The sequence below is a fragment of the Hakea prostrata genome, chromosome 11 (assembly GCF_041222555.1).
Source record: "Hakea prostrata isolate BN-2017 chromosome 11, UWA_Hpros_2, whole genome shotgun sequence".
In the NCBI taxonomy this organism is placed as follows: domain Eukaryota; kingdom Viridiplantae; phylum Streptophyta; class Magnoliopsida; order Proteales; family Proteaceae; genus Hakea; species Hakea prostrata.
Genome location: NC_142610.1, coordinates 1,215,772 through 1,359,950, shown reverse-complemented (window position 1 = coordinate 1,359,950; position 144,179 = coordinate 1,215,772). Strand labels below are relative to the sequence as shown.

At 37.4% G+C, this 144,179-nt stretch overlaps 4 protein-coding genes across 6 annotated transcripts; 1 reads left to right on the top strand and 3 right to left on the bottom strand.

The window, feature by feature from the left end:
• Positions 1-37,629: 37,629 nt before the first annotated feature.
• On the bottom strand, positions 37,630-59,682 carry LOC148999517 (BolA-like family protein). Its single transcript, XM_089140699.1, has 3 exons — positions 59,258-59,682; positions 57,601-57,668; positions 37,630-38,926 (listed from the first exon to the last, which is right to left on the bottom strand). The coding sequence occupies exons 1-3, from the start codon at positions 59,531-59,533 to the stop codon at positions 38,773-38,775; spliced, it is 498 nt and encodes a 165-aa protein (XP_088996825.1). The 5' UTR covers positions 59,534-59,682; the 3' UTR covers positions 37,630-38,772.
• Positions 59,683-63,123: 3,441 nt separating this feature from the next.
• LOC148999516 (protein decapping 5-like) lies at positions 63,124-93,228 on the top strand. Of its 3 annotated transcripts, none has more exons than XM_089139316.1 (8): positions 63,124-63,487; positions 70,431-70,531; positions 77,094-77,165; positions 78,621-79,119; positions 79,303-79,505; positions 91,538-91,729; positions 91,830-91,940; positions 92,032-93,228. In XM_089139316.1, exons 1-8 carry the CDS (start codon positions 63,352-63,354, stop codon positions 92,173-92,175), a joined length of 1,458 nt encoding a protein of 485 aa, XP_088995442.1. In that variant the 5' UTR covers positions 63,124-63,351; the 3' UTR covers positions 92,176-93,228. The 3 variants fall into 3 exon arrangements, with proteins under 3 accessions (XP_088995442.1, XP_088995441.1, XP_088995440.1); XM_089139315.1 differs by having other exon boundaries at positions 78,621-79,224; positions 92,032-93,227; XM_089139314.1 differs by having other exon boundaries at positions 78,621-79,505; positions 92,032-93,226.
• A 13,918-nt stretch (positions 93,229-107,146) lies between these two features.
• Positions 107,147-108,908, bottom strand: LOC148999515 (protein MODIFYING WALL LIGNIN-1-like). Its single transcript, XM_089139926.1, has 3 exons — positions 108,363-108,908; positions 108,035-108,240; positions 107,147-107,810 (listed from the first exon to the last, which is right to left on the bottom strand). The coding sequence occupies exons 1-3, from the start codon at positions 108,471-108,473 to the stop codon at positions 107,561-107,563; spliced, it is 567 nt and encodes a 188-aa protein (XP_088996052.1). The 5' UTR covers positions 108,474-108,908; the 3' UTR covers positions 107,147-107,560.
• A 2,793-nt stretch (positions 108,909-111,701) lies between these two features.
• On the bottom strand, positions 111,702-118,633 carry LOC148999514 (Long-chain fatty alcohol dehydrogenase family protein). Its single transcript, XM_089140053.1, is given in 4 exon segments — positions 111,702-112,708; positions 112,711-113,857; positions 117,721-117,990; positions 118,091-118,633. Coding segments are annotated over 4 exon segments (2,433 nt in total). The 5' UTR covers positions 118,385-118,633; the 3' UTR covers positions 111,702-111,986.
• Positions 118,634-144,179: the final 25,546 nt, after the last annotated feature.

The window sequence follows — 144,179 nt, the reverse complement described above, 5'->3', positions numbered from 1 at the left end:
CCTGCTAATGGTCCAATCTTAAAACTTTATATAGCCCCTTCACTATGATCAAGCCATTCTTAGCTCCTGTCCACACAAGTTTATCAGAGCTGGGAAAGAGAGATAGAGGCATTCTACAAATGGCCGCAGCCACCCTCTCTGAGAAAATTTGCTCTATAAAATCCATTTTCCACACCCTTGCTTGCTAATCAATGAGATTCGATACTACTAATGTATCCATACCTGTGGGCAGACTCTCCTCTATGAAGGCAGAAAGCAAACCTTGCACCCACCTATCAATCCATATATTTGAATGCTTTCTCCAGTCTCAACATGCCAAATCAACAAAAACCTTAGAGCTTCTCTCCCTACAATTAAGCTCTGCCATGCCTACCATCGCATCCAAGAAAGATGAATGAAAGAAATAAATAGCCTTAATAAAACGAGCCCAAAGTGAATTACATTGTTGCCAAAGTCTAAGCTACCATCTTAGCCAAAATTGCCAAAATTTTGAGTGTAAGAGTCCTTAAAACCCAAGCCACATCTTGACTTAGGTATACACAACCTTTCCCATGAAATCCAATGGGTCTTTGTTTTTTTGTTTTTTGTTTTTCTTTTTTTTCCTGATGATAAAAGGAGAAAATGAATTCAGTTAAAATAGTGCTTACAGTTACAATTAAAGGTGGAGAGTCCTATGAAGTTGCTCTCAACCGAAATAGATGGGATTAGCTCTAGTAACCAATTTTATAGGAGGTGGGATCAAAGTTTGCACATCTCAAGGTTTCTAGTGATGCTTAACAGTTCTACAAGTAGGGGTATTGTCACACCCCACCCGGATCCGGCATCCCGTGCCCGTGGGGGGATACCCCAAGATCTAGGTTCGACAAACCATACAAACATGTAGCATATTAAATGGACAGATAAATCAGTTCAGTATAAATTATCAAAATCGAATAATGGTTCTCTCCATTACCTCAAATAAGGTATAACATCGGTTTTGAAAGAAAGGTGTTTTTTCCCTAATACTAAACTTGACTAGTTCTCTATGGAATCCCACCCAAAATAGTCTTGTCGCTGAGCTCCTGTGCCCACTTCTTCTTCGGTCACTCCTTCAAGAAGATATACTAGCAACAATCCTCCATTTGGAGGTCCTCATAACCTGGATATCTATGAAGACATATGGTAGTTCCCTCGGGTCAACTTAACATCATATCACACATTCATTCTCAAGTTCCACACCACACATATAACATGATATTAATATGTATTATGACTGATTATTGTGTGTTTGCTCCTAACTCTATCATGAGTCTCTTGGTGCACGCATTAGTCACCCCTTCTTGGCGGTCTCATCACTCTTCCCTCCGGCTCGTGCCGTCGTTGGGTTCTCCGGTTGTTGTGTGTCTTGTCGCCTGGTTGGGGATTAGGTCCCCTCTCTCCATCCCATTGGTATAGATCCCGCGTGTCGGATTCTTAGGCCCTGCGTCATTGGTCTCGTCTCATTGGTCCGGATTTTCCCCTCACGCCTGTGCTCGTTGGTTCAATACCTTCCCACCTATGTGGAATCCTCATGGGGCATCCGTTGGACCCCATTCATTCCCGGTCATCCACATATATGCGGATGATCTCCTGTCCTCTCACGGGTCTTTCACCGGTCTTGGTGTCCATGAGCCCTTATCTATTATATGCACCCTACCTCTCTATGTGATAGTGGGCCCGCTGCTCGCCCCCACTAACATCACGAGTTACCGCTTCAATACCCCCGCCGGGGTGTGTCTCTGGGTCCCTAACCAAACACTTCTAGCTGCCCTAATTGTATTAGTATCGGGAGAGCCGGGCACCTGGAATCGTCCCTCGCCTCCTTTGGTTCCTATGGCGTGCCCAAGGGCATTCCCATTCCCAACCACATATAGCAATCATATTTCACTAGGCTGGGTCCACACCCTGTAGTACAGGTAGGTATTTTTCTCCTCTCATCAATCACATTCCATTTCATAACACAATAATAGATTTCAAGCAGGAGCAACATCGGTATAATAACATATCATAGCAATTCATATTTAACAAAGACATATAATCACAAGATATCTAAGCAATACAGATATCAATATGGTACCGCATCATTCACTGTATTAGTTGTTATTCCTCACCTTTACTTTATTCTTCCTCCAATGATCAATAATTCCTTCTCACAAATTAGTGCTAAGATATATTAACCTATTCTGCAGTATTATCACAAATTAGAGCCAATTTGGGTTTCAATGATATCTTAAATCTTCCCACAAAACTCAAATCTAAAACTGGTTAGGGTGTTCTCACCTCACTAGTGATGGTCCTTTTGCCACCAACTCGAGTTTATATGGCAAAACTTTGGGAAAATCTATTGAACAGGATCCTCGGGTCCTTCAATTTTATTAAATTTGACCCATCTCAAAGCCCCATTTGCTCTCATAATCCCCGTGTGTGCCCGGGTCATTCTAAAATCTTTGCAGGGGATAAACCATTACTCCCAAACTCAAGGACCTTAATATGGTAGCTTGTATGATCCTATCATTATTCCCTTCCGTCCCTCAATGGGAAAGATATCACTCCCACAAACTAGGAGGGACATTATACAATAGGGCAACCAAGATACCTTACCTTCCCTTTCAAGATTCCTCAAAGGAAGGAGAGAAATACTCACAAAATTATGGTAAGAGAAGGATTAAGAACTAACCTTCGTATGTTTTGCGAAGATTCGGTCCGCACCTTCGAAGATGATCGCTCCTCTCTTCGTTTCTCCTTTCTCCAGCCTCCGCCTCTTTCTAGCCTCCAAAATGCGTTTCGGTGGATAAACATAAATAGGGTTTTAATCCGAATTTCCATTTTGCCCCTAAATAGATAGGGTGGGGTTGGTTCACCTAACGGCTCAACTTCGGCTCTGGTTGGACCCCCAATGACTCCGACTTTGATGATTTTGGCTCTTTGGAGGTCTTTCGCGATCTTTGATTTGATATCTTATTTGCGTCATCGGTTCTCCATCACGATCTACGATTTCCAAAATTATCATTTTTACACTATCGGACTAATCTTCTCTTTCACTTAAACTCTAAGAGGTTTTGAGTCATTATGGGTCATCTACCAACATTTGTTTAATTTCTAATCCTTCGGGCTCGGTTGAATGGTCCACAATTGTCGCCGAATCAAGACCCAGGTTCTCGGTCTTAAAATCACGGGTTAAAGGGGTAGAAATCTGGGGGATTTCACAGGTATCAAATTTAGAGGCCATGTGTTGTGGTTATTGTCTTTGAGCATGGGTAGGTTTTCTTTTTCCGGCACCAGGTTTTCTTTGATTTGTACTCCTAGATCCTTCGCTTTGCTCCCTTGCAAAATGTCTCGCACCATTGCAACCTACATTAATCTAGCATCTATGTTCCATGTACTTACAAAAAGGATATCGCCATTCCAAAAAGTCCCACACTCCAATCTATCTTGTTTAGAAGTTCATTATATAGCCCTACACACAATAAAGTATGTGACCAAAACGATTTTACGTAGTCACATATACATGAAGTTGTGCTATGTATGTGGTTATCATCAGGGTTTGTAGTAGAGTCATGGTATAGATGTAAATCAGTTATCCACTTGTTTACATTATGCAGGATTCTAGTGCGGTTATGTTCTTTATTGTTACAAACCTTAGTGTTTCTTTCAATCCTTATAAAATAGCAGGTTATTATGAAAATAGAAAGAAAGAAAAAAAAAACCATTTCTTGAATTGTGTATCCAAGTTTGAACTTAAAAATAAAGAGTTGCAAAGTTGAAGGAAGGAGTTATTGGAGATGAACTCCATCTGAAGTCCTAGCGGTCATGCTGCTCAAATCCTCTTTGTCCATTGACAAGAAAGGAAGATGTGTCAAGCTGATTCATTAGAAGCACCACAAAATTCGCAAACTGGATTGATTGCTGTCCATTTGGAAATGATTGTCTTAACAGGAAGCATGCATTCATGAGACGCCAAATAAGTTTTTAAACTTAGGATGAAGTGGCAATTTTCCAAAAGAATTTCCACCATCTTAAGTAAACATTATGCGTGTTCTGGTTCTTTAATTTCCCCAAGGTTGTCCTTGCTTTTTTGACAATGAATTCACCATTTGTTGAAATTAAAGACTATCATTTATCATGGGTTTGAGTCAAGTGGACAATGCTTATGAAAGAATTAAAAAAAGTGGATCAAGAAATAGGACTAGAAGAGTTAGAGTTGAGAAGATACTCCATGTTCTGTTGCCTTTCAGAGTTGATTACATCTTCCACTGTTGCTTTCGTAGTCCCAATATGAAAATTTGGTTGACCCACTATGTGGTCAGGGGTTGTTTTGACCCAAGGGTCAAACCAAAAGGATGTGGTTTTGCCATTCCCAGTTTTCCTTAGGATCATGGTTTGAAGCATGGGTAGTATACTACATATGTTGTTCCAAGTCCAGGACCCTCTCTTCTTCTTTACTTTGGGATCAAATGGTGATGTGTTAGGGAAGTATCTCAATTCAATGGGTCTTAGCTTTCCCATCAGCATCCCCCCCCTAAAGTTGGCTGCTTGTCTTCTAAGTTGATTGTGCAAACATTTGGGAAGTTTAAAATGATTGCAAGCATACTGAGGTAAAGAGAAGGCTACAAATTTCAACATAACCTCTTTCCCCACATGTGAAAGAAGTTGAAGCTTCCACCCCTCTAATCTTTGGGTCAACTTATGTGACAGAAATATAAAAAACTCGAAAAGATGGAATTGATCAATTGATAAGATTGACATTGATTTCAAAAACATTAAATTAAGCCTTTTAAATTATCTCGTTCTAAAGACCGAAAGTGATGTGGGATAAGAAGAGAATTTTTACTTATGGTTGCAACTTGTGCAATAGGTTGTCGTGTGGCTTCAAAAATTGGGCCACGTGGAATATGTACATCCTACTAGTCACATTGAAAAACATGGTTCGCATCCTCTACAATTCCCACCCCCTAGAATTTCCTATAATTCCTATATGGGATTGTGACATGTGGCAGTTAATTATTCAACCGTCACAATTAAAACTTAACTAAGAATTGAATCTAATAAATCTCTAAAATTTCTCCCAATTTTGTCTAACCTATTTTTTTGAGGCTTAAATTTAGGGATTTATTGACTCAATTTCTAAATGGATTCTATGGAGAAGGGGGGGGGGGGGGGGGGGGGGGGGAATTTTTGGGAGAAGGGAAAAAAAAAAAATAGGGGAAAAAAACAAATTAAAAATTTTGTCTCCCTTGAATTTAGTCTCTATTTACTCTTGTTTCCCTCTCAAAAGTTTTACCTCTAATTCCCCCCAAAAGTTGAACTTTTATCTCTCCTTCTCCCGTGAAAATTTTAACAGCCAAACAACCCTTTGTTTTACCTCTTTAATAGTTACATAAATTTCTTTTAACTATGTTTTTTATCATTTCCTTCCTTTGTCTCCCTCTTTATAAGAGTCCATACTTGAATGTATTTTTTAATGTTTTATATTTTATATTTTTTTAATAAAAATATTATATTTTCTCTATTTTTTTATAAAAACCCGTAAAATGTGATTAAATGTATTTCTTATGTATTTTTAATGTTTTATATTTTATATTTTCTTTTTATAAAAAAGTTATATTTTTTCTATTTTTATAAAAACCCGTAAAATGTGATTAAATGTATTTCTTATGTATTTTTAATGTTATATATATTTTATATTTTCTTTTTATAAAAAAATTATATTTTTCTATTTTTTTATAAGAACCCATAAAATGTGATTAAATGTATTTCTCCATATTTTATTTGAATCCATTATACATGATTAGATGTATTTTTTTTTAATATCTCTTTTATAAGAATCCATCCAAGAAAAAATCGAATATAAATTAAGAATTAAAATAAAAACTTCTGTAAAAGAGGGGAAGAAATAAAAAACATACACACATATCTAATCACATATAATGGAACCCTATAGCGGAAAGAAGAAGAAGAAAGAAGAAACAAAGGCACATAAAAATTGTTGAGGAAAAGAAAGAAATTGCTTTAATCAACTAAAGGGTTAAAAATAGAGGACAGTTTGACTATTTTATAGTATCGGGGAAAAGAGAGGTAAAAGATAATTACATGATTAGTTATTTATAGATTTCTTTTTACAAAATTAACCATTAATGTTTCAATTGATAAAACTAGCTAAAAGTGAATTTTGGTTTACAAAAATAATCAAAAACAAATGATTTTTCATCCTTTTTTTGAGATTTTTACCCATAAAACTAACAACACTGAAGAATAAAATCCAAAAAGAAAAATTCCAAAAAAAAAAAAACTATTTTTTCATTCTCTATAACATTTTTTATTTTCATATCGATATGGTTAATTTTAGGGTTACAAATGTTAAAAATAATAAAAAAATCATTATTTTGGCTAATTTTGTAAACTCATATCCAATTTTAGCCAGTTTTGTTAATTGGAATGACTCCTTAAAAGAAAATCTAAAAATAGATAATCTCCAAGTAGTTTTTCCCATAAGTGATAGAGCATGAGCGAGAGAAGTTTTTCCTTTTAAAAATTCAAACCAAATTGAGGGACAAAAAAAAAACCCATGGAAAACCAACTCTCATTTAATTACAAAACCCCAATTAATTATTTTTTTTTTTCCTTTCTTTCTAGAAGCCAAATTGGAGACACGAATGCTCGGGATTGCATAAAAAATAAGTATTCTCACACTCTCTTTGAAAAACCAAACCGCGTGGCCCCCGCCAGCCTCAGCTAAACGTGGGGCCTCATGACCCAAAGGGCAACAACTTGTAAGAAAGGATCCGAACAGGAGATGCTGGCCCGTGCGGCTCTTTGCGTTGGTTTTTCAATTGTTTCCCCCCACTTGCCACGGCCCCACCAGCCCACCACCTGACCACCAGACACCAGCACCAGCAGAGTTGTTGGCCTCTTCCACGGCTCCGCGCCACTGCAGCATGGCCTCTCCTCATCAAAAGAGCCAACACCAACACTCCCACCACCACTAAACTAAACAAGCAAGTGTGTAGGGAACCCCAGGGCCCAGGCCCCAGGCCCCAGCCCTTACCTGCGAGGCTCCGGCCCCAAATCAAGCAAGTTGGCAACTTTAATATTTCTGTCAAACCATATAATCAAATCATATGGGGCATGCATGGGAGGTGCTGTACTTGAAAAAAATGATGTTTTAAGTGAAAAGTTACTTTCTATCGCCCTTATCACTTCTTTCTCAACTTGTCTCCTTGCCTGTCTCTTGGGCCACCGTTAATTTTTAGTGTCCTTCAAGTGTCATCAGCCGACCTAGATCTTTTACATAGAACCATGGCCCACCCTTCATCAAACACCTGTCCCCCAACACCATTGCCCCTTCAGGCCTTCTCTCTTATTTTAAACCAATATTCTCTGGGAACAGTTCAGTGCTTAAGCCTGCAATCTTAGCTAAGACTACATGAAAACGAAATGCTGAATTTATATATATAAATATTTGATGGTCAAATATGATGGTTGTACAACCATGTTGTTTTGAATATAGTTATGCTATATCATCAAAGTGAAATGATAAGGTTGCAACTCCCTTAGTAGCAGCCAGCAGCTAGGTGTTGTCCATTTCTAAATATTATCTAATATAAAATTCTTTTGCATGTACGCACGTTATTAATTATGAAATTGCTAGGGAGCAGGGCTACTCCCAACAGTTGACCTTTCAGGTGTGTCATTAGATCCATAAAAAATCTAGGCCATTTAATTAAGTATTTATTTAATCGTCCAGATTTACTCTAAACCCAAAAAATTGATTTGGGCAATCAGTTGCTAGGAGAGATACTCAGTATGCAACATGTCGTTGAAATTTGGCAAAAACTAGCTAAATTTAGGCCGTTTCGGTGATTGACGAATCGAAACCATGGGCAAAATTGAGAATAAAGGGCTGTTGTTGTTGTTGTTGTTGGGTTTGGGTTGTCTGAATTGTGGGAAGGAAAGAGATGAAATCAACGACTATGGCGCGCTGGGAGGGATTAAATCGACCGTACCAAAGGAGATTGAAAGAGATTTGGCCTGAAAAGAGAGAACCCTATATTGCCGGTTAAACAGTTAAATAGCCATATATTGATGGAAAGTTGAGGCAGAAGAAACAGTCATAAATCGCGGATTTTCGGCGAACTTGGGACGTTCGCGGCACTGCTTCTAAGCATAATCCAAATTAATCACTATCACTACCTAGTCGATCAGCCGGAGAAAGAAAAAAATATATACCTCTACCCAGCTGGCCTGGTTGTCTCATGCATGCATGTACAATATATCCAATAAGAACGTGACACATTAATGGGGATTCTTCACTAATATACGTACCTCATGTCGGCCAAGTTCTCATTCTATCCTCTTCACCAAATCTGATAGAAGATGAATTCAATTTTGACTGGTTTTGGCTGAGCTCCGTTTGAACCCAATGGAGATCAAATTAAAATCGCCAGAGACTTCCATTATGACTGATTGACCCAACTGGAACGCAGCTCATTTGACTTAATACATTTTTTTTGGGGTAACCTATTTGACTTTATACATTCAATACTTGAAAGGCTTTTGTCAACCTCGCTTGCCTTCTCATTCCTTATCTCTTTATCCTTATTATGTGGGAGTGGTGACTTATACATGCTTCCATCTTTTCTTGTAAATGTTTTATTTTAAGGACTTGTGGAAATTTCTGTAATTACACTTGAATTAGTAACTCCCTTATTTCGTAAGATGTTTGGACGTCTACATGGAGGTACAAGGCTGCTCTCGAAGTGCAGAATTTCTTATAGAGTACTCTCGGATGGTGTAGCTACTGTTGCTGCATTGAGAAAGGAGGAGGAAAATTCAAGTAGATGAAGGCCGTCAGAGATTTTGCTACTTCCTATGATAATCTTTCTCTCTCTCTCTCTCTCAAAGTTCATTGATATTTAGAGTAGAGTAGGTGAGGATAAGTTGATGAAACATAGAATTGATGGTCTAGCCTCATATCTATTGGAGTTTATGGCAAGCCAAGAATGGATTAGTGTTTAAAGCTGTGCAAAGTTTCCCATCTGAGATCCTAATATTAGAAGCTGTTAACTGACTATTATGAGTCTAGTTTAACAACTCAGCCTCCTGAATGAAGGACACAGTGTGCAATACCAGTTTGCATTGTACTCTTGAGTTTCGATCAACCAAAAAAAGAAAAAAAGAAAAAAAAGAGTTTTTTGTAGGGTGCCCACTTTGTGGGGCTATAACTCCTGACTGCCCATTTTCACGGTTTTGTAAAATTGCAAATTATCCACCTTTAATGATCAAAGGTTTAGTCGTTACATTTTTTGTTCAAATGAATCATATATCCTTCTAGGTTTAAAAACACCAAAATATCTTCGTATGGGTTTTCCTCCCATTTTTCTCCCTAGGTGGGTGCCTCTTCTTCCTATATCTCACTAGAAACCTCATCACCACCCCTCCCCTACATACAACCACCATCCCTCCCCTTCCATTGCCAGAAACCAATCCAAATTGACTGAAATCAACCATAATCCAACAATTCAGCTTATAAAACGAATCAGAACCATAGATTTCTTGTATGGGGTGTTTTCTAACTTGTTTTTGTCCCTACAAAGACAAGGAATGAAAGAGCCGGTTGGGTCCAATTTCTCAACATGGTTTGTGGTGAAGATGATGATTGGCTCCTCAACACAAGCAGACTAGAGCCTGTCGATGAAGTTGAGAAGCCGAGAAAGGCAACCGTTGTCGCTAGACCAGAAACCACCCCAACCCCCTCTTCTAATTTAGGGTTTCAATCTGACAATAATAATAGCAAAATTAAATAAAAAATCAAACAACCCAGGGACCGATTATAGATGTTCGATTAAGGCCTTGATGGAAGAAATTTTCATTACCATGATGTTATTTACCAAAATCTCAAAATCTTCCTAAAAGCTTGCAAATTGAAAATGAAATTATTGTTGGATTTGGGTGTCTTGTATTTTGTGGGTCCATGTAATTATAGTTTTAGTTGTATTTGTAATTGAAAAAGGGTTTGGCTCAATTACTAGTATTGGGTTAAAATTTTATTTATATTAGGATTAAGGTTTTAAGTTTCCCTATAAATAGTCTCTGTGAGATAACCTAGAAAAAAAAAAAGCAAATGGTAACACTTTGTGGGTGTGAGAGTGGTGTGAGGTTTTCTGAAATAATGAAACTTCTTTTCTCTCTGGTAGATGTAAGGAGGGTTTTATTGAACCACATTAAATTTCTCTTGTGTGCTTTGCTTGTGTTCTTTTCTCAGTTCGTGATTGTGCATCCATTATCCCTAACAATTATTTGGTAGAAATTCACCAAAAAAAGAGGTAGAACCTTAGAAGTTTATAAATGAAACCACCCACTGCCTCATTAACTTACAAATACTCGAATAAAATCAGGGTTCACCGAGAAGATTTTGCATTCGATATGATGTTTGTTTGGTTTGCCTCATTAACCCATTGTTTTCCTTCTAATCTTTCTATTTGAAATGCTACTTCAACTCTCAGACCTTACGAACTGCAAACATTCATTAGGGTTTCAAAAATTTATGGTTTCTAAATTGGTTTAGGGTTTCTTAATTTGCAATTTTTGTAGAAGAATTTGTATCGTTAATGGCATCTACAACTTAGATTCATGTCCTTGGCTATACTTTCTTTCTCTTCTGCTTAGGGTTTTGATCGAAGTTGGGTAACGGAGGAGTCGTTGATCCTTGTTGCAACCCTAATGATCTACCGAAGAGTCAAAGTGTGAGGCGAAGAAATGAAAATTAGGGTCCTAAAACGTGATGATAAAAACTAAGACAATATATCCTAAAAAATCGCCCCTCCCCTGGTTTCAATTTGGTTCATTCCATGGTAAAAAATTCGAGGGAAACTCAAGTTTCAACCAGGTGAAAATGGGAAACTTAGGTGGAAAGTTGGGAAATTTTGAGGAAACTGAGGACTTTTCCATACAAGTTTCGACAGGTTTTAGAGAATATTTTGGGGTGGGATTCTGTACTTAAGCTAATTAGAGTATAAAGAACACATTGGTTGTATTTTACTACAAAAGATCTATGTAGATATGTCATTCAATGTACATAACATCAATGTAGAGTTGTCCGAAAAGTACATTATAACTTAACTACTTAAGCACATAACATTCAATATATAATTTCTAACTTCAAAATAGTTGACAATAAAAGGAAAATACAACTTAGTGCTAAGAGGAGTGCCAATAGTGGATTCATCCTGTGAGCTGAGTAGTACTATGCATGTAACATCCTCTCCTCCAACCAACGAACATAAACATCCCATGACATTTTATGTGAAATTCAGCCCAAACCTAACCAGGACACCCTAATTTCTTTGAGATAAAGAAAGACTTGTTTGATGTTAGACCTTAATGTTAGAACTTGATTTCAGTGTTATTATCTTTGGAAGCCTTAGGAGGTCATGTCCGTCCTTTTCCTTAGAGTAGATCAATGTCTCGAAGTGAAGGAAGAAGTCCTTGTGGGCCCTCTTTATGGAAGACATGGTGTTTGACCCGAAACTCATGGACATTGGTGATACCCTTACTTGGGTCTTGTCGTGTTTAGTGAGAATCTGCGCCGGTGGGTGTTAGTTGAAATATCTAATGAACTCTTGTGCACGATCCAAAGGTATTTCTGGAAACTAGAGTTCTTGATGGACTTGTAGGAGAAAACCCCACTAAATTTGACCCCATATAGCTCTCCGAATCCTTAACCGAAGTTGCTGAACTATTGCTGACTTTTCTGCTGAAACTTGTTTGGTCGATCCTCTTTGGTAGATCCCATCGACCAAGGAGCATCGACCAAAGCTGCCCAAATTCGAGTAAAAGATGCTGTTGGAATATTCTCTCATCTATATATGCTAGCCTCGTGTTTTGAGCCCTATTACACTCATTTAGACCACTGAGAACGAGAGTGGAGCTTCCCAAGGCACTCTCTTGGTATTTGTGAAGGATTCTTGCCCCCAATCATTGCAATCATTGTCTCTCTTCTCTAATTATCAACTCCAAAGGTATGTTTCTCTCTATTGCTCTCTATCCTACCCACTTCTCTTCTTCTTTTATTGATGAGACCATGGCCAAGGTGTTGCAACCTTGCAAACACCTTGCCATGAATGTCTCTTTCCATTTACATTGATTTTTCCTTCATTCTTGTTATGCCTCACTTGCATCTTGATCCTTGCATATGTATTACCATGATTCCTTGCTTAGCAACTTGATTTCCTATACTAGACTGAGATGTGGAGTATGATTAGCCTAATTTCTGGCTTGCAAATGATTGTAATCTTGTTCCTAACCCATTCCCCAACTAATTCTCTAACTTCCCTTTCAATTACATCGATTTCTCATGAATGCTACGATTCTTGTCTTTAGAACATAGGATCTCAAATTGGGGGTTTTTCATTTGGGCCATTGGATTGTGATAATACTTGCTAGGTAGTGTTCTTACATTGTTATTAATCATCCCTCCAAGTTTCGGATCGATCCGAGCCCCAGAAGACCGATTTCGGACCAAATCACCAAAATCCAACTTGCCGTCCGAAACGACTTTTGATCGATCCTTCTTGGTCGATCCCATAGACCAAAGGGTATCGACCAAACATGTTGCTGACAGCAACTTTGCTCCGTTTTGACCCATTCGACCTCCGATCTTGCCGATTTCTTCTCTAATCTCTTATTTATGTTTGTTTAGGGTCATAGCACTATTATTGGATCATTCCTTTGTGACTCTTGGATCGTCATCAACTCAACTTAAGGTTAGGATGGTTATTGCCATAAATACATAGGCTATGTACTTATGTCTTGATTCTCATAACTTAGTGAACATAGCCTCTTAATTGCTTTTGAATATCATAGGACTGCTATACATGTTTTAGAACGGTATTATTGTGATTTTATATACTCTTGTTATAATGATTTATTATTCTTGCTACTTGTATATATGATGGATCATTTCGATGTTATGATTTAACTTCTATCATGATGATGTATCAAATGTATGCGATATGATGGACTTGAGTATGTGATTACTTAGGTATAACTTGGGATTGGGGAGTGTCCTATTGACGCTTCTGTCCTTGGGCATCGGAGGGAATAGTATGGGATGTTCTCCGAAGATTCCTATCGACACTTTCCCGGGTTATTGGATGACATACATAGGATTGTCTAGCTGTTTGGCTAGGATGTCCCTGTCATATCAGACCCAAATCGGAAGGGCATTGAGACCGAACGACCTGTGTGGTGCGTGGGGATTTGTGGGCACTCAAGACCGGTGAAATGATCCGTGAGAGGTCATGAATCACATTGTGGGAGCCATTTATGGGTAGGGTTGCAAATGGATAGACTTGGGCTCACGGGCGCTCGAGGATCGGTGGGTCATATCCGTGAGGGGACGTGAGAGCTTTCCATCTACTATTTGTGGATGACCAATAGGGTTGGTGAGTCCGGTGGGTAATATCCGTGACTCTAGTGTGAAGGATACCGAAAAGGATCCCGGGATGGGAGAAATGGACGTATTTGGATCTGACATGATATGACTAAGTAGATGACTTGCATTGGGCAAGGCTTTACTGTGACATGCCAATACTTAGACCAAATGATGATGTGAGAGAGAGGTGACCGAAACCCCAGCCATGGATTGTCCGAGAGGGATGCAGGACCCAATTCCCCCCGGTGATTGAGTCACTGAGACTTACTTAAAGAAGTATGGTGCTATGACTTAAAGCATGTCTACTTTAGAAACTAGCATTCATAGAGTTAGAATCATACTTGCATCATGTGTTTCATAGCATATTGCATCATGTTGTGGTTTGTATCATATGGTTTATGTCTTATGGAATAATTGCCTTGCTGAGTTCTTTTGAACTCACTCTTTTTTGCAACATCTTTTGTTAGACTTTATTGCAGGTACTACTACTGTTGACTATGATAGTCAACACTCTGAAGACCAAGTTGGTGACTCATACCACACTGGTTATGGTGAACAGGCTGATAAAGACTAGTACTCCGAGATTGAGACTTATCTGGAGTAGTCCGGTTTTGCACTTGGGTGCTAGGGATGGGATATTGTCTCATTCCCTTTTTAACCTTTTTATTTGATTTGTCAAGACCATAGTTTAGTTTGTTCTCTTTTCATTTTGGGAACCGGTTGTAACCCTTATTTTTAGTCGATCTACCTTCCGCTATTATTATAGGACGGGTTTCCCCCTCCTTTTCACACTTTGACGATTTATCATATTTGTATCATTTCCGCACTCTGATGTTCTTGTGATCCTTCTGAAATCCTTTATTGACTTTTATTATTAAATTATTAGAATACAAAGAATTGTTCTTGCTTTTGATTATATTATTGTGCTAAGTGACTATGATCGTTCCTAAACTTGATTGGCGGGACTGTGAATCACTCCCCCGGGTAATCCAGATAGGGTACCCCCTGGGTGGATGTGACATTTTATGCCTATGGTTGTCAAGGTAATCGACAACTGTAACTTTATGAGTCTGGTCATCAACATGCTTAAGATAACCAACCTGAGGGAATACGCACTTTGGATAAGGAAGTCCTAATGGAGGGGGTATTTGTCGTGGTATTTGGGGAAACAGAAATAAACAAAAAAATTGAAAATTTGGGAAAGCTACAAAATTTACAGGAAAAAGTCCCAAGTTTCCACGAAATTTCTCAGGTTTCCACAAAATTTCTCAAGTTTCCACGAAATTTCTCAAGTTTCCCATGAAATTTGAGAATTTTTTTCTCATGAACCAGCTGGTCCAACTGGGTTGAACCAAGTTTCGACGAAATATCGACAATTTTGATCGAAACTGAGGACTTTTTTTCGGTCCTCATGAGTTTCGTTTCACATTTTCCAAAATGCAAAATTTCGATCGAAATTTCGCACATTTCGACCGAATTTTGTACCATGGTTCATTCTCTTCTTTCTTCTCTTTTTCCTTCTCCCTTGGTTTCGATTTGGTTGTCATGGAGCCAAACCAAAACTCAAATCTTCTGACAAAAAAAACCAAAAAGAAAAATCACTTAATTGATGGGTGAAGGGGAGGGGTGGTGGCCACTGGCAAGGGAGGGGTGGTGATGGGCTGGCGAAATATAGGAAGAAGATAGGTGAAGACATAGGGAGTAAAATGGGAGGAAAACTTATTTGATGGTATTTTGGTCTTTTTACACCTAGAAAAGTATATGAGTCATTTGAACAACAAATGAAATCATCAAATCTTTGACTATTAAGAGTGGGTAACTTGCAATTTTATAAAACCGTGAAATTTAGTCCACTTAAGTGGACAGTCAGGAATTATAAGCCACCTAAGTGGGCGCCTAAGAAAAAAAAAAAGAAAGAAAGAAATATCTCCACCTAGCTAACCAGGTTGTTCATGCATACATGTTCTTAATTAGGATTATCTATCTAATATATCCAATAAGAACATGACACATTAATGGGTAATTCTTCATCTATTACATGTACCTCATGTCGGCCAAGATCTCATTCTATCCTGTTGATCCAATCTGATAGAAGATGAATTCAATTTTGACTGGTTTTAGGTTGGCCCTATTTGAACCCAATAGAGATCAAATCAGACTCATTTGACTTATTTATACATACAATACTCGAAAGGTGTTTGTCAAGCTAGCTTCCCTTCTCATTCCTTTTCTCTTTATTCTTATTGTACATGTGTTATTATGTGGTGACTATATACATGGAAAGTTATTTCGCAGCTCATTTTTACACTATATCGCCGAGATATCGCCGATATCTCGGCGATTTTTCTCGAAAGGTCTGTCATTTGTCAAGACACTGCACTCCGGTCATCTCTGTTTCTCCCTGGTTGCCCTTGACATTGCACTCCGGTCCTCTCTGTTTCTCCCTGGTTGCTCTTAGCTATTTTTGGAGAGACAAAGGTGTTGTCGTCGTCGTCGGAGAAGGACCAGAGAATTTCAGGGAAGAAAAAGAAGCCTAAAACCCACATCTGCAACAACCCACCTCTGCAACGAACCAAGCCTCCACCGCTCCAAGTCTCCAACTCCATCTGCACCGAACCAAAGCCTAAAATCTCTACCGGTCCACCTCCATCAGCAACGAAAGTCTGAAAACCTCCATCTCCAAAACCTCTACCGCTCCGCCTAAAACCCACATCTGCAACAACCCACCTCTGCAACGAACCAAGCCTCCACTGCTCCAAGTCTCCAACTCCATCTGCACCGAACCAAAGCCTAAAAATCTCTACCGGTCCACCTCCATCAGCAACGAAAGTCTGAAAACCTCCATCTCTAAAACCTCTACCGCTCCACTCCACCTCCATGACTGCATCTGCAACCGTGCAAGTTCGCCAACCAACCTTTGATTTGTTATTAAATTTATTCCCAACTTCCAATGTTTATCTTTTCATTGTTAAAGTGATTTTGACGGTTTTGAATTTTATTATTTATCCCACTCTCCCACGTATATGTCAGGTGGTGATTGTTTTTATTTTATTTTATTTTTATTTTTACTTGTACAGCTGTCCTTATAGGACTTCCACCGCCAACGAGAATTACCATTTCTCGGCGAACTTTCGGGGAAACGAACGAGATTTCGTTCCATGACTATATATGCTTCCATCTTTGCTTGAAAATGCTTTTTTTTATTTATTATTATCGAATTACACATCTCTAGACAGATGAGCCCCGACTACCATTGATATTTTATTTTAAGGTGTTCTGAAATTTCTGTAATTACACTTGAATTAATAACTATTTCAAAAGATGTTTGGAGGTCTGTATGGAGGTGCAAGGCTGCTCTCGAAATACAGAAATTCTTATGGAGAGTCCATTAGGATGGTGTAGCTACTGCTGCTGCATTGAGAAGGAAGAAAATTCAAGTGGTGGGGGAGGAGAACATTGAACACAATATCTTAGAAGGTTGCTTTGCCAAGGCATCTGATTTCAATCTGACTTGGGATTTGCTACTCAAAGTTCATTGATATTTGGAGTAAATTAGGTGAGAATAGGTAGATGAAACAGAGAATTGTTGGTCTAGCCTCATATATATATATTGGAGGTTACGACCTGTCAAGAATAGATTAGTGTTTTTTTTTAAATTTTTTTTTTTTTGGTTTTTTTAAAAGTTATTAACGATTATTAAGGGTTTATTTTAACAATTCAGCCTCCTAAATGAAAGGACATTGTATGCAATACTAGTTCTCATTGGACTTGTCCACACCGCCCCTCAAGGGTTCTTTCAAACTCAACACTATAGACTTGACTCTCCAGGAATTTTCTCCAATATTGTCAAATAATATAATAACCTTCAAAATCCTAACCCGAGATCCGTATCGCATGTCTAAGTACCCGAAGCTCTAGCCGAAAGAACCGGTGGGCTATCTAGATCGAGACCTATGTTTTGGTCCCAGAGGCCATGGATCTAGATTTGGTTGGTGAAGAACTTGCCTCACTGGGAACAGGAAAGAAAATCCTACCGAACCCGGATGCACTGGACAGGTAGATTTCTAGCACGAGAAATGTCGAGCCAAAAGATGTCCGTGAGCAAGGTAAGACCCCTCTACATGTTGGTTAAGGTTATAACAGTGTTAGATCAACCTAGTAAACAAAGCACCCTAGTACTGAAGTACTAAGGAGCGGTTGCTTAAGGTAGTTGATTGACCTAACCAACCACCTCAAGTGACCAGCTGTTGGTTAGGCTGGGAAAGTAAAATCCTGATTTGCCCTCAACACCTTATTTAAGGCCATCCGCAACCCAACTACGCATTACTTTATTCATGGAGGCTGTTGTGGACTAAGTAAAGGCAGAGCACACGTGGTTGGTGGAGAAGAAACCTCTATTCACGGAGAAATCTCGGATTCTACTTTGAATTTTAGATCCAGTTGAGGTTAGTTGACCACTTTCTTAATCTATTCAAATCTTATATTGTTAGAGAATAGTCTTCTTCCTCTAAAATTCTATAGTGATGAATTAATTTGAGTAGTTTAAACACTTTCCATCGATGATCTCGATGGGATCATGCCAGAAGATGGATTCTTATATCCGAATCAAGGGTTGATCTTGTCGAGGAAGATGATGTGGCTTTAGATGATTCTTCTTCTGTGATTTATAGCATAGTGACCTCTCTGGAGTTCTAAAAATGAAGTTTGGACTTAAATCCATCCAAAATTAGATCGAGGATGGGTGATCAAAAGTCTGAATTTTGGACTTGGGATTCTACCCAAGGGAGGGGCGGTCGATCAGGGTGGTCGATTGACCCAACCAACAGCCTTAACTGATCAGTTGGGTCACAGTGTTGATGATGTTTTTGCCCCGTTTGAATCTCAGACTCTAATGTAATTCCATTTTCTTAACCTAGGGGTGTTTTGGAACCTATTAGTGTGTTTACATGGTGAGATCTAGCATGATTACCAATACTTTTTTGCTGAAATATGTAAGATTACAATTGCATGTACATCTGAACTAATGCTATAATGAACTGCTTACTTTGTTATACTTGTCATTAGTCTTATATCTTGTTGTATTTACTATTGTACATGTTTTTATGATGGTGATGTGTCATGAGTAATGATGGATGCCTTTTAATACTTTGCATGGTGTGGAATGATGTGCTTGGTGCAACTATGATTAGGGAATTCCTAGTTGGGTGCTCCTAGCTTGGGATATCAGGAGTTGTGGTATGGGACACTATCCTCTGATGCCCCTAGCACTTTCATGGTTGGTGTCCTACATGACTAAGAGGTCTAGAATGCATGGTTAGGAATCCTTACTTGCTACTACTCTTTCGGCAAGGGTATTGAAGCCGAGTGACCCATGATGTTAATAACGTGACTCTGTATCATCCAACAGCGGTAGCCAGTCTATGAGGAGACTCAATACTCCACTGTCTATCATACAATGGTAGGGTTGCATATGTTAGGGTTGGGCTCATGGGCCCCTAATAGGTAGTGTGGGTGTCGTGAGGGGACATGAGAGCATCCACCCCAACAATATGTGGACGACCATAGGGTTAAGAAATGAGATCCAACAGAGGTAATTAGTCCGTGAGGGTCTACATTCTAAGTGGAGAAGGATATTGGACCAATAGTGCACTAGGTATGAGGGAAGGTATCTGGATCACATATAGTGTGTTACCATAGGACCTTGCATTGGGTTTAGAATCCTTGACATGCACAAGTACTCAGACCAACGGTCAAGGTGAGAGAGTGTGGACCTAAACCCCAGCCATGGTTGATGATGAGGACCATACCCCTTGTTCAGGATCCCAACAAAGGTATCCAATTTGTGAGCGATCAGAGTGACAAGACCTACCCCGAGGAGGGTTGGTGTTACATCTTAAAGCATGTTTGCCTGAATAGAGACTCGCATAGTTAGATTACTAGATGCATTTTATTATTTCATCTGCTATTCACTATGTGATTGAAGTGTATGTATGGAATTGTTGCCTTACTGAGTTCGTTAGAACTCATCCTTGTAGATTATCTTGTTTTCTTCAGATGACTTTATATAAATATGAGAAGTTCCCCATGCGTGGGAGAACACCTCTGAAGAGATATTGGAGGTGACAATGGAATCTGGTCCTACAAAACACGAAGTTTTCTGCGGGTGCATGGAATGCTCTTATGGCACCTATTGATGGGAAGAGAGCTCAGGTCATCCAGTCATTTGGATTGGTCTATGAAGGAAGGACTTATGACTCCGTGGATTGGGAAAAATGAGATAGAGACATAGAGTACTCTAAAAAAGAGAAGGAAAATAATAAAACGTGATGAAACATTCAATTGAATCTTCCGCTGTCACGAACCTTGTTACCTACTTTTGATACACTCTTTTGAGACATACTTTGATATCTTCGACATTGTTTTCCTTGGATATTGGATTCATTTATTTCCTTAATTAATGATTAAATTGTTCTTTCTCATGAATTATGGCATTTTGAGTATTATTTATTACTGATGATGTAACTGTGGATCTCGTGGCTGTGGATCTCTCCCACAGTTTGTCCGGCAAGCCCGATCCCAGCGATTGGAGTGTGACAAATACTTTGAGGTTTGTTACTAAGATTGTTCAATCCACTGAACTAGGAGGTTTACAGGAACAAAACTGCTGCCATTGGAAGTTGGAAATGGATGGAAATTTTCTGTGAAACTAGCTCTAGGCCTTACAGGGCGTGAAGTTTCTCCCTCGATAGAGCTTGTTTCAGTGGAGATTATTATTGGGTAACTTGCCTACTGACTCTCTTACACAGCATGTGGTGTCCCTCTTGCTACCAAGTGCATCTTAAGTGTGAAGGCAGCAAAGATTGATGACCATATTTTTGCTCAGTTTGATTTTATTGCTGACTAATGATGGAGATAGTTTGTGCTCTTTTTGTGTAAGAGGGGATACAAAGCAGTCTGTCGTTGATATTTGGTCTAGGTGGAAGCATAAGACTAGGGTTTTCAATTTAGTCAGTGTGTGGATGAGGGGTTTTATTCTGTCTCTTATTTCACATGGTTAGAATGCAATACTAGGAGGCATGAAAGTAAAGCATGAAGGATAAAGGGTCTTTAGGAAGGTTCTCCTAGAGCTGCAATTTAAGACTTATAAAGTGGAGGGAGGGTCAATTGGGGGAGTTATGACTTGGGGGTTTTGAAGCAAGCAACAATTCAACTCAAGGCGGTTCTGCTTGCCTCACAATAGTCCCCTAAAGAGGTTGTCTTGATAATGCCCACCTGAGGGCTATAGAAAACTGAATATAGATTGTTCAGCCCTAGGGAATCCATGCCATGAGGGATAAAGGGTATTAGATTATGCTTGTTTGATTCCTAGTGCATTTCCTAATCTACCGAATGAAAGTTTACTTACAAAGAAAAGATTACTCTTGAGTTAGTTATTGAAGTTTATGGAAGGTGATTGCGAAAGCACATAGAGTGTATCCAGAGTTTATGAAAGCTCTCTCCTCAGTTGGGAGCCCCACTAAGCAATGGCAATTCTGATCTTAATCAGCATTGGCATTGGATCCCTCCATTAGTGGTGTGAAGTTGAACTCAAACACCTCTTTCATCAATGGTGAAGATGTTTGGGGTATAGGATTTTTGATAAAAAAAATTTGGAGGGTATGCCCTTAGGTGCTATCTCTGAATGTCTCACCATGGCATTAGAAATCATGAGCAAAGGTCTGCACTGACAGCAGGTTTGATGTGTGATATTGAAGTGAACTCTGCCACCCTTTTTAACTTCATTCATGTGTGAAAGAAAGAAAGAAAGAAAGATGACGGCTAGCATCTGCTCGGTACTTCCCTCAATTGAATTGTTAAACTAATTTACTTTTAATTTCTTGTTTTTGTAGGAAAAATTTGTTTGAAGTTGACAGGAAAATGGCTAGAAGATATTCCATCAAAATGCTTCATATGCTTTCACATATAAGTATTGATTAGTACATTTCGAGAGAATTAGAAGAAGAAAAAAACATAGAAAAGAAGAATGACGCAAGAGTAATTATAATGTAAATAGGAAAAGCATGATCTTTCATGTTGAGAATTTAGTATTGACGAACACACATTCAAGGAAGCTTCCTATAGAGGCACTCATCAAGGAATCTAGCTCATCCACGTTTGCACATTGTGTTTGCTTGACATCTGTTCTATTTTCTGACATTAATTTTTTTGACTCTCATTACATAGACTTTGAACAAGCACCCTACATTAAGAAAATGAAGGTGGTTACATATAGATTATGGTATTTGTCGTCTAAACATTGGATGATCCAATAGAGAATATATCTAATATTCTTCTCCTTTCTATTAAAAGAAAATATGCTAACAAAGCAAGCATTGGTGTTGAAAGATGATCATCCAATAAGGAAATCTTGTATATTTTCCTTTGGTGGATGCGCTAAATTGAAAGCATATATGCCAATTAAGCAGCTGGAATCAAAAGAAGGGATATGAATTGAAATCCAAATTCATTGAATGTTAAGAGTATAAAAAAAATTTGAAGAAAATTTAAGTTTTGATTGGGTAAAATGGATAACTTAGGTGGAAACCTAAGAAATTTTAAGAAAACTCGGGATTTTTTCTTACAAGTTTCGACATCAAGTTTTAGAGAGTATTTTGGGATGAAACTTTGTATTTAAGTTAATTAGAATATAAATAACACATTGGCACATGTATCTTGCTAAAAAAATTAATGTAGATATGTCATCTAATGTACATAATGTTAATGTAAAGTTGTTCAAGAGGTGAGAAGTACATTATAAACTTAACTACTTAAGTATATAGCATTTAATATATAACTTATAAGTTTAAAACATTAAATACAAAGTAATTGACGACAAAAAGGAATTACAACTCAGTGCCAAGAGGAGTATTTCGGTGGATCCATCCTGTGAACCGAGTAGTATCATGTTTGCAACATCTTCTCCTCCGACCAAGAAAAATAAACATCCCATGACAACTACAGATCTATAAGTTTGGTCATTAATATGCTTAAGATAACCAGTCTGAGGAAATACATATTTTGGATAGAGAAGTCCTGATGGAGAGGGTATTGGTCGTGGTATTTGGGGAAACCATGAAACTTGCAGGAAAAAGTCTTAGGTTTCCACGAAATTTTCCAAGTTTCTTTTGAATTTTTTTCTCATGAACTAGGTGGTCCAACAAAGTTTTGACCTAGTTGGGGAAATTTTTCAGTTTCGCATGAATTTGTCAAAATTCGAAACTTGGGATTTTTTTTTTGCTCCCTTATGGTTTCTTTTTGAGGTTCTCAAAATGCGAAATTTTGATAATTTTAATCAAATTTTGTTCAATGATTGAGATCACAATCTTTGCCAGCCAGTAATATCTAAGTTCAGGATATAGATGGAGCTAGCATCAGCTAGGGTAAGGAAATGAGGTTGATATTTTGTGGTGGGGTTGGCTGGAATTTGAATTGAATGCTAAGTCATTTTGTCAAAGTCCAAAAAAGACAAATTAAAGTGGATAGAAATGAACAAGTTTTGGAGAATGGAAAAGAGAATCAAAGAGGGGAGTGGTGACCTTTCAGTGGGGTTGGTCATTACTATATAAAGCAGGAATTATATTAAGAATCAAGTATCCTTCACTAGTGTATTGAGGAATATTGGAGAATATTGAGGAATATATAAGATAAAAATGATAAGAAAGATAAAGTAATGGAATAAGTTAAAAGCAAGGTCAAAATGGGAGATCTCATTTTTTTCTAAATGGAAAGTATAGAATGATTGATGATGGTTACCATTCACACCCCAACCCACCCCCACCCCTTTAGAGAAAAGGAAAGAGATTTGTAGTAGTACCAGGCAGTACTTGGCTCCAGCTAATATATATTTGTATGTTTGTATGATTGAATGTTGATTCTCAGGGAAATCTTCACCTCTATTTTCATGGTGTGACCCTTGAAAAGGACTTCCACTTTGGCTTTACATCTTTGTGTCTCTGATTTTCTTTTTTCTTTTCCTCAAAGGTAGCCAGCAAAGATCAAGTTCAAGTTCATGTCCATGTCCATGTCCATTGCATGCAAATCTTGGATTTTGCATAATTGGAAGAAGAGGAAGAATGAAGAGTTTCTTTGCTTTTGTCTTCTCCTTTTGTCTTTTCTTTTAAGGTAATGGCGGGCTATATCATATATATAAATCAGGTAAGAAGATCCCCACTGCATTTATATTAGCCACTACTAATTGTACAGGAAGAACACTAGCTGGCTAGCTAGCTCAATTGATTAATTAAGTTAATTTTCTAATCAACTAGTTAATATCAGCCGCAAGTTCTGGATTACAGCTGATCCTTCAAGAGATTCGAGGATATAGAAAAGTGACTTTACCTCCTCTCATGCATTACTTAGGTACTTAATTAATTAAGTACAGACATATAATATAATATAATGAAAAGCTAACACATACATGTTAATGAGTCCAGATCCTCTTTGCTTAGTCACTCTCTAATTTGAACCGTCTGTGTAGATCATCTGTTAGTCGAATTGACAGGAAGAGAATGGAGAAAAGGCCTGTTCGAATGGAAAGAATCTGGATTAGTGCTTGAATAATGACAATTGAATAGAGAAGAGAGAAGAAGAGAGAGAGAGAGAGAGAGTGTGTGTGTGAAAGAGCATTATGATATTATTCACATTAATTTACAATAATTTAGTACATGGTTTTATATAGAAAACAAAGTCCTTCTCCTTAGCGTTTTAGAACTTTTGTAGTTGTGGTTCTAAGACTCTAGAGTTACAGCGTTTTGGTTTACATGAAAGTAAATGTTTTAGATTACATAAAATATTGACTAGAATATTGTACCAATCAGTATCAAACTCTTCTTTGGGTTGCCTAATGTCTTTATGAGAATTAATTGTAGAGTTCTTCTTGTATGTAGTAACTAGTGTTTGATCAGCTGAGACTTCTAACAGCAGCAGAACTCTTGGAAGTTTGATCAGCTATGTGACTTCTAACAGAAGTAAAACTCTTGAAAGCAACCCTAATCGCATAAACTTGAGATGAAGTACCGACTAGGATTTTGGTTGAGAAATATTCATAATAATTAGATGACAATATAAGATTACTTATGAATTTTAATTAGGGTGGAATAGAAAAACTCATCATGGTGTAGTAATGCATGAGTTGATAAGTTATTTGAGATGAATTCATGCACGAACTCTTGCATGCATCATCATACATATATGCATGCATGGATCAATCCAACCATCACCATCTTCATCCACAGCCAGTTACGTAGACAAACTATATACTGGTGATTTAATTTTTATGGCTGACTTTTCAAGATCTTCATCAATCAAACCAAATTAAGAAAAAACAATGAAACTCGTGTGGCAGGAAGAAAAAAGCATTCCATCAAGTCTTCTAGCCACGTACGTACACTTGTCGAAGACATGATAGAGAAAGAGTCTTTACCTTTTGTCCTTTACTTTCTGAGTCAGACAGCCGATGCGACTACCGAGTTGACTCGTGAGGTTGATTGTTTTTACGTTGACACTCAGTGCATGCATGGCGATCGATCGTGAGCTGATGTCTATCAGTGTTGATGCTGATGCCCTCACAGTCACAGATAATTAATGGTATTTTAAAACACAACCCTGGAATCCCTTCTTCTGGGTTGTTTTCTGCTTTTCTTTTCTGTGGGCCTGAAACCAGGGATGATGATATAGATAAAGATGTAGCTTAGCTCCATTAATTTGAAAGAGTGAAAACCATCAACACATAAAATACCGCTTACAGCTTATCTTATCCCATCTATCTAATCATCCATTCATTACCCAAAACAATAGAAAACAATATATATGTAATTCCTGATGATGATGAAGACCAGAAGAAGCAGAAGAAGATGATGAACCAGGAAGAAAAATATATACATCAAAACCAAAACCAAAACCGTTATGATACAATCAAAACAGCGGTGATCTGATTGATTGAGGGGACACCAATCAACATCTGTAATTCCTGTCTCCTTTTGCTTACCTCAACTGAAGCCAAAACTGATCAACAGAACATACATATATGGAATGGATAGACAGATGGATTCCTCAAAACAATAGCTTAAATGGGATAAGGTCAGTGCTACATGAATTCACCAATTTGAAATGATATGGGATTTCAAATCAATGGAATCATGTTTTAAAAAATCAATTATTTGATTAGTCTTAAATCTATTGGAAATTCATAGAATTCCGGTAAGTTATTTCATATGAACTCGTAAATTTCATCTATTTTATACTTGAAATAGAATTCATAGTTTCACCCAATACTCAAAATGACTTAATTTAGCCCACAAACATATGAGTCTTGATATATATATAAACATATTTATGTGCTATTATTGTGGTGGAAAACCATCCATAGATTGATGAAATACACTATTTTTTTTCTATTTAACTATTATTTTTCAGTCCTTTACTTACAATTTATTCTCACTTTGTATATGTATATATTAATATTTAATTTAGAGACAGAAAAGTCTTCATTTATTAGTGTACTCATTCATTTATCAGTATCAAACTCTTGACTCTTTGGAGATGTGAAAGAGTGTTAATGTACTTAATTGTGGATCTAAATCTTGACTTTAGTTTCTTCCAACTCAAGATATATCCAATGGCCTCTAACTTCATAACACAGAAAGGTTTGGATTATTATATTTGTATTCGATTATGTAAAGAGTAAATCCAGATATACCATCTTTATATTTTTTTAGTTTTGATTGATTTTTTTATATTTTTTAAACAGATGTACGATTCTATGTGTCCTTAATGTACAATGACAAAAAATCTAAAATCTAAAAGGAAAATGTCATATTGTCTAAAATTATTTGAAAATAAATTATATCCAATGAAGAAATTTAATCATGTATAAAGTAAACAAATTAGGTGAAAATGCATTGTATAGGGTCACAGACTAATATATCATATCTAATTAGTTTTCAAATGGATTTAGATACTTAAAACAAGCACGTATTTAATTATTCATTAAAAACCCCAATTAAAAAGTACTAGATCCAAATACGGAATACCTTGATTTTTTTATTTATTTTTTTTTCTCTGAGGGAACCTTGACTTTGTTAATCACATAATAAAAACATTATAATCAGCTATATTTTGTCAACTCTTACAAGCTTATATATATATCTACTAGAATCCACACGACATGATGACTAGAAAATCACTTTTAAAATACGTACATGCACAAGTACATAGAAGCTTCGTAGTAATAAGAAAAAAATTGAAATGTAACCAAACAATAACACCTCAACTCGATAAATTAAATTAGTAATCCTCCAAGGCAAATTAATTAAAGCTAATTAGTTGTTATTTTATAAGGTACTACTAGTACCCTACTTCAGCTACATCCAAGCAAAATAATTGTTAATGTGGAAATGAGCCAAAACCAGCTGCAGCTAGTTGGCATGGCCTAATGTTACTATTTTTTTACATTTTGTTATAAAACTACTATTAATTTTAGTACTTATTGGTTTTATATTCTAGTTATTAAATCTAGATATTCCTTAATTTTAGTGCTCACTCCTCAATGCTTTGATTTACTTCTTCTTTCTCCTAAGCCCCTTTCTTCTCTCTTACACTCTTATATCTGGCCTTTTTGTTCCTACTGATCTCACAGTCTTTGCATTTGATTAGTCTACTTAATTAATTAAGAATTGAATTAATTATCAGTTAGACAATAACTAATGGCAACATTTGATTAGTTGAAACTTTTCTATTTAAACTTTGGACCTTCTATTTATAATCGCATTAGTTATATATAAGTCAAATACTAGCATGGATCTATTAACTCCATGATGTGGTGAGCTTAGGCTTAACTTTATTTTAATATATTTGGACCTTCTATTTATAGTCCCTAGTTCACATGTCGACTTTTACTCCAATTAATACTTTATGATCCGACTTGGTCAACCTGTTTATTTGATTAAAATTCATAAATATGTATTATAATTTTTTTTTATAAGGTCAATGTGAGATTTGAGATTTTTATCCAACGGTTTTGGGTGAGAGTTTTATAATGTCGTTCTGACGATTGGATCTGAAATCTTCATTGTAATCTTCTTTCGCTATAGTGAATTTCTTCTTCTTCACCTATTGATGTAGCACACGGAGTTGGGAGTTGGTGTGTGTACCATGTTAATTCTTTGTGTTCCTTCAATTTGATTGTATTCTTATTCATGATTCTTGGTATTCATTCAAATAATAACTTAAAATATGACTCAATATTGTTTTTAGACTTTAATTTGTTTGACCATGTTTGAATGAAATATTAATGATTTTATAGTGTAGTCTTCGTCAACTATTTCAATTATTAAAAGAACAATTAATCCAAATTATTCTTGCTTATATTGGTTTCTAAGATAAACTTCTTATTTTATGATTTTAAATTTTTCCTTAATTATAGTAGAGGTAACAAGTGAACTTTAGAACTAATTTGAATGTCACTTAGCAGCATTATTTTCTTGCACCCTTCTAAGTACACATTGAAATGATAAGATTTTACCAACATTGAAAAGAAGGGAAATTTTTTTGTTTAAATGACAAATGTATCTCCTTAATCATGGGCCCATTAACCGAACATATCAGGAAAAGAACTCAAGCACAATAGAATGTTCATGGGTTAGTCATGACAAGGCCCAAGGCCCGAGGCCCATGATATTCTGATTTTGATAATGGAATTTCCTCCTAGCCCCTTGACCTAGTAGCCCCAAGTGCAAGGAGAAACTTCTCATGGCATAGTAAGATTATCTCATAAACATACTTAAAGGCTTCAATGCCTAGCTTACTAGTAGAATCAGTAGTCAATTTTGGGTTCAAATGTTTGCCCATGAGCCCATCTAAAAGTCACTTGTATAGCATGAATTTGTATGAATAGCCTCATCCTCAACCTAGATCCTCAATATGTCGGTTTGAGGCCATATTAGTCGCTATCTCAATCATCGATAGAGGACATCACCATCAATGTCATACACAAACACGTACATAAGCGTGTGTATGTGATGCGTCCAAAATATGCTCAGCCTTTAGATCCTTGAAGAATGACCTAGAGAACAATGTTAGATGTGGCTCGACCGTGGGGTCGGGAGGCCACCTCTAATAGATGTTAATCTCTAATTGTGGACACGCATTAAGATAGAACATCATCCTCCTCTAAGAAGGTCTTTGTCACTCTGATCTCTCACGGACTAGCTACCTCTTTTGGGATCCGGGCAAGGGGGTTACAGGCATCCTTTTCAGACTATCACCATGGCTAGGGTTTAGGTCACTTCTCTCTCACCACACCATTTGGTATGAGTATTGATATGTGTCAGGTCTATACCTAGCCCAGTATAAGGCATCTACTGAGTCACATCAACCTAAGGTTGGATACTTCCCCTCATGCCTCTCACAATCGGTTCCAGTATCCTTCCCCATAGAGTCATCGTATCCTATAGTACCAACCAACTCGGACTACGGACTATTAACCCTATCAGTCATCCATATATAATAAACAGGAAGCTCTCATGTCCTCTCACGGGTTGTCTACCGGTCTTGAGCGCCCATGAACCCAAGCTGATTATAATACGACCCTAATAATGAATGGCCCCCACAATGTGATTGTGTCCTCTCACGGGTTGGCTACCGGTCTTGAGTGCCCACAATCCCCATTGTTGTCATTGCTCCCTCGACCTCAATACCCACACTGATAGGGTGTGATATAACGGGTTTCTAACCAAACACTTCTAGACATCCTAGGTGTGACATCAAGTAATCATGGAAAGCGCCATGGGACATCATAGGATTGTGTCACATTATCACATACCACCTCCATTGATGTCCCATGATAGAAACACCCAATTGGCATTCCCCATTCCACAATCACAACCTAAGCATTCACATTACAATATGAGTCTAATCATATCATCATATCATAATTCATTCACATTCCAAACATTCACATATTTAACAAATATGCACAACATTACCAACAACATTCTAAAATCACAGAGGCATATGAATCATGTTTAAGTCCTAAAACAGCAATATAGAACATGTAAGTGAACGTCCTAAAACAGCATTCAAGTCCTAATACAAAAAAAGAATATAACTTAGGTTATATGTAAGTGAATGTCCTCACCTTGTTGTTGACTTGAAACCCTTGAAGAGTAGACCAATAGATGAGTTCAAACTTGCCAAAAAGAAGTCCTAAAAATATGATGATTCAATGTTAGTAAAAAACCCTAAAGGTTCAAAGATGAAAAGAGGGAAACAACACGCATTCTATTGTCAACAACAAGGTTGGTTGCCTAAGGCTACCAAGCCAATCGACCAAGGTTGTGTACGGACAAAAAATCCTAAAATCCATCGAAAGCTCATCGTTTGGGTTCCAAATCACTCCGAAATTAATTAAAAAAAATTCTGAAATCATGGTAGGATATTATCTAGTATGATTTAGGCATTAATCATGGCCAAAGGAATAAAAACCTAACAAGTCCTATATTAGGTTTCATCCAAAATCAAACCACAAATTCACATATAGACTAGAGTGAAGAGAATAGTAGAATAAGGTCTGAAAACATCATAGAATATGATCTAACATGGATTGAAAATCAGATTAATCAAAGAGAATAAAAATCACATAGATTTATACTAGGTCTTTACCAAAATCATACCGTGAAATTCACGGAAGAGCTAGAGTGAATGGAGATTTACTCTAAAACTAAGAGAATAAAAGAATAGGTCATTAGATTATATTTAGATCTTCTTCAAAGTCTCTACATTAGGTAGAAATAATAGAGAAAGAAGAGAGTGGATGCTAACCTTGTAGAAGAAGAATCGTCAGACGGAAAACTTCACGAATGCTTCCCAAACCTTCCTTCACATTGGAGAGGGTTCTCTAGAGTGTCTCTGACTTTCTCTAATGGCCTTAGGACATAATGACACGTTTTAGAACAAAAATAATTAAATAAGGCTTCGGAAACCTAATTTCCCAAAAGTTGGAATTTTGCAAATCTACAGACTTCAAATCTCTAGGTCATGGTTCTAAAATGTAACAAGGCACGCTGCCAACCTAACCCTTTTGGTAAAAAACTGCATTTTGGTGTTCCGAAAGCGCTAACTTCATCTTGGGTCCTTTTCCAAGTTATAGAAGGGTCTTACCTGGTTTTTCGGGACCTTCCACTTGTGTCATTACTATACTCTCGATCCATCTACCAAGTCCGTCAACGTTCAAGTTAGTTCTTCTTCCATCTTCCAACAAAGTTCCCAACTTAGCACCTCCATCTACTTCCATTGGTTCAAAGTCAAATCCAATGGGTTCAATTTGGATGGCCCACAATTGTTTTCTTCCCGCACTCCGGGTTTTCGGACCTACAATATGGATTTTCGAGTTAGGGTTATGAAAGATTTCATAGCATATGTTAGGGTTGGGCTCATGGGCGTCCAAAAGACAACTTCGGTGTCATGAGGAGACATGAGAGCATCCGCCCCTAATAATATGTGGATGATCATAGGGTTAGGGAATGGAGTCCAACAAATTTAATCAGTCCGTGAGGTTTCTCATTCCTAGGTGGAGAAGGATACTGAACCAAGTTGGTTGGTGCCATATGAAAGATATCTGTACCTCATGTAGTATGTTACCATAGGCCCTTGCATTGGGCTAAAATCCCCGACATGCTCCAGTGCTCATGCCAATAGTCGTGGTGAGAGAGTATTGATTGACCTAAACTCCAACCATGGTTGATTGACGAGGACCATACCCCTTGGCCGGGATCTTAACAGAGGTAGCCAATCCGTAAGGGATCAAAATGATGAGATCTACCCAAAGGAGGGCTGATGTTATATGTTGAAGCATGCCTACCTGAATAAAGACTTACATAGTTAGCAATTAGGTGCATCCACATTTTAGCATATCATTGTTTCATCATTGATTGTCATGTGATTGTGATATCAAAGCATATATGGGATTGTTGCCTTGCTAAGTTTATTAGAACTCATTCTTGTGGATACAAGTTTTCTTGATGACTAAAAGAAAGAGAGAAATCCATATGTTGGGGTGCCTTTGAGAGGGGGCGTCATGAGGGCGGGGCGCAGGTTGGGTGCCACCGAGCCCGTTGCTGGTGCTCGCCCTTTGCGGGGGTCCTTGTCGCCTGGACAAATCTAAATGGGATGTGTTATGACTCCATGGATCGAAAAATACGAGATAGAGTACCTTTTAGAGGAAAAAGAGAATAACAAGACATAACTTTGATGTTTCTTTTTTGCTTCCATTGATTCGTACATTTGATACATTCCTTTGATTTATCCCTTGATATCATTCCGATACTATTTCATTGGATTTTTTGTACATTTTATTATTTTTATTTGATTATTGGATTTGTTCTTACTCATTGATTTTGGTGTTATGTGTATTCATTGTTATTGATAATGTGAATCTGATCTTATGACTGTAGAATAACACCCACGGGTTATCGAGTGGGTCTAATACTGGTGGGTGGGGTGTGACCCTACATGGTTTTTTGTTGATTCATATTTAAAGTGGAATGACATACAATACTTAAATTGAGGTTATTTGGATGTGCTTAGCTGAAAAGAAGAATACACACCTTTAGTTTTAAACCCAATCAAGCATATAAAATAGAAACCTTTACATTAGATTTGACATTTTTTATTAGACATAAAAGCCATCAGGGAGCTTTGACATTTTCTTTGTCACACGGTTTTGTTAGCCTATACAATAATTTTAAAATGAAATACATATATTTTAGAAGTATGGAATATACTTCTCCATAGAACACAATGATGCATGCCTTACAAAATTACTAATTGATGTTTCAAAATTCTATATGCTTTTCCAAAAACCTACAATCTGATCATTGGATTTTTTTATTTATTTTAATTAATGCATAATTAAATTCACGCCTACTCTTGACAACAATTTTAAATTAATGACATTCGTAAAGTCATACATTGTAAAGTCATACATTTAAAGGGCGATTAGAGTTTATATACATCAAAGGTTAGCTGGAGCACCATTCATGTATAGACTTATTAAACTTTTGTCCAAAAAAAATGAAAGAAAACCTTTCGTTCATCCATAAATATAAGTTTTGAGAACTGAAAAGATATATTATAAAAGATGGATGCAAAATTAGCTAAAGATGATACATCTCCATCAATTTATCACAATGCTACAAATCAATGATCAGAATTTTCTTAGACTTGATATTTTACAAGTTATGTAGCTAATAAGATTCTAATAGGACTTAAGAAAAGTAATAAAAATAATAATATAAATATAGATGAATGGCTGTTAAATAAATCTTACCATTAAATCTATTGAATTAAATATAAACCGTTTATGATGGATGATCCAGATTTTATCCTACCAAATTTAATGATAAGATTTTACGATCGTTTAACCAAGCAATTTACATGGATGTTCAGCCACCACCTTCCCAAAAAAATTATACTTAAAGTTTTAGGTAAAAAAGATTACATTAAAATAAACTTAAATGTGCGATACGGGGAGATTTCTACCCGACTGGCTTGAGCCCGGTCTGGGGCTACTTGTGACTCTCGGTCGGGACTGTTACCGACTAGCAAAGTCAAGTCGTTACATACGCAGGACTTATTTGGCAACAACACTCAAGATGGAAAGTCAACTCAAGGATGATTATGCGGGACCAACGACAGGGGAGCACAATCTCAGGAGAGACGACAGTCCTCATCGGGAAAACTTACCAAATACAGAAAAGGTAATACATATAGTATAAAAGGAAGGACTCACCCCTCCGGTAAACATCCAATACATTCTGAACATATTCTTGTGTAGCTCTTGCACGAGATCTTAACATGTTCATTGTCTGACTTAGCCATCGGAGGCGGCTGCCCAGTTCGACGAGTCGGCCCGCGTCTAACTTTTCTTGTAGGACTCATCGTCTCAAGAGCGAGAGGAGGCTTAGTCGGAATCAGAAATATAACTCTGACACATCAATGTGTAAGGTTTTCTTTAATGTACAGGATTTGTGTAACAATTCCGATTCAAGGACCAAGTGGCTTCACAATAGTAAAGTCACATTGAAACCATACAAATAAAACAAATTTTCCATCATCTAGCATGTAAAGCATAAACCATCATAGGGTTGCTCAGTTGATAATGGCCAACACCTCTCAGTGAAGAGGTCATGGATTCAAATCTCCTTGATTGCATATGTAATATCCCATCCTCTAATGGTATATCATATCATACTATCATATCATACTATCATATCATATTATATTATCATACTATTATATTACTATTATAAAAGTATGAATTTAAGAAACATGACTACATTTCGTTTCCCTACAATACCTCTCTGTATTCAATCAATTGCACCTTTCTATTAGTAATAAATTATATCTATAATGGTCAATTAAAATTCTTGAAATTACTTAATTCTCAATTTCTCCCCTTTTTATTTTTCAAAGAAACCATTAATGAAGAGTTTCTCCCAAAAACCAAGAAATGTTAATCAAAATCACGCATTTAAAAGATAAATTTATTCCAAATTCCAACCTTTGGTGTTGTAATTAACAGGTTCACTTATGCATAGGCCATTCAACTTCCATGGCCAATACTTGGTGATAAGAGCGCATCCAACTATCACATTAATTTCAGCCGTCGGACATTAAAACCTTCCGGCCTCCAAGTTCCTCATTCCCTCGTTTTCATTTCGGTGTCCCTTACAGTTTACAATTTTAAGCTTCAAAAGGGTACTTAGCGATCTTCATTTTCTTCTTCAATCTGATGATATCTGGTTTGTTCGGAAGTCTACCGCCAATTGATTATTAAGATCCAACAATGTTTGAAGACTTTGAGTTCGCTGATAACGTTCCTCCATCTTTTGATCGCATGGTTATCTTCCATGTACAACTGCAAGCCTTTTTGTTTTTTCTAATCTCTTTTCTTTGTATAGATTATGCTTCACTGTGATCTATTTCATCTACATTCTTTATAATGTTGAATCTTGCAGATGAGTTTTCTCGTGGAAGGTTCAGTTTTTCTACTGTGATTATTTTTCTTTATCAAATCTTGGTCTATCTAATTCAACCTCACCATCTTTATGGTTGCTTTGGTGCTTGAACTGAATTATTTCTGTAGCATGCAGCCTATATTTTGGCGTCTGGTTTTTCGAATACTTGTTAGGAGTGTGCTTAAATTAATTAGCAAAACAACGAATAATCTACTGTTGTCAAATCCTTTTTGAACATGCATGCCTCACTTCTAAAGCATTGTCAACTTCATTGTGTTTAATGCGCTCTGTGAATACAAGCTTTACATACTTGAAAAGTGTATTTGTTAGCAATGAAGATATGTGATACTATTTGCATGATGTGAAGGTGGTGGTGTGTATTGAATCTCATTCAACCCCCCATAATTGTTTCTGTTCTTCCTTACTTGAAATGCCTGTCCCATTTTGCAAAAGAATTTGGATCCGATGAACTCGACATGGATTTACAGAAGGGGTGCATTGTTTTACATAATTTACCATGATTTTACGTGTTATAAACTGAATAATGGCAACCTTACTTGTAGAAATTGCAGAAAGCTATGTTAAAGGTGGTAAGCTTTAACTGTCTTATAAAGGAATTGGCTTTGTATTGCTAAATATACGATTCTTTTTGTATAGTTATTTAGAGCCTTCAGACCAAGGATGAAGTCTAGCACTTTCAGTCATGTATTTTACTCCCACTGGGAATTACAGCAGTAATGACATCTTTTTGAGGTAAGTAGAATTTTGAGGACCCTATTTATTGGCCAGGAGGTAAGTAGAGCAAAAAGAAGTGATTCTGCCAATGATGGGTTAGTAAAGCGGTTAAAGGCCCAACCTCCCTAGGGTAGATCTTGGGTTCGCACTCATTCGGCTGCATTAATTATATAAAAGGCTCCCTTGAGGATGTAATCGTGGTGCGCGCAAGCTAGCCAGGATGAACTTCATATCCAAAAAAAAAAAAAAAAAAAAAAACATTCAGATTCTGATATTCTGATCTTGGCCAATGGGTGATTTGAGTATCGCTAAGATATGTGCAATTTGAGTAATTTTAGGTACCTAGGTCAATCATAAATAAATGACGATTTTGCATAAAGAATTATAATAGAATGGATGAGGTCAATTTATGGCTTGGAATGTCGTGTGATGGACATTTATTTTTAACTCAATCGGAAAAACTTTGTAAGGATGAGTTACATGACCATCAATTATTATGTTATGCAGCCAAATGTTAGGTTTTGAAGATTGATGAAACAATACATGAACAAACTTTAATGCATCCGAGTGAGGATGGGAATTATAAAACTAAAAATGCTAAAATAAAGAAATAGTAAATTAAAGCTAACCCTGGAGTAGATCCACTATATCATTGGTTGGGAGAAAGTTGTTTGAAGTAGCGTGAACATGTATAACAGAGGCCTTTGAATGTCATAGTACGATAATTGATTTGGTGCAGATTGAAGAAGCTAACAGATGCAGTGGTAGCTCTAAAATGACTTTAGCATAAGTGGTGAGGAAAGACATGCATAGTTTAGGAATAAGTATGACTCTTTTATTTCTAAGATGAATAAATACCCATGCAAAACTGAGAGAGGAAAGAGTGGGAATGAATAAACAACCACAAGCTAACTAGAATTGAAGGTCCTGAATAGAGCTGTTAGAAGTTACTTGGGATAAGGATACATGTAGCCAACAACTGGTTTCATCTTGAGCTCTATATCTATCTTTGTGGCCAATTCCCTCTTCACTGGTGTCGTCCTGAGCTCTATATCTATCTTTGGGGCCAGTTATTCCATCTTCACTAGTTTCATCTTGATCTCTATGGTTATCTTTTGGACCACTTCCCTCTTCATTCTACTAAAACATGAGATTCCTGTTGAATCTGAGTTTGTTGCTCCAACCATTTGACAGAGTAATACCAACTTGTTTTGGACTTCATGTGTTTTTGTAACATATGATATAAAATATGCTGGGTTTTAAAACTTGCATTTAGAAAAGAAAGTAGAATTGCTCATCTGGTTCTTCGAAGGCTGCACCTTTATTAGACTCTCTTGAAGTCTAATAAAGAGAAGAGAAGTACTTTGGAAGTTAGAATAACAAAATCTTACTTTCATAGAGCAAGACGTAAAAAACGAGTCCGAATCAGCTCCCCGACGGCTTCCCGACCACAAGAATAGTGGGGCCCACGGTGAAAAATACTTTTTGGAAAAGAGGAAGAAAAAGACACTCAAAATTTCACCTGTAGGCCCCACTATGATTTTGTGGTTGGGAAGCCGTTGGTTTGTGCTCTCCCGTCGAGGAGATGATCCCGATCTGTAAAAAACTATCATGTTATCAAATGAACTTTGAACTACTAAAGTTGAATAATTAATTGTGTACTTTTCAGCCAGTGATATTTCTCTAAGTTTGTTGCAAAACAATTCTTATTGGTTTGATCTGAAGGTCATTTGGGAACTTATTCAGACAAATAGCGCAATGCTTTTGAGTCTCTGAACATCTTACAATATGCAACTCTTGACTTTTCTTTTTCTTTTCTTTTTCATACTAAAACTATTATAAAAATATGAACTCAAGGAACACGACTACATTTCATTTCCCTCCAATAGCCTTCTATATTCAATCGATTGGACTTTTGTATTAGTAATAAATGATGTCTATATTAATCAATTAAAATTCTTGAAATTATTTAAATTAATTTAATTCTCAATTTCTCCCATCTCATTTGTCAAAGAATTCATTAACAACCAAAGGAATATGAAAAGTTTCTCTCGAAAATCAATAAATGTTAATCAAGGAAAAAGAAACTGCATTAAAAGCGTGCCTTAGGTGTTGTTAATAGATTCACTTATGCATAGGCCATTCAATTTTCAAGGCCAATACATGGTGATTGATAAATACCTCGTGCATTTGCACATGGCACTTTTACTAGTGTATGCATAAAAAAAAAACTCCTGATTACCAAAAAAAGTAACAATACTATATAGCAAAGCATACTAATTAAACAATGGTAATTTTTTTATAACAACATACTAAAGAATGGCGAATCCAAACTAAAAGTAAATAACTAAAGGCATGATTAAGAAAACCATAAAATCCTGCTCTCAATAATACATACATAATGTCAGTGGTGGGTTATTAGAGCGGTTAAAAGCCCAGACTCCCATGAGGAGGTCTTGGGTTTGCATCAATCCGGCGACGTTTCATTTCCAGTATTAAAAAAAGCATCGGTACCCAAAAAAAATAATACATACATAAGTATACCCTTGTCTTTACCTTTTTTTAATTTCATCTAAAAATACATACTAATAGAAGAATAAAATTACTCTTAAAAAAATAACATTGTCAAAAAATTTATTGTTTATTCATAAACATTAAACTATTCTATTTAAACCACAAATCTTTTGGGGCAAAAAAATAAAAAAAAATAAATAAAAATCACAAACCAGTAAACTAATCAATCATTTTTCAATTATAAAAAATAAACCCATTATCTTTCAATTGATCAAAGTGGTTTTAACCCACACCACCAAGTAGTAGCTCCGATTTATACCATCCAAAGTAGTGTTTCTTTTTTTCTTCTTTTTTTAACAATTTGTTTTTATTAATCAACTGATATATACGAGTACGCTGCAACTAGTTCAGATTTCTTTTTCATTTCCCCAAAAAATTAACAAATTGAACATTTACGCATTGCAATCTTCGCCAAATGGTTCCAGTGAGTGCTCAATGAATTATAGATTTAATCACATAAGAGTAATTTAATCCAAAAGATGTGTGGCCTGGATAGGTTTGCAGTTAAACAGGTTCCAGTCAGATCTGGTAGTTGGATCTTGCAGCATTTTTCATATTTTGTTGTCTGATCAGGTGCAAAAGTATTGCTAGAGATTTCTGTAATGGCACCTCTTTGTTAGTATGATTCATAATTCCCTACTCTTAGTTGCCTCAATGGGTCAAGTTGGAAGCAACCTGTTGTTTCTTTCTGATGTAGAATGAATATGAGTTCACTAAAAAACCAAACAGCTAGGGCATAAATTAGAGTGAATTCTCAAGAAATGTTGGTCAAAACATTCTATCACCAGAAGGCAACACAATTGAATGGTGAATTGCAAACTGTGTCTAACTTTATAGGTCTGACAATATGAAACCATTCAGGCAAAACAATATATAAATTATGGCAATGACAATCAAGATTAGAGCTTCTCAAACCATAAGCAGGAATAAGACCTCATATGGCAATCTACTTGGATGTGTTTAACTGCTCTCTCTGGCTTCACTTGGGGTTCTGGTAGTCATTAGATCAACAGCATGCACGGTTGTCTGCAGCTCCTCCCATATTGCTTTATAGACCATCCTCTGCCTGCTCACAGCAGATTCTCCCTCAAAGGCTGATGATATAACGTCAATGCTGCAACAAAAACAGAGGAACTCATAAGCAGGGAAGATAGCCCCAAAACAACAAAAGCCAATAAGCTTCTTAACATGAATGCATGCAATTGATGACTATAAAATTAATAAATCTAGAATAGCAACAAGAATTTTCCTTAACCACTAATCATGAAATTATGTATCAATAATCGTGCATGAAGCATGTCACACAGACTAATGATTAATATAACATTAGCGACATGCATGGGAAAGGAAGTTTATATGAGTGACTTGAGCAAACACTCGGTGAGAAAGAGGAACTTTACAACATTATTGACACCGAACCAAGCACAAGGCTTTTATGGCCCCCTGCTTATGGTCAGTGTGTGACATTTCGAAGAAATTTGGGGGTTTGCTGGCTGGCGAAACCAGTGAAACCCCTGAAATCCAGCAAAAGTTCACCAACAGTTTTTTTTTATGAATAAATAATTAAATAAACAGACAAAACCAAACAACAAGAAAGATCCAACAAGAGAAGATCAAAGAGGAAGATGGAATTGGGAGTTGAGTCCCCAGGAAACAACAATGAACCTGTTCCTTGGGGGAATCAACAACCGGGGGATGGGGTATAACAGAAATCCTAGAGGATACATCAAAGAAATAGCATTCCAAATGGAAGCAATAGAGCGGATTACGCTCCCACTAAAGATGGTGGACAGTGGCACCAAAAACAAGCCTACAAATCCGGTCACAAATAGAGGTACCTGATAAGTTACTCAATATCCAAGACCAGTCACGGACAAACCCAAATGAGCGACGAGAGCGGGGTCAAATGCAGTTAAGGGCTTTTCTCCAAAGAGAACTAAAGAAAGGGCAAGAAAAGAACAAATGCTCAATGTCCTCAGTACCATTCCAGCAAAGGATGCAATTGGGGTTCCCAGGGATATGGCGGAAGATGAGAAATGATTGGGTGGGAAGGGCTATGTTTAGGGCTCTCCAGAGTGTAAGAGAGTGACGGGGGATGTGACCTTTGAACCAAACCAAGGGGGGTCAAGGGGGAGTTTGCTAACAGTTTGCAAAGGTTTCGGTTAGATTTCGCCAAAAAACTCAGGAGATTTTGATTTTTCATGTAGAAATACAATGGGTGGATTTTTGAGTTTGTTGGAGGTTGTTAAAGACTCGGGAGAGGGATTTCTACACCTTCTTTTCTGTCTCCAGTGGTTTCCAAATTCCTACGATCGCTAGCAGCTGTTGTGTTCACATCTCCACTTGAGCAAAATGCAAAGATGGAGCCATCACAGAGGATTGAGTAGAGGCAAAGGAGAAGTTTCGCCTGTATTTCGTCAGTTCGGTGAAGTTTTGTGTGTATTTCGCCAGTTCACTGAAAAATCCGCGATTATCCAGCGACATATAGCATATATTGTTTTTGGAAGTATAAAAAAATCACCCCATAGCGAAACAGCCAAAATTCACCAAATTTCAGGCAAATATCGGTGAATTGTTTTACCGTGGCTATGGTGTCTAGAGGAGGATTATTATTATGTGCTCTAGGAGCATTATATTACAAGAAATAGGTTTTTTCTGTCACAAGGGATAAATCCTGGATGACCAAAACTTCCTTATTTTGTGTGAACTTGTTGCACTTGACAGGTCCAGAGCCTCCGCAATCCAGCCTTGAGCGCCAGCTCCAGCCAGCAGCATGTTGGGTCTAGAGGATCCTTGTTGAGGAGAAAGGAAACAAAACCTTTGATAATCAGGCCAGAGCATATCCCACTTTACTGGAATGAAAAGCATTTCACATCTTATTTGTTCAGATGCTGCTGGGGAAAGCCTTCTAAGCGTTTTTTTTTTTACCTCAGGTGTTTAACCCCTCCTTTCACCTAGAAAATACTCTTCAAGGATGAAGTACTTATTAACCATCCAAAGACCAAGACCTTGCCCTTCCAAGCAACGCTTGGAAGGTAGGTCACCACCAACTTTCTAATATTGTAAATTTTTTTATGACAGGATTACTACTTTAGGAAGGCTAATTAGAATTGGATCTTATTATTAGAACAGGAGTCTTATTTTGGGTATACTTCTTAAAATGGTAATATGCTTGTTAAGGAAAGGCAATTAGCCTCGCTGCAGTTCTACAATTTTAATTAGTGTCATAATAGGAAGTTAATAAAAGTCAAACGAGGTCAAACTATTGTGGGACATATGCCGTCTGGTTATCTATAAATTGGCTCGTAATGATCACATTCTGCATTGAAGAGTATGGTTTCTAGGTTAACAGAATGATTCTCTATTAAGTGGTTTGCTGGTCAAAAGTCAAAACCCTGGCCTTGGCCATGGTGAGCATCCTATATTTCTCTTTCTATTTTTAGGCAAAAGGGGCCGCAACCACAATTTAACTCCTCCTCACAGTTTCTCTCAAGTATCCTCATTTAATGATGTGAACACCCCCACTATACGTTTTGAGCTGAAGGTGACTTAGTGAAAGCGTGTTTCAGAATGAACCCCTCCAGAAAGCTGTTAGATTCTGCTTGGAAACATTTTTAGCTCCTCTATCCATTCCGTAGCACGAGATCTGTCACTGGATAAATGATCATATGTGGTGGAGCTATTTTGAGCTTTGTTTGAATTGAAGAATCTCTCCAGACTTCAAATGGCATTTTCTTCACAAATAAAAGACATGAGAACAAATCAAGGGTTCCAATAAGATTTAAAACAGGTAAGAGGTAGCCTGTCAATGTCTCTCACTCCTTTTATCCCGTCTATAGTTTAATTAGGACCCCTTGCCCCTAGGTTTTGCAAGTCTACCTACATCAGGGAGTCGAGCATTCTTACCATAGAAAAGCTAAATCCTTTAAAGGCCAGCATCTTTAAAATTAATTATTACTATATTAACCTATCACTGATAAAGCTTTTTGCTGGTTTTATCTCCCATTTGATTATTTTTAAGATGCATGAATAGATAAACTAGTTTCAAAAATAGTTTACTTGGCTAAGTGTATCAAAGGAAGTGAGAAAATTTTAGCATGGCAGACACAGTGACGATGAAAAACCTAAAAAGAAGCCAATCTTTATAACTTGAAGGGGGCAGAAAGAAATACATTACAAACAAATCAGAATTTGATGGGTCAATCACCATCCAATTCATACAATATTTTGCTGAACTCAATTCAACCAAGTGCCATTGGCTACGCAGGTCCTGTTTCTCGTTCAGCTCAGTATATAAGTCATGTTTGTTTTCACACAAGATTCGTATGTATCCCACCACTTCTATCAATAACCCCAATTTTTTAACTCCTCTAATCAGGATCGTATCTAATGGGGGACAGGATAGAGAAGAAAAAAGGAATAAAGAAGATGGGGGAAGAAGAGGAAATTTGAGAAGATTTAAATTTGAAGGGGAAGGAGAAGAACACTCTAAGGCTATGTTTGTTTGCTGGAATAAAGGTGGGGTAGGAAAATTCTCGAAAAAGAAAATTTTTCCTTTAAATCCTAAAAATGTAGTTTGTTTGGTTGCTTGGGGTGGGAAAGTTAGAAACAAGTTTCCTTAATTTAAGGAAACTAGTTTGGTGAGGTGGCAAGCCAACTTTCCCACCCCAAGTCTTTTCAAACCCCACAAAATGTGTGGAACTTTGTGGAAAAGCAAAAAGTGGGACCCACAATTAATACTTTTCTACAAAATCCCTTCCTTTCCTTCTCCCTCACCCACACAACATGGGGCCCACATGTTTTTTTTTTTTTCCACCCCACCTTTGCAAACAAACGCAGCCTTAAGAAAAAGAAAAAAAGGAGAAGGGGGGGGGAGCTGCAAACATCCAATGCTAAAGCTTCCCTTCATTCCCCCCCCCAAAAAAAAAAGTGTTCTTCTTTAAGGGCCTATTTATAGCTTGGCTAAAGTTTTACAAGAAAAAGAAACTTAGTAGACTGAAAATAATAATTGATACCCTAGTAACTAGTGACAAAAGAATCTTATGGAAATGGAAACTAATTAAAATTAAAAACTACTAGGCTTTACATTTCAGCCACATAAATAACTAAAATAGAAACTATCAAAATCGAAACTAAATTAAGATCCTAAATCTCCCAAGAACAAAATCTTCATGTAATCTAATCTTCGGCCCACAAATCCTCTATGGAACATTCCTGATAGGCTAAATAATGGGCTGTGACACTGTTCACGTGAACAGTGTTTTGGCCTCCTTTTTGGCCATCTGAACTGAATGGGTTGGCCTGGTCCATTGGTGGATTACTTGGTCTTGGTTCCATGCTGGTTGTCCTACATCAGTATCACTTCTTACCATTGCACTCATTAACCTCAAAATGCCCAAGCAACATCAAACAAAGTTTTTCAACTTATCTCTTGGTGAACCCAATCCTAAGTCACCGCACATTTTCTTATATTATCTTTCCGATGTCTTCCGGTGTCTCCTCTCATCTATCTCAAAACCCAATCAGCAGCTAGTTTGGTATAAATAACCAAAACTGGGAGTTCTGATGAATCACACAGTGTGACCACTGACCAGTCAAAAGCTTTTGGAACCCCAGAGAATCTAGCCTGGTTGAAAATTAGTTTCTAGAGATATCCTGACCAGTTTGACAAGGATATTGAAAAGCAATCGCTACAATTCCGAATTCTGTTGGGATGTCTCAGAAGTTGTGTATTTGCTTCCAGTTTGACTGGAGAAACTAACACAGAGTTTCTGAAAGCCAAGCGCAACACGGAGGAAGGGGAAAAAAAGAGAAGGCAACAATATGACAAAGGAGGAAAATATACCTAAGACACCAGTCATATGATCTGCATCTCCGGAATCAATAATCAGGTGAAAGTTAGGCAAAAGACATGCAAGTCTTGGGCGACCAAAGTGGTGACGAGTCTTTATCATTGAATTATCTGAAGCAACCTGAGTACTTAAAATAGAAGCTTTACCAGAACCAGCTCCACTAGCACCACTGGGGCCACAGTTACATGTAAAAGAAGCCAAGGCTGAAGCATCAACTAGGGCGGAATCACAGATTCACAGGGATGCTAATGAGAGATTCATAGAACTAGGAAAAATGAACCTGAGAGCCTGGCTACCTTATCACCACTAAGAACCTGAGGACGAACTGAATTGAACTCTTTCTTGAGTAGTCCCAAAAATCTCATGACAGCAAGCTGTTCTCGCTGAGTTTTCATTAATTCCACATCAGAAGTGACAGGTAGTAGGGAACTTAGCTCCTTGTACATCAATTTGAAGTAACCAATATCATACCTATAAGTGAGAGAAAGGTTGTTCTCTCCTGAATTCAGAACATCGAGATATTCCAATAGCTCCTTGAGAGTTTCAATGCGAGTCACCAAGTCAACAATCTAGTTTTCCATGGAAGTCAGCATCAGTCCCTAGATTCTTGCATCAACAGTATGCAACGTGAATCATCATCAGGTTTAGGGCCTTAGGCTTCAACAAGTGATCCTGTTGATCACGTCCAGTCAAAACGAACTTAGCAATTTTCTTCCATTGTTAAAGTTGGAATCTCCTCTAGCCTACCCTTTTTTCTTTTTTCTTTTTTTCTGTAAATACAATATGTTGACGAGGAGAGAACCTCAGTAACCACATCTTCAAAACTGATCAGGCATTATACACATGCCAAGAAACAAAGTGGAGTTGTAACATAAAACTGGACAATCAACTTTTACATTCCCAAAAATCCTGACATATATCTATTTTTCTATAAAGGCAAGAGAGAAATTGATTCCACAACCTCAATCAAACAAAAATTTGATCTCTTCAGCATTTTCCAAAAAATCAATTCCAAAAATTCCAGAAAATTTACCCAATGAAATACGTCATCCATGTGATATCCAGCATACCACTGATCTAGTTCCTGGCCCTATTCTACATGAAGAGAAAGACATAATAATTGGAAGCACAAAAACACTAAATCTACAGGTGGAAGAGTTTACAACAGAAGTCCAAGAAGCAGGGATCAAAGCAAATAAGATTGAAGATGGGGAGTGCAGTTAAGAATGTCCAAATGGGTCAATTTGGCCTTACAATATATTAGTGAATGGGTGGGTCCTACTGACATTAGGTTTCTTAATTAGGGTTTATTGATGTTATGGGCCTAATTTTGTAAGTCCATAACTGGGGATAATGCTAGCAACAATAGTAGTTAAATTCAGTATTTGAATCAGTGTTTGAGTTAGACTAGGATAATCAATATCAAGATAGATTTCTGTCTTGATTTTATTTACTCTCGGTGAGTCTTTTAGAGTGTATAGGAGTCCCCTTATAACTCAAATTAGAAAATTTTGAAGGTCCACATATATGTTATGCACAGGTTATCAATTAGAGATGATTTGAATAATTAATATGAGTTTTTGATAGAGAGTTTTGGTGCTGTTGAACAGTGCATATGGGATTGCTAGCCCAATTCCGATTTCTTCTCATCTTTCCCAAGAGCTTCTTCTATCGTTCAATCTACTGGTCAAGAACTTCTTCAACAACAGTAAATTGAATTATCTCCAATCCCAATTTTCCTTTTTCTATTCTTCTAATCACCCAAACCCTATTTCCCTCTATTATGAATTTTTGTTTTCCCCAAAAAATCAAAAACATTTATCTAAATTCTATCCAATCTAACCATTAGAACCTTGACAAATTCAAACCATATACACCTTATACCTACCACCCCTTACTTGATACAGTTTACAGACCCATCCAACCACTCCTATCTATGTTCTTGTGTACCACAATCAACTACCTTAAAATCCTAAAACCCTAAAACCTAACTTTTTGAATTGAGATCCTAGAAGGCTGACCTGTAGTTGATCATCTATCAATCTAGGATTACATCAACAGGACAACAACCATTCAACGAAGACATGGCCACAACAATAGTACCAACTAAAGTTATAATAAAGGAAGAACCAAAGAGCATGACTGCTATTTTAGACATAAGCATCTAGAATTTGTCATGCTGCCATGCTTCTTTAAAGAGAGAGCTCCTAGGGTTGAAGACTTCATTCCTAGTATTTCCATGCTATTAAATTTCTGCCTAGGAATGGTCACAGCTGCTACACACATGGTGCTCCCCTAGTCCCCTGACATTACTCTCAAATTTGAGGATGAATTATTGCAAGATGGGGAGAATCGATGCAGACCCAACACCGAAAATGCTTTCTTTTGTTAGGGTTTTGGTTGGGCCTTCAATGAATGGACACCCCCCCCCCCCCCCCGTCACACTTGGCTAACTTAATAGAGCTAAAACATGGGAACATGAGTTGAGCACAAAATTTCCCATTGTAGGCTCATTTTTATGTCTTTTAGTCAGGTCAATTAAAACCATGGTTAAATTCTAGTTTAACTAAGGTTAGAAGTTGGTCCAATCTCAGTTATAGGCAGAATAATCAATTCCTTAAATATTTTGTCCGCTTATTAGCTTTAAAGCCTCCACAATTTAGAGGTGTTCTCAAATGTCCAAGTTCTATTTCTAATAGGAGTCATTAGTCTAAGTATTCATTTTAATGAGGAATCTAAATGTAAGGCTGTTTACTCAGCTAAACATACCCCACAGCAAGGTATGTACTAGATTGGTTTTTTGGTGAGTAATATCTACTGGGATCCTTCACGAGTAACATCTAAGGTGGTTTCTATCAGGTTCTTAGAAAGTAACATCCAAGATCCAGTTATGGTTGAAGGTTCAGCCATGATTGATCACTTCTCTTCAACACCTAACACCCAAGCACCCTTCTCAGCCCTATTTATTATTTTCTTGAATTTTTAGGCTTCCCAAGAAACCCAAATTTCAAAGTCAGACCCACACCAACCTGATTATCAGATTTTCCCCCAAACTCCATACGTCATCCCACCTTCAAACCAACTTACCATCGCTACTGATCATAGTTCAAAATTTCATCTAGTCTCAATGTCTCGACCAAAATTTCGGCCAAACATGGTACACCATCGTACCATATTTCGGAATGCTTTGGTGGGTTTTAAGTGGTTTTTGGGTCTAATTTTTTGCGTAAAGCATAATACGAGGCCACTAAACATGGCAATGTTATTTTTGACTAAAATGTAACATGAATCGGTCTTCTTGATCTGCAAACGCCTGGCTGTATAGGTCACATGTGTTCACAAATCTAAACATGGATATACAATAAAACATTCAAACTTTCATTACAATGCAAGAAAAAATATTGAATGGTCAAATTTCAATCACAATTTACAGTTACAACCCCTTGAAATTCTTGAAAATTGAAATTCAGTCAACAAACTCAATTTTGTTTCAGACCATGTTTCGTCTCGGTAGGCTCGAGACGACTGAAATTTCATGAAACTTTGCCAAATTTCGCAAAAATTAGTACATTGATCCGCATCACCTTAACCTAAAAAACAGCAAGTTCTTGAATTTTCAGATTCCCTAAAACCTCAAAAAAAAAGAACCTAGGACTACCTCAACCCACCCATTGAAACATCACCAATGTTTAGGGATCATCCACCAACATTTACCCAAAGATTCATCTCATCCAACCATAGGATCTCTAGATGTAGCCCACCTTACACCTCTATGACAACTTTTTCATTGAGGTCTATTTGGTCACTTACTCGACCCACAACCACTTTAATCCTTCAATACCACAACATGCAAATCTCAAGTCAAACAAATAACCTAGAACACCATTTAAGAGAACATCACTTTCAACCACAATGCCCTAACCTAACTCCTAGTGGGTCTATCTTTTGACCAGTAGAGTTGGTTTTGTTCAAGATCTTTGAAGAACAGGCTCCTAGTTGATCATCTATCCAGGACTACATCACCTATTATAAAATCACTACTTCCTATAAGCGATTGGTGGTCATTTGGTTTATGCGGTAAAGGCTAACCTGATGGTTCCTTGGCATGATTAAAAGCTCAACTTGAGGTGAAGAGTTATGCCCAAGTTTATGTATAGACTACTTAGAGACTGTTGTCCTCTAGCTATGCATGCTTCTGTTCATGTTTTGGTTTCACTAGTCGCTACTCATCATTGACCTTCAGATCAGTAGGTTCCTAAGAATGTTATTCTGCACAGGGATCTCAATGAGGAAGTTTATATGAAGCAACTCAAAGGTTTATTCCTCACTGGGAATCCAGCATGCCATGTAAGTTCAAGAAGTCTTTGTATGGGCTGAAATAGTTCCTATGGACGTAAGTTTTGCCGGTTCACTTGGGTTACATAAGAGTTTGTTGCTGACAAGGTGTGGTCACAAACAATCATTCCATATCTTTTCAACATTCTAATACAGTGAGAATATTTATTGTTTATGTAGATGATGTCATCATTTCAGGAGTTGATGCTTCAGGTATTGAGTTGAAGAGGCATTTGCAGCAAAATTTTCAAACCAAGATTTGGGGGAATGTTTAAATATTTTTCTGGCGTGGAAGTGGCTTAGTCGGCTTTATCAAGGAAAGGAATTTTGGTGTAAACGCTACTTAAAGGAATATCAAATAGGTTCCTAAGAATGTTATTCTGCACAGGGATCTCAATGAGGAAGTTTATACGAAGCAACTCAAAGGTTTATTCCTCATTGGGAATCCAGCATGCCATGTAAGTTCAAGAAGTCTTTGTATGGGCTGAAATAGTTCCCATGGACGTAAGTTTTGCCAGTTCACTTGGGTTACATAAGAGTTTGTTGCTGACAAGGTGTGGTCACAAACAATCATTCCATATCTTTTCAACATTCTAATACAGTGAGAATATTTATTGTTTATGTAGATGATGTCATCATTTCAGGAGTTGATGCTTCAGATATTGAATTGAAGAGGCATTTGCAGCAAAAATTTCAAACCAAGATTTGGGGGAATGTTTAAATATTTTTCTGGCGTGGAAGTGGCTTAGTCGGCTTTATCAAGGAAAGGAATTTTGATGTAAACTGTTTCCAGGAGTTGCATGGGTTCGAGGGTTACTTGCCCAAACCCTACAGCCCTAATTGGTTCAGCAGCATTTTGCTCATTTTTGCAATTTCATGGGGTCCTAGATTAGGGTCCAGTGGGTCCATTTAATTGTCAGGACCGTAGATCTATTTTTATTTTGTCATTATTTTTTGATTTATTGAAGAGTCCTTGCCTAGGTGTGAATCCTAGTTTGTGTTGGAATCCTCTAGTGGTAAGTCATTCTACTTTTTGTTAAAACTCCATATCTACTCTTAGAACCCAAATTGGATCCGTTCAGAGTAAGATACGATAGAGTCCTTGTTTATGTGAGAGTAATTAGTTAAGTCAGTCTGACAGTTAGAATTACAGTGTTAATTTGAAGTCTAGTGGGTTTCCTAGACTAAGTCTTATTTTGTTTCTTTTAGAGGCTATAAATAAAGCCTCCAACCTCTGTAGTAATTGACAAGTTGAATTTGAAAAGAAAAAAAAATGTCGAGATTGAGTTGGAGGTAATAGAAGTCATGGGCTTCCTTGGGAGGCCTGCGGCTGCCATTTGAGAGTGATTCCAGCAAGTTTTCTTCAAGTACAGCAATGTTTCTTCAATTCCAACAGCAGCAAACCATCTCCAAGTAAGTGACCAGCAACACCATTCCCTTCCTGACCCTCTCCCTCTTTTCCTAACCCATCTGCAAGCTCCTGCACCCCCTCCTAAACCCTCCGGCAGCAGCAGCTCTCTCCCCATCAAAACTCTTAGATCCCCAACCCTCTTATCTGCCTTCCACTAGTAGTTGGATCGCACCCTCCCCTTACCCTACTCATACCCTTAGATCCTCCATTAAACCTTCCACCATTAGGGGTTAGATTATCTGCAATTCATCTTCAACCTCTAGAAACCCTCATAGTTGTTAAGGCGTCATGTACGGGTGCCCTCCGGGGTCATAAGGCTACCATTGCCTTATTTTTAGGTCATAAGGCAGTCGCCTCAATGACTGAGGCGTTGCCTAGGGTGCCTCGGACCTCAAGGCGACCGGCTTTTTTATTTTTTTTATTATTTTTTTAAAACCAAATCAATGACGCCAAATTGAAGGCAGAGAATCACTTGGCAATTAGAACCTAATGATCCATAATTAGTAAACTATTCCAGTTTAAAAAATAGCATGTTGAAGCCTAATGATCTCTACCTAGGACCTTGTTTGTTGAAAAACCAATTTTCTTCACTACTGTTTCGTCTTTTTCAGAATAGAAGGTTCATTTGCTACCCCAAAAAAAATATGATAGAAGCTTCATTATCATCAAGACAGATGAATGCATCAATACATGCCATATAGGATGACTAGAATATGATCTTTTTCTTTTCCATAATATATTTATATATGTTCATTTACAATCACAGCCAAAATTTCATTTAAAATGCATCGAAACACCTTGACCACCCCAAAAGCGCCTCGGAGGGCCCCTCGCCAACTCATCACCTCAACTAGCCTAAACCACCTCGCATCGCCGTGACAACTATGGAAACCCTAAACCCTAGTCCTACTAGAAACCTTATAACTCCCTAATTCCTCGACCTAACTTCAAACCCTTTTAGGACTGCCATCTCCCACTCCTATTCTACCTGTCCCCAACCCTAGTTGACTTTCCTAAGAGTCCTAACCCAAGTAAGATACTTCAAATCAAACCCAAACCAATTAGGACTGACCTGAAATTGTAAAACCTCAAACAACAGCACCCATCCCAGCCCAACCGAAAGCCTATTATCTTATCCCAAAGCCCAAAACTAATAATATCCTAACCTGAAAATACCTGACAGCAGTAACTGAACCCTATTGACCCTCAAACTTAGCCCTAAAACCCTTAAAACCAACCCCAGACCTAATTCTCAATCTAAAACCTAAGTTACAGCAAGGTTGAAGTGTCAAAAATTTAAAGCCCTATAACCCTAAGCCTGGTCCAACTCCTATAGGCCTATAGTTACCCTTTGCAAACCCTATTTCCTTCAAGAATTCTTCAAATTAAGACACCTACAGCCCTAGAAGACTGCTAGTTCCCTGAGAGAGGATCCTGGAGTGAGCCCAATTATAGGGCACATTTTCAACCACCAAAATCCTAGAACTTGATTCACATCAAATTTTGCTTTCACAGGGAAAATATTGTCATTAATCTTCTTTCAAGGATAGAAATGCTAGGCCCTTAACCTCCAGATACTCCCACAAATCCCAAATTGAACCTCACAGCTGGTGATGATAATGTTTTAGATGATCCTAAGAAGTACCAGAGACTAGTTGAAATTTTGAATTACGTAACTGTGACTAGGCTTGACACAGCCTGTCCTGTTATTGTTGTGCAACAGCTTTTGTCTACTGGAATGTCTCCCTAGGAGGTCGTAATGTGGATCTTCCATTACCTCAAGAAGGCTCCTAGAAGTGGTATTTTAGGTGACACAAAGGCGCTAGGCCTTCAGGCAGCTAGTCAACTTGGGTGCCTTGTTCAGGTTGTTGGTGCCGTGTTGGTTTCAAACAATCTCAGAGCCTTTGTTTGCTTAAGTGTCATGACTCATGACAACTATGTCCTACATGATGATAATGGCCATAGGTGAAATCGAGGGGTTTTAGATGATGATTGGACTGGATCTCCAGTTGACAATAGATCAACTACAGGTTATTGCACATGTGGAGGTTGTCCTAGAAGATCAAGAAACAAATAGTTGTCACTCGATCCAATGCAGAGTTTGAGTGCTGGGTCATGGCACAGGTTACTTGTGAACTAATGAAGGTGAAACAGTTGGCTAAGCTTAGATTTTTCAGATGATTCTCTTATGCAATTGTGATGTGATAATCAATCCTGACCTTATTGCTTGCATCATGTGTGCATAAGAGAATGAAACACAACGGAATAGACTATTATTTTGTTCGAGAAAAGCTACAACAAGGCTGCTTTCTCCTTGACATGTTCAAACAAGGGAGCAACTTGTATATGTATTTATAGTGTCTTTCAGGCATGCAAGAGTGGGTAATATTTGAACCAAGCTGGGCATCATTAACATTTATGATCCAACCTGGGAGGACAAGATTGGTCTCAAATATTAGTGACACTAATATGGTAATACCGATATGCTTTAGTTAGGGTAGCTTTGGTATTCTGTTTTTAGTTTCTCTGTGTCTTATTTTCCTATTACTCACCCACTAGTTATATATATGAATGCAGTGGGAGATCTAGAGTTAAGTTGCAACTCCAAAAATCGCACAAGCTATATTGTCTCTCCGTTTTCGGTCTGTCTTCTTCTCCTAGTTAGCACAACGACAAAAAGGCTGGTATCTGCTTCTTCTAACCATGGGGGGTACAGATCGGAATGTCACAGCCCGTTCCATCATAGACCCACGGGTCTAGTTTGGGAGGGCCACACATTGGCCTAGTCCAAATGAGGTTACTAATGAGCCAAGCCTAGCCCACATTCTACAAGAAGAGAAGTCTACAAGAATTCAAGTCGTTGTAAATATCTAGTCTCTAGAACTCTCCCGCAAAATATCCAGAACCTAGAAGGTTTTCCGCCGTTGAATGGAGAACACATTTAAATATCCTAACCATTCATTAATCATTGTGCACCAGTGTAACTATTAATAGGAGTAGGTCTCATTGTGTAGAGACCATCAAGCAATTTAGGTTGTAAGCTTAAAAGAGTTCTCAAGCAATACAAGTCACTCTTTCTCTCAAGTTCTCTTCCATTTCTCTCCTACTCACTCTCTAGTTGAGTTAAAGGCTGACTTGGTACAATTTGGTGCTAAGCGCCGGGGCGGTTATCTTAGTCGAGTACCAAGGCCATGACAGGAAGCTCTCATGCAGTAGTTCAAACATGGAATAGGATCAAATTGATCCTTCCCATTTCCGAACTGAATCTAATCGGAATTGACTGGAATTAGCCTTCTTATTGACTCAATGATTTGAGGGTTGTTGGAACTAATCAGCCATGTTGAATCAATCAGCATGGCTGATTCGAGTCTTATTCACTAGTCAGATTACTGATTATTGAAACCATGCTAGTCTCACACTTTGATGAGAATGAGAACAGAGAACTACAGAACCCCAACCCTGTACTCCAACTAAGTCTGAATATGACAAAGGATATGGAGCCCTAAATAATTTTAACCCAACCCTGTTCCCTGCTGTTACTCTTATTACTTTCCAGATTGCATGTAATGTTATTTCTTGGTTTTCTCCTTGCTTCAAGCCTACTGACACGGCCCAACTTGTCATGAGCCCAATGGTGCTATACTAATGGGCCACACATGACCTAGCCCAACTTAGAAAGGATACTAATGGGCTACACTTAGCCCACATTCTAGAAAGGAGGGAGATTCTAGAGGAATCTACACCTAGAAAATATCTTGTCTCTAGAAATGTCCCTAGAAATATTTAGATCCACTAGAATGTTCCTAACCGTTAGATTGTAGACACTTGTAGATAATCTAACCGTTCATTGTATCCTACCTCACCTATAAATAGGGGAGGGATTCATTTGTACAAAGCATCAACAAAGTAAGCAATACAAGTTCTCTCAAGGTTCTCTTTGAAGCTACAAGCTTTCTTCTACTCTCTCTAGTTTGGTTTTAGACTGACTTAGTGCAAGCAAGTGTTAAGTGCCGGCGCGGTAAGCTTAATCAAGAACTAAGGCCGTGACACCATCCTCTTCCCAAAACCGCCTTGTCTTACCTTCCTTGGCTAGGGTGAGCAAGTTCTTAGCCATTGGGTCGTGCTCGTATCCATCCTTAATAAGGCTCAACAATTCTCCTTCCGATTGGCTAAGAGATGCCAACTCTGCTTTTCGACTTAGCGCATTGGCCACCTCGTTTGATTTCCCGGGTTTATACTCGAAGGCGAAGTCAAATTCTGCTAGGAAATCTTGCCACCTAACTTGCTTCGGACTCTATCAAGGACTCCGCTGCCGCTATAGCCATCGCAAGATCTTGCACACCTCGATGTTGTAGCTCTTACGAGGCCCAATTTTGGAGCCCATCCATGAAGTCAAAGAGAAGTTCCTCTTCGGTCATACTCGGGACCTCCAACATGAGTGTCGAGAACTCCTTCACGTAGTCCCGAATCGACCCCGTGTGCTTTAGCCTCTTGACGTTCTTTCGGGCCAAGAATGCAACATTCTCCAGGTAAAATTGCTTCTTAAGCTCCTTCTTGAAGTCTTCCCATGTGTCTATGGTGCACGTACCTCTTTGCATGTCGTTGTACCTTCGTCTCCACCATAGAGCTACGATCTTAGTGAGGTAGAGTTGCACGGTCTTGATCTTGGTAGATTCGTCCTCCATCGACGTAGCCTCGAAATACTGCTCCATGTGCCATGGGAAGTTGTCAACCTCCTGAGCATCTCTTGTTCCCTTGAATGCTTTGGGCTTTGGCACCTCCACCCTTGGTGCTTCACGCCACCCATTCCCACCAGTCATGGTTCTCTTGCACGTTGCTACCTCTCTACTCAATTCGTGCACACGAGTTTCCACCACGGCGATCCTTTCCACCACTTGGGTTTGAAGGGCCTCAAATTGTTGTTTGTTGTATGTGCTCCATGGTGTTGAGAGCACCCAATTGGAACTCCTTAAGCTTGTCCATTCGGCCATTGAGCTCCTCGGTCCTTTGCTCCCCAACGTCGAGGCGTTTCCTTGCCTCGGCCATCGCAAACTCTACTCGTGTTAGACGTGGCTCCATAGTAGCACCAACTTCAACGGACTTCTCCTTGCCCTTGCGCCTATCCTTGGTGGTGTGGGTCTCCCTCCCACTGATTAGCTCACCTTGTGCACCATCGATCATCTCGGACTCATTCGACATCCTGTCTTCTCACACGCTTGCCACGATTAACCGAAACTCTAATACCACAAATGTCACGGCCTTAGTTCTTGACTAAGCCAACCGCGCCAGCATTTAGCACTTGCTTGCACTAAGTCAGCCTAAAACCAAACTAAAGAGAGTAAAAGAAAGCTTGGAGCTTCAAAGAGAACCTTGAGAGAATTTGTATTGCTTACTTGGTTGATGCTTTGTACAAATCCCTCCCCTATTTATAGGTGAGGTAGGATACAATGAACGGTTAGATTATCTACAAGTGTCTACAATCTAACGATTAGGAACATTCTAGTGGATCTAGATATTTCTATGGACATTTCTAGAGACAAGATATTTTCTAGGTGTAGATTCCTCTAGAATCTCCCTCCTTTCTAGAATGTGGGCTAAGTGTAACCCATTAGTATCCTTTCTAAGTTGGGTTAGGCCATGTGTGGCCCATTAGTATAGCACCATTGGGCTCATGACAAATTGGGCCATGTCACTACGCTCATCTTCATTAGCGGAATCATGTTTGGCATCTTCTTCGAATATATTTCCTAATCCACTAATCCTGAAAAAACCTCATTTTAAAACCTTCTTCAACTAAAGTAGCAATTTGTAAGTGCAACTCCTTCCATCAAATTTTGCAATTTCATGGGCATTGATCTCTTGTCACCCACCCAGAAACTCATCGGAATTAACTCATTCACAAGTTCAATTCCTTCGCCTATTCCACCCTAGCACATTTTCATCTTCTGAACCCATCATCTCCCGCATCCTGCTCCCTAAACCCAACCATGTTTTCCTGGGAAAACTAACTAGTTGCTAATTCAGCCTCCACACCTCCTACGGTCCTACCTAGATCTGGTTCATGATTGAAAATTATTTGAAAGGTGGAAAACAAAAGAGATACTTTCCCCTTTTCAAAAACTGCCTTACACAACCCTCATTGCATATTGTATTGCTTCTCCAAAATCCAAATGGAAAGCAAGAGATACAGAGACTAGAACTGGATGAAAAGCTGGGAAATCAACCTGCCATGTAGTTCTTCAAGGCCTCTGTCATGCTTTTCCCATTCTGATCCCTCAATAACACACACAACTCAATGAAATTCGATCTTGAAACCATGATTCAATGAAGAGACAACTTTCCAAGAACCAAGCGGACTTTGGCATTGTCATATCCTTCTTCGCTCCTGGCATCTCTGGGTTCTTGTCCGCCCTCTGCAACACATTATTAAGGCAGACGATGGGAGAGGTTAAAATTAATGTAGCCTAGATTGAATAGGATCAACTAGGGGCCAATCCTTCCAAGATCTCAACCAAAACCAAGTTGAATTTGGGAATTAGAAGCGCCCCAAAGGAATAGGACTGAAGGATAAAAGGGTATTTCATAAAATCAGCTGGGCATATTGCAACCTGATTCGGACGTTTTTGTTAGGAAGATAAGGGTATGACATGGTCCAAAGGGATGAAGATCAGATGATTGGAATGGGCTGGGCAAGTTCTCTGCGGAAAAAAACACCTTGTATGTGTTCTTCTAGAAGATACTTGCAGGTTTTCTAAAAAGCAGCTTGTTTTAACATGAAAATTGGGGTTTATGGAGATTAGATGGGGCAGCAAGGAGAATTAAAGTAGGTTATGATACATGGGTGCAACACCAACAGCTCAGTTGTCTGGATTTAAAACTCCAAAATACACTCTCTAATAGATAAGGAAAGTAGCAGGTAAGCTTGCATTCAGCAATTTCAATATTCAAAATCGTGTTCAAATAATAGGCCCTATTAAATTTTACATCAAGACTCAAAGATAGACTCCAACTCTAAAGAGAAAAAGGCCAAACCTATCCTTAACCTATTAGGCAATTCAAACCAACTAGCAAACTATAACAGACTCAAAATAAGTCCTAATTACATTCTATTAACTAGTCATTTACTAGTCAGATGCCAACACAAATCGACCCACATAGAACATGACAAATTACTAGAATGCAGTTAAGGCTTAAGTTGTTCAACTTAAGTCAGCATGTGAGTAGCACATGACTATTAGTAGAATGTAATAAGGATCTATATGGTACATATTAAGTTAGCAAGTGAAAGCACAATACTTATTAGTAGAATGCAATCAGGACTTATTTATGGTTCAATTGATCTATACGAAAACAACTTAAAATAAAGTAAATAAGCTGTTTTCATACTCAACCTAATTACCCATAGTTTAGGTCCAATTAGTTGGCCAACTACAAGTAGCGGAGCTTTGCACGATGGTCAGTAGACCATAGTTGTAGCCCCGAGGTCAAGACATCAAAACAGCCTCTTAGCGAAAATTGCTGGGGGTAAGACTGCAAAGAAAAATTGCCCCCCCCCCCCCCCCAAAAAAAAAAAGCCCCAAAAAAGTGAAATTGTTAAGAAAATGGTATTGCAATTCTAAGGAAAGAAAAGGTGAGAATACAAGAGAAGAATATCAACAGGACACACCTGATATAGAGAACAGAGGATTAAGAGAAGCAAAAGAGGAAGATGATCAACCAAGCCAGAAGTCATCAATCACATCTCCTCAAAAGCAATCCGAAAAGAAACACACACACACACAAATTACATTCATCCCACGTCTCAGTTACTGATTACATACTAAAAGAAAATAAAGAATAGCTCCTAGATGCTTTCTAGAACTAAAACTGAAATTAGACCTGGAACTTGATTCAAACTCTAGTTCTACGAGCATATATAAGCTACCATAATAAAATCAAATTTTAAATCAATTTCATATTTTTTTTTTAAATCTCTACTTAACTCTATGTATAACTAAGTCACCTCCGCCATGCAAGTTAGTTTGTTATCTGGGTCTGAAAAATGTAGAATATGCATCAAGCGAATACATATTCAGTCCCATTAAAAGGAATTTCCTTTGGAAACTAGGAAAGAAACCACAAGAAGATGAAGTAGTATAGTTTTATCATCCAATCTTAAACCATATACAACTCCATAATATATATGCGCACCTAACATGCCGACCATCTCCATAAGCATCCTTGACGGTGACTGCATCGGCTTTTAGTTGCTCCTTGATCTGTTGACATGTTTAGTAATGATTTAAATGTTTCTATCAACCACATAGGGGTAGATCAAACGAAAGCAAATCAATAAAGCTACACCTCAAAACATAGCATTACAAAGAAATTTAAATATGATAATCAGCTTTAGCAACTGAAGGCAACAGATCATCCTCTGGATGATTAAACATAAAGACCCAAAATCATCAAATTACAATAGCAAGTTGCACCCTGTGATGTTTCTTTTCTTTGTCTGTAACCACAAGATCCATGGGATAAATACACACCTGCAATCCTCCAAAAGTGTATACATACGCTGCACGACAGCACCATAATAATATCATCCTAAGATCACACAATCAAAAGCGGACTTGCATAACTTCTAAGTTTGGCACAGTTTTCAATTAAATATGCTTGCACAGATATCAAATGAATTGGATTATGGAGGCTCCATCTGCTTACAACTGAAGGGAAATTAAAGGAACTGAAATCAATTTTGAAAAGAAAACAGAAAATATTATTAAAGAGGATGTCACTGCGGGAGTTAGAACATAGTGGAGATGCAGACATACACAGCCACGCATTTCATTGTGGCTGAACGTCCCTAGTTAACCCGTGGGGTGCGTATGCCTATTTATGTATGGTTTGATTTATTTGTTGCATTTTTATTTTAGATGATGTCAAATTCTTATGACTTTCAAACAATCGTACCTGAGGTTCTTTACACAATATTTATATTGACAAACTCCTCCTCCATCACATTCTTGGTGGGTAAAACTCGATACATGAATCTTTCAACATTTATCACTTCATTCTTTAAATCGTTATCCTTTATTATGCCCACCCCACTTCTAATATTTTTTCCCATGAACCAAAGTGGCAAGAAAACATTGCTCTAGCATGCTTCTATATTGAAGTATCATATGTTGATCTCATGTTTCCATATGCAGGGGAAGATCCTTCCTGAGAAAGGAGGTAAAAGAATCTAACTAGTTTAAAGTCATCCAACTCCTCAGTTTTTTACACTACCATCTAGAATCTCAACTACAGGCTATATTAATCCTTCTTCTCCTCATAACAACTATCAATGCTAGGCTTCCTGTTTTAAAGATCCAAGGTTCCAATAAGCTGATCTAATCCTATGCTTTTGGACTAGCTCCTTTACCCGCATGAATCACAGTGAGAGAACCCTTGCCTATTCGTTGCCTCTACACTGCTGCAGTGGCACATCAATCAGAGGAGGCACCCTAGGTAACCCTAAACTATTTTTCACAACACCCAGGTCATAGTGTAACACGTCAGTTATTCTTCAGACTTCAGAGAAATGTTACAAAATACGGTAACTAGATAAACCAAATAAATGCCTTCACTCTCACAATACATGGTAATGAGAAAAACAAATAGATTCCTTTACTCTATCACATACAGTAGTTCCTTGGGTTAGGAAACCAAATCTAACAATCATATCCATGTTCCGAGGAAAATCTGAAAGGCAGACAATTTCTGAAACCGATTCAAGTGCAAATTCATATGATCCACGATAGATTCAAGTGGGCAAGCAATTCAATTGACGTAATACAGTAAGGTTTTAAGTTCGGAGACAAACCTTCTTCTCCATGGACTGCATCATGGGGGAGTCGATTGAGCCAGAATCATTAACCTGTGTACCTCGAACGCAAAAGTTACGTCTCTTGATTGCTGGAAATCTGCTCCCATCCATGGACACACCACGACTTTCGAGTTTCTTACAGGATACGCCTTGAAGACATCGGAACGCATTTGAATAAACAAAGTGTCTGACTTGAAAACATGGGCGAGCCCGAGAGAGCAGCGGGGCACGGAAGGTAGATACTACGTAAGGCAGAAGCAGAGTTTTAGCCATGTTTTGGAGTTCTAAATTCCCTGCTGCCAGTTTCTCTTTCGGCTTTGACGACGCAATACGATTGCAGCTATCGTAAGTTGCAGAGCCACTTACCTGTTGCTCATCTTCGCTTACGAGGTATTCGTTTTACACATCACCAGCTGCTGTGACATTACCTTGTGCCACGAGATCCATTTCTAAATGCATTTGGCTTGTGTTAGGGCTTGTTTGGTTACTTGATCTGTAGATTGTGAAATCACTTCAAATCGCTGGAGTCATGGTTATAAAATTAACTATTTGGTTAGCTTGTCTATGGAATAAAATTTGTAGATTTATCGTGAAAAAATATTTATTGAGTTATGGTTCAAATGTTTAACACTTTTATAATAGGGGTGAAATCTAGATTTCACCACATACCCATTAATCTACATATTCAAATTCACATTTTTAGTGTAAAAAAGTGAATCTTTAGATTTCATGAATCCAAAGATTCACACAATCAAACGGATAAAAATCTCCCATTTGTGAATCCAGATATTTCAAATCTTTTAATTCAAACAGGCCCTTATATTTTTGTGTAAATTGCATTGGCACCCTAAAATAGAGGCCTTAAAACAGTGACAGTGATACCCCCATTTTATATTTAAAAAAAATTAAAGACCTCAAATTTTTTTATTTTTTTTTGGGTATATTTGTCTAATTTTTCACTAAAAATTGTTCATACACGGTTTATTATAGGAAATTGAAATAATATAAATAGTAATTTAATTGTTTTCAATGATAAATTGACAAATACATCTAATGAAAATCCAATTTTAGGGTCCTTGTGTTTTTTAAACGTAAAGTAGGGCGTCGGTACTTTAAGGCCTCCATTTTGAGGTGCCGGTGCAATTTGCTCTAAATTTTTTATATGGATCCTATGAATATTCATAAGCGTCTAGGGTTGGCCACGGATGTCCAAATCCCAACTCAAGGTGCACGACCAAGGAAAAGCCTTTTTCCAATGCTTAAGGTCTGTTTGGTTACATGAATCTAGGGATTTTAAATGAAATGAGTTTCAAATCTATGGATTCATGGTTCGAAAAATTATCTGTTTGGTTAGGCCTCAAATCTATCGAAGTTCATAGAGTTCCATTGGATTACTTTGCATGAATCTGCAAGTTTCATCAATTTTATATTTATAGTGGAATCTACATATTTCACCCAACCAATAATGGCTTGATTTACGTTTTTAGGCAAAAAAGTGAAATTCCTAAATTTCATGAATCCAATAATATCTTACAATCAAACAAATACAAATCTTTGATTCATAAATCTAGAGATTTAAAATCTCTGAATTCAAATAACCAAATAGGCCCTAATTTTTTTGTCAAACAAGTGATCTCTCCTTGAACTTGAGCTAGTGTTACAAGATACTAACATCACCAACACACTAAGAGGCATCGCTAGGGCGGAATTTTATCTAAAAAATAAACATTTGTTTGTGTGACATGTGTCATAACATTACATTAAAGGGTTGAAGTTCATTTGTAAGTCACATCAACTAGTTGTGATTAAATTTTTAAAAAAATAAAAATTGATGTGACTTGTAAGTGGACCTCAACCTTCTGTTATGCTTTCATTATTATAAATGGACTAGATATCAGTCCTAGGACTTAGTTTTTCCTTGTCAAACCCACCATGGGCCATTGATCATTAAAAAGAAAAACAAAAAATAAAAAAAACGAAAACACCATGAGCCCAAAGGGTTTGGGGTCAGGTACTTGACCTTAGGAGGTGGGTCAATGCAACAATTTTTTGCACTTAACCGAGGTTTGCCAGCCCAATGATGAGGCCTTGGACCTTGTCCTAGCCGAACAAATTCTCCTAATTGGCCTCCAACCCTAATTCTTTGGACCAAGGTAAGATGAAAACAAGTGCCAAACATGCTTAGTAGAATAGTAAGAAAGTCTCAAATTGTAAGTAGGGCTGTTAGGACTTTACTTTGTGAGATTCATCAAAAGCTCTAAGCCACCACAAAGAAGTTGCTACAAAAACACAAGAGAGTTAGCCTCTTGTAAACCAATTCCTCTTAGTAAAGAGGTTAGGATTCAATTCTCTTTATGTTACATTAAAAATTTGCCGACAGATTAAGCTTTGAGAAAAGCAATGACCACCTCCTATAGGTGTAGGTCACTAGGTATCAAATTGGGGGGGGGGGGTTTCATGAGAAAATAAAAACACCTACGAATCTAGATGAGAATGTCATTGTCACTCATCTAATTGGCAATGAGGTGGACTCAACTATTGATGTGGCAATTACTATGCCAACAAGAAACATAATGCATTTTGCATTCCATAAAGATTACGTTGCTTAAAGATAATTATCTAAAAACGTAGTAATGGTACCTATTTAGCATAAAGTCATGATATGAGTAATAGAAACGCATCAAGAAATGAAGAAAGATCATTCCTAACTTCTTCCTCTTTCTCTTTTGTCTGCTTTCCTTTTTATTCTCCGTGTCCCCTCTAACTCTAGCGTGGGGATCTTCTCCATTTAACTTGCTAGGTGTGAGTGTACAGGGATGGGAGCACGGGTTGGTTGGGTAGAGAGGATTTGAATCTTCATTCTATTGCATTCATAGTTGTCAAAGCGTCCGCCTAGGTGCATGCCGAAGCGGCAAAGCGGTATTTCAACCATTTTGTTTTGAACCGCTTAATTGACGTCCAATCTACAAAGGAACTCCAAGGCCCAAAGTGACATAGAACCTATTTTTTGCTTCGTGAGCCGTACCTCGTGCCCATTGGCAATAGAATGTGAAACATAAATCATACTCAACATCAATAATCAATGAATCAGTAAATGCCTAAGTAAACACTTTGATAATCATTGTTTGATGAGATGAACTTATGTTTGTGTTATTTTTTTTTGAATAATTTTTCATAATTATGATTTTTGAATGCTTGTTTTTCTTGAATGAATGTGACTATTGAGTATTTGTTTAGCTTATTATAAAAAGTAGTTGTATTGGAAAGTAATTATATTGAACAAAAATTGACCCAACCGCTTTGGTCACCTTATTGCCCCAGGCGTTGAACCCCAATCGCTTTGGTTGCCTTACCACTTTGACAACTATGATTGCATTAGGTGTGAGTGTAGATAAATGAGGGCCGAAACATGTTAGGTGGAGAGGATTTGGATCCTGACTTTTTTCCATCCAATGCCAATTGTGACAGATAGGAAATTAATACTTGAGTGATGGGGTGAGGTGGATTGGTCTAGTGGAGCATGGCAAAGAAAATCAATATTGTAAAAGAGTATTTTTTATTAAAGAACACAAGAAGTCGAGGTTGAAAAATATAGTTTCAATTAACTAGGGAGTGGAAGTGGGCCAAACAGTCATGCACGTAAAGTGAGTGGGCCTTCCGAGCTAGGAAGTCCGATACATAGTGATCTTCCTAGAAAGGTATATTGAGAGAAATTATGGAGTCCACATTAGATGGAAGAAAATCAGTATTCCACAAGAAGAAAAAGCATCTAGATCATTACCTATCCTTCTAGTAGGGTCTTTTGTGAAAACTAAAGCCTCCAAAAAGTAAGAAAAAGAAGAAAACAAAGATCATCAAAGAAAACAAGGATTGAAGGAAAGAAAAGGAAGAAAAAGACCATTATGGCCTTTTCCCCCAAAAAGGATCTGCCATTATACAATTTATTAAACTAAGTACGTCATTTTCAACCCTGCAGTCTCACCGGAGCTTCACTGTAAGGTTAGCACTTGACACTAGAGAACGAAGGAGAGTTTCTGCAACCGAAACTGAAGTGGTCGAGAAAACCTTGGACTTGAAGAGGAAATCGGATTATGTCAATGGAATCTGCTAGTGCTGCCGATTCTTATATCGGTAGTCTCATCAGTTTGACGTCTAAGTACGAGATTCGGTACGAGGGCATTCTTTACAACATCGACACTAAAGAATCCACAATTGGATTGCAGAATGGTAAATAATTCGAAACCTTCATAGTTCTACAATGTTGTTGTTGCGATTCATTGCGAGGATTCGTATTTTTGTTCCCTTTACTAGTTTCTTGATTCAGCGAGGGTTTCTTCTTTGAGTTTGCTGACTTATCATCGATCATGCGTCTCAGTCTGTCGCTGGATGAAAATCTGAAATGTCTGTTATTTGTAATGCTAGTAATGATCTTGGCCTCTGTTCTGAATTGTTCAGTCTCGCTTTTGTGTCGATGTTTCTCCCTCTTTCCTGAAATGAGCCGCTAGTAAGCGCATTTCCTATTGTCATTAGTCTCAATATACGGTTTCAACTGAGTGCAGTTTTTATTATTTTAAAGTGCTTATCTCTCTTTAAAAAAGAATTGCTTCTATTTTGTGGTTCCCCTCAATAGCATTGTTTTCAAGAGGACTTCAGTGATTTTGATAGGAAGACCATTACTTATCGACTGCAGTATTATTACAAACACTGATTACGACATTTCATTAGTGGCTAGTCACAGAGTGACTTGTTCTAGAAGAGGAAAATGGAAGGCATCTGATTCTCATTCATGGTGCTTCGAGTTGGGAGCTAGATATGTTGCCATTGTTATTAAACTTTTTTAAAATATATGACCACAGATAAGCATAGAAAATGTATTTCAGATATGGTAGTGATGCAGCCTTAATTGAATAAGGTTTAGTCTCTCAAGATCTCTAAGGCTAGACTAGTTTCCAGGCCCAATTCTCGATTGGATTTGGACTGGTGGACTTTGAATTCTCTGGTTGGGGTAATTGGGATGAAATGGTTTTAAGGATGATGATGACATGTTAGTTTTGGAGTGATTTAGGGTGATGGGATGTCTGGTGAGATGGGACTGTTTCTTGAGATATGGGATAAAAGTTATGGGAAGGTGAAACTTGGATTCAGTCTAGTGCTTACTGCGTAGGATAATCACCCCAAGGTTCCAATGGATTTGGACGGTGGAACGAGGATATATTAGGTTTCTTGATTTTTGAGGGTATATGGGTTAAAAAAAAAGAAGAATGACCAGATTTGGAGATTGACTGGTTTGTTTGGGCTGAGAACTGGATCAAAATGTAGTATGTATATAGGTGGATGACTGGCTGTAATTTGGGGTGAGGCTGATGGATGGTTGTTTTTGATGTAGAGTCGTAGACGGTAAAAAAGGGTTGAACCAGGAAAATTGGGATCCAAAACAGAAGACAAAAGAAGATGAGATTGGGGATTCTGTGCACCTGATTGGAGCCTTGTAGATGGGAAAATTCAGGTGAAAAGTGAAGGTTGAACTCTGATCTTCATTCAACTGCAGGTGTCTACGTTTGACTTAATCTTAGAACCCTTCCCAGCCTTAGATCTTCAGCTCTAACCAGAACTTACTAACAAACACAAGAAGAATTACTTGAAGAGAAGCTTTTTAATGCAACCTAGGATCTGGGTTAGATCTTCAGGATCTTCTTAGGTAAGAACCTGCACAAACTAGGGTTTTTGGGTAGTTCGGCTAGGGTAGAAAAAGGAATAAGCTCGCTGCCTTTGAAGGTGCAGACCTAATTCGGTAATTCCTAATGATTCTAATCAATGGAAGGTTCTGAACAGCAATAGAGTAGGGTCCAGATCTCAGAACGGTTGTACTAATTGCAGAAATTTTCTGAATTTTTTCTGTTGTCTATTTTCTGCTTAAACAGGGAGCAGAATGAGAGAGGGGAAGGTTTAGTGGGACCTATAGGGGCTGTGATTGAAGGGGGAATGAATTAGGAGGGTCATAGGAAGGTGGGGGTGCCTTTAGGTTTGAATCAGCAAGGAGGAGGGAATGTAGGGCTTGCTTGATGTAGAGGGGCTGCTGGTTTGGTGCGGCAGCAGGGATGGGGGCTGGGATTGGTTGTGTAGAAGAAGGAAGGGGTGGGGGAAGGCCTGTACTTGTATGCTGGGAAGGTTTGCTGGAATTGTTGCTTGAGTGCTTGAAGAAGAAGAAAAAAACTTGGAAATTGCAGAAACAATAGCTCAACCCAGCCGCAGGTCACCTCTAGGGCTCCCATGACTCTCATAGTCAGTTCTTCAATCAATTTTCATTCATAAACTCAAGTTGAAAATTACAATGCAAGAAGAGGCTGTTTATAGCCTAAAATGAAAACTCTGACTGGGGTTGGGAATCCTTAATAGATGAGGATCCCAACACAAGGCTACTACACAAAAAAAAAGAATCAAATTACTAAAAATTCACAACCCTAAGATTGGATTCTTGTTAGGACACTTAACGAAACAATTTCCAAATTATGACAAACTCTAAAAGATAAAATCCTCTCTAGATAAGGAATTTTATCCACAATTAACTAACTCAAACACAACTTTAAAAAGACTATAACTCTCAAACTATTGACTCACATAGAAAAGTAAAGGTAGATCCCTGGTCCTTGGATCAAGGGGATTTTATTAAGACCCATATTAGAAAAATTACCAAAATGCCCCTGGGATATTCGGCCAGCTTTAAGTGGCTTTTTTGGGTCTGGTTTCTGGGCCCAATTTTAGGGGGCCCAACCTGGTTACATCACTTTTCTTATTCAATATTCACTTTGATCTCTCCCCATCAACTAGAGGGGTCTTTTTATACAAACTAGGGGGAGGAATTCCTAATAGGACGTGAATTCGGAGCCTGATTCTAACTTGACTTAATCTACGCAAGGTCCTTATAGTTAGATGTAGACCTATACAAAGACTGAATTAAAATAATAATAAAAAAATGTCTAAAATAAACAAAAACTCACATGCCTAATGTGCCCCTCAAGTAGACAAAATTACAGTTCTTCCATTGGTCCCATCAAGTACAATAAAGAACTAAAAATGAATACAAAATAAGTATGCACTGGGTAATGTTTCCATTCTAGGAGACTTTCTTTTACATTACCCTTTTTACATGTTTCTAGGCTGGGAGGCCGTTCTGTTTGCAAATGAGCATTTGATAAACCCATTCTAGGAATGAAAAAAGAATGACCTACAGATGTGTTGCTATTTGATAAACTTGTTATGGAAAATATGTTCCTATGATGAAAACTTACTATTAACACCAAATTAATAGTTAAATTATGCTTCACTCACATAATATGCATACAAAGTTAAAATATTCATTAAAACTAAACTTGGATGACCCCTCCCACCAACGGGGAAAGATCAAATGAATATAAAAGATCTTTATTTTACAAACATATAAATAATCATTTGTAAACCCATAAATTTATATTGTATGTGTACAAAATGCCCCTATTATGGATAGTGATTTTATTTGAATTGAAGGAACTAGAAGAGCTAGGGGCAGACCTAAGATAACCTTAGGAGAAGTGATGAGAAAGGATATGCTTGGCTTAGGCCTTGTATCTTGTATGGCCTCAAATAGAGCTGATTGGAAGGCAAGGATCCATGTAGCTGACCCTATTTAGTTGGGATAAGGCTTGTTATTGTTGTTGTATACAATATCTTTATGTGCATCCAAACACTGAAAAAACCATTCAAGAGCAGTTGCTTCTGTATGAAGGGCTTCCACCATTTTGGTGCAAGAGCAGTTGCTTCTGTTTTGTTCTATTCTCTTGTCTGTGAAGTTCAAGCAAGTACTGCATGAATCAGGCTATGACTATTCTTCTGTAGGTAGCATTTTTCCTGCAAAAAGTAGCAGTGGGCAGTTCAAAACATGATCAAATATTTGAGACCAGGTTGAATTTGAGTTATCTGTTTAGTGGTAGAAACATCAGATGGAAAACCTTTATGTGGCATAGATGACTGTTTTTGAAGTTTGAAGCATCTTTTGCATTGTTTAGTTTGTCAGAACTTGGGAATGGTACAGGTAAAGAACTTAAAGTTTCTACCTATTAATGGCAATAACATTTCAGCCTACCTGATTGGGAGAACCATAAGTTAGGCAAAAGCAATCAAAGAGAAATATTGAGCAAAAACTTGTGGCATTTGGTCCTGCAATTAGTGTATTACCTTCACTGTAGCATCAGTGAGACACTACAAAGCCAGTAACTGTTAGATATCATTGGTGGATTATTTAGTTGTCATAATGATCCACTAAATTTTTTTCCTAACAGATTAAGAAGACAAGCTTGATTTTAACTATTGTATCAAAGCAACAAGAAGAAGAAGAAGATAACTTGGTTAAAGAAAAAGGTTACCAATAGCCACTTTCTAAAATCAGCTTAATGCACAGTATGAATAAACTTACATCTTGGATGATGCTGAACAAGTCCGTGATGGTTGCTGGAGAAATCTGGTCTCCCAGAATTCTGTAAAGAGTCACAAGTGAAGGGTAAGAAAAAACTGAAAGTATAAGCATCCCACTACTCATGATGTTTCAGCTTATAATGAAAACTTTTTGGGATAATGTATGTACTTAAATGATCAACAAATGTTGATGGAAACAAAAATAACAAGAAAGCTCAACTGAAAACATTAGCTGGAAAACAACGCAAGAAAGGGCGTACCCAGTGCCGAAGCTCCCACACTGTGGGGTTTGGGGAAGGGACTTTCTAGGATGCCTTACCCCTGCTTTTTGCAGAGAGGCTGATTCAAACCCGCGACCTCCAGCGCACAATGGAGAGACTCCACCATTGTGCCAGGTCCGCCCTTCTGGAAAACAACGCAAGAACTAACATAAAATGGAAACATTCCCAGATTATCGCAATAGAAATAGAAAATGCAGGAGAATCACATCCATAAATGCATGTGAAAGCACAACTATATTCATTCAACTAAATCTTGCAAGCTCGTCTGAGTCCATTTCTGTCCCAAGCCTGAAAGTATGTTCAACTGCTGGCTACTTCCTGTTATTATCCACCTAGTCCAAATAATAGATCTTTATAGCCCTGGAGGTACAGCTATTGCACAGCAAACTTGGCAAAGTTACAACTCCAATAAATCACATTCCAAGAGAATCCTAACCAGCTTAACGTTTGGTTGGAACTCAAATCAGTTCCTTCATCCACCTACAACATTTCTAAAGGCAAAAACTGTAGAAAGAAAGGCACTGGGGGAGCAATGTTTAATCTTACATAAGTAGGGACCTACATGCATAGTGTGTGTCTTTCAACTGCTAGTAACATTCTATGCAAAAACAGTCCCTGCATAGCGAGCGTGTATTGCTTCAGCTAAGGATCTTATCAATGAAATTAATTCTCCTAGTGTGGAGAAAACTAACACATGAGTTTTGTAAAATGAGAGAATCAGCACCATGTCATTGACTTCCCAAAATATTGAATTTGACTGGGGGGGGGGTGATCCAACGTGTCTCAAGGTCAACCGTCTGATGGTCGTTAGTGCATGATGTCTCTTCAATGGTAATATGCTTATTGGGTTTCACAATTGACATCAAACCATCGAACAATTTTATAATTTCAACTTCGTTCGAACCATGCATGTCAGTTTGATCATTGCTTTCATGAATGTCGATTTCTTTTGCATTTGATTTATCTTCTGAGGATTGTACATGCATGATGTTGCTTAATAGAAATTTTTGTAAAAATTGGTAAGCTCCCAAAACTGTTGTCTAGTTTGAAAGCTCTTCTTGCATTTTATAGAGTCCTCACTGATCAAACGAGATAAACCGTCTAGATCAATCTCCATGTAGTGAGTGTATGATAATAATGGGAGATTTGTAAATAAATGGGACTCTAGATGGAATGGCGGAATGATAAATAGTGGAACACATTAGGACTGGATTTCTTTCTCCTTTGAGAATAAAGGAGATTGGAGAATAGCGGAAAAGGGGAAGCTGTTGTTGCACAGTTGTCTTTTGAAGGACCATTGCTGGTTCACAGAAGAAAGTCAGCGAAAGAAGAGGGGGAATTGAGGAAGAAAAAGCTTTAGGGGTGGGGAACTTTGGGTTTGATACCAAATGATGTGGACCCATGATAGGTTTGCAATGGTGGGCTGTAACGAAAAGAGAATTAGGAGAACAGGAAGGGGAAGAAAGGTGAAGTAGAGTCATCAGGGGAGAGGAATTGCACAAACAAATAACTCAGCTTGTTCGATTTGAAAATTCTATCCTAATACAATCTATTTAAAGGAATTCAATCCAAATCCTAGTTGAAATGTAAAATGCGGAATAGAATCCCAATTTAAGTCTAAAACACTCTCATGTAGGAATATTAAAATAAATAAAAGACTAAAATTAAAGCTGAAATAATTTACTTAATCAAGTCCAACTTTTGTTGGACCAAACCCCATTGGACTGGTTCTTTTGGTGTTGGATCAGAACCGATTGGACCAATTCTTTGATACTGCATTACAAGTTTACAACTGTTAAGCTTAGTTTAGTTAGACTTACATTTTATGTTTCTTTTCCTCTTATATAAATAAATGAGGGCACGAGGCTGGGTGCACTGGTAAGGTTGCTCCATTGTGATTAAGTGGTCATAGACTCACGGGTTCAAGTCTGGAAATAGCATCTATGTGAAAGCATCGGCAAGGTTGTGCACGTTATGACTTATGACCTCCCCATATCCTGCAGTGGCAGGAGCCTTGTTCCGGGTATTCCCTTCTTTATAGATGCATGTAAGAGGTTATTCCTGGTTCAGGGTTTGTGACACTCTCCCCTCAATTGCTCTGTCCACTGTCAGGGTTTTCTTTTCCTGTTCTCTTTTCTCATCTTTCTTCATGTTTGGAACAACCCCTATGTTCCCCCCCGCTTTCTCTCTCTTAAGCACACCACCAAGAGATTCTTTAATTGTTCTACACCAGAAAGTATACTAAATTTACTGATTTTGCTTTCTTGACTTACAATCTCAAATATATAGATTGGTCATGTTTTTCTGTTCTACAGTTTCTCTACGGTATACATTTAATCTTTGCTAGGTAATGTTGCTAATTAAAACAGTTTACTGTTGTTATGAATCAATTTCTGGTGATGTAATCTTTGTGTGTCGGTTTGTATTTTTCTTGACTACAGTGAGGTCTTTTGGAACTGAGGGGCGAAAGAAAGATGGTCCTCAGATTCCGTCAAGCGATAAAGTGTACGAGTACATTCTGTTTCGTGGCAGTGACATCAAGGTGAACCAATGGCTTTATGTTGTTTTGTTAGTGTGGCATGGTATGAATAGGATGTGTGGCATGCTATAAGCAGGTTTTTAATTGCATTTGTGTTTTTTTGGTGTGAAAATTACCAATATATATCTGTTTAATGGTGTGGAGATACCATGCTGCATAGAAGTTAATGAACGATGTGAGCTACAAACTACTACTTTTTATGATTAAAATTGCTTTGGATATTTTGATGATTAAATGAAGAAATTGCTTTTCTATTAATTGTTTATTCAGGTTGTATCATGCAGGTTTCATGTAGTCTCACAAGGGTGAGGGCTAATGACCTAGATAATAATTATCTTTAATGGAGCCAACTCAAATGGGTGAAAAATATGGTTTCTTGAAATTTCGGTTAGGCTGTACGTAGGGCTGAAAAAAGGAAATCTCAGCCGGGTGTCTTGGCTTATCTCAGTTCTGTATGATCTTAGAGTTGGAAGTTGTATGTGGAGAATGCTTTAAAAAAATGGTGTTCAAGTTTGAGACTAAGTGGATGGGGGCAGAAGGTGGTTCTTGATTAATGCAAAATTAGAGGGTATAATTGGAGTGAAGATGCAGATTCGTCACCAAATTTGAGGGGCCTAAAGTTTGGACAGAAAGCAGGAAAATGGGATTTATTTTATTAGTTTAATTAAAGTCTTATTTTGAGTCTATTTTTTATTATTTCATTTTTTTGAGTCAATTTAGGTTATGTAATAGGTTAAGGATTAGGTAATGGGTTAGGCCTTTCTTTGAGTATAGGAGTCTATTTTGGCGTCTCCTTTTTAAATGTAATTACTTAGTTGAAACTTGAACTGAATCCTGAGTGTTGTTTATTGCCACCATGAGGTACAATGACATAGCATCCCTCTCCCCCCCCCCCCCCAAAAAAAAAAAAAAAAAGAAGAAGAAAGTTTTCTGCAATTTCTTCTCCATCCTATTGCTGGAAATTTCTACAAGATCAAGGTCTTCTTTAAGCATTCCACCTGCTGTTCTTCAAATCAGCAGCAAGTTGAATCACCATTTCCCTGAGATAAAGGCTATCTTTGGTATATTTTAAATATATGATCATTTGGCCTATAAACATAAATAGATGTATTTGGTATGATCTATGATTCCTGTTTCTCATTAAAATAAATCTATTTAAACAGAATTTTATAAATAGGTCAGGGGCTGTTTATGATTTATCACCATAAACTGTTAATTTTTATTTATGCGGGTACCATTGATGAACACGTGCAGATTACTATTTAGCTAGGGGTAGAAAGGTAAAGTTATAAAAATTAGAATGAAGCCATGTTTTTCTCTATGTCCAACCTCCATATTGCTCCCATTTCCCCTTTAACAATATTTTAAGGATATGAAAATTAGCCAAAACTAATAAAAATGAGATAAAGCCAAGACTAAAAGCCAATATATATTTCAAAGGTTAACCAAAACTAGCCCAAAAACCATATTGATGATATGTAATATACTATTCATCCAATGGTGCCAAACTTATTTCTTGTTATATAATATATTATATCTAATGTTAACCAAACGAATACTGTTTATCGCTCATAACCTTTTATCATAATTGATTATTCATAAATAGGTCATAAACATAAATATAAATTATGCCAAAGAGAGCCTAAAAAATTAGGGTTTGGGGGTACTTAGAGGATTAAAAGAATCGTGGGGATGAGGTGATTTCAACTTGCTGCTTATTTAAAGCAGGTGGAATGCATGAAAATACCTCGATCTTCTAGAAATTTCTTGCAGTAAGATGGAGAAGAAATTGCATAAAAGAAATAGGGGGTGGGGGGTTGGAAGATGCTATACCATTGTACCTAACCAGTGACAATAAACAAAATTCAATCCTTTTCAGCAACCCTGGTCATATTGGTTCAATTGGTTCTTTTAATGTAATTTCTGATCCAGTTTAAGTTAAGGTGGATGGGTCTTTTTATTACTTATTGAGTTAGCTTGTAGGCTTTTAGAAGATCTCCGCAGATTGGAGGGAGTTCGTTTTCTTTTTAGATCAAGATTTGCCATTCCTATTCCTCCTAGGAATCGTAAAGCTGGCTATTAGAGCCTGTAGTACCCACTTAATGCTGGGAATAAGAAAACCAAGTTTTAATTGATTTTTTTTGCAAAATTTAATGCAGTCACAATTCAATGAGGGCCACTTCTTCCAAGATCTTTTAAGAGAACCAACTCATATGGGACCAAGAAAGGGTGTTTTGCAATTTTGATAATGGGATATGAGGGTTATCTGTGATATGGGCTGTGATGGGAGAATTTTGCTAGTAAGGACAGATGTGATTAGTGGCCTCGGAATTCCCTGGTTGGGTTAATTGGAATGAGGGGATGATAGGATCTTAGAGATTTAGAATGGTGGGATGGGGCAGGTTCTTCAGAGATGGGGTGAAAAGTTATGGGAATGGGGCAAAACTTGGACAGAATATAGGTAATAATACAAGGATATGATCCCCCAAGTTTGGTTGGATTTGAATGGCTAAATTGGAAGATATTAGGTTCCTGATTTGGTGGGTTCTAGAGAGTACGAGAATTCATGAAAACATTTATATCTGGAAACTGGGGACAGAATGGGGTCAGACTAGTATCTAAGGTCACTAGCGCTGGGGGGTGATGTGCCTAAAGTGTGGGACAGATGACAGATTTGAAGGTTAGATTGGCCATAGATCTGACGTTGAATTTTTGGTGTCTTGGGAACGCTTTCAAAAATTCAAGAAAAATAGAAAAAAATGTGATAGGAGGGGATTGATTTAGGCTGCCAGTAATACTTGAATGGAGCCTTGTGAATGGAACACTCAGATGGAGAATGAAGGTTGAACTCTGATGTTCGACAAACCACCGGTAGATGGCATGACTTCACCTTCAGAACCCTTTGCAACCGTGAATATTCAATTCTCATTTGATAGAACCAAGAATTGCTAAAAAGCACAAGAGGAATTGTTATGTTTTTACCCAAATTCTTGTACCTGATTTGGAAGATGGACCCGCACCGACATATTTTGGTGGGTGACGCGAGTACGATCCGATCCGATGGGTCGACCCATTTACCCGATTGGAGTATATATTATGTATGTATGTATGTATGTATGTATCTTATATTCGCAGATTTTCGATTAGGGTTTTGGGAGTTCTTGTAACGCCATTCTTGGCGATTGGTTGTGAGATCTCCTTTTATTCTTCTTCTACATATTGAAAAAACTCTTATTCTTCGCCCGTGGACGTAGCATACCACATCGGTGTGTGAATCACGTTAAATCTCTGTGTTTTTGTCTTTGTTTCTTTTTTGATTCGCTATTTCGTGGTGTTTGTTTTAACAAGAATTACTTGGAGAGAAACTTTTTTTATTTAACGTATTCAGTCTTGATCTCTACCCATCGAGTGGAGGGCTGATTTATACATAACATACTGGAGTCCCAATCTGATTTGCACTCCAAGCTGGACTCTAATTCAAAATTAGATACAAACTCAAAATGGAAATTTTCTCGACTTAGACTAGGACATGTAAAACTAAAATTGAAACTTAAGAAATGACTATTCTGCCCTATGACTTAAGTTGGGCAGAATTTAGTAATTTACAGAACTAAAGCAATTAATTAGACTATTTTCGTACTTAGCCTATGCATTAAACTTTTGGGCCCATAGAATAGGTCCATGACCCACATAAACATTTCATAAAATAGCCCAACACCCATTTTGATCAACCCTAGGTTGGTTTTGAAGGGAAATAGTCCAATTCTGTGCTAGGTCTGCATCCAAGTTTCTACTGTTTTCCGTAACAGTTAGATAACTTCTAGTCTAGTTCCTCAAAACTAAATCTGGTTACTTGGTGTTTCAACTTTCAAGGCCAATGCTTTGCATGTAAAGTCCAAGGTTCTTGCTGTGACCTGTGGTTCATTTTGCTTTTGCCATTGATCAGGTTATCTGTTGAAGAATAAGATCTACAGCACGTGTGTTGCTGCCGGGGCTCTTTGTCATGCCTTTCTTTCCCCACTCTTTCTGTTTTCTTGAACCCAAGATCACCCCATCAAGTAACCCTAACCCTGATGCTGAAAACCCTATTTTGTCCCTACTTATTAAAAAAAAAAAAAACCATACCCTGACCTTTGGTTCTAGTTGTAGCCTTTCCGCCTCATCCTATACCTGTTTACAACCTTTATGAATTTTGAGTTTTTCCAAACCCTAGAATCAAGAACTTGATTTTCCATCGACCCACTCATCCAAAACCTACCAGACTACAACTACTATCCACCTATATAGTTTCAATTCTAGTTGTAGCTCCATCCGCATCTCAAGGATTTCACCCCATATAACCCCAAAATTCTAATTCAAGAATCCGATTCTTCTAATATTTAGTGATTCCATAGTTGACCCCATCCCATGCCATTGAACCAATGTGTTTAAATCCCAAACAAGTTATCTGAGACCCTATTTGAAATCCCCTATTTTCCTTGATAAAATTCCAAGAAACACTAGTTTTTCCCCATTTGAGCTGGTTTTGTTAAAGAGATCTTGGCTATTGCCTTCATTGGTGCAGATCCAGCACCTAGTTAGAGCACTTAGACTTGCTGCCCTGCGAAGCGCAGTTGGAGCCCATAGGCTTGCTGCCCAGCAGCTAGGCTGCTACCAGAGGCACTTCAAGTTATAATTTTTCCTGTGCTTAGTTTTTTCTTTTAAGAGCTAGTAATTAGGGGCAATGGAACAAGATCCCATGTCTGATTTTTGTTCTAGGGTTGGATTATGCTTCTGTAACTGATTGTGGAAGGAGATGATTATCAATAATGGTCACTCTTAGATTCCAGAACAGAAAGTAGAGGATAAACCAGAGTTGGACTCAGTGGTAGAAATAGGATGGGGGTGCACAACTGCGAACACCATTACAAAGAACAATAGACATATCAAGGCCAGAAGAAATGTCTAGAGGATTACCTGGGGTAGGACCACCTGATGAAGAAGAGGAGGCAGTGGTTCATGAAGGGAGGGTGCCGAATATTTTTGAAGATAATATTGGTACACAATTGTAGGTCTGAGCTCTGAAACTGAAGAATATCTAAAGCAATATTGTCCAACTCAGAAACATATACAGAGTGATTGACAGAAGGGTTAGATTCAAGAAGGATTCATCGGCTGTGACAAAAATACTTTTGATATTCAGAAAGAATAACAATGATAAACCTGTTGGGTGCAATAGTAGCCAACCAAGTGCATTTAATTGCATTGTCATCCAACATAGAAACATCGGGACGATGATCAATTGAAACTACTCAATACACATGGTGAGAATGCAAATAAAGAACCATAAGGACATAAGAAAGAATGATGTATACCACCACTTAAAATAGAGGAAAGCATTTGGTTAATGAGGTAACGTGAAGTCAAGACAGCATCAGCCCGAAAAGCTTTGGTCACCTTCATCTAACATAAAAGACATCGTGTGAATGGAAAAATTTGAGACGAAATGAGCCTTGGGAGTCATTCCCTCATTTCAGTGTTTTTCATTGTTAGATTGGTCAAAATGATTGTAATGAGTCGAAATCTAGTATAGTAGTATTTATGTGTTTCACTAGAACGAGTCTTACATTTTGCAAACCTGCTTAAACATTTCTGAAATGTGGTATTCTTTTATTTCCACTTTTATTTAGTGTTCATGGCTTTGTGGAATGCAAATGCTTCGTGTATCTCAAACAATTTTGGTCAAAATATCGAATAAGCATAAGCACTAGTTCCTTCAAGGTTGGCCATATAAAGTCATGTTCATTTAACTTTCAGTGCTTGGTTGAAGGTAATTTATTGTTTGATGTGAAATTTCTTGTAGGGGGTGTATGTTTGGCTCTGACGACTTGAGCCTTCCTTGAGCCTTCATTGAGTCCAATAGGGGTTGGCCCTGAGGGCAGGTCAGGGTTGGAAATTTCTGGCCCTGAGTAATAGCCAGGCTGTGCTGAGCGAGGGTTGATGCCTCAGGCTGAGTGCTGCTCGCCAAACTTGAGGTCTTCATGTTCTATTTTTCTTTCTGCTGTGATCTAGCCAATCAGGGTAAACATGGCTTGATCCTGAGGCCAGGTCAGGGTTGGATTATTCTGCTTCTAAGTCAGGTCAGGCTGGGTCTGTGGGTTGGGCTAGGGTTTTAAAAGTCCTGGCCCAACCTGAGCCTGTTGCAGCGTTTAAATTTTATGTGTCTTAATGATGAGAATGATAAAAGAAACTGATAAACAATGTGTTTAGACTTGTATAGTATTTTAATATATGCTATAACATCCACTGCTGTGCTCTGAAACCTATCCTGTTGGATCTTTTTGGTCTTTTAGTTCCTTGTCTATGTCTCTAATACTAGTTACAACTGAATAACAGTTTTTGCTGCTATCATAGTTTCATTTTTGCGACTATGTGGTTGTCTCTTCTATGTCATATACATTTTTCAAGAAATATAATGATGATTTCGTATATGCTTTTGCATTGTAAGCTTTATAAAAGCACCCCATGAGATCTGGCGGTTATCATATGTTGATTGTTTATGATGTTTTTACTTTTTGTGGTTCAGGATTTACAAGTTAAATCATCTCCGCCTGTTCATGCGGAACAGAATATACAAAATGATCCAGCTATTATTCAGGTTTTTGTGCCTTTATATGGTGACAAATTGTAATGAATCATCATTCTGTAGGGTTTATTTTTTTGGGGGGTAATTTTCATTTGGACCCCTTGAGGTTTGGTCCACGTAATTTTTAACCCAAAAAATTTGAAAACTAGCATTTGCTTCCCCTGTGAGGTCCCAAAAAACCAGTTAAGGACACAATGATTTTTATGACCAAAATGCCCTTTTATATTTTCAGTCGGTTTTTTGATTTGATAACAGGACTGACTGTCAGATTAGCATTGCATATACAGGTTTCAATCCGACAATCCTAATTAAAAAAATAGAGGTATATTTGTAATTATAATGTTTTATATATATATATATATATTTACATTTAAAGGGTGCTTAAATTTTAAATTTACAAAATCAAACCCTTGGGTGAAACACCTAATTGGTTCTTGTCTCGCTTGAAGGCAAAGACCCTAAATTAATTAATTAATTTATTTTAATGTTCTCAACCCAATGGATCACCATTGCGGCTGAAATGCAGTTTTGGTGGTCTATTGAGATTCTGCTTCTCAAAGGATTTATCCCCCTCGTGCATAAGAACTGCACTGTGTTCCAGCCTTCCAGGCTCTACTGCCCTGTGATCTTTCCAAATTAGTCAATAGTGGAACTCCAAATCCCTGAAAATTTCCTGATACTCAATTTCTTCTTTATCACCCTCTCTTCTTAGATTGAATGTCAGATCTTCACCTCATTAGAGTCCTCTTTTTCCATTTTAAGAGTAAAAAATGTGTTGGACTTCGAAATTTATTCCACTTTGTATTTCAACTTCTCCTTCTTATGCTTCGAACACTAAGAGTTATGGTGGATGGGAAGATCTCAAACCCATCGAAGACTTAACTCATTCTGGTTAGTTAGGTCAATTTCAAAATTTTCGGATTTCTGTAGGAATCAATGATAGAAAGTGTCTGGTAATGTTACTCTTGGGGCTTGTTTCGGCTTTGGCCATCTCTAGGGTTAAGGTTTCTACTATTCTAGTTTTCGTGCATCTGTTTTAATTAGGGTTTTTTCCCTTCAAGCCAGTGAAGAACCATTAGGCTCCATCTAGTTTTGTTTTGTAAATTTAAAATCTGAGAAACCCTTAAATGTAAAAAAGAAAACATTATAATTGCAAACATACTGCTATTTTTTTTTTTGGGATCGTTGGATTGAAACCTGTATGTGGTGCTGATGGTCAGTCATTCTACCAAATAAAAAAAATAGACTGGAAATATATAAGGGCAGTTTGGTCATAAAAAAATCAATGTGTCCTTAATTTGTTTCTTTGGATACTACAGGGGAGGCAGATGCAAAATTTCATTTGTTTTGGGTTAGAAATGACTTGGGTGAGTTGGGTCAAACCTCAGGGGGTCCAAATGAAAATTACCCTTTTTCCCCCTATCTTGGAAAATGTCTTGCTAATTATTTGCCTTTGTTTCTTTACAGTCACACTATGCCTCTGAACCTTCTAGTTCTTCAAATTCAGCTTCTGTTCGTGGTTGGACACCGACAAATTTAAGCTCCCATGGAGAATCAACTGCCTTGACCCCGGAAGCCAATCCTGGTGCTTTCCCTTTGTATCAACCAGGAGCCCACTGGGGTTCTTCTCCTGCTACTCAAAATAGCAATGGGGCATCTCCTTCAATGCCATTGTACTGGCAAGGGTATTATGAATCTTCGGGTAGTTTTCCTCAGGCACAACAGCAATCTATGCCATTTCAGCCCCCTGGTACCGTTTCTGTTCCATCGACGCTGGAAAATCAGCTGCTGTATCCTGAAGTTCAGGAATCTTCAAGTACAAGCATGACAAACTTATCAGAACCTGTTGCTCCTGTGCCTTCAAATGTTCTAACAGCTAATTCTGTTCCTTTAAAATTTGTACCCTCTCTTAATCCAGCTATTCCTACTTCTCTTAGTGATATACCAGCTCCAGCTTCTATGTTCAGTAAGGCATCTGCGCCTTCTCATTCTTCTAATTTACTTACTGTATCTTCACTACCTCTATCTAGTCAATATGTAAATCCCATAGCAGCTTCAGTTTCTGGTAAAGGTGGGTCTCCCCAATTGTCAGTACTTCCTGTTCAGTCCTTGTCTTATTCTTCACCTTCCGTGGCTGGTTCTATTTCAGGTTCATTATCAACAAAACCTCTGACTTTATTAACTCCAGACCAGTTGACACAGCCTGGACTACCTGCATCTTCGTCTATCCAGATACCCTACTCGGATAATAATTATGTGGAGGGACTACTGGCATCATCATCAAAGCCTTCATCCTCAGTTCCTACATCACTTCAAGTGCCATTATTGCCTCTGCCTCTCTCTTCACAGCAGGTAAAGTAGTGGTTGTCTTTTGCTGCAAATTTTATTTTTGTTGCTTTCTATTTGTGATGACTTCGTAAAATTCTTTAGTTTTTTGCCATAATGAGTGTTGGTTTCAAGGGTTTTGTTTCTATATATATGTTATTCTGAAGGTTTAAAGGGCTCTGGACAATTTTTTAAATGGATCTGAGAATGTTGGTTCTTTAGACTTACACTATCACGTTTAGGAGGCACAGAATTAGATCTTTAATTATGCTACCGGCTTCATGATGACCAAAGTTTGTCCAAAGCTCTGCATGTTTCGGATGACATTTTGGTGGTCAAATGACTATATTTTGGTCCAAAATTTAAAAAAAGCTATTTAGGAACTCTAAACATATCGGAACCTTTAGATTGTATAATAATCTAGGTTGGTAGTGTACGTGGTATCCTAGGAAGTGTACATTGTATCCTGCTATGCTTTTTCTCTAATATAGGTTATTCTACGCATAATTTGGTATGTGGACACTAAGTTTCAATGGGAACAGCTAAATTTTGAATTAGCTATGAAGAAAAACCATTTAAAATTACATATTGTCAAAGGTGTTGTACAAGCATTAAAGTACTCAAGTGTACAAGTGAGATCAACAAGCCTCTGTTAAATTGTTCATTCAACTTTATGTTAGTGCTAGTTTTTAGGAAGGCTTAACACCTTTGGGGGAGAAAGGGTATACCTCTAAGTTCAAGTCTTGTGCATATCTTGCTTAAAAGGCACTTGGTCACTGTAGATGTGTTGTAGTAGTCCTCGACATTTTGTTCCACCAAGAAATGTAGGTGATTTAGCCAAAATACCAAAATTTGATACTTTTTGGGGATTTTCTCCCCTCACCATCGAAATAGAGTTGAAAACAGAATTTCATTAAAACAAGCATTGTTTTTACCAAAGCCCCATAATAAAGTTCTCTTTCAGGCCTTTTAACCAATCAATACAACCTCGTAGAGTTGCTTTTGCTAAAACTCGAGCAGTTTCTCACTTTCTTGAAAACTCTTCTCAAATATGAAACATGGTGAAAACTGAAATCTTGGCCAAAATCCTATATTCTTGCTAAGCCACTCTCAGTTTCATTTCAACCTTTGTTGAAACCAAAATAGTTCACAATATCTTGATGGTTTCAACTACGGTATATATGTTCTTTTTTTTCTTCAGTAAAAATGGTTTATACGTTCTTGTTCCTATTGTTCCCTTTTTTTCTTTTTCATTTTTCCTTCTTCTTCCTCCTCCTCTCCCCGTTTTTAGTGCTGTTGTTTATCTGTTTGGCTTAATGATGGGGACATTGAATTTTCTCTTTATTTGCTTTAGGAAGCCGACCCATCAGTTTTTTTTTTGGCCAAAACAAAAAAGTAACGATTATATTAAATGAAAGAGTTTAGGTCAAAGGACCTATACAAACGAGAGGAATCCACAATAAACAAAGGTGGTAAACCCCACCAGGATCTGTCTAGAGATAACCTGCAAGCACCCTTAGCAAGGAAATCAGCAAAGCCATTGCCAGTTCTAGGAATATAACTAAAAGAAACCTTAGGGAAGAAAGAACAACGCTTCAAAATATCTACTACTAAACTGAGACACATCCAATCTAAAGATGAGTGGAGACCCTGGAGAGCACTAACAACAGGTAAACAGTAAAATGAATATACAAATCAACCGCTCGTAAAGAAGAGCCCAGAATAATGCCATCTCTAATTGCTTCAAGTTCAACTAAGGTTGTTGAAGCACTATGATCACATCTGCTTTGAGCCGCTACAAAACCATCATTATAATCCCACATGATGCACCCTTTACCTCCTTTGTGAGAAGTACTATCCCATGATCTATCAACAAAAATTTGAAAAAGAGCAAGTTCTTTTAAAATGATATAACTAGGCCTTGGATAAGGATCCCCATGAGCCCTTTAAAATTCCGTAATATGAAATTGTGTATCTGCACATAGATAAGAGAAAGTAGTCATTGTATGAATTATGGAGGCATCAATCCCTCTAAAGTGTGCAACATTCCTAGTATTCCATATACACCAAGCTAAGGCACTCCTGACTTCACATCTGATTCTCTAGGGATAAATTGTCACAACCATTGAACTTTATTTTGATAAAATCCATCCAATCAAATAAATTTGTCCCTAAAAAATCAGATGTATTAATACGGGGGGGGGGGGGGGAATAGTCTCCAACACTCTTTTGTATAATGACAAAAAAACAAGGCATGACATATATTCTCCAAACCATGACCACAAATTAGATAGAGAGGGGTAAGTGAAACATTCCTCGAGAAGGAGCTCCCAATTGCAATAGCCTTATGAGAATTGCCACAAAAATTGTTTAATCTTTGGAAGAGTAGGAATCTGTCAAATAATTTTCCAATATATTGAAGAGGAGAAAGAAGAAACAACATTTCCTTGATCATCAGCCATAGCTAAACATTGATAATAAACAGACTTCACAGTGAACTTACCATCCTTTGTTTTGTCCCATATCCAAGAGTCTAAAGTATCAAGAGACAATAAAGGGATTGTTAGAATAGCTTGAACCTCACCTGGAGAAAATAGAGACTGAAATAAAGGTAATTTCCAATGGAAAGTGTTCCAATCAGTAAGCTCTTGCACCCAAGATGGACTATGTCCCAAAGGGGCACTACTAATGCCATGGAAAGGCAAAGAGGGAAGCCATGGGTCCTTAAAAATATGCACATTACCACCATTTCCTACTTGCCTAATAATGCCCTGTCTGAGAATATCCCTCCCATACTACATACTTCTCCAACCCCATTAACAATTATTTGGGACACTGACATTCAAAAAATGGAATGTCTTTAATGTATTTTGCATGCATCACTTGGGCCCATAATGAGTTTGGGTTGGTTAAAAGTCTCCAACTTTGTTTGGCAAGGAGAGCTTTGTTGAAACAGTGTACATCCCTGGACCCCAGGCCTCTATCTCTTTTGCCCTTGCATAAGGTTTCCCATTTTACCCAATGAATACCCCTTCCTTGATCATTTTTCTACCAAAATTGTCGGATCCTTTGATTCATTTGTTTGCAAATTTCATTAACACGACATAGCATAGACATGAAGTGCAAAAGCTACCGCTTTGATTAAAATCTCCTTCCCTGCATGAGAAAGCAATTTTCCCTTCCATCTAGATAATTTTGAATCTAGACGCTTCAAGATAAAAGAGAAAGTCTGCACTTTAGATTTTCCAATAGATGAAGGAAGACCCATATAAGTTCCATGAGAATTGACCTCTTTAATATCAATAGCAGAGACTATATCAGTTCGGAGGTCATGAGGTGTTCTGGTACTAAACATAACAACAGACTTTTTAGGATTGATGTGAAGGCCAGAGACTTGTTCATAATCTTGCAACAAAACACTTATCTGTGATGCATTAGAAATAGATGCAGGGGAAAAGATCATGCTATCATCAACAAAAAAGATATGGTTAATTTTTGGAGCAAAACGGGAGAGCCTCAAACCCGATAGTCGAGGGATACTAAAATTGGAACTAAGCCTTTGTGAAAAAGTCTCTTGGCAGATGATAAAGATGTAAGGGCTTAGGGGACCACCTTGTCTAATCCCTCTTTGTGGCACAATAGGTTTGGACAGGGCACCATTGATTTTGATTTGATATTCAATAGTAGTGATGCATTGCATAACCCATTGAACCCTTGATTTCTCAAAGTATGTTCAATGTATGACCACTCTAATTTGTCATAGGCTTTGCAAAGATCCAGCTTAAGAGCCATATATCCATATTTGGATTTGGATTTGCGCATAAAGTGTAAGTACTCATGAACAAGATATATATTATCAGAAATGGCACGACCTGGAACAAAGGCACTTTGAGTCTAACTAATAATGGACCTCAAAATGGGTTTTAATCTATTAGTGAAACATTTTGCTATGACTTTATATGGAGTAGTTCATAGACTGATGGGTCTAAAGTGAGAGACATCCTGAGGGTGGGTTCTTTTAGGAATATGATTTTATTTAGACTGCGCAACATATATCCCCCATTAATGAAGTGTTGCACAACAAGGGTGAGATCATTGCCAATGATATCCCAGTGCCTTTGAAAGAACCTAGTAGGGAGCCCATCATATCTAGGAGCCTTGGTGCCCTTTATTTGAAACAAAGTTCTTTTAATCTCATCAGGAGAAAAATGTGAGCAAAGAAGAGAGTTATCTGAAGCTGTAATGCATGCAGGAGTGTTATTGAGAAACTCCTGGGGAGGGATAGGGTGAGAAGTGGTGAAAAGGGAATTGAAATGAGACCATATTGCAGAATTGATTTGAGAGTCTTCAGACAACCAGTTACCCATATGGTCTTTAATTATTGTGAGAATTTTCCCGCCTCCTTTGTGCAGTGGAAGCATGGAAGAACTTTGTGTTTCTATCACCTTCTTGTAACCTTGGACTCTAGATCTCTGGCACCAAAAATTTTCTTCTGCTAATAGTTGTTTCTCAATTTCTCTTTTCAGCTCAAATTCTTCCTTAGCAGAACTCTCAAAAACAGATTTGGTCTGACACTCTTCCAATAGTTGGGATAACCTAAAAATTTCCTTTGAGGCATTATGGAAAGTATCTTTACTCCATAAGCTTAAGGGTCTTGTGCAATTCTTGATCTTTTGATGCAATTTGTATGCATGGGAGCCAAAGTTAGGTGAGATCCAACCAATGGAAATTTGAGAAGTAAGGTCAAGTTGATATTCCCATTTGGTCTCATAATGAAATCTTATAGGGCATTTGTTTGCAGGGTGTAGGGAAATTTCCAAGGGGGTATGGTCAGAACCCACCATGGCGTGTCTATGGCCTCGAACACTCCCATAAAGATCAAGAAACTCAATATTTACAAAAGCCCTATCGAGGCATTCCTTTATCAAATCCCTCCCCTGACGCTTATTTGACCAAGAAACTTAGGCCCAGTGCACTTAACCTCAAAGAGGTGGCAACTATCAATGGTCATTCTAAATGCATCTAATTGTGATTGGGGTCTAGGGATCCCTTTCAATTTATCATCATTTGACAATAATCCATTAAAATCACCAAGAACAAGCCAAGGGGAACTTACAAAGGAAACCAACTGTGACAATTCATACCAGATCCGCTGTCGATGCTCAACCTGAGGGTGGCCATATACCAAAGTGATTTGGAACACTGCACCAGAGGATGAAATGGTAATTTGCAAATCTACAATATTTGAAGAAGATGAAAGAACAGTGACTGAAACATTACCATTCCATAAGACACCAATACCACCTGACAAACCAATGGGGTTAACAGAGAAAAAATCATTGAATTCTAAAGTCCTTGCCACACGATGTATCACAACATTGTCTTGTTTTGTCTCCATAAGAAAGACAATGCTGGGCCTCCCTTTCCTGCATACTTTCTGCAGGTACTGCTGAGTCAGGGGTGGGTCAAGCCCCTAGCAATTCCAGGATAGAATCTTCACGAACCCCTTGGGGGCTGATTAAGGGCAGCCTGCCTCACCCTAAGGAGTTGTTTTTCAATCAATGTCACATCCAATCTGAAAAGCATTGTCACTTGGGTATTTCCAATAGATGGGCCCAAATAATTGGGTTTTGAACCCAAATTGGGTGTTGGATACCACAAACTAGATGACCCAGCAATCTCTAACCGGTTCAGAATCGGTTCAGGTTCATCCCCACTCCTTAGGGCAACCAAAGAATTTCTAGAATACCAGTTATGTGTGAGTTGCAGAGACTCTGACACCGACATGCATGGAGGAGGATACCATCTCTAAATTTGAGAGTTGGATCGCAGGGTTAATTAGATCCAAAATAAACCCTTAAAATTGGGGAGGCACCTCAATCGGTTAATCACCCATTCAATTAGAAGAAAGAAGAAGTTTTTCAATTAGTGTGACTTGTGCAAGAAGGTGGTGGGAACTCCATTGAAACCCGTAGAAAGAACTAAGCAAAAACCAACCCTGAACTTGTGATATCAGTTGCAGAAGAAAAACAGAAAAGAAAAAAATAAATGAATAAAAAAGCACAAAGGAGACAAGATAGAAGTTAGTACTTCAATGAAACATTTATTATATTCTATAGATACTTAGATACACAACAGATGTTAAGGCTTTGTAACGCTGAGATTGAAATACTCAATAATGCTGAGATTAAAAAACTCTGTAATGCTGAGAGGCAGAAGTATTTGATACTATTCTCAGTGTCACCTACTGCACAGAATAGGCAAAGACAAAGGAAACAAAAAGGCACAGGGAAAACTGGATAAACCAGTATACTCAAAAACGACCCGGTGAAGGTTAATAAATGTCTCCGGCAGAGACGCTAAAAAACCCTCCACGACAAGGTACAAAGCTCACAAAACTGGATAAACCAGTATACTCAAAAACTTTCCGGTGAAAGTTAATAAATGTCTCCGGCAGAGACGCTAAAAAGCGGCAGGGTATGAAGGCACTCACCATTACTTGTGATGGCATAGGTACAAAGCCCACCCATCAGTTTATTTCTAGTTTAAATGTATCACTTGTTGCTAGTCTCTACTCGATTGATACCATCCTCTTTAAACAATCATGACCATGTTTTTTTTCTGTAGTTGGAAATGTTCACCATAGACTGCCACTCTTATGCTTAAAAGTGCTTCCCAGCCTGGAGAGAAGTCTAAGACCTACTTCAATGTTTCTTTTCACATTGATGGGATCAATTGATAAAGTTTTGAAGTGGGACAGGGAGGATGCAAAGGTGGAAGTTAGTGAGGAATATGAACGGCTTAATTGATAGTGTCTTCTACCCCACACATGTCAGCCATACTTGGTGGGATTCCTACTGATTCAAGCCCGAAGCATGTAATCCTTCCTCTAAAGAGATTTGTTTTCAGAAGTTCATTTATTGGATACATTCCTCCCTTCTAAACTTTGTCTAATGCCTTGTGCTTTACACATGCATACTGGATCTGCAGTCTTCTAAGACACCCAGCAAGTAGTGAGTCACATGGAGTTGTTGTGGTGTAGTTACAATCAGGGTGTGAAGTTTCAGCGAAATATTTGCTAGTTTCGATCAGATTTCGACCCCCCATTTCAAGGGGTATTTTAGGTCATTTTAGGCCCAAATTTGGTGTCTAGCCAAGTTTGATGCCTATAAACACATTAGGATTGTTGGTTTTGCCTAAAACCTCATCTAAATTGGTGTTCAGATGGAAAAACTCCACAAAACTTCTAGATCTGTGTGAAATCTCAATTGATCATTGCAAACAATGCTATATCCGTCAAGAATGAAGTGAGATCTACTGCTATATGTCTAACGAAGGAAAATATGGCAAGAATGCAAGAAGTAGGAGAGAGAAGCTCTAGAGAAGAGAGAGAAATTCATGAAAAATAGGTTGGAAATTCGTCTAAAATTTGGCAATTTTTGGTGATATCTTGCCAGAACATTGTCAGTTTCGGTGTTGGTTCAAAAAAAATTTCACCAGTTGCCGAAACGACCAAAGTTCGATGATATGTTTTACCATGGTTGCAATAGACATTAATATCATATGCTCAATTCTTGTGTTCAAGCTTGGGAAGCTCAACCTATAATATAACTACCTAGAGATTTGTTTCAGCTCGTTGGGTTTCATTTTGTAATGACCCTAATTTTCAATAAGGTTAACTTGGCAATTTACTTGTGATTATAGTATCTAACTTTATTTTCCAATCAATGTAGTGTCATATAGCTTGTAATTTTATATTTATCTGTTATAGCATACTATTGATATTCATGATTAATGGCAGTTAAAGTAGAGAAAAAGAAATTTAGCAAAGAGAGTACACCTAGTAGTTTTTATTAAAGTCCTAAAAGAATTTAAGATTTAACATAATGTACTTGTGAAAAAAATAAAATCCACTGGTTAAAGATAGATTTTATGGAACAAGATTCATTAAAATGAGTGTTTGTTAAATAGGTTTCACTTATTTAAGTTTAGATTCAAGTACGTATTTATCAAACTAGTTTTATTAGTACCCATCAAAAAATAAAACCCATTAATTAGAAATCGAATTTGTGGAACAAGTTTCATTAAAATTAGTATTTCCAAACAAGTTTCACTTGTACTTAAATTTAGATTCAGTAAATTAGTATCTAATTTAGTACTTATATAAAGCCAATTGAATTGTTTAGGAGATATTTTGTATCTCTTTATAAAAACTGAATGCATTTGTACTTAAACTCCTTTTGTTACTTTTATATTTAAGTTCTTTCTTAATCCTTGCATTGAACTCTTTTATTAATTACAAAAACAACAATCCTTTTCCCAACTAAATGGGATCGGCTACATGGATTCTTGCCTTCCAATCAGCTTTGTTTAAGGCCATGCAAAATACTAGGCCTAAGCTGTGCATGTCTTTTCTCATCACTTCTTGTAAGGTTATCTTAGGTCTGGCCCTTGCTCTTCTAATTCCTTCAATCTGGATTATATCACTTCTCCGTATAAGGGCATTTACATGCCCCCGTTGAACGTGGTCGTGCCACCTTAGATGAGTTTCTCGTAGCTTATCACTTATCGAAGCTACTCTCTGTCCAGCTCTAATTTGATCAATTCTTATCTTATCTTTTCTAGTTTTGCCACTCATCCATGTTGACATCCTCATTTCTGCCACATTGGGCTTATCTATATGATTCACCAAAAAAAAAAAGGGAGTATATATATATGATGCTTTTTACAACATACAACATAGCTGGTCGAACAACTGTCCTATAGAATTTTCCTTTGCGCTTTAAATGAATATGTGGATTACACAAGACCTTAGACACACCTCTCCTTTTCATCCACCCTATTTTAATTCTTTGGGAAACATCATCCTCTCTATCACTTGTTTTATTTATGATTGAATCAAGGTACCTAGAGCAATTACTTTGAGGAATCTCCTTACTATCAAGTTTTACCACCTCATCGTCCGCTCAGTCATGACCAAAGTTACAAACTAGATATCTCTGTTTTAGTTCTACTTAGTTTAAAGCCTTTTGATTCTAAAGTTGTTCTCCATGATTCTAACTTGGTATTAATCCCTTCTTATGTCTCATCTATCAACACAATATCATTAGCAAAAAGCATACACCAAAGAACCTCATCTTGAATGTCTTTGGTTAAATCATCCATTATAAGTGCAAATAAATATAGGCTTAAAGTTGATTCTTGATGTAGCCTAATTGTAACTAGGAATTCACTACCTTGTTCCACCCACCATTCTTACACTTGACACTGAATCATCATACATATCCTTATCTATGTCCACATATTTACTTGCAACATTTCTTTTCTTTGGTACTTGCCAATTCAATGTTCTAGGGACTCTATCATAAGCATTTTTAGGTCGATAAAAACCATACGAAAATCTTTTCTACACTCTTTGTACCTTTCCATAAGTTTCCTAATAAGGTAAATAGCCTTCATTGTAGATCTTCTTGACATAAAGCCAAATTGGTTCTCTGTAATTGTGGTTACATGTCTCAAAAGGGTTTCAATTACTCTCTCCCATAATTTATAGTATGATTCATTAGTTTGAACTCATCTATTAATTATATTCTAAAATATTTTACATGGCACCCATTATTATTGGGGTGAAATTAGTGACCACCCATTATTATGGTGTGAATTACATGACACCCACTTGAAAAATTACAAGTTACCCACAGTTAAGTTTTTCCGTTAAATGATGGATAAAATTACCTAAATGCCCTTACCTTTATTTGAGTCATTCAAAATTTAAAACTCATCTTAGCCTCTTAGGTGGGTGAAGGTATTCTCCCTTCACCCATCTTTTTCCTATCTCTCACCGGAAACCGCCCACCACCACCAGAAACCATTAGACCATCCCCCTCCTAGAGACAACTGCCCTAACTATCGGCTTTCCCCAGCCGGATTTCACCCCCCGGGTATCAGGAGAAAAAATCAATAATAGAATGCCTTAAATTTTCATTTAATGTCATTAATTAGAGTGAACGATCAAATTACAAAAATAGCAAGAGGGAAATCAGATGCCACCTTTGTCAATTTATCATTCATCCATTCATTTGAAAATTTGTCGGTGGCGGTACCGGCAAGCGAAAGAACTCTGGCAGCACCAATGGCGGGCGCGGTGGTGGTGGTGCAATTGGAGGTAGTGCCGCAGATCGGTGATTATTATCAAAAGATGTTGAAAACCAACCCTGGAGATCCACTCCTCTTAAAATTACGGACAGTTCTTGCATCAGGTTTTGCAAATTTGAGTCAAAATTCCTCAAATCTAGACTTCTGATTGGGGCCTTTTGATTTTGGTTTCTCTGTTCTCCATGCTTTCTTCTCCAAGACGATCTGTGAACTTTAGGATGAGAAATGAATAGAAGTGCTTGAAAAAACATAAAAAATGAGATACAAAATAAAAAAGAAAGCCTATAAACCAAGTGTACCCATTCCTGTTGGGGGCTTGGAGCGTTCATAGAGAGAGTCTTTGGTCAGGGACGGGCTTGGCCCAAATTCATTACCCCATTTATTGGGTCTACTAATGATAAATCAACTGACCTCTGTATTCTCTATCTTCAGTTCTTCACTGGGTTTTAACTCTATTTAGAAATCTTACTTGTCTTTGTCTTGTAATCTTGAATCATGAGCCTTTCTGTGGATTGTCATGGAGAAGAAAGTGTGGAGAACAGGCCATTACAGAGATCAAAACGCATGTTTTCACTCCTAACTGCAGAAAGATACAAAAAAGACTCGTTCTTGAGTGTTTACAAGACGTGAAAACTAGAAACCCTTCAGCAGCTACAGAGGAAAAAGTTTTCTGGTGGATGAATTTTGGCACTGGGAGGGGGTCTGGCGGTTTCCGGTGAGGGATAGGAAGAAGATGGGTGAAGGGAGAATACCTTCACCTACCTAAGATGAATAATACTTAAATAAGGGTAAGGGTATTTCGGTAATTTTATCGGTCATTTTAACTGTGGGTAACTTGTAATTTTTCAAGTGGGTGCCATGTAATTTATAGCATAATAGTGGATAGTCACTAGTTTCACCCAATGATAGTGAGTGTTGTGTAAAAAACTCTACATTCTATTTAAACCTTCTTTTAATACTTCATTATTAATTCATATATCCTTGGTATATAAATAGAGTCAAATGTGAATCTTTACATACAAAGCATGAACCTAGTATTCTTATTATGATTAGATTTCTCAATTGGATTGTAACTTCTCTTGATTAATAAGTTCTTTATTAGCCTTTCTCCATTAATTATTCAAGAACTCGTGATTTTAATCTATCTTAAATGCAAGTGAAAATCTTGATATGTGCATTTGACCCATGTGTACCGAAGGGAGGGTGCATAATAGTCATGTGTTTTATGTTTGCCTTGTCATTTACAGTTTTAGCCTGTATTAGTTGAGTTACCTATGCTTGGTACTCAAGTTTTCTTTGCTTCAAGATATTATGTTTATTCACGTAACCAGTTCAGAAAGGAGTTATTGGGGTAATAACTCACTCGTCAATTGAAATTGAAGTCTGCTTTTTCGGTTACTATTCAAATCTGCCAGTTACTTGCTGTCAGATTTTTGGGTATCCTTCTCTTTTCTTAATGGTAACTTACGCTTCAGCCCAACTCAAATCTAGCTCATAGTTCTGCCCTCACTTTGTAGAGCTAGTCTATCTGTGTTGTTATGCTATTTTTGTTGTGTTATCACTCTAGTTTCCAGTCTTGTTTCACATGGGAATTCTGTTTCATACTTTGTTAAGTTTGAAATTCATTCCTTGTGAAAAGATCTTGTGTGGTTACTATTTTGATCATTCAAATACAGTGCTACATCATCTCTATGGTTAGTAACACTCATATGGAAATAAACTATAGTTTGTTGGCTTTAAGTGTCTCCTATTATTATATTTGGTTTGGCTTGACCATGCTTTCATGATCATTTTGTAGTTTTCTTGTTTTCATGACCATGCAGTGTCAAGTACCGAATCTGTAAATGTTCATTTTTTTGGTGTTCCGATTATGATGCTTATTGCTTTCTGTAATGTATGTGCAGCCCCATCAATCTGTAGACTTCACTGAAGAATTTGACTTTTTAGCAATGAATGAGAAGTTCAGGAAGGATGAAGTATGGGGCTACCTTGGAAAGGCTAATGAAGAGTATAAAGCAGGAGCAGAAGATGGTCCTGCTGATGTATATTTGGAAGATGGGCTGGGTTACAACGAGGCCCTGAGGTCAACTGTCAACGTAGGTCATTAAAATATGTTCCATCAACATTTTCTCCCCATTTTTTTTCCTGCTGCTACAGGTTGACAAGAATTGTTCTGCGATCTTCTCTCCTGTGCAGCCTGTATATAACAAGGATGATTTCTTCGACACACTTTCTTGTAATTCACTAACCCGCGGAGGAAGGAATGGACGGACCAGGTTTTCTGAGAGAATGAAGCTTGACACCGAGGTTAGCTGATCCCCTTTTTATTGATCCATCTTGAAATGAAAGGATACTTGCGGTAGATTACTGATTGCGATCTCATCCATTTGGTCTGCAGACTTTTGGTGATATCCAGCAGAGGTCTTTTTTGGGTCGTGGTGGCCGGGGACATGGGCGTGCTGGGAATTACAGGGGTTCTTATTATAACTGGGGGAGGGGATATGGATATGGTGGTAGGGGGCGTGGTCACTTTCCCAGTTAGCACAGTTAGAATTTCCATTTTTCTGAGGTGCACACAAGCAACACCTCTGCTTGAAATCCCTCGGGTGTTTGGAAGACTTGTCACCTTTGAAAGTTTAGCTATTTTAAGCTACGGGTTTGGGGGTTAGGCCCATCATTTTTTTTCTTCTTCTGGTTATGGGTTTGTCATTCCCATTGTCTGATGGGAAACTTAGTCCGCAGTTTGCATAATATTCACGGAAATCATCTTCAGCTGAGTGTCATGCTTTGTTTACAAGACCAATAATACATACAATTTTCATTGTGGACTGCTGAGATAGATAGTAACCAACAGGAGATGGTGGCTCCGTGACTTGGTTGGCTTGCATATTTGGGTGAGCTGGGGACATTTGTTGTAATAATAATACTGAGAAGAAAAGAAGGGGGGTTGGGTTACAATTCCAACCTGTCGATGACCACTGCTTTCATCTTGTCTTTTGCCAGGAAACTTCAATTCTTCTATCATTTCATGTTTAATGTCTTTCATTTTATTTTATTTTATTTCTTTGTAACTCCTGCTGTTTCATTTGTTGAGCTCGGCCTGGGCTGACGTTTTATCAGGTGAAATTTACATGCATTCGGAAGTCTCAGAGCGAATTGAGTTACGACACAACATAGGTCAATGTAGCCCAGTTTTTTAATTTTTAATTTTTGATTGAAAGATAATTTATTGAGGCTATAAAGTTGAAGAAATAGAGCGAATCAAGGAGAGGAAATTGGCCAATTGGTATAAGTCACCATTGAAAAAGTCCTCCGGGGAATAAATGTAATCTGAGGAATGAATCAAAGAAATGTATTCAAAAGAATATTTCAGTGGAAGCAAATAAAATTAATAAATGTAATCTACGGAATGAATCAAAGAAATATATCTAAAAGAATGTTTCAGTGGAAGCAAAGAAAATTTTAGAGTTTAATTATCGGTCTTGTCTTTCTTAGGATTGGCACAACTCTCTTTTAGTCTCTCGATAAAATGTGTCATAGAACCCTCTCTCATCGACCTATCCAAATGGCAAACCACTTAGATCTTCTTGCCGTCAATAGGTGTCATAAGAGCACTCTAAGCACCAGCAGGAGGCTTTGTGTTGTGCAACACCACTTCCCATTGATGTCTCCATAGTCTCTTCATTGGGGCTCTCCCATACATATGGTACTTCTCCCGCATCTGTATAGTCATCTAAAGAAAATAGAGATAATCCACAAAGAATAAGTTTTGACAAACTCAGTAAGGCAACAATCTCATATACACATCAATATCATAAACATAGCAATAATAATAATGAAAAGATGATATGCAACAGTATGGATGCATTTAGCAGCTAACCATGTAAGTCTCTAATAAGGCATACATGTTTTAAGATATAACACCAACCCTCCTCTGGGTAGGTCTTGTCACTCTGATTATTCACGGATCGGCTACTTTTATTGGGATACCGGGCAAGGAGGTAAAATTCTTGTCAATCAATCTTGGTTGGGGTTTAGGTCCACACTCTCTCACTTCAACCATTGGCATGAGTACTGGCACATGTCAGGGATTCTAACCCGATGCAAAGCCCTAGTGTAACATACTACATATGGTCCAGATATCTCCTTTATCGCACCAATCAACTTGGTTCAGTATCCTTCTCCACCTAGGAATGATAATTCTCACGGATTGATTACTTTTATTGGACTCAATTCCCTAACTCTATGGTTATCCACATCTTGTTGGGGTGGATGCTCTCATTTCCCCTCAAGACTCCCAAGCTGCTTATTGGGCGCCCATGAGTCCAACCCTAACATATGCAACCCTACATTGCATGATCAACAATGGACCACTAAATCTCTACACGGACTATCTACCGCTTTAGGATGAAGCAACATCACATCACCAATATCACGGGTCATTTGGCTTCAACACCCTTGCCGAAAGGGTAGTAGCATGTATGGATACTTAATCGGGTAGTTTAGACCTCCTAGGTATGTAATCCAACAACCATGATAGTGCCCGAGGCATCAGAGAACAGTGCCCCATACCACAACCCTTGATATCCCAAGCTAGGAATACCTAACAAGGATAACCCTTAATCATAGTCGCACCAAACACGTTGTGAAATCCCCCGGATTTCTACCCCTTTAACCCTTGATTTCAAGATTGCGAACCCGGACCTCAAGTTGGCGACAACTATGGGCCATTCAAGTCGATCCCAAAGGTTTGGAAATGAAACCAATGTTGGTGGATGACCCTTGTGATGATTCAACAACTCTCCTAGAGTTTAAGTGAAGAGAGAAGATTAATCACGATGGTGTAAAAATGGTGATTTTGGAACGTTCATAGATTTAGATGGAGAGTCCGATTGACAAGATTTAGGTGTCCAAACAAAGATCGTCGAAAGACTTTTCCATCAAGCAAAAAATACCAAAATCAGAGTTCAGATGGGGTCCAAACATGGACCGGTCGGTTGGGCCGGTTGGGTGAATTAACCCCCCACCCAATTTTCAATTACGGGACAGAATCGGAATTTCGGGTTTTTAAACCCTATTTTAGGTTGTAACTCACTCGTAAACGCATTTTTTGATGCTAGAATGAGGCTGAGGCTTTGGGAAGAAGAGAAACCAAGGAGAAGATTATTTCTCATCCAATCAAAGGTGCTTTGCGACTCGGATCATTGAGGGAACGTTGAAGGAAGGTTAGAATTCTTAAACCCTTCTCTTTAAACATAGTTTGTAGGAGTTTCTCTTCTCTTCTTTTGAGGGATCTTTGAAAGGGAATAATGTTAGGTTCTTTGGAATGCTCTTGTTTTCTTGTATTAATGTTCATTCTTAATATAAGAGATAATGATGTGTTCCCTTGCGAAGATTTTCGCATTTTGACTCTCTGAGTCGCCCATGGGTAAGGTTGTCAATTGGTACGGTTTTCAGTAATTCGGTACAGTACCAACTTTGAATACCGAAACCAGAACCGTACCATACTGAATTTACACGGTACGATACGGTTTTGATATTTGTAAAAACGGTTCGGTACAGTTTCAGTATTAAATCGGTACATGAAAACGGTTTAAACACGGTATCTAGTGCGATGCACTTTTAGTCCAAACAAACCCATGCCACTTTTATTATTAGTTCATCAAGATCCTAATGAAATTGTGACTAAACAATCAATAGAATTTGATATTAACAAAAACAAAGCAAGTAAATCTAATTAATAGAGACAAAGCAAATAAATCTAAGAAGAGGAGTGAAGGACGAAATTAAAAATTGAAATAGGGAATTATGGATAGGGTAAGGGTAAAGGTAAATTGTTTTCATTGTAAAATGACATTTATATCTCTTAATTTGGTACGGTACCAATTCGGTACGGTTTCGATACATACCAATGGTATGAGTACCTAAAACCGGAACCTTACCGAAGAAACTTGGTTTTGGTACGTACTGTACCGAATTTTGAACGGTGCAGTTTTAGAAGGCGTGGTTCTGTACGGTTTAATGGTTTCGGTACGCAATTGACACCCTTACCCATGGGTGATTTTGAGAGTCAAATTTGGGCCTTTTTGATCTAGATTGAATTGGTATGGCAATGTATGAGATGAAAGAGGAAGAATGATATTATTCCCCTTACCTTGTATTTTCAACTAGGGCTGTGGGTTCCCCCATTGTCCTAGTGACCTTATGCGATTGCCTAGGTTATGATTGGGGAATGGGGAATGCCCTTTTGACATTTCTATCATAGGACACCAGAGGAGGCGGTATGAGACGCATTCCTATGGTGCGATGCTTTCCCTGATTACTGGTTAACATATTTAGGGCATGTCTAGAAGTGCTTGGCTAGGTGATCTCATGAGTACTACTACCCTTCCGGTAGGGGTATTGAAATTGGTTAACCTGTGATGTCAATGGCTAGGTCCTTTGACCATTAAGCAAGCTCACTGCCATCATGAGATGGTAGGGTTGCATATAATAGATAAAGGCTCATGGGCACTCAAGACCGGTAACCAACCCATGAGAGGACATGGAGAGCATCCTGTCCATTAGATGTGGATGACCATAGGGTAACGTAGTTCGAGTTGGTTGGTGCCATAGGATACATTGATTCTAGGTGGGAAAAGATACTGAACCGAGTTGGTTGGTGCCATAGGGGAAGTATCTATAACGTCACTCAATTAATTATACTTTGGTAACTATAGAATCTAATATCATTTATAATATATAAAAAAGGAAAAAATATATATTTTATCCAAATAAAATATGTAATATTTTAATGAGTGATGTCAACTAATAGTACCAAAATAGATATTTTTACTAGAAAATAATTTAAATTAATTAGATAACAAAAATTGATATTAGAGCTAGAATTGATTTTACATTTTACAAATTAATTTGATAAATTTCATTGCTATTATTTTAATCACTAATAGTAAAATTTGTTTTAGTTGGATTGCTACGGATGCAAAAGTTTTTGAATAAAATTTCATCAAGATTTATTGTCGAGACACGAAACAAAAAAACAATGAACTTTTGCATTTGCAAGAACCAAACATTACTCTCAGTTATATCGTTGTTGTATTATTTTATTTTTGTTGCATGTTTTATAGCATTTCAACTATGAGAGCAATGCGGAAACAAGAAAAATTATACAAACAGTAGTAGTGGTGTGCTCAGCTGGGACTATATGCATGAGTTTCTACATTTCTTCAATGTGAGGCCTTTGATGGGAATTAGAGTCTGATTCCTTTATAAAATAAAAACTTAATTATTCAAGACATTAATATTTGACTCATGTTTTATTTAAGTTGTTTTGCATCTATACAAACTACTGAAGTACAAAACTATTTTTCAAGCTTGCAATAGCTCTTGAACACTTTTTTGCATATATGATAACCGTTATTACTGTAAAGTTTTACACATAAGAATACAAGCTTTTATTATTCATTATCATCGTATCCTGCTATATGTTTGTTCTAGTATCACAAATACTTTTAATAATATCTGAAGCTGAATGAATACATATCAAATAGAAAAATTTGGTAGAACTTTATAACTGTCCATCAGGGGTCCTTGTAATAACAAGCTAAATACTTTACCATTTCATTGGAGGTGAATATGTTGATATTGTATTTACTACTATGAGGTAAAGTAATGGAGTCAGAGAAGGTAACTCCCCATTCAATTTTTTAATAGTTATTGAAATTCTAAGTGTCCAAAGCATGACTATCTTCTTGTCAATGGTCAGAAAATGAGATAGAAGGAAAGTGCTACTTGAATTTTGCCATGTAAGACTTTTTTAATTTAATAACATTGTCATTTTCATAGGAAAAAAAGAAAAGAAAAGAAAAGAAAAGAAAAAATAGATTGCCACGTGAAAACGATGTTATAATCGAATAAAACACATAACGTTTATATTTATAAATTGTTGAAATAGTTGGTTTGCTACCGAAATTAGTAGTGGTAGACAACCACTTGGTTATGTTAAATCTTTTTATTGGTTATTTATTTGTTCAACTTTTAAATATTGTTAGAAGTGATATGAAAATTAAAATATCATAAGATATGACTATAATCTATAATATAAGTTTCTATCATTGCATATAAAATGTTTTAACAATACTATCATCAAATATACAAAATATGATTAATCTGTAAACAATTTTAAATTAAATAAAAGTAATAGTTATTTGCCACCTAAATGTAACGAAATATAAAGTTTCATTAGAAAATAACTTCAATTAATTAGATACTAAAAATTGGTATCATAACTAAAATTAATTTTATATTCTACAAATTAGTTTGATTAGGTTGGTTTTAATTATTTTAATCACTAATAACAAAACCTATGTCGATTTTAGCTATAGCACTGTTAGCGATGTAGAAGTTATTGTATCAAATATTTTCAAAATTTTTTGTTGAGACATGAAATATAAAAGTAACGAATTTTTGCATGTACTAGACCAAACATTACTATCAGTCGCATCGTTGTTGTACTATTTTGATTTTGTTGCATGTATTAGAGCATTTCAACTATGAGAGTGATGTGGAACAAGAAGGATTATCAAAATTGCAACAGTGGTTTGGTCATTTAGGGTTATATGCACAGGTCTGTCATCAAGTCTCTTATATCTTTTTGGTGGGAGGGTCATGATAGAAACTGGAGTCGAATTTTTTTATCATGTGAAAACTTGATCGTTTAAGAGATTAAATTTTGACTCGTGTTCTATTTAAATTGTTTCTCATCCATATGAACTATCGTTCACTGTATTTTGAATGCTTCTTAGTCTACTTTAAAATTAATTACATCCTATTTATGTTGTTTCTCGTCTATATGAAATATTATTTATTTTACTGTTTAATAACTTTTAAATTTTTACCAATGTGTCCATCAATACATTTTTCAAATGTCTCAAGGCAACTATAGAGATACAAAATTAATTTTCAAGTTTGCAATAGCTTTAAACACTTTTTGCATATAGGATGAATGTTATTGTTGTGAAGTTTCACACACAAATGATGGAAGCTTCCATTATTGATTATCATCATGCTCTATTATATCTTTGATCTAATATCACTCACACTTTCAACAAAATCTGAATTTGAACGAGTAAAACTCCAATGGAAAGATTTCAATGAAAAGCCAAACGCTTCAATAATTTTGAGCATCTATGCCGCTTCTCCTAAATATATAGGCCTTTTATTTTTAATTGCAAAATCATTCGTCAGTTGATCACTTTATTTAGAATGATCGATTTTTTCTGGATAAGCAGAAAGAGGCTTACTATATAAGACTTTGGTATTATTATTCATCAAATATGTAAACATATAATAAATGTATAAGTAATTTAAAACTAAATAAAATAAATGAGTGTTGTCAACAAAAGGTGAAAAAACATAAATTTGTATTAAAAAGTAACTTAAATCAATTGGATAGTAAATATTGGTGTCAAAGCTAGAGTTAACTTCGAGATTTATTAATTTCGAGGTTTATCATTGTCGTAACTACAACGTTTTAATTGGTATTGAAAACAACTTTTAAATCAACCTTGGATTTCCATCATGTGCCTTCAACGTGGCAGAGCCATATTCCCCCCCCTCCGGAAATATTAAAAATAATAATTTCGGATAAAGATGATGGGTATAGATGTCATTCTTAATTATTATCTAATGGTTACCATTAAACCCTAGTTTTAAGGAACAAAAAGTTAAATCCTAATTAGAGACTAATTCATGATCCATGAATTTCTCCTTATTTATTCTCTTCTGAATATCTTCTTTTATTCCCAATTATTTTCCTCACATGTCTCACAAACGGCTAGCAAACATTGGAGTTTTCCTAAATCTTCTTCACAATTATTAAGTATTCACTCTCTTTTTCTCAAATTATCTCTTTCTCATGATTTTTCTAGTATTATTTTCAAAAAACTAAGAAGGCATAATTTTTTTTTTTTTTGTTGTTCTTTCTTTCTCAATTTATTTATTTTGTCTTTCTAATTTTGTTGTTGTATTGTTTGTTTTTATGAGGTTTTTTTTTTGGTGGCCTAGGTATTGTTTTTTTTCCCTTTCTTGGTATTAATTTTTTAATAGTATCTTTTTCCCTTTTTTTCTAATTATCTTTTATTTATTTGTTTTTATGTATTGTTGTTTTTTCTCTTTCTCTATTTTTTTTATTATTCTTTTTAAAAAACAATGACCTAATTGAAAAGTTTTCAATTTAATTATTAAATTAATGATTTTTCTATCATTGTATATTTGTATAGTATTGAACTAGCTATTCTATTAAAAGAAAGAATTATTGAAGTAATTGAACTAGTTGATAGAATATGACTCTTATTCTATTTAGTTGAGTTCTATTTTGAATCATATATTAGTGAATAGTTAAACAAAATTTATGGTAATTGGAATACAAATGTTGAGTTATTTAGTTTAATATTTATTCAAGTTTTCGAATTTAACAATCAATCAAATTGAATGGATATAGGTGACTTTGGGAGAACAAATTGCAATTGCTGCTTCTTTAGAACTGAGTGGTATGGTCATCAAAGTAGAAGAGTTTGCTTAACCATGGGAAATAAGTCTATCACTTGTGTCTTTCTTTAAAAGAAAGAATGTTGAGAACAACATAGTTGATGCATCGTTCCCTACCTCTATTCCTGAGACATCAACTAGTGAAAAACGTCATAAACCATCTCAATACCTAAAAGTGAGCAAAATAATTATTTTGAGGGTGATCCTAAGTTGAGAAAAGTAATTTGGGACTATACGGTTGATCAATGTGATGAAATTAGATGTAGTTAGTAGTTACATTAAAGCTAGACTATATCATCCTATTCTTCAAGAGTATCCGAGATCTGGACCATCAAGTCATCCTCAACTTTTTTAGTATTCGTGGTTTCAATTTCATTCTTCTTGGTTAGAGTATTCTCCTTAAAAAAATGCAATATTTTGTTTACCATGATTTATCTTCAATAAACCTGGAGCAAACTCGAGATAGAAGTCATTCACTCTTAATGGATTTAAAAATTGAAAGAAACTGGGCATAAGAGACTATGCTTTAATAAATCACAGGTGAAAGGAAATCAACTCATGCCACTAAGTTGTTGAAAATGATTGTGCAGATTCATGAAGTAACATCAACGTATTGATTTAATGCTTGAAAATGATGCATCTCAATAATCGAAAACAACCAATTTCGTTTAAAAGCCTCAATTGATGTAATCAAATTGCTTGCGTCTCAAGGTTGTGCTTTTAGAGGTCATGGAGAAAGCAAATATTCAACCAATAGAAGTAATTTTATTAAATTCTTAAAGTTGATAGCTTCTTACAAAGATAAAGTTGAAGCAATTGTGTTGGATAATGCTTCTCAAAATGCATCATATACATAACCTCAGATACAAAAGGAAATTTTACATATTATAGTAGATAGAGTGAAGAGAGAAATTTGCAAAGAGATTGGTGATGCAAAGTTCTACCTAATAGTTGATGAATCTAAAAGAGAGCAAATGGCTATTGTTTTAAGGTTTGTTGATAAAAAAAATATATGTACAAGTGCTTCTTCTTTTTTTTTTTTTTTTTTTTTTTTTTTTTTAATTTTTTAATTTTTAATTTTTAATTTTATAATCTTGTTCGTGTTTTAGATACAAGGCTTTGACTTTGAAGATTGCTATTTTTTCTACTCTTTCTCATCATGGGTTTAACAGTCACAACAATTGAGGTCAATAATACGATGGAACAAGTAATATGCAAAGTGAGCGGAATGGGTTACAAGCCTTAGTAGTTATTGACTATCCATATGCCCATTATATCCATTGTTTTGCTCATCATTTGTAATTAGTATTAGTTGCAACATCTAGAAGTGTTGCCCAGTTGAGAAGTTCTTCTCCAAATTGGTGTCTATTATTAATCTTGTTAGTGTATCTAGTAAGTGAAAGGACGAGTTAAAAGTTGCTTATGCTTCTGAAATTGCTTACTTGATCTCCATTGATAAACTTGAGACTGGAAGTGGACTTAATCAGATTGGAACATTACAACGGCTTGGAGATACTCGTTAGAGTTCTCACTTAAGATCTATTTTAAGTTTAATAAATATGCATGGTGCTACATGTGAGGTTTTGATCAACATGATTGATAAGGAGACTACTTCATCATCGAGAGTTGAAGCAGAATTGACCTATGATACATTGACCTCCTTTCATTTTGTTTTGATCATGCATTTAATGAAAGAAATTATGGACATCACTGATGAGCTTTGTCAAGCTTTGCAACGGAAGTCTGAAGGCATCTTAAATGCTATTCATTTTGTGTCTTCTACAAAAAATCTTATCTAAGAAATGAGAGATGTTAGATGGGGGGAGTTTTTAGCTAAGGTGATTGCTTTTTGTCAAAAATGAAACATTGGTGTCCGTAACATGAGTGTTCAATTTGTAGAAAGAAAATATCGAGTTTGCCATCAACATGATGATTTTACAGTTGAACAACACTATCGAGTAAATAATTTTTATGCTACAATTGATAGTCAGTTGAATGAGCTAAATAGTAGATTCAATGAGCATGTTATGGAGTTGCTTACTCTTAGTTTTTGTTTGGATCCTAGAAGTGGTCAGTTCTAGAATATAGCAAATAAGAATTAACACACTACATATGCTGGTCGTGAGATATAAAAGACCAAACAACAGTCCACAAGGCTAATTGGTAACCAATTGTTAACAAATAAGCCCCGATTATTCAAATCAGATATTCACAGATCAAATTAGAGATCATATACATGGTGAATAACATACAAAGACATCAATTTATGCAAATCATACCCTAACCAATACTGATTAACAACTTTGTTAATCAAACAGTTACATGAATTCAAGAATCAATCAAGCATATGTAAATCACCACAATGATGTCCTAAACCATGAATTAGATCATTACAGAGCAAAAGCCCCAAGAAATTTCACCAAAGAATCAAGACAAACTATGGCTCTAATACAACTGTTTATAACACGCCTAGGTGATTAAACGAATGAGAATAAGAGATTGCAAGGATAAGAGGGTTTGATGATGGAGTTCGACCCTTTCAGATCTACATCTCCGGGGCTTAAGAACACAGCTCGATGAACTATGAAATTAGGAGAGTTAAGCCATACAAATCACAACTACAAAAGCCAAAGAAGGTAGACCACAATTGTAACAACCCCTGCATGTCTAATCTGGGATCCGTATTGCAGGTCTGAGTACCCGAAGGGCCAGCCGGAATAAACTGTGGAGTATTCGGATTGAAGTCCATGATCCATACCTTGAGCCTATGGATTTGGATTCCACCGATGAAGAACTTGCTTTACTAGGAATTCGAATAAGAATCCGTAGAAACCTTGATGGATTGGGAGAGTGGATCACCAGTCGGAGTCAAGTTGTGATTGGAGATGTCCGGGATCAAGGTAAGGACACCCCCACATGTTGGTTAGGGTTAGGTTTATATTGGGGATCAATCGGTTGAGCAAAACACCCAAGTACTGAAAAGTACTAGAGGGCGGTTGCTTAAGGCTGTTAATTGATCAACAAATCGCCCCAAGCGACCGCCCAGGATTGCTTGTGGGAATTAAACCCTATTTTTCTCCAGTCCACTATAAATAGGTAACCTCGACTTATTCTCTTATTATTATATTCGGGATTGTTGCTGTGGACAGTTAGGAGTTAGAGAGCACATGTTGGAAGGTGAATGACGCTTGATTTGCGAGGAAGATCCAATCCTTTGTTAATTTAGCGAATCAATCGGAGGTAAGTTGATTTCACACTCTCTATACCTATTCCTCTTCTTTTAGAATAGTGTGAATCCTTCTTACATGGTTTTGTAGTTAGTTATTCGTGATAGTTCTTGTTACTGCACAATCCTGTTCATCCCTTCAGCCGGTTAAACCTGCACAGATGAGCTCGACCGTGGAGGTCGAGTTTTCACCTCCGACGATCTAGTTAGAAATCCGACTAAGGAAGGCAAGAAAGTAATGAACAATAATGAAACGAATAGTGATAGTTCTATTCAGCATACCTTTCTCTTGTGCTCCTTTACCTTTTTATAGATTTTCCACGTATGAGTTCGAGTGAGACTCAAACCCTAGTTTGGTTGTAATCTGATTCTTAGTCATTGTGTCCTACTCAAATACGAGTAGTTGAGTCGTAACTGAATACTATAACTTTGGCTAGAATCTTATTCGGATTCACCTTGTTATTCAGCTTTTGTACTTATTCGACTGACTTTGACTTGGTCGGTCTGATAGGATCCGTTCTAGTTGGACTAAGCTCAAACCGAACTGGTTTGACGATTGCTCGATCTGGTGATTCGGATCTGGCTCAAACTCGAGTCGGTTTGATTCGGATCTGGTCGGACTGGGCTCAAACCGGACTGGTTTAAGCTGACTTGTTCTTTCCTTATCAGTTCTATTCTTCCATCAGTGTTCTTGATTAGATCATGTCCGAAAACGGATCTTTACGTTTGAATAAATGATTGATCTGATTGAAGGAGATGATGTGGCTACTGAATCATTAAATTTCTAGGGTTTGTGCTTATGCTGTAGGCTCTTTATAGACGAAATTCGAATTTAGATCATCCCAAAATCGGACTAAAATTCGGAGATCAAATATAGGAATTTTGAACTTGAGTTACTGTTTGTAATAGGGGTGGTCGCTCAGGGCAGTTGATTGCCCAATCAATCGCCATAAGCAACTGGATTGGTCACGGTAGCCCAATCAGGTTGGTTGTTGCTTTGTTTTGACTCCTGTTTTTAATGTATTTTTATAACCCTATTTTAGGTAGTCTCTAAAGTTCTCTGGACTTTCTAATTGCGAGGTTTGGTTGCAATTACAATAATTTTTATGCTTCTACATGTAAGGGTACATTCTTACATATATGTACTAACATAATCTATGATGAATTATTATATCTTTGAATGCATTTTTAATCTTGTAACTTCTTGTAACAGTAGGTACATATGAATTATGGTTAGTTATGTATTGTGAATGATGATTAGGTGTACTTCAATTACTATGTGATGTTGAATGCTTAATTATATGATGGTGGTTGAAGACATGATGTAACTATGATTGAGGGTTTTCATACTGGGTATCCATTGCTTGGGATATCAAGGGCTATGGTATGGGACATTACTTATTGATACTCCCAACACTATCATGACTGCTGGATGACATAATTAGGAGGTCTAGAATGCATGGCTAGGTACCCATACATGCTACTATCTTTTCGGTAGGGGAATTGAAGCCGGATGATCTATGATAGCAGTGATGTGACTTTGTTTCATCCTACAGTGGTAGCCAATCCGTGCGGAGATTCAGTGGTTCACTTTTCATCATGCATTGACATTGTTGCATATGTTAGGGTTGGGCTCATGAACATCCAAGGAGCGGACGGGAGTCGTGAGGGGACATGAGAGCACCTGCCTCAACAATATGTGAATGACCATAGGGTTAGGGAATGGAGTCCAATAGAGGTAGCTAGTTCGTGATGATTCTCATTCCTAGGTAGAGAAGGATACTGAATTGAGTTGGTTGGTGCCATAGGGGAAGTATCTGGACTACATTAAATATGTTATTGTATGACCTTGCATTGGATTAGAAACCCTGACATGCGCTAGTACTCAGGCCAATGGTCGTGGTGAGAGAGAGTGGACTTAAACCCCAGCCATAGTTTGGACTGAACCCCTCGCTTGGGATCCCAACAGAGGTAACCAGTTCGTGAGAGATTAGAGTGACTAGACCTACCTAGAGGAGGGCTTGTGTTTTATGTTAAAGCATGTCTGTCATTTAAAGACTTGTATAGTTAGATTTATAGCTGCATCCATATACTTGTGTATTATTTTATATATATGTTATTTAATATGATACAATGTTGGTATATATGTGAGATGTGTTTCCTAATCGAGTTCGTCATAACTCATTACCATATACTTGCATATATTTTTTTTATATATGTTATTTAATATGATACAATGTCGGTATGTATGTAAGATGTGTTTCCTTATAGAGTTCGTCATAACTCATTCCTTTTTGTGTGTGAAATTATATTATATAGATGAATATATTGGATCAAGAGAAGTTTCGTGTGACTGGAATGACTCCTGTGAAGAAGCTATGGAGGTGTGAATGGGAAGTGGAGATGTATACCATGAGTCACCGGCGGATGCTTGGAGTGCGCTTATAGCACCCGTTGATGGCTGGAGTAGGCAGATAGCGCGTCGTTTCGAGAAGTCAGTGGAGGTAGGTTGAATAACTCCCTCCATTGAAAAATTTGAAGAAAAAACCATCACCCTTGAGAGAACTAAAAGAAACAATCAGAATTAATTTAACTTTTACTTCCACTGAATTCTACAAATTTTGGAACATATACTTTATTCCTTTTTCTTTGATTCATTCATTTTGAGTATTGGACTCATGTATTTATTTATTTTTTAAATTATTTGGATTATTCTTTCTCTTGATTATTATTGTGTGCATTTATTATCATTGATGGTACATTGTAGATCTTGTGAGTGTAAATTACACCGACGGATTATCGGGCGAGACCGATATCGGAGGGTGGGATGTGACAACAATCATGCGATCTCAAGCCACAGTAAAAGCCCTTCTAAATCATGCATCTAGTTGCTACAATCGCCACCGCAACAGAGCCTCCACAAGGTTCCCCTAGAATCCTAACAATCGCTTAGCCAGGAAGAAGATGAATAGAACATGACCCAATACGATTAGAAAAGCCATTCAACCAAATACAATATATAATCATGACTTGTACCAAGGAATAGGCGCCAGTTTAGATGGGTTCACTTAGTGAAGAAGGGCAATTACACGTCACATGCCTTTTGGTTGACCAAAGCTTCTTCTCTCTGAAATGGAGTTTTAATGCACCAGAAAATAGCTTCTATTGACTCACTCATCAATGTCTTCTTTCTCTGTTTCTCACACACACCATTGAGATTTTGTATTGGAATTATGCTTGGTGGTTGTTTTGGTCGAATCATCACAAAGAAACCATAAAATTGAAATTAACTATGCTTTTGGTAGCTCGGTGGTGGCAGGGGGAGGAGATGGTCGCTGACAGGGGAAGGGTTGGTGGTTGCCGGCAGTAGTGGGGTTTTCGGCAAGATATAGGAAGAAGATAGACCAACCTAGAGAGAAAAATGAAGGAAACTTATCTGAAGGTATTTTGGTTTTTTTACACCTAGAAAGGTATACGACTCATTTGAATAACAAATGCAATGGGCAAGCTTTTGATCGTTAAGGGTGAGTAACTTGCAATTTTACAAAAAATTCAGAGTAGATGCCGTACAATTTAACCCACTTAAGTAGGCGTCCTGCAAAAAACTCTTAATTCTTTGGTACATATAATTATAATCGAATCTGTTTTTTTTTTTTTTTTTGGTAAACTCGAATGCTCTGTTCAAGGTGACAACTGAATAAAAATTTTATGGAAAAATAGAAAGAGCTAAAGAAGTTGAAAAAAATCAATTACACATGACCTATTCAGTTGATGATCTTGCTTTGCAATTATGTGGAGTATACATAGTTTATTGGAATATGGAAGAACTCTTCCCTAGGGAGTTTCTGCTGCATTTCTTTATTGCTCTTCTCGCTTTTCTTTGATAGGGACCCAAAGCCAGCTTCTTCCCTTGCTGACAATCCCAATCCCTCATTAATAAAGAAAACCAAACAGTAACATCATTTTCAAGTTCTATGCAAATGTGGTATTATCTGGTGGAGTAAGATTTTCTTTCACCTTCTCTCCTCCAACTCTCCCAGTCTCTGGTTTTTGGGTTCCTGCTGGTTATTATGAAGAGGGAGAAGAGAACTCGTCCTCAGCTGGATCTGGTCTGTCTATTGGGTTGGTCGTCATTTCTCGACTCTTCTGAATTTCACCTTGCTTCTGGGTTATGAATCATCATCTCCTGTTTTACTTGTTTTCTCCGGTGTCTTGTCTTCCTAATGGAGAACATTGAGCCAAGAATTAGGCTTTCTGTGACCAAAACCAGTACTCCTGATCCACTATATATCCCTCTTCTAACAAAGTAGCATTCCCCATTTAACCATCCTTTGCTGTAAGGTTGTCTCCTGCTCATGGTTGTGGCTGTAAACAATAATATAAAAGCTAATCCAAAACTGATCCTGTTCAAGGCACAAGATGGAAATCCAATTAGATTTCCAATTCTAATTCAGGGTTTATCTGAGTTGGTTCAAAAGTTGTTTTCAAGGCCAATGAAAACGTTTGGTGATTATGTGATTGTAATCAAAAGGTTGCCCACCAATCCAACAAGATAAGGTTCTACAGAAATGCAATGTTCATATATGAAATGTTGGGTGAGAATTGAGAAAAGGGACTTGTTACCTACCAGGATAGAACGACTGGGATGATGGCTATTCTTTGTTTCTTGGCTTCTTCGCTGGTTTTTTTCTCTTTCAAGCAAAATTGGCTAGCAATGATCAAGTTTCCGATTATCTGAGCAACCAGGAGACAGATCAAAGCCACTACTCCAAACCCATATGAATGACTCCGTGGAAGAAAACAGAGTTCACCATCTAATTTCATATCTTTTAACTTCAAAAATACAATGGCATCAATCAGCTTCAGGATACTAACTATTGAAGATAATCAAGAACAACACCATGAGAAAGTAAATTAAGAAACCAAGATAATGGAACAGAATCAATAAGTCTTACCCGTGATCTCTTGAACTCTGCAGCAACACATGCCGAGAATGAAACAAGACCAACAGCAATAAAGATTGAACAGAGAAATGGGAACGCAGAGAATTGTTGGGTTTTCTCCATTGGAGAGGCTTAATTAAGCTTAGGAGTTGGAAGAAGCTAGTAGAGAACTCTCCTTAGTGTCTCTGGAATCAAGAGGTAACTTGGAGATCACTTAAGGGACACAAGAGGAGGCAGTTGGCCTTCCCCAGAGGCTTATTCCCTAGTGGTGGTTGTTGAGACTTTGTTCTGAAGTCTTCCATTGCTTCCAAGGAGAGACACCCTCCCAAATTCTACCTGGGCAGTTGATTGTTTTGAGACTTGACTTTGAAATTATTGTCTCATCTCATCTTCCATCCATCGGATGATCATGTCATGCTTGGCTGTGTCTCTGCGCATCTAAACACCACAACCCATCTTCCATTGGATATCATTTTCCTTGATAAAAATTGAAATTTGAAACCCAGTTACATCAGAGCTGCTGGTTCTTAAGGTAAATTTGACTTTTGGGTTGTCCGAATTTAATAAATGAATTACCATCGGTTCTTAAAGCAGCCATGAATTTCTCATTGACCTTATCACGTTTTCTGCGGCTTATATAATTTCCAAGGTTAGTTAAGACTCCTCTCATTGGTCTCTTTTGCCAGCCCGAGAAGGTTCTTAATAAACACATTACAGTGGTTCTGGGACCACATGAGGTTTCTTTTTTTCTTCTCTTTCTTGTTAGGTAGCCATGTTTCTTGCGAGCAGAAGGAAAGAAATACATGAAAACAAAAGACGTGTGTGTCTATTTTCCATATTACTATCAACCAACTACATCAGACACTGGATTTCCATGAGAGACAAAGAAAGGTTAACAGATGAAATGACAGGTTGATGGGCAACTGGGTGAAGACCTTGGATTTTGCTTAGAAGCAATGCCACCATGTAGTGGCTGCTCAGATTCACTGTTTGGTCCAAATTTAAATCTGAACAGCTTAATTAATTCTCATGTAAATTGTTAAAATTTCAGTAAATGAATTAATTAAACGGGCTAAATTTAAATACGAACTGAACAGTTAATTTGGGTTGTTGGCTGTCGAAGAAGAATTCAATATAATGGATTGATTATGGTGAGGGGAGGTATAGTGTAGTTAGTTAATTAAACTAATAAAAGCACAATTAAGTAGTGGTCTGCGTCGACTCAAAGCCTAATAAATTAGGTTTCCTCTCCCACCCATGATCTCCCCCAAAAGGAATTAATGCCTTCTCAATTAGAACTGTTACTTTGATTAAATTTTTTATTGTTTTTTTATAATATTCAAAGCCAAGCCTCTGATAAGCTAATCAAAAGCTCAGTTCCTCTTTTTCTCAATTCTCACCTTCCCCAGCTTCAAAGAGAATGCATTTCTGTTGAAGAAGGGAACCTCAGCATGAGTCATCAGCTTCTCAACATCAGATTGGGATAAAATGGGAATCACTCAACATCCATGCCCCCATTATGATGGCATGGGCTTCTAAATTCCTCAATAATTTATGGTTTGTTTATGTGGGCTCCTAGTTCACTTTGTTTTTTCTGATGATGTCTCTGTGAACTCATAAAAAAAAAGAAAAGAAAATGAAAACTGTGTGATCACCCAGAAAAAAACATACATGAAAGCTGACGACTTTTTTTTTCTTTGGTAAAATGAAAGTTGACGACTACTGTTCAACTACATGAATTTTCAATTTGCTTTAAGTCTTCAACTTTGAATATGACATTACTAAATACTGTCTTTAATCATGCAAATCAAAATCATACTGGAAAGAGAATCTCTGGAATGATCAGCACTACTAGCTAGGTCCTTTCTCTAAGATAGATCGATAAGTGATTATCAATGAACAAATTAATGGGACACCATTCATGATTCATGCACTTAAAAGGGCATAAATTCCTTTTTTTTTTTTTCTTCGGGTAAACTAAATTTTCATTCAGAAGAAGAACACAAGGCATCAGAAGAGGAAAACTCCTGGAGCCAAAGAGAGGCCCAGAGGTCTTCTTTGATCCTAGTAAGGTGTGCTGCCTTTCTAGCTCTTTCCAAAGTCCAATGGAAATCAATTAGTGGGACTTTAGCATTACTGCTCGTGGCATGGAAATGCTTGTTTTATTTGCCCAGTAATACTCTCTATTCTCAATGAGCCAATCAAGTAGTTGCAGTTGGTTCTTCCCGAGTACCCCTTGAAGAAGGGGTTAGCGTGTCTTAATGAGGACAAAGAACCTAAGTGTTGGTTCTTCCCAAGTACCCCCTTGAAGATGGGGTTAAAGCCTCTTAATGAGGATGAAGAACTAAGAGTTGGTTCTTCCCGAGTAACCCTTGAAGAAGGGGTTAGTGCCTCTTAACGAGGATGAAGAACCTAACTGTTGGTTCTTTCCGAGTACTCCTTGAAGAAGGGGTTAGCGCTTCTTAACGAGGACAAAGAACCTAAGTGTTGGTTCTTCCTGAGTACCTCTTGAAGAAGGGGTTAGCGCCTGTTAACAAGGACAAAGAACCTAAGTTTTGGTTCTTCTCAAGTACCCCTTGGCGAAGGGATTAGTGCCACAAAAGGAAGAAAAAAAAATTTGGTTTTTCTTCCGCCTCCCCTAGAGGGGGGGGGGGGCCTTTTAATAAAAAACAAAAACCAAGGGGGGGGTTTTTCTCCCCCCCCCCCCCGGGGGGGGGGGGCCCCCCCCACGGGGGGCCAAAAAACCAAAAAAAGGGGCGAAACACCTATTCTAAGGCAACAACAAATGAATAATTACTTTGGAGCCAGTGAATGATGAATAAAGCCTCCAAATGTAAAGGTATGTGGAGTCTGATTGCATATATTATTTAGACAACATTATCATCTAAAATTAAAGAAACAAAACAACAGTTCAGGACATATTTGATTACCCACAAGAAAATAGTTTTTTTTTTTTTTTTTTTTGCTTTGAGAAGTAGAAAAATTGGAGAAAACCATTCGATAGAACCATTTTTTTTCACATGATTTTTGTAGTATAAATTGAAATTTATGAAAATTTTTGCTTCGAGAAACACTTTTGATGCAACAACTAAATAAGTTATTGCATTTGTTTCTTGAAGCAAAATTGGAAGCAAGCTGGACTTAAGTGAGACAGTTTTAGAGGGGTGCCTATAGAATTTGGCACTCTAAACATAAGAATGACAAATTTTATAAATTTAGTGACAATTTTCAAATTTTCTACTCCTAGAAGCAAGTTTTATCAAATGCCTAAAAAAATATTTAAATTTTAGAATTGTTTATGTTTCGAAAAAAAAAAACACATGGTGAGTTATCAATGTGTCTTTCCCCCAAACATCTCACACTTTTCCTTCTCAACCTTTAAATTATAAAATTCAGAAACACAACAATATTTCACTCTTTTCCTCTTCTCAACCTTTATAGTATCTATCAATATAAAAATAGTACATAACTAGAAGTAAGGATTATCTAAGCCAAATCATACATTTACCATTAGAAATCTATATACTCCACAAGTTTCAATCTAATCAGAATATAAGCTAAAAGTCCACGTGCATCTACACATGCGTGTTTACGTGTATATATAAAAGGAAGGAGAAGAAAACAATGATATCTGTTTCAGTTTCGGGTCTTCTTCCTCTGAAGAGCATCAAGAACTGAGTGAGCAGTGCAATAAGCAATGGCCTGCACAGTGACCATAGGATTCACACCCAATGCGGTAGGAAATACGCTTGTGTCTGCAAGGTACAGACCCTCCACCTCCCATGTCTCTCCCCTTTGGTTCACCACTGACTCTTTAGGGTTCACTCCCATCCTGCAGCTGCCCATCTGGTGGGCTGAGCATATTGATGTAGACAAACCCCTCAGCTTTCTACTACTTTCCTCCTTCACAAACTTCTCAAACTCATGCCAGCTTGCTTGCTTCACATTCAGTTTCTTCCCCTCACAATGATGGGTTCCAATCTCTTCTGCTCCTGCAGCTGCCAATATTCTAAGTGTCTTCTCCAATCCTCTTTGCAAGTTCTCTTCATCTATGTCATCCATTTGATAACTGTATGAATTCCACGAATTCACACTACCTGATCCTTTATCCCTTGCCAAAGCAAATATATGGCAAGTTCTTGAGAACTTGCACATCCTCTCTTTAATGTCAATCCCAGAGAACCAAGGGATCAATGATGAGAACATTCCAGGGTGCAATGCGGGCGTTTGTATCACAGCGCCATAGCCGCCGCCGCTGCCATTGCCGGAAACTTCGAAATTTGCTACTACAGTGGACATTGCAGTCATTATACCCCCTTCATAACTCTTTTTTCTCGCAATTCAGATGCAGACATTGTTGAATTAGGGAAGTAGCCCCATGCCATTGCCACAGGATGAAGATGAAGGTGTTTTCCAATTTTGGGATTCTTCAATCCACTTTTTTTTAGCAGTGATGGTGTGGAAAGAGCTCCACATGCAACAATCGTCACCTTTGATTTCACTTCACATATCTCCTTTCCCCATCCATTGTTGAATTCGAAAGCTACCCCAGTCGAAGTGTTTCGATCTCTTGACTTCGCCTTCCTCTCGTGTAAGACTCTCAAGGCTTTGCAACCAGGTAGAATTACTCCATTGCCAGACTCCACCATGTCCACTAGCCATGTCTCTGTGGTACCCTTCTTTCTTCCATCCTTGCAACCAAAACAACACCACCCACAATAGTGATCTGGAACTGAATTTCTAGGGATGTTGTTTACTGGATAACCCAACTCAGTGCAACCTTTCCTTAACACAGCATTGTTGAATCCTTCTTCTGTGATTTCAGATTGAACTCCCATACGTTCACAAACTACATCCATGGCATGCTCATAGAGTTTACTCTCGAATAACTCCAGTTCGCAACTGTTACTCCATTCCTTCATTACATGATCTGGGGTTCGAATTGAAGCAGACCAATTCACTGTAGAACCCCCACCAACAGTTGATCCAGCAAGAATCGTCACGCCTAAATCGTCTGTAACTAGCAAACCACCATCTTGATACATTTGACGCATGGACTGTCCTTCAAAAAGTGAAAGATTCCTTCTTCCATAGTAGTTTCCTTTTTCTAAGACGAGTACCTTGTAACCTGCTTTGGCAAGAACACCAGCAGCAACTCCACCACCGGAGCCAGAACCCACCACCACCACATCACATTGGATGGTCAAAGAAGGAGAGGACAGAGAATGTGCTCTTCTAGTGGGTGAACGGTGATGATGAACTGAGACGGGAAACCCAGATCGCTCAAGCGTTACAGAGAGAACTTCCCTCGGTTGTGTTACATCAACAAGGCCTTTATAAAGAGGTCCAACAAATTTCTCCTTGTCTGCATCTTTGGTGGTGCAATTCTCATCTCCTTCTTGCTTGTCTTCAGTTCTGCTAGTTTCTTGAGAATTTTTCGTCAAATCCGGATCCGCTCCACAGTATCCCAATGCTTTCCACGATACGTTATGATTATTCTCGTCTACCTGAAATAGATGAAACGATGAAGAGATGTACATTAAAAGGAACAAGTTAGCGAAATGGAGCAAGTTAAGATCCTTTTTCAAGAACCTCCACTATCTTCATCAGAAATCTTTTTGCTCGATCACTTGGTAAATATGGTTAACAAAAGCAAGAAGCCAGAAAACTTGCCATAGGATTATTACAAACTGAATTTGCTAAAAGTCAGATCATCAGGAACTTGTAGTGGCAAAAAAGAAATCAAATCAAGCATGGTAAAGTCAATATTTGTTATCATACCACGATCAAGCTCTACGACATGCATGTATTTTCTTACTATTACTCTAAATAGTTATTTTGGGTCCATTCAACTTTTTTGAGCTCCTTAAAATTGCAATTGGTCAGTTTTCCTTCCATATATATGGTGCATCTTTAAGTCTTCATGGAACATATGCATACCACTTCAACTTGTTGTTAGAGAGCTTGTTTTGAATTGGTGCAACTTTCTAAATCAGCTCTAAAATAATCATCGCTTGTTCTTGCTACATATCTTCCTCAACAATCCATCTCCACTATAGTTATCTTTTTTATGTTATTACTCTTAATTGCTCAACAATCTACTTCATATGTCTTAAACAGTCTTATTGTTATCCTATATAACTTCCCCGCCTTAAATTTAATAAACTTATATTTATCACATAAACACCCGATGCACCTCTCCATTTGAAGAAAGGGAGATCTCTAAAGGTAAGGGAAGGGAGATTGTTTTTGAAGAAAATGCAAGAATTGATTGATTCCTGGGGAGAGAGAAAATAGTGGAATGAACAATCAAATTTAGATCATTGATTCTTCTAATGGGAAAGGAGTTTTCCTATCTTATAAATGTTTTAGAAATATTATTCTTTTAAAATATCAAGGGTGTGAGGTAGAGGACAAGAATCATCTCTGCAAATATAATCTTTTACTGATGGTTTTTCTTTTTTTTTTTTCTTTTCATTTTTCTTGTATTCTTTTTTTTCATTCTTAATTTAATAAAATGACTAGCGAAAAAGATAGAGAATCAAGAACATTAAAGTGTTGGCTCAAGAAGAGAGATTGAAATGTGGAAAATGGCCCAAATATTTGTCAAATCACCTGAGAAATTTATGAGGTATCAAAGTTATTGAATTCTGAATTTAGAGACAGTTGAGACGGCCGGAGCACTAAATTCCCAACTAAATACAGCTGGTATTTCTCTGCTCAGTCGCTATCTTGGGGCTGTTCATACCTACCTTGAGTCAGACAGTTATAATACATGATGAGGGTATTTTACCAAATTGATAAAGCATGAAAATTGATACTATTTAATCATTTACAGTTCAATGTCATTCTCAGGCCTTCATTAGGAATAGACATTTTTCTGTCACTAATTAAGAGTGCATTTCCAATGTGTTTGTAAATTTCTTGACTAGGAAGGTTCTGTTATTTACTTGTATGATAGTTTGACCTCTTTTCGATCCTTAGTTATTAGGTATATCATTTGTGGGTGTTTTTCGTGATACTTCTAACTTGATAAATTATTTTTTTTTCACAAAAAGAAAAAAATACATTCAATACACAGGGATGTTTCCTTAAAGAAAAAAAAAATACACTAAGGATATTAAAGCCTAACCCTGTACATATAAATAGTGATAGCGGTTCCATATCATCAAAAAGGAAAACTATATATAGAAAGAGAGACTAGAGAGACAGGAGAGGAGATAGCTGTTGCTGCTGCCTAACTGATGCCTTGACAAACCCAGTGGTGAATGAGTGAGAAGGGTGGAATCCGATGAGTCTATGTCGACCATTTGTGAGAAGAAAATTACACTATTCTTATACCTATTCACCATATATAAAGGAAGACCCAATTCTGATCTATGTTGTTTGTATTTAGAAGTGAATCCCTCTTAAATGTGTGGTGAATATAACAGTTAGATTATTAAAGATGGACCCCCATCTTAAATGTGTAGTAAAGAGACATTAAAATAATATAAGATAGAGGATCTCAATCATGCATAGACTAAAAATTTTTATTTCATAAGATAAATGTGTTTTTTTATGGTAACTAGGGATGAAAGAAGAGGGTCGGAGTGAAATAAAGCCGGATCTTTCCACAGTTTGCCCTAAAAATAGGACATAGCTTATTGAATTTTTTCATGAGAAGAAGTCAATAATTTCTTTTTTCTAATAGACAGAATATCAAGAAGGAAAAGATAATACAAATTAAAACATATACACATATAGAAAAGAAACGACAGCTATAATTGTATCCCAAAATTTATGAGTGTTACCTCATGTATTAATGATATATATATATTTATATATGTTAGGTCAGATACATATTTAAAATTTCAGAAGGCACATCTTAAAGACCTCATGGCATGAATCAAAACCATATGAGAGGTCTGGTCAATATCCCATCTTGCCCACAAATTTTATGGCACTCACGTACCTGTCCGGCATCTTTATTAACATCTCTGAGCAGCTGTCTTCTGGTGATTTAAATTCCTTTGTGGAATTCTAATTAAATTTATTAACTTATACTTACAAATAATAACTCGGAATTAGAAGATAGCAGAGATTGAGGAAGGAAGCATTGCAAGAGTAATTCCTTCTCGCTGTCACCCCCTTTAATCAATTCATATATGTGAGAAGGAAGCTACTGAAGGCTTGTTGTGTCACTTCTTTCCAGCTTCCTTCTGGAATTCAATTTGGCGCCTAGTAAGGAAGAGCTAATCTTTCTACTCTAGCTTGTTCAAAAGAGTATCAGATTTCAAGTCCTAAAACCGTTTTGTTTATTAGACTTCCTCTCAAACTATTAATTGACTTGACTTCAAGGAAAAAGGATCCCATTTCATATGTGGCATGTATGTATCCCCTTCTCTCTTTCAATGATAATCAATCTAAATTCCAATGGGTGTCTCTATTGAGCACTCGAGCTCGGTTCTCTACTCTCAATAACCTTTACCTGATAACTCTCCCCCCTCCTTCCCCCTTTCTCTTTACATCCTCTTTTCACCACCACCATATAACTAGTTAATGTTAAGAAATGAGAGTTCTACTTGGTATTAACAATAAATATGCGACACACTGCAGCCTAGAGTTTAGAACAAAATTTATGGTCGAGATGACATCTCGAACCTTTACCTTCAAAAAAATCATTTACGTAAAATAAGATAAAAATAGTGATTAAGCTAGATTTCGTCTTGACTACAAGCTTTAATCTGAACTGTAGGTTACATGATCCACTAAAGCAATTTCTAAGCAACAAAACCTCCTCTATATGTGATGAAAAAATCATCAAACCTTTTTACCCTCAAGATAGAGGATCTGGCTTAACTCTCCACATATAAAACATTTTTGTTGTATTATTTTATTTTCAACTATGCACAGATGAGACTTGACTTGGTTTGTGGACTCGTGTGTTTTTTTTATTTTAAAAAGTAAAGAATCTCGTAAATATGTGACAAGGATTGTTTTTGTTTTTTTCGTTTTAAAGTACGGAGACGAGAATTTGTCACGTCCCTTTTGCGCACAGTTTCTGGTTCTCCATCAAATCTTTGAAAGTGTAAAGATGTATACACCAGATCAGTGATGATCAGATCTTTGAGGAATAAGGCGCTTTTGACTTTTTCGGTTTGAGTTACAAATTTGTTTTGAACGAATAGTAACTCAAAGGACTTGAAGGGTTTATGATTGAAAAAACGAAAATGAAAATAAATGAGATCAAATTTGTTTAAATGTGAATTTATAACAAGCAAACGAAACAATCATCCTTCAACACAAACACACAAACAGAAACATGAAGAACCACCAGGTAGGGGTGTGATTATATATATATATATATAGAGAGAGAGAGAAGTAATACCTGAGTAAAGAAGGCAAGCATGGTAAGATACTTGAGGCATCTGACAAGCAACCTCCGAGGATAAAAGTAGCTCAAAGACCAAGACAGAAAGATCTGCTCTCGCTTCTTCTGAGGAAGCTCTGAGAATCTGTGGAAGAAAGGGAATTTGATGGACATGCTCGCTATCCCACATAGCAGAAATGTTCCATACCATGTGGAGAGCATCCATAATACAACATAGAGCACAGGTGTCAATGGATGGTTCAACGTTTCTGCCACCATCGCTCCAACCTGCATATATAGCATTGTCACCAAAATCAAGGAACAAGAAGAGCAAAATTGAAGAAACTTACTAGAGTTCCAACTGGGTTTCCTTCTGAAAGTTACTTACATGCTCATGGGTTCCAACCATGGATGCACTAGTTTTGTAGAACGTCTGGACGGAGTCATCATGGTTGCCGGAGATATTAATAGATGGCAAAAAAGTATCACAAATGGACGAGAGAGATTCCAGTTGAGGTGAAGATAATGAGTTGACATTAGCAGGGATTCCATAGAAATTAAATCTCCGCTTCGATTTTGGTGGAACGGGATTGATAACCACCTCGTTCAGCTCTATCACAGAATGCTCAAGTGCTTCTCCTTCCCTCACAAAAACCAAATTCTCGTCTCTTTCGTTCTCCATATTAATTCTCACTTGCTGATCAGGAGAGTACTGTGACCCAGAACGAGAGAAGTGGGTTTATCTATCTTCCTTATATAAAAGATCTCCAGAGAGAGAAAGACAGAGAGAGAGAGAGAGAGTGAAAGAAGAGTGAATTCCTAGTATGAGAGCTGGGGACTTGAGAAACTTATATTATTATATATCATGCTCTACGAAGGGAAATTGGAACTGTGATGGACGCCAGAGGTGCTGCTGAGAGAGAAATATGGAAATGGAAATGGAAATGGAATTAGAAGTAACCCTGAGCAGTCTTTATCCATAATAATATAAAGGAAGACCTTTTTAGTGATAATTTGTCCTTTATACACGCATTGCTTGATGGCTGATGCTAATCTCCTAGTCATTATTGTTGTAGGATTACCACAATTGACAAATCGATGCTTATGTTTAATGAAGAAAGAGAAATGGATCCATGACTCACTATTTTTAACTAACTGCACTCACAACTCACAACGTAAATTTTCTTTTCATAAAAAAAAAAAAAAAAAAGAAGCTTTAGAGTCTAATTTAGTGATCAATTGCTACGTATGAATTCGTATAAGCAATATCAGGACGTGTATGTGACAAGTAGATTAGCTATCCACCATTCGTTGATATTTTGCTTTATTTACTAGTACTTCATGTGGGCACTCTCCAAGCTTATGGTCCTAAACCATAAGGGTATCAACAAGCTTGTAGTCCAATGTCTCAACTTCAGCGAATTAATCAGAAAACAGAGTTCCACTAGGACAAGAAAATTCCTCTCTTAGGTTTGATCAACTTCAATTCCAAGAAAATATTTTAGTCCTCCAAGATTTTTCATCTCGAATTCATTTGCTAATTTCTCCAATACGTCCAAAAAATCTTTAAGATCATCTTCCTTGATGATCATATCATTGTTTTATAAAGACAATTAGTTATACTCCCTCTTCTTCTAAGAAACCAAGTATGGTCAAAATTGTTTTGAGTGTATCCCTAATTGCCAAAATTAACTCACAATGATTGCTTTAGACCATGTAAAGATAGCTCAAGTCTGCCCACCAAATTCGGTTGGTCATTGCATTCATATCCAATGGAACCTCCATGTGAATATCTTCCTTTAAATCACAATCTAGGAATGCCTTAATTCTTCACATCAAATGATGTAAAGGCCAATCCAAGTTTTTTGTTAAGTTAATAATACCCTCACAATGTTCACTTTACAATTGGCTAGAGAGTTTCCTAGTAATCTACCCAATAAATGTAGGTGTACATTGTAGGGCCAATCCAAGTTTGTTGTTGATGCGTCCAAAAACCGTTCAACCTTTAGAGTCTTGAAAAATGACCTGTAAAATCAAGTTGGAGGTGGCACAACCGCATGGTTGGGTGGCTACCTCAGAAGGCTAAGTCAGTAATGGATCACCACAGATCTCTTGCTAATTGCAGAGCTTTAATTGAAAACGATAATGGAGGGAAAAAGATTCAGATACCTTCGTTGTGTGTGACCCTTTAATTTATATAGAATTTATCTTTTATTCCCAACCGTTGGATTCGTTCATCATCTTCTTTCATAGCCATTCGATCATAGGGTTTTATCTCTCTTTTAGAGATAATGGTAGTTACCCTCTTTGGCACGATTATTCATTCCTTACTGGTGTTAGTTACCTTTTGGAACACGACCGTCCATCCCAAATCTTTAGGGATCATGACACCTTCTATAACTGTTCAAGTCCCTTCTTTTTCACATTAGTCGACAGTTCGATTGTCAAGCCAGTCCCGACCAAAGGTCATCGGCCCGACCGTGGTTGAACCCGGTCCAACCTTATTTTCTCCTCATCAGTTGTTAACGATAATAGTACATTGACAATGTTCACTTCTCCAATTGCAAGAAAGTTTCCTGGTAGTCCACCCTATAAATGTAGGTGTCTCCTTTAGCCACTAATTGTGCCTAATTGCTTATAGCTTGGAACTAGGGCTGCAACTGAGCCAGGCTGGGCCGAGCTTTTGCAATCCCAAGCCCAGCCCTGTATGTTCTAATCTGAACCCATTCCCGCCCTGACCCTAGTTCAAGGCTAGGGATTATTGTCCCTAGCCCTAAGCCCTACAAAGGCCAAGCCAAGCCAAGCCCATTCCTGCCCTAATTGGCCCTAATTGGGCCGGGTCGAGATGGGTTGGCCCTGATTGGCCCTAATTGGCCTTGGCCTTGACCTTGATTAGCCTTGTTTCTGGCCCTGATTGACCCTATCTTGGCCCTAGCCTTAATTGTTCCTATCCTTGGACCTAAAATATCAAATGTAAATTCGTAAAAATGAATGTATCACAAGTAAACTAAAAATAAAATTCATAGAAATATAAGATGATTCAAGCTCATACAAAATGATAAAATAGTCAATAAGTTGATAGTGTTGCTCTAAACATAAATAAATTTATACTCCATAATTCTATATTGATCTTTGAAAGTCTCTCATTGCTTTGATGATGAAAATTGAAAACCTATCCCATTCCTTTGGTGATGGAAATTGAAAACCCCTCCCATTGATATCCTTATTCAACAAAAAAAAAAAAAAAAAAAAAAAATCATAATCAAAACTTTGTTTAACAAGTAAATCAATGATAATTTAATATTGATATTTTTTCATAGTTAAAAGAAAATCATACAAACATAGCTATCTGTCCTTGATAAGTTATTTTTTGTTTTTTGTTTTTTGTTTTTGTTTTTGTCGGTTTTTTTTTCCCCGAAATATCACATTGGAGGCAAAAGAAATATATCAATATTCATGAAGAGAAGTTGGGGTGTAAATTTGTTAGATATTAATTCTCTATATACTAGCTTTTATTATTTATAATTTAGTTAAACAAAAAGTCAATGATTTTTTAGAACTAAAAATGACTTAGTTCGAAAAATAAAAATTATCCTAAAAATAATATAAAAAGTGAACTCATAGTCTAATATGATCAAAATGACTGTAGATCAAAGTCGAGACTTATAGTTATATCAATGTTAATGTGAAGATTAGGGTAAAAATCTAATACATGATCAGGGTCAAATTAACATTAAGACTAGAGCCAAAATTAGGGTCATGATTGGACCAAAATCAGGTGGATGCTTACTACCTTGGTAATGAAGATATAATTTATTTTTATTAATTTTTTACAAAACATAATCATGTTTTTAAAATTTGACACATGTCAAATATGCATCCATGTGGATTATAATTAATTCCTCTCCATATGGGTGGAGGGTCCAGATTCAAATCATGGCCAAAATCATGGGCCTATATCAAAGCCAAGATTAGGGCCAATATTAGGGCCAAGATCAGGGTCGAATCAGAGCCAAGATCAGGGCTAGAATCAAGGCCAAGATCAGGGCCAGAATCAGGGACGGGTCAAGATGGGTTGGGAAGGCCAGAGAGTAATCCCAGGCCTACCCTCGGCTCTAGTTCAGGGTCAGAATATTTTGGCCCTAACCTACCCTTAGAGGCTAAAATCTTTAGCCCAAGCCCTATTCGGGCTCAGAGCGGACTTAGGGCGGGTCAAGGCCGCCAGGGCCAAACTTGCACCCCTACTTGGAACAAACCTATCAACTACATACTTCAACTGTGAAGACCGACTTGCAAGCTACACCTTGATTTCTCTTTGGGAGTTCTACTAGTCTTAGTGTTTTATTATTTTGTAATGCCTCCATCTCTTTGTGTATGGCCTGAATCCACTTAGGATCCTTCAATGCCTCTTGTACTCCTTCAGTCCCTAGGAAATTTGATTTTGCAAAGACATTTGATACGAATTCGTTTAGTGTGCTAGAAAGTCTTTATGTATAAACATAATTAGAGAATAAATACTTTGAACTTTGTTCCTCCAAAAGTATGGTTAGTATCTACTATATAGGAGGCTTGCCTCTTGTGTCTGTTACGTAATTTATGAATACCAGTCTCGTTATCATCTTCAAGTAAGTCAAAAGGGATAGATTAGCTCACATCAAGAATGTCCTCAGCAGAACCAGTGGATACTAGAGAGAGAAAGCTATAAGGGGGCTGCTACTGCTGTTTCATTTTATCTAATGTATTAGACTAGCTCTATTTTTTTAATTCCAGAGTTCAAATGAACAAACTTTCTAATTTCAATGGGTCCAAAAATTCTATAGAAATCCTCTCTGCGTCAGTCCGTACTAGAGAGCCAGAAGAAGAAATTCTCAGACCTCCAGATTCACTCATGGAGTTTGATTTCCTCTGAATTGATGAACTACTTGGCATACGTCTGTGATTAATGAAGTCACTGTAGACTTGCTTCATTCCCTGCCTGACTGTGGGGTTGTAGTACTCCATTATCCATGTATATTCATCAGAGTTAAACATTACTGGCGCCAGTTACTTCTGTATTAGACTTGTTTATGTTTGCAGGTACGACCATCACCGGGTCCACAGAAGCATTGTTTAATTCACCAATTGCTGTGGCATGCAACTATGCAAGAATATAAGAAATTTCAAAGCAAATCAAGAATCTCCATGGCTTTGGCTTTGCCTTTGGATTTACCATATATTCTAGTTCTGTTTCATAACTTGACTCAGACACTAAGCATTCAATGATTTTCTTTTCCTTTCAAAAATCTAATTGATAAGCGAAGTAGTCATGCATTGCACCTGCCAAATAAATAAGAGATGACAGCTCCAATTAAAAGATTTAGCTGCTTAAGAGGTGTGGTGGTTCGTATCTTGTTTCTATCACCCCCTTTGAATATATAGATGGTGGAAGGGGTATTTTCAAACCTTAATTAAGGATAAAAGACTTTGGTAATGGTTACGTCTAAGCAGCCATTACAATATTAATTTTGTTCATACTGTCACGTCTAGAATTGATAATTACATGCTTTTTTATTGATAATTCAAAGGTTGGCTCTCAAAATTCAAGGTTTGATGCTGACCCTAGCACATCCATAGCACATTCAAGGTTTGATAAAATGCACTGAGCACGCCATACTTCAAGAAGTAGAGAAGCTCAATCCTAAATGCATGGTTATGGTTAATGCTTACTATTAAGTAGAAAAAATAAAAGCTGGACAGCTTCAATGCTGCTATATTATTGCTCCATTAATTGTGATGCAGTAGTTTTCTATTTCACCAAAGATGATTTTGCTAGGTTAGTTGTGGTGTCTGAGAGAAAGAATTAACAATGGTTCCTGCGTCATTTGAAAGGGATACGTACAAGATTCTAGGCCATGCATGAAATCTCATTGATGAAAAATTCACAGGGAATTCTTAGGTTGATGATGCGATGCGTTCATCACAGATTACAGGAATTTATGGGGAAAATCATGACGTACACCCCTGAGCTTCATTCCGATTTGTCTACGTGGAGAAGATTGGACCTGGGAGTTTTCTGTAACAAATAATGGAGGTGGGTTGTACACTGGAAAGGGCTCGTTATTCTCAGAAGCCCCAAAACTAAATTAAGGCGGTGGGTGACAGGTCTCCAGACAGTGAACTTTGCAGGAAATCCATTATTCCTCCAGGGTAGGAACCACAACTACGTCTGCCATACGTGTGTTATGCATTTTGCTCTCGCTTTTTGTTTCTGTCGTTGAAAAACTGGAGGATATATCTACTCTTGCAGGAGCAACCTTGCTTAGTCATTGCGCTTTAAATGTACAAGACGGTCATGCTTTTTATATTGGCATTCGAATTGAAATTTTGATCAAAATTTCGATCTTGGCCATTGAAAATCAATGATCAAGATCGAGATCTTAGTAGAAATCTTGATCAGATCCCAATCCGACAGCTAGCAATACCATCCTACACCATTATAGCGCAAATCTGAAGCATTTTCATGTGAGAGACCATTTAGACAAGGTTGGTATAGAAGAAAATGATATGACTGTCCTTCTTGATGCGATGGTAGTCATCAAGAAACTGTTAAAACCTCAGCCTTGACTACTAACCTCGCTACTCTTTCTGTTTTCACCGCGTGTATGCCTCTCTTTTTTTCGGTGGGAGTGGGGGTGGTTCCCGGCCCCCCCGGGGGGGCTCCTACACCCTAACAATGGGTTTGACACAAGCTTCTCTAGAGTACATCGACAGGTCGACGTGTGAGTATAAGGCGATTGGGAGGACGGACAATTGGATAGAGAGGACCTGCACTAGGAAATACCCAGATGAATGACTCTTCAATCTAGGAAGTGGAAATGGAAATAGGCTGATCTATCAATCACAGAAGTGACAAAGTCCTCCTCCCCTCTAAATTCATGAATAGCAATCTATACCCGATCTCCTCAAGGAAGCCAATGATGATACAAAAGGTTGGTCTGGAGGCATCAATTTTGTCTAATACCATGCTCGTGTCAAGACCAAACTCAGATGAATAATTGGATTTTTACAAGGAAAACAGGAGCTTCTTCATCTATACATATGGTATTTTTAACCATGTATCTTTACTACAAGCATGTCCAAAATCCTTTGTTCTAAACTCTAACGTGCCAAAGACCAAACTCAAATGAATAATAGGAATTTCTCAAGGAAAACAAGAATTTCTTCGTACATACATATGGTATTTTTTTTTTTTGATCTAAGGTTCATCCGGGCCAGCTTGCGTGCACCACGATACATATGGTATTTTTAACCACATATCATCGTTACAAGCATGTCCAAAAAATCATTTGTTCTCTATCATCTTCCATGGTGACTCTGGATCATTTTCCTAGTAATGTCATTACAATTTTAAGCAAATATATGACATGTATAGCCATTTTATTAATGAATTTCCTTTCTTTTTCTGCCTCATCATTTTTGACATTTTCAAAGTAATTGATGCAGGACCTTTTTATATCTAGTTCTAACATTCAATTGTTAGGATCCTTACTTACCTAAAGCAAGCTGGCCCCTCTAGTTCCACCTCTAGAATTCGAAATTTCGGTCGAGATTTCGATCCGAAGGCAATAAAATGTTTTGCTTGACAGTCCTGTGCATTAAATGCGTAGGACTGAAGCAAAGTCCTTTGGTTCCACCCCTGGGATCCCAACTCGATCTCAACCCCAGCCCTAGAAAGAGTGAAAATGACACCACACAAGCAATGAATATGAAGGCATCGTTCTGGCCCCAGGTGGTCCAGCTTGCTTGCACTTGCCTTGACAAAATTGTTGTCGACAAACTTGGGCTGGTTATATCATCATTAATTTGTCACTATCTTAATATAGATTCATCGTAATGGTATTGTTGAATTAACCCCTTTTTCTTCAAGTAATCCACTCCTTTTTTTTTTATTATTTTTGGGTTGTGAATTGCCACTGCAACAGTCAACAAGAACAAGGAAGTGATTGATCAACACATCCGAAAATTCAGATTCAGAGAAAGTATTTAATGTTACTTGCCAACTACTAAATCGTTTATGACCATCTTTAAACTTCCAGGTCCCAACCATCAACAACTAACCCACCCCGGGCCACATAAAATGAACTACACAGCCAAAGGAATAAGTAACATCTGCCCGTGCATGTACGCCATATCCAGGTGAAAAATATAAATAATTATTTAAGTTGATAATTCAAATTCTAGTCTAACTAATCCAACCATATGCTTAGATTGATTATTTCCTTCTTATCTAAAAAATCATTGAAAGACTACTCATAGTCAACAAAGGAAAGAGCAAAGGGTTTCAATACTACATATACATGACATCATGCATGACACAATAAACTAGGGTATCTTAAATGATACATGTACTCATTCTTGACCTTTGGTTAAGCACTTTAGAATCTCAAGCTTTGTTTCTGCATTTACATGTATCAACTTGATTTTCAATACTTAATTTGTTGTTACTTTTATTTTTTGATACTGAGAATTTTTTATATATAGGAAATGGAATACTACATATGCCGTTCGCGATCTCTTCACGAAAATTTGTTGGTCTTACCAACCGAGAATTTCTCGGTTGGTAAAATTTCGTTACTACTTATCATATGTTCCTATTACTCTTATTGGTAGCCAATGAAATAGAATAATTCTGTTATCCATGTAGTAGTAAAGTTTTATCCATCGATTTCAACCTGCTCAACTGATCCTAGTAATCCAGTGGCACAATGTGTTAAGTGTGGATTTGTATGGAAGGAATTTAAGAGGTTGAAGACTTAGAACTAACTACCTGATTAGGACCACTTCCAGAACCAAAACGGGAAAAAAAAATCAGGAACACCACGTCAATTTCTGTCGAGAGACACACAAATTGTTCCCATCTCTCAACAGGATCTCGGTTTTTATTTGGTCACAACATGGGTCTGTATATATTTGGCCAAAGAAGTGACAAGTCATCCAATCATGAATGCCTGGTCGAGAGTCTTATAGATACAACCTTGAAATTGCTCAAATGAGAAACGGATGGATTGTCTTCTTTTAAAGAACGAAGCCTAATTACAATTTAAGAGGGAAGTCTACGTCTAAATACTTTCTTGTAATATATAAAGATGGTGAATTTTGGGCTCGTATATAGGACTCCACAAGCACACGCATATATGTACAATGGCATAACGTACGTATACTTTGTGCAAGGATTAAGGAAGACATAGTTAGAGCCTCATTGATTGCTCCACAGGGAACCAGGTAACTGGGCATGAACTGAGTAGATCATCGAGGAAGTATCCTAGCTTTACCAGTGAAGTGTTTCTTTCTGTCTTCTCTACCACCAAGATGTACGTAACAGTGGAAGGTGGTTGCAAGGGATTAACTGTTATGAGGGCGACGAGAGCTTGGAAGGAAAATTGAAAAGTCACAGGCAGCAATAATGAGGTGCTGGCCGACTACCAAAACGAAGAAGCTCCACATTAATTTAGAGTCTGATCTTGTGGGAAGCCCTGTCGAATGCCTATAGAGGTGGGTGGTTTGGTGATTAAAGCTGGCTTTGGGTCGACCCACAATTGAATCAAGACTTGATAGTCAACTGTTGAGCGTCCACTTTAACTCTGTCTATCATGTACGTGGTCTACAAGCTGCAATTTATTAGAGGTTGAAGAGGCAAATACGTCGACTACTTCTTGCTCTTTCAAATATTGCCTTTGTTACCTTAACCATTTTAACCAAAGATGGCCAAATAGATGCAGAAGGCAACATAAATGTGACCCTATAGATCGACGTACGTCCTCTTCTATTTCAACTATAACAGCAACTGTGTACATGTAAACCTCGACTCAGAAATTGTTACACAAACAAAAACCAGACAAGTTAACTGATCATTAATTTGGTGTCAGTGAGGTGTACACAAGCTCCATGTATATGCTCTTTGGTGCTACAACCCATGAATAGAATGGAATGATGGTTTATGTGAGCTTAGGTCAACACTAACATAGATGCAAATAACACTTCACCATGGGTTGTATTAGAAGATTTTAATGAAATTCTTAGTAACACTGAAAAATTAGGTGGTCGACCAAAATCCCAAGGTCAAATGGACAGATTTAGAGATGCTGTTAATAATTGCCACTTGCATGAAATTAAATGCACCGAAAATCAATTTTTCTGGTCAAACAAAAGGCAGGGAACTGATCTAATAAAGGAATGTTTTGACCGAATTTTCATCAACATGGAGTTCTTTCAGCTCTTTGGGAACATTCATGGACATAGACATGCCATGACTGGATCTAATCATACCCCTATTGAGGCAACCCTAGAACCTCCTAGGAAGAGACTGGTCCAATTCCACAATGAAATAAAATGGGAAGACCATCTTGATTTGCAAAGGCAAATTCAATCAAGCTGGTTCAATTCTAAAGTTGGGTCTCCTACATATCAACTTCAACAAAAAAATTTAAAATTGTACTAGATCTTTCAAACATTGAAGCAAACAAACTTTCCAGGATGCATCCAAAGAAATAGATAGGCTGACCTACCTTCTAAAACAATGCCAACTACTGCCTCCCACCACTGAAACATCTCAAGAAGAGGCAAACATTCAGAAACAACTTGAGAGCAAACTCATTGCAAAGGACAAACATTGGTACCAAAGATCTCGAATCTAATGTGTCAAGGAAGGGGATTGGAACACCAAATTTTTTCACGCATCAACAGCCCATAGGAGGCAGAAAAACTCGATCCACAAACTCAAATCTAGCAGTGGAATTTGACTTCATGAACTCAATCATATTAGAAATGAAATCCACTCTCACTTCTCTTCACTTTTTTCCTGCTCTTCTTCCACACCGCCTTAGGGATTCCTGACCAGCACTCCTTCTTAAATTAATGACACCACAAATGCCACCCTATGTCATCCTTTCACTTTTGAAGAGATTAAAAATGCTTTATTCCAAATGAAGGGTGATAAAGCACCTGGTTTTGATGGATTACCTGCAAGATTTTTTCAAAAAAATTGGGATATGGTTGGTCAAGACTTAATTAGAGGCATTCAACTCTTCTTCTCTAGAGGTTACATGCTCTGAAGTCTCAATAAAACCATCATCACCTTGATTCCCAAAAGAAGAAATCCACAAGAGGTCTCTCATCTTCGACCTATTAGCTTGCGCATAATACCATACAAGATTATTGCAAAGTGCTTGACTAATTGTCTCAAACCCATTTTAGGGTCCATCATTAGTCAAAATCAAAGCGCTTTTGTACCAGGCCGCGTAATCTCCGATAGTATATACCTAGCTCATGAATATCTTCACTTCATTAAAAAATCTCAATCAAGATTTGGGTATATGGCTATCAAGTTGAATTTATGCAAAGGATGTGATAAGTTTGAATGGTCATTCATTAAGCATACCATGGAAAATTTTGGATTTACGGATCAGTGGATTCAATGGACCATGCAATGCCTAACCACAGTGGAATACCAAATAAAAGTTAATAAGGAGCTGACTCAATGTATTACCCCCCCCCCCCAACAAGGAATTCGTCAGGGATGCCCGCTAAGCCCATATATTTTCATTCTCTGTCAGGAAACCTTCACCCAAAGACTTATATCCAATCAATGTTTTTCTTGTCTTCCGAGCATTAAGCTAGCTCCCCAGGCTCCAATAATCAACCATCTCTTTTTTTGCTGATGATAGCATACTATTTCATCTGCTACCAATAGAAGTAATAGGAATATATGAGAAGAATGCTCAACCGTGGCCTCCTCAAAAAGGCCACGATCCCTTGGGCTCAAAACTCAGTCTTTTATATTCAATACTTAGTAATACAATCAAAGGACTATTTATAGCCTTCTAAAGACATGAATCTAGTTGGGAATCCTTTTATAGTTTAGGATCTCCCCTACAATTAATCTTAGCCAAACAGATAAAAGACTTTAATTTAAACTAAACAAATAATGGAATCTTTTTTAAATGGATTCTCCTAAGACACTAGAACTCCAACATAAGGAAAGGAACTCTTCTTGTAATGAAGGACTCATAGGACTTATAAGAGTCCTTTAAAAAGACTCCTAAGGACTCAATAACTCAACTAAAAAATTAGACAAGACTTCTAAACTAAACAAAACTCTTGAAAATTAAGTATTATCTGAAATTTAATTCCAACAAATATTTAGGGCTAAAATTGACCAAAATACCCCTCTAATAGTGTTTGGTTCGGGGGGGGGGGGTTACCCTTGTTCACATTAATAACTGAACCAAGGCAAACCCTTGTTTGATTGAACTAACTTGAAATGCTGGAAATAGAGATTAGATTACTAGTGGCAACCTCATGAACCCTGTTTGGGGCTGGACCTGCATGAGTGCTATTGTTGTACATCAGTAGTAAGTGATAACGATAGTAAAAGGCATTAATACCTTCCACCAATCAGTTCCCCCCCCCCCCCCCCCCCCAACTTTTTCCTTTTTAACAAGTGACTTTTAAATGATTCCTTCTATTTTCAGCCCACCAATTCTATACCATTTACAAGATGCTTCATTGTTTTTTATTTTTATTTTCTAGATTATTTTTTTTCCTTTCAGAAATGACTGTTCTACTATTGTCATATTTCCTTACATAAATGTATATTATAGAGTTGGAAGAGAAAGCCTGAAGAGTATTTGGCTGAGTTTGGAGTACCATACACAATAATCAGATATTTTCCGTTCTAATCTAGTTTTTATTTAGACGAGCATTGGTTCACCATATCATGATTTAACATGACATATAATATTTTTCAATGGTTCTTATCTCTTTTGATACCACTTCTGTCACACCCCACCCAGCCAGATCCGGTCATACCCGAATACCCGTGGGGGTAATACACCGCAAGACCTAGGTTCAGTGACAATTCCATACAACACATGATATAGCATAGTTAAAAGGACAAGAATAAATCAAGTTCAAGTATAAAGTTATCAAATCTGAATTATCTTAAAGTTACAATCATCCATTATCTAAAGTTAAATCAAAATGGAAGAAGGAAACATAGTTTGTTGTAGCAGAATTTAAACTAAATTGATTCCATAATGGAATCCAACCTCATAAGAACAGTACTTGCACGGGCATGAAGCTCCATGCGAATCTACATCCACTTCAGTCACTCCTTTAAGAAAGTCTTTCGGCGACGAATCCTCCACTTGGAAGGAGTCCTCATACACATAATATTCTAATAGAAACAAACATATAAAAATGAATGAGTTCAACAGAACTCAGTGAGGTCCACTCAACATCATATCATGCATTCGTTCACAAGATTCGACACCACACATATAACATGAATATCGATATTGTAATTAATGATTATGATATGATATGATATATGAATGATTATGATATTATGCTCATAACTCTATCGTGAAATCTCTATGGTAGACACGCATTAAGTTTATACACCAATCTCCTTTGGGCGGTCTCAGTCACTCTCCTTCAACAAGAGACGTCTATTGGGTTCTCCAAGGTTGTTGGGTAAAGTCCTGTCAAACCATGGTTGGGGTATAGGTCACCACTCTCTCACATCACCGTTTGGTATGAGATTTGGTGCTTGTCAAGGATAATCCTAGCCCAGTGCAAAGTCATATGGCCCGGATATCTCCCCTCATGCCTAGTGCCCTTTTGGTTTGATACATTCCCACCTATTAATGGAATCCTCAACGGGAGGCATCTGTTGGATCCCATAATTCCTTAACCCAGTGGTCATCCACATATAATGGACAGGATGCTCTCCATGTCCTCTCAAGGATCATTTCACCGGTCTTGAGCACCCAGGAGCCCTTATCTATTATATGCAACCCTACCTCTCTATGATGATAGTGGGCCTGCTTGACACTCAAGACCCAGCCACTAACATCACGGGTTAACCGGCTTCAATACCCCTACTGAAATGGTAGTAGCACTCATGAGGTTACCTAGCCAAACACTTCTAAACTCTTAGCATTCATGCACTTAGGTCTAGATGCATACTCATGTAAGTTCACTAGGGTAATGGACAAACCCACAACCCTAGTTTGAAACATAAAATAAAAAGAGTAATTTAATCCAACATCATCCATATATCTTCACATCAATAATTTAGGATTTGAAAATAAAAGAAAAACTCACTCCATTCAATCTCATCCATCTCATACATTCTCATATTATTTTCAAAGAATATTGAAAATGAAAGCAAACATACTTTCTTACCTTTCATTTGTGCAAAGTCCCACACATGAACACAAGAAAATAAATATTAAAACAAGACAAGATATCAATAATGAAATTTAATTAACATGATTAAACATGCAAGATAAGGTTAAGTATATTCCTCACCTTTCTAGTTAGCATAAGCTCTCCAAAGTTCCACAAAGTCACACTTACGAGTTGGTGATTATAATCAAAATAAACCTAATCATGTAAGAATATCAATAGACACAAATTAGAAGTCAATTGGGTTTTCATAGAGTTCCCAAAATCACCCAACAAAAGCCTAATCTGCCAACTAGGTTTGAACCCACCGTTCTCAACCTAGTTTGGGTGAAAATCAATATTTTACCATCAATTCGAAGTCGAATCAAAACAAAACTTTGGGAATGTCTAATTGGCAGCAATAGGGTCCTAAGGGTACCTTCAATTTGATCCAATTCGTTATGGATCAAAAAGCCCCAAATTTGGCTCTCGCGAGTTGCCCGGGAGCATCTCTGAGAGTCAAAACATGAAATTGTTTGCAACGATCCGCACAAACCACTCACAAACTAAAGAAAAAAATAAATAAAACTATTTGCAAGCATTTAATAGACCTAACATGTAACAACTACCCAAATCCTTCATTAATTGCGAAGAACACCCCATAAAACCAAGCTCAAAGAAGAGGGTTTGAGGATTCTTACCTTTCCTAACGATTCCGCAATGATTTGGGTGCCAGCACGCCTCCGAATGGTTAGAAACCTTCCTCTCCCTTGGTTTCTCCTCCTCCTTTAGCCTCAGCCTCGTACTAGCCTTCTAAATGCGAGTATAAGAGGATAAAAACTCAAAATAGGGTTTTAAACATGAAAAACCCGATTCTGCCCCGAAGCTAGAAACTGGGTGGGGGGTTGAGGCGGTCGACCAGCCGTTCAACCGACCCCATGTTGACCCCTCAAATGGACTCCAATTTTGGTGATTTTTGGCTTGTTGGAAAGGTTTTTTGACGATCTTCGATTTGATACCTTATTCGCGTCAATCGGATTCTCCATCGTCGATTTATGGACATTCCAAAATCACCCTTTTTACACCATCATGATTAATCTTCTCCCTTCTCTTAAACTCTAGGAGAGTTCTTGAGTCATCTCAAGGGTCATCCACCAACATTGGTTCCATTTTCAACCCTTTGGGCTCCACTTGAATGGCCCACATTTGTTGTCCACTCGAGACCCGATTTTCTCAGTCTTGAAGCCATGGGTTAAAGGGGTAGAAATCTGAGGGATTTCACAATAATGGACTACATTAGAAGAAGATACCTTAGGAGGGAACCATATCAAATAGATGGCTGACGTGGGTTTCTCGAAACACCCAATGTTTTATTGGTGCATGGCACCAAGCGTACATGTCGTGAGCAAACAAGAATGAGAAAAAAAGCATTTTACAGCTTGGTTCATTTGTTACGTACGAGGGGGCTCTTAGAAGACAACAAATTTGTATTAGTTGAGGAACAAGTAACGATGTTTCGCATTGTGTTGGACACTACATTAAGAATTCGACTTTAAAACACATTTTGGCCATTTTGGGGAGACAGTGAGTTGACACTTTAATAGTGTTAAATGCAATAATGATATTGTACCCATTGCTTCTAAAAACCTTTAGTCTCACCACACATTCGAAGATAGCCGAGAACCATAAGAGCTTCTACCCATTCTTCAAAAATTGCATTGGAGCCATTGATGGATCTCATATACCAGCATGGGTATGTGTTGAACAACATAAGAAGTTCTAAGACAGGAAGGGTCTTATTACACAACATTTTAGCTGCATGCAACCATGACAAAAAAATTCATGTATATACTTGCTGGTTGGGAAGGGTCTGCATCTAACTCTCGTATTTTGGATAATGCTCTCCATAGAGATGGAGATGGAAAATTAGTTGTTCTAGCTGGTAAATACTATCTTGCGGATGCTAGTTTGGCAACCAGAGAGGTTTTTTGAGTCCATATCGGAATGTTAGGTACCATCTCAATGAATGGAAGAGGGGAAATCAAAGACCCAAAAATGAAAAAGAGTTGTTTAACTTGAGGCACGTAAGGTTGTACCAAGTCATAGAATGTTCTTTTAGTCTATTGAAGAGACGCTTTAAGATATTGGCAACTCAAGCAAAGTTTCCTTTCAGAACTGAAGTTGAGATAGTCATAGCTTGTGTATTGCTTCACAACCACATTTTGAACCACAACTCTATTGAAGAAGAGGAGAAATGGCTTTGCCCAGGAGGCGAGGGAGGGATCAGGGACAACAACAGCCTCCTCTTCTGCACCACACTTAGGTGAAGATGAGGAAGATAGTGATTCTGATGAAGATGAAGAAAACCAGGAAGACCACTCATTTGATGCAGAAGCATTCCAGAATGACTTGGCAATACAAATGTGGAATGCATATGAAAAAACAAAGTTTTGATGATGAAGACATGGAATTAGAGATTGACTATGAGTCATAATCAGATGATTAAGTTTTATCATTTCATGTTTCAAATGAACTACTTTAATTTCAATGTACCTGTTTGAGTTTGAGTTTGAATTGTACCTTAATTTGTTTCACTCTTTCTCATACTTTGTAGTATTATTTCATGTTTCTGGCGATATGATTGCTTCAAATGTTAGAATTGCATCTGGTTTGGAATACTAGTGTCACATATAATTGCTTCAATTATGTTTGTACCATATCAACCCATGAAAGTATATATATATATGCATCACTCTCTCTCTCTCTCTCTCTCTCTCTCTCTCTCTCTCTCTCTCTCTCTCTCTCTCTCTCTCTCTCTCTCTCTCTCTCTCTCTCTCTCTCTCTCTCTCTCTCTCTCTCGGAGTTCTTCTTACAAATCCATAGCAGTGGGAGGGTAGGAGATAAGGGTCTCAAGAAATAACATTGGTAGGAGATTAGTAAAAGGATCTATGAAATGTATGGCTCAAATTATGATTGAGAACAATGCCGCAACCATTTTTGGATTTGGAAAAATAAGCAATGTGCACTTTCTAACTTGCAGATGCAAAGTGGACTAGGCTAGAATGCTACTGACTTGAGATTCAACGCTGCCCCACACTTTTGGAGTGAAATAAATTCAATGTTGCCCCCCACTTTTGGAGTGAAGTAAAGGTAACAAGTAATGTTCACAAACCATCATTTTATAGTTCACAATACTTTATAATAGCTTATAAGTTAGAAATTTAAAATTTGAAATTGCAAAAAAATAGCATAAATATTGGAAGGACCATTCAATGCGTCCCATTCACTTAAAGGTTGTTGCAGCACTAGGTAATGAGATTGTAACTGGCATTGAAGCTGATACTCCCGGAGATTTCTTGAAAGAGTCACAATTGAATTCGCTTGAAGCCAATGAGTGCTACATCCAATCGGATGGGGTTGGGATTGACACCTCGAGGTTTCACCCTGAAACCAATGTAGTTGATATATGGTGTTCCCAATCTACACTACAGGGAAGTACTCGATCTCGAGGTAGACCATGAGGTGATGACGAGTCTAGACAATCTAATAACAACAAGAAAGGAGTTGATAAAGTATTGAGTCCCTTGAAGGATATCTCTCTTGCTTTGAGTAAGAGACATAGCGAAGCAGGCGAGAAAGGACAAGGAAGAACTTGTATGTCATTAATGCAGTCACGAACTTGACTTGGAGAGCCGCTTGCTTGCAAAAGATGTCTTCAAGAAACAACCTGCTTGGAAATGTACAACTTATGGAGAAAGAGGAGGATAGGGCAATTGTCATCAAGTTATACTTAGATATATTTGATTAGTGCACTTGCGCACACTTATTATGTTGTTGTTGCTATGCAACTCCTGGAGTTGTTATTCACCTAATTCATGATTGTCTTTATCTTAAACTGCTTGACTTGGAGGCTTGTTTAATTTGTTTCATGTTTCTTGATGGTTCCTAGTTAACTTCTTAGGGTTGATAAGTTTTAAGCATTTTGATTTTCAGGTCGGAGGGTTTTTTCCCTCTCTTTGGATTGTACAAAAACTTATGTCATTTTGTGATGTGTCTAAGTTGAAACAGCAGATGTTTGATTAAATACTGCAATTTTGCATGACTTGATGAACTAATGATGTAGGAATTGTTTTAAATTCAGTGACATAGCATCCAAAAGTTTCAATTATATTTAGTTTCGCTATCAAATACCCACTCAAGTACAGTTACGGTTTCTCCATCTGAAAACTGTGAAGGTTTCAATTATATTCAGTTTAAACTTCATTTCTTTTATATATACAATGGTTTCACTTAGAAGGGAAAATTGACAAAGGATTGTAACTTTTCAAAAATATAAGACTAGCAAAGGAAATGACACCCCATTCCTCTCTGAAGCCTTCTTTTCTTCTGTTTTTAAGCATTATTCAGTTGAATCACTTCCTACTATTCATGATGACAGATTGTCATGTTTCTTGTTTTCCTTTATCATTAGTGTTTTGGTTATGTTTAAGAAAAGAGTTCGAACTCATTTAGGTTATATGTGAAGCAATTGATAGTTGAGTGTTGGCTGACAGGCTTCTGTCAGAGTGGGAGAACTTACACCAGTTTTTGTGAGTTCTATTTATCTCTTTCTTTCAATTTCTCTAGCATTTTCTTTCAATCACATATCAAATTTTAATGTTGTTGCTCATCTAGTTTTTGTTCTTTGATTTATATTCACGTTGAGTTGTGGTTATACCCATTTGGTTCAGTTGGAAGTAGTCCTATATCTTCATTGGCTTAAAATGGCTTTGCAAGTCAAAACTAGTAAATAGTCTACCAAAGATTGACCATCCATACCAAATTTGTGAAGGATGCATCAGATGAAAGCTACACAAGAAGAGCTTCGAAGTTGAGAAGTTAAGAAAAGCAACAAGCTAGGTCGTTGCAACTAACTCACTATAATATAGTACTACCACTTGAAATTGCATCACTTGAAGGTCACAGGTACTTTATCACTTTTAGTGATGATTTTAGTTGAAATATTTGGATATATTTTATTAAGAAAAAATTAGATGCTTTAAACGAATTTAAAGAGTTTAAAGGACTAGTTGAAAAACAAAACGGCTACTATATCACAACTTTCAGATCAGACAGAAGAGGTGAATATATTTAAACACCATTTGAAAATTTTTGCAAGGAGAATGGCATCTTACATCAGCAAATTATTGCCTACACTTAGCAACAAAATGAAGTCACAAAGCAGAAAAATCGCCTAATTCTTGACACGAGGAGAAGCATGCTAAAGGAAAGGACCTACCAAAAGGTTTTTGGGCTGAAGTTATAACTTGTGCTGTCTACTTACTCAACAGATGCCCCACTAAGAGTGTCAAGTTCAAGGCACCATTTGAAGCATGGATCAATTATAAGCCTGTGGAGGACATCTTAAAATCTTCGGATACATTGCATATGCACACGTACTTGATCAGAAAAGGAGAAAGTTGGATGATAAAGGAGAAGCATATCTTCATCAAATATGATGTAAGAACAAAGACCTACAAACTTAAAATCCAATCAACAAGAAAGTGGTGATCTCAAGAGTTATTTATTTCAATGAAAGCAAATCTTTGGATATGGAGTGAAGAAGAAAACAATATCAAAGGAATGTTCTTTGGAGACGGAAATTTTGAAGAACAAGCATCAACGATTGCTTCAATTCCTTCTCTAGTATTATTACATCATAGCAATGTTGTAGATCATAAGAAAGAAGCATTCACTCTCAAGATAGTGACAAATCCCAACATCAATGCTAAAATTGCAAGAAGTATAAGCATCTCAACTATGAATGCCATGAAGGACGAAAAACGAAGATTGAAAAAAAGACTCCTTGCTACAAAAGAAAATTTGAATAATCAGCCCACCTTGCTCCTCACTTTTTCAGAAGATGGAGAACAAAAGCATACTTGGTTTCTCAACACCGATGCTAGTAATCACATGTGCAAAATCGAAGAGTTTTTCACAGAATTGAATGAGACAGTCCAAGGAGAAATCATGTTTAGAGATTCATCAAAGATACCAATTAAAGGAAAAGGCAAGGTAATGATCCACGCGAAAAAATGGAGACCACAATTTTTTCTCAAATGTTTACAATGTCCCAAGGTTACGGAGCAACATAATAAGCCTTTGGACAGCTCCAAGAAAAAGGGTTTGCTATCCATCTCCACAACTTCACTCTTACTATTATGAACAAAGTAGAAGACTTGACTTCAAAAGTAAATGTCTAAAAATAAACTATTACTCAAAATATCAAGGAATATCAGGTTGAGTGCCTTAATTCTATTATCAAAAATGATTCTTGGCTATGGCATTTATTGGTTGGACATCTTCGTTTCACTGGCTTAAAATGGCTTTGGAAGTCAAAGATGATAAATAGTCTACCAAATTTGGTCTGAAGGATGCATCAAATGAAAGCTCCACAGGAAGACCTTCTAAGTTGAGAAGTCAAGAAAAGCAACAAGGCCATTGCTAATAATTCACACTGATATGCTACTACCACTTGAAACTGCATCACTAACAGACTCACAGGTACTTTTATCACTTTTATTAATGATTTTAGTTGAAATATTTGGATATATTTTATTACAGAAAAATTAGATGCTTTAAACAAATTTAAAGAGTAGGTCACAAGTACTTTTATCACTTTTATTGATGATTTTAATTAAAATATTTGGATGTACTTTATTAAAGAAAAATTAGATGCTTTAAGGGCCTGTTTGGTTACATGAGTCTGGAGATTTCAAATATTTAGAGATTTCAAATCTATGGAGTTATAATTTATAAAATTAGATGTTTGGTTGTGAAATGAAATCAGTGGATTCATCCTAAAAAATTATTTGATCGACGTGATTTTTGTGAATGTGCAAATGTATAGCTTTTTTGAAAAATTAGATGCTTTAAACAAATTTAAAAAGTAGTATAAAAAGGTGAATCTCTAGATTTCATGAATCTAGAGATTTTTACAACCAAACGGGCATAATTCTCAGATTCATGAATCCAGAGATTTGAAATCTTTAGATTCATGTAACCAAACAGGCCCTAAACAAATTTAAAGAGTTTAAAGGAGTAGTTGAAAAACAAAATGCTACTATAGCACAACTTTCAAATCAGACAGAAGAAGCGAATAAATTTAAATACCATTTGAAGATTTTTGCAAGGAGAATGGCATCTTACATCAACAAATTATTGCCTACACTATGCAACAAAATGAAGTCGTAGAGCAGAAAAATCGCATGATTCTTGACATGAGGAGAAGCATACTAAAGGAGAGGACCTACCGAAAGGTTTTTGGGCTGAAGTTATAACTTGTGTTGTCTACTAACTCAACAGATTGCCCAACTAAGAGTGTCAAGTTCAAGGCACCATTTGAAGCGATTAGTTATAAGCCTGTGGAGGACATCTTAAAATCATCGGATACATTGCACATACACACGTTGCTTGACCAGAAAAGGACAAAGTTGGATGATAAAGGAGAAGCATATCTTCATCAACTATGATGTAAGAACAAAGGCCTACAGACTTTTAAATCCAATCAACAAGAAAGTGGTGATCTCAAGAGTTGTTTATTTTGATGAAGCGAATCTTTGGATATGGAGTGAAGTAGAAAACAATGTTGATTTTGCCTAGTCGGTATGGTTTGGTGCTCACTTATGTAAAGAAGTTCAACAATGGAAGGTACCTCTATGACTGATGTACTTACTTTATGGAAGATATTTGACAAGGAAGAAGGTAGGGAAGCAGCAAAATTGAAGAGCCAAATGACCTTCATATTATGGACATTTGGAAAGCTAGAAATGCAAGAATTTCAGGAAGTAAAAGGTGGATAGCAAAAGAAGTGATTTAAGAAGCGATTAGAGTACACAACGAATTTTGGGCCCACTCTAAGCATCATCAAAATATGGACATTCCCAATGAAACACAACCAAGAATTATTCAACATGCATGGTAGTCACCAACTCTTCCTAGTGTTATATTGCAATTGGTAATTGTTTTGATTACTTGGAGGTTGAGTTTGATTGTCAACAATTAGTACGAATCATCTAGGATCCCTCTCTCCCTCCCCCGGTGGAAATTCTTCCCATTGTAGAGGATATAAGATGTATTTTTCAGGTTTTTGGGCTTTAGGCTCATGTTTGTGCCTAGAAGGTTAAACAATGTTGCTGACCTTCTAGCCCCGAAGGCCCTATCACTTTCGATCGCAATGGATTGGCCATGCGCCTCTCAGTGGTTGGTGGACATTTGCCACTCTCCCACTCATGCTCATTTCTTAATGCAGTCTTGTTAACCCAAAAAGAAAAAAAGAAAAAAACAAAGGAGATGAAGAAAACAGTGTCAAATGAATGTTCTTTTGGAGAGAAATTTTTTGAAGAACAAGCATCAACAATTGCTTCGATTCCTTCTCCAGTATTACTGCATCATAGCAATGTTGTAACCTGGAATTTTTCAATCTGTAACTTCCCAGTCGCTAGCTGTCATGTTAGGAGTGTGCACATAAAGGAAGCCATGCTTCTGGAAAAAATGTGAGCTCCAATACATTAGGGATGCAAGCCATCATTGAGATCTGTTCCATGCTTATTACGAACATAAGCATCTAACATACATTAACCCCAAGTTACTCTTTAAGACTCAAAAACAACACTGCTGGACCTAATTTAGGCTAGGTTGTTGTTCTTGGACGTGGCTTCCAACCTAGACCTTTTCTTTTATCCAGCCAGGCAAATGCAAATGCACCAAGACCAAAAATGAGATTGTGACTGGAAGCGAAGTACTGAGGTAACACAGAAATGCTCAATTCCAGCTTCCAGGAATAATAAAACACCAAGGATTAGATTTGAGATGGTCAGCAAAATCTGAAGAAGAAAAAGGGGGGGGGGGGGGGGGGGGAGGTTGAACAGACAGGGCCGTCTCAATATCTCTCGCAGCTACTCCAGGTTGCAGGTCTATTAAAGAAACTCAAGAAAGGGGAAGAAGGGGAGCAAATGCACGAAGCCCACTCTCAGAGAGCCTTAATCATAAGGCCTACAAGCAACCGAGACCCTAATATACCCACAACAGGGTACAACCCAAGAAATAATCAAACCCCTTGGCCAATGTCAGCTGTAGGTCTCGGAAATCCAGGTTATACTAAAATCCTAATGTTCAACCTATCAATGAACCTGAAACTTAAATAGAGTATAGGTCTATGAGGAGTAGACTAAACCTCCAGGTTTCTAATTCTTATGAAGATATGTTGAGGTCACAGTTATAGAAATTAGGGATTTGAAAAAAGAAGAAATTGAACTCAAGTTGCAGCAGAAACTAGAGAGAACTTACCACCCAATAGCACTGATGGGGAACTTCAATATCTCTTGGACCAGTGGTCTATTGATCCACAAAAGCAGATTGATTCTACCTTCTGCTTAGGGTATCAGATCTCCAGAAGTAATCACCAGAAGAAGCTTCCTCATTGCACAGAGAACCAGACTAATCAACATCACCGAATATAGAAGCAATCTAAGTGCAGGTGCAGTTCTCTTCGATCAGTAGCTATACAGTAGGCTAATGAAGCAGATACAGTGCGTTGGACTGACCCAAGCCCATCTGGCTTTCCAAGTCAAGATAACCTACCAAAGCAGACCCCTCTAAGGTGCACCAAGCAGTAACTTGTACTTCTAAAGGAAATTTCACTAAAAAAGCAGTTCCCATTAACCTCAATTGATACTCAGCAATGCACAAAAAACTAACTCAGGACAGGGGAAGAATCAATTGGACAGAAAAAAGGAAGAATATGAAGCATAGGAGGGGGCTCTCACCCATGGTCTCTCACCATAGCTCTCTCACTGAGCAACTGACTCTCAGCTACTCAATAAGTTCCATTTCCTTCTTTTTTCGTTTTTCAAATTTCAGTTTTATATTATATTCAACTCATCAATATTGACAAGCAAATTCCCCTAGGTGTAGGGAAATTGCCTGATTACCAAACAACATACAATAGAAACTCACTCCTAAATAGAAACTTAGAGAAGATGGAAACTCAAATGATCTAGTAATTGACTTCTTTTTTTTGGCCCCTAATAAAGATCAATTGTATTAAGAATGGGTAAAAAAATTAAATGAGAGAGATTACATAAGAAAAGTAACTATACAAGACTTTTAGAAGAACCGAGTCCCTAAAAAGATGAACAAAACCGAAACTGTGGATGTCTAGTTGCACGTCTATCCAATTCCAAGACCATCAAAGAAGGAAGAGGAACTTGCAAGAAATCCTGCCAAAGTAGGAAATTCGAACTGGCAACCCCTTCCAAGACGCCTCAATTGTGATTTGTTGATTAGAAGCACAGAGCACCTTGATATTCCAAAAGAAGATCTTCACAAAAAAAATCGGGTCTCTGATTTTTCAAGAACATTTGCAGAGCATTGATCCCTATCTTATTCCTCACACTCCTGATATTCCAAAAAAATATCTTCATAAAAATATTTTAAGATAGATAAACCCCTTCCCCATCAAAAGTGCAATAATCTGAGTTTGATTGTCCAGATAGATAAACCCCTTCCCCTTCCCCCTTCCCCCTGATTTCTTTCTCCACCAAGAGTCGATCAAGTCATGGAATTTCTACAAAAAGCAATCTCAATTTGCCTAGGTGATGATACAGTACAACTTTGGATGTTTGAGATCTCCCTTTCTTCATCTAGACTAGCATATACTGAGCGATGCTAATTCCTTCCACCTATCTCACCATGTCGCCCTATTCTTTTCCCCCACCAGTTCTCATAATTCGCACTAGAACGTTTTGGCCTCAATGCAACACCCAAACGAACCGTTGGATCAACCCCTAAATCTTGAGACACTTTATCATCGGCGGACAAGTTATCCGTGCTTTGAACGACAACTTCAACAATTCTATTTGAGATGTTGGGGTCAGATATGTGATGTCACATCCACCAAATTCTCACAAAATTTTCCATCTTCAAAAGTTGGAGATTCCATATCCATAAACCCTTCTTCTTTAAGAGCCTTAATTATAGCAACAAGATCAAGCTCTAATGGTGTGGGACCACCAACTAGAAACACATCATTAGTGGAATTCACCTTTTTAAGATTTGGGCTAGGAATAAGTAAAGACTCCTTATTCAAATAGTCTCCTTCTATAACTGGGGTCTCAATTGAATCTTCAATCGCTGCAAAATCTGGAGGATGCAAATCTAAGAAGTGATCCTCACTAGACGAGATTCTGCCACCAAGAGACATCGGTGGATCATGGACCACCACCGGAGTAACTTGATGCTCCTCACCTGCAACCTTCTCTGGCCAAGATTCTGCCACTCTCTTCGTGTGATGCCGCATAGCATGATGGCCTTCCTTGTTGCAAAAACTACATTTACACCCATCTTTGTAGATGTTTCTATGAAGAAAACTATAAACCCTATCTAACCCAGGTCTTTTCGTTCCACTTGCACCTCATCCATATGCATGGCCCCAATTTCAATCTCCACCAGAACTCGAACAGAGAAGCCCAAGCTTCCCTGTTTCATACGCTTATCCAATGCAACAGGTCTTCCAACCGTTTTTGCAATAGATAATAATGCCTTGTCATGCCAATACTGCAAAGGTAGATCTAGAGAATGGATCAAAACCAAGTTTGAAGATGGTTGAACCTCATTCATGTTAAAATCTGGTTTCCACAGTTGAAACTGAATCAACTGTGATCACACTCACCAACGACTTCCTTTGCCAAACTTCAGCCATGTCCAACTCATTCTGAAATTGCAAGATAAAATATCCTTTGCCAAGAGGGAGAAAGGACAAACCGTTCTTGAGGTTCTAGGATCTTCGCGCTTCAGAACGCAAGGCGTCAAGCGTGAGTGCACGACCAACTGAAAGTTAGCACGCCCTATTAGAAGACAAGCTTAAACAGGTTTCAAAGAGCTTCATACTACTCTTGTGGAATCATAACATTTCTAAAGTGACCTGCCATGAGCAGCTCCGGTAAGACATCAATGTACGGCAGTTCAGGGTACCAATGGTCTTAGCATAGGACGAAGGAGCAGGCACAAGTCCATTCCTTCCCCCAGTGGAGTCCGATGCTGCAACAGGTTGCAAAACTTCCGAATTCCATCCTGTGTTTTGTGAGGTTCCTCTCTCCTCCGTCACCTTGTAGCTTGTTGTAACATACTCATTCCAAACAATAGCTATCCAGTTATTGACTCAATAGCCATACAATGATATAGACAGTACAGAAATAGAAACCAAGAAAGGAAGTAGGAACTAATGATAC

Excerpts from the sequence above, each read along its gene's own strand:
- LOC148999515 (XM_089139926.1), bottom strand. The coding sequence starts at position 108,473 with ATGGAGAAAACCCAACAATTCTCTGCGTTCCCATTTCTCTGTTCAATC. Across the intron at positions 108,241-108,362 it reads CAGAGTTCAAGAGATCACGG|TTAAAAGATATGAAATTAGA; the intron begins GTAAGACTTATT and ends GTATTTTTGAAG. Across the intron at positions 107,811-108,034 it reads ATCCCAGTCGTTCTATCCTG|GATCAGTTTTGGATTAGCTT; the intron begins GTAGGTAACAAG and ends TGCCTTGAACAG.
- LOC148999517 (XM_089140699.1), bottom strand. The coding sequence starts at position 59,533 with ATGGCTAAAACTCTGCTTCTGCCTTACGTAGTATCTACCTTCCGTGCC. Across the intron at positions 57,669-59,257 it reads TGCAGTCCATGGAGAAGAAG|ATCAAGGAGCAACTAAAAGC; the intron begins GTTTGTCTCCGA and ends ACATGTCAACAG. Across the intron at positions 38,927-57,600 it reads GGAGATGGTCGGCATGTTAG|CATTGACGTTATATCATCAG; the intron begins GTGCGCATATAT and ends TTTTTGTTGCAG.
- LOC148999516 (XM_089139314.1), top strand. The coding sequence starts at position 63,352 with ATGTCAATGGAATCTGCTAGTGCTGCCGATTCTTATATCGGTAGTCTC. Across the intron at positions 63,488-70,430 it reads CACAATTGGATTGCAGAATG|TGAGGTCTTTTGGAACTGAG; the intron begins GTAAATAATTCG and ends TCTTGACTACAG. Across the intron at positions 91,730-91,829 it reads CCCTGAGGTCAACTGTCAAC|CCTGTATATAACAAGGATGA; the intron begins GTAGGTCATTAA and ends TCTCCTGTGCAG.